The sequence below is a fragment of the Pteronotus mesoamericanus genome, unplaced genomic scaffold, assembly GCF_021234165.1.
Source record: "Pteronotus mesoamericanus isolate MK-2021 breed Mesoamerican mustached bat unplaced genomic scaffold, CSHL_Meso_final contig_40, whole genome shotgun sequence".
Lineage (NCBI taxonomy): Eukaryota > Metazoa > Chordata > Mammalia > Chiroptera > Mormoopidae > Pteronotus > Pteronotus mesoamericanus.
In genome coordinates, this window is record NW_026555150.1 from 9,709,846 (window position 1) to 9,851,942 (window position 142,097).

Here is a 142,097-nt window from a genome sequence, read left to right on the forward strand (position 1 = left end):
AGATTTATATGAAATACCCCGTGGTAGCTGTGAGACCCCACTACCATCGCTAAATTAAGATAATGTGGTGATCGTATTTAGAGTCTAAGAGGCATTTTTAAGTTATCCACTGGTTTGAGATTATCCGAGATCCACTTGCTGGTTGACACCTAAGTCAGTGGCCTGTGGGAAAAGGGAAATCGGGAACTCCTGCCCACTCTTGCCTCCCTTTAAGAGATCATAACCTCCTTAGAGCACAAAGCTGCCACCTCCGTCCCAGCCACCCACCCCCAAACTGAAGCGCCCAATCAAGTGCCCCCAGTAAACACCCGATTTCCGTCCACTTCCCCGGACCCTCTCGAGCTCCGAGTGCTCCCCGCGGCCCGGGACTGATGCTAGCGACCCCACCCTTCAAAGAAGAGGGCAGGCGCCAGAACGTTTATAAATGACGCTCACTTCCAGCCTTCGTAGCCCCCAAACGGATTCAACTGTTGTTTAGTGGGGCTTTTTTTTTTTCTTTTCTTCCTCCGAACCTCCGAAGTGTTCTCCCTTCCCATTGGCCGAAGTTGCCCCTTGACGCCACCCTGGCTTTGCCCGCTGATTGGTCCGTGCTGGATGTGCCCAAGCCTTTTTCCCAGGGTGTGGCGGGGGGGTCTCCCCCGCCCCCAACAAGGCTCTGACCCCTAACTCCTCCCTTCCCCCCCCAAGCCCCCCTCTCTGTTCCGAATGGTACCGCCCTGGCTCCACTCCCCCACGGCCCAGGCCGCTGGCCTTAGGGCCCCCGGACGGGGCGGGGCACGCTGGGGACGGGCAGAGGGCGGTGGTGGCGCCTTCCTGCCGAGCCCAAGGCCGCCCCCGCCACCCGTGTCCAGCCCTGGTAGGTCCCACTTTGCCTGAGGCAGTTTTCGTCCTGCCTTGTTGCCCCGTCCCGTCTGTGCAGCCCCCACCGTAGTTTTTCGGTCATCCCGATCAGCAGCGTTAAATTCCTGCTCTCAGCGCTCCCCACAAGGCCATCCGCCTCCGCCCTAAGGTCCTCGCTGCACTCCCTTTCCCCGTGTTTGCTCACCCTAACCCTCCCGAGTCCACCGAAGCCCTGGGCCCCCCTTCCTCGCGAACTGTCCATCTCCAGTATACCCTTCCCTGCTTGTGGCCATTCCTCCCAGCGTCCTCCCCTCTTCTCTGGCCAGCTTGGTGGAGCACTCCTGGCCACCAATATCCGCCCCTCCCGTCGTCTCCGTACCCCCGCGCTCCCTGCTTGTGTTGTCCCATCTTGTCCCTAAGTCCCTCCCACATCAGGTCCCCCCCCTACACCATACCCCTCCCTCCGAGGCATCCCCCGGCGCCCCTCCCCAACCCCCCGCTAGTCTAGGCCCCTCCCACCCACCCCGTCCTTTTGTCTCCTCTTTGGTCTCTAAGTCCCCCGCCCCTCCCTCTCGCCCGCCCTCGCTCCCCGCGAGCAAGCTCTTATCTTCCCCCCCTCAAGTCCTGGTGCCCCGCCCCCCGGCCGCGCCCCGCGGGCCCCCTCCCACCCGCGGCCCCATCTCCGCCCCCGGCGCTCCGCCTTCACCCCCCCACGCCACCGCACGGCGTGGCTCCGGCCCGCCAGCCCTGCGGACCGCCCAGGTTCTCGGCTTGCTCCTCCCGCCGCGCCGCCGCTGTTCTCCGACCCGCCCTTCCCGGGCCGGAGGCTCGCTCTCCCGTGCTCCTCCCCTCACACGCGCTCCCTCCGCCCAGCTCACCGGGCCCTCCAGCGCCCCGGCCCGGCGTGGCGCGCAGCCCGCCCTGAGGCAGCCTTGGTGCTCCGCAGCCACGGGCACCTCATGGGCGGGCTCACAGCCCGGAGCACGAACCCGACCCAGGTCACTCACATCCTACCCGGCCTTCGGAAGCGGCCCGGGACGCAGGAGCCCGTCGGAAATGTTTGGAGGAGGGGCCTGCGGTGGTGCCTCCCGCAGCCCAGGCCTGGCCGGCGCGCCCAGGGGAGATGCGGTGACCCCACCTCCCAGGATGACTTTACCCAGAGCCTTCTCCGGGGCTCCGGCTTTAAACCTGTACCAGTGGTGCGTAGCTGAGATTCATAGGTAGCGTGACAAGGGTGGAGGACTGTCCAGAAAATGCGAGGAAACTTAGCTGCAGACCGTGAGGCCCGGGGAAGCGAGGACCGGTGACACGCCCCGGCCACCCACGGAGAAAGGGCGAGCCCACGCAGGGCGCCTCTGACCTAGCCTCGTGGCCTTGGTCTCCCCATCAGCAACAGAGAGCGAGGTTGCCTCTGGCCATTTGTATGGACCCCGCACGAGTAGAGGAGAGGGCTGGAATTACACCCTCAATCCAGGGTGGGTAACCTGGCTTAAGTGAGCAGAAAACCCAGACACATGCCAATGGCCACTTTTTTTTTTAAAACGTTGTTAGAGAGTGCCCTAGTTCACCGTGTTTTCTTCCCTGAACCTCTTCTCCCAATCCCTCACTCAGTTTTACCTATTTTACCCACCAGACTGGAAGCTCTTTGAAGGGGGCCCTGTTTGTTGCTGTGGCTCACTGAATGAATCCCTTGTGATTGGCGGACAAGTGGATGTATTTATTAACTGCCTGCCTTTGGGATCTGTGTCATTATTGTGTGACTTAAAGTTGTAAACTTGGGAGGCCAGGACTGGGTCAGGATTACAACTAGCTGGTGCCAGGCACAACATGATGTCCAAAGGATGGGTCATCAATGCTTTTTGAGACTGATGTAGCCAATTGTGCAGGAGGAAGATGCCCACGTCCTCTTGGTCCCCAGAACTGGCTGTTCCACAACTGGACGTCCTGAGTGAGGAAAAAACTAAGGAATTGCCATAGCTCTTTCCCAATCAGAGGCCAAGTTGCTGGGGCCAGATCCAGCTGCACTCATCATCTAAACACAAAGGGTGATGTGACTTTCTAGTACTGGGGATGGGTTTGCAGGGAGCCCTGAACTCCCTCCCCACTTTAATTCCCAACAGTTGGCAACCGGAGCTGAGAGGAAGGAAGTAGCCAGTTTTTTCTCAGTGTGAAGCAAACTATCCCATATAAGGATCAAACCTGTAGCTCTTCATTTACCCCAAGGTTGAGCTGAACCCCGAAGTTTCAGAGAAAGAAGGCTGCAAGCAAAGGGGACTTGGTCAACAGCAGTTAACCCCACTGGAGAAGGGACAGTGGAAGTGCTCCTTCCTTGCATTCAACTATTCCTTTGTAACCTGGCCACTTTAGAGTCAGTCTAGCTCCCTGCCCACCTTACACCTCCACTCCCAACCAGAGAGGTCCTCTCTGTCCTTCCTCAGCCTCCACTGTCTTCACCCAAGCCAGCCTGCTCTAAATGGACGTGGTTAGTGATCCAAGCAGAAACTGAAACAGTAACAATCAGACAGTGTCCAGAGGCTTGGGCAGAGATGCCTCGGAGCGCCCAGCCTCCTCCTCTGCCTTGGCACAGACGTTCTTATTGTCCTGGAAAGAAATATGAGGTTCTGTCGCCATGCATGGAGCGGGGGACGCTCCGAGACTTAGCCCCCAATGACAGAGTTGCAGACCCAGCACAGCCTCTCTGCCCCCTAATTATTCAGAATGGGACTGTCACCATGCCTCTTCCCCATCCTAGCCAGCGTTGCCTCCCTGGGCCATCTGTCCTCCTCACCATGGAGGTTAAGGGTAGTGGGGCTGAAGCTGCATGAGAAGATTGCTAAACTGTTCCTCAGTCCTCTTTAGGTACCTTTAGCACCTCGAAATACATATTTGGGGGAAAAGCTCACAATTAACACTGGGGAAAAAACAGTAAACACAATGTCACTTTGCCAGGTTCAACAGTTTTGTTTTGTTTTGTTTAAATGCTAATGGCCTCAAATGGGGAGCAGCATCCATCAGTTAAATAAACAAGCCATTAGACAGAGACTAGAAGTGTCAACACATGACTAATCTACTAATTGGGAGAAGGCATCTCTAGTGAGGAGCAAGGCAACAAAGCATGCTGGAGACTGTGGAGCAGACCGATGAAGCACATGCTATGTGGGTGTTGGAGCGAACATGGCCTGAATTAGAATCTTGCCACTATGAGTTGTTAACTGTGTGGCCTTCAGTGAGTAATTACAGTTCTTTCACTTCTCTGAGCCTCTGTTTTCCATTCTGTAAAATGGGAACAATAACAGTACCTATAGCACAGGGCTGTCGTGGGGATGAACAGATAGTCCAAGTCATGCTTTTAGTACTGAGCCTGCCACATCATTAGTGTTCAATGCCTGTTAACTATTATCGATCTTAATAAAGTACCCAGCACATGGTAGACACTCAAGAATGTTAGCAACGAAAATGAAAAAGAAATGACTATGGTTGCTAGACATTAGCCACGTAAGTGAACATGGACCCCTGGTTTCCTAGACCATCCCAAAAGCAATTGACAAAGAGATGCTTTGGGTTGGTCAATTCCAACTTCCTAAGGCTATCCCTTTAACCTGGGATTGGCTCCATCACTTAAGAATCACTGTTCTGTTCCAGGGTTGCTGGATTCTGGGGCCTTCTCTCCTGACATCTGCCTAGGAAGCTTGAGTTAAGCTGGCCCTCGCAAGTGAAAACCAACCTGCCAGTATCTGGGCATCCTTCCTCAACCAGCCAGACCCATCCTGTAGGGAGTGTTCTGGGCTGTTCTTGGTTTCCTCCTTCCTGCTGTGTGTAGAGGCAGGTGGGGATCACAGTGCTGAGAGGGCCAGAGTGAGGAGGAAGAGGGGCAGACAGGGGCACACAAGACCCCAAGGAGAAATAACTGACCTAGACAAAGTTGTTGGTCTCGGCTTCCTTGCCCTGCCCTTCCCTTTTAAAGCCCACTGTCCTTCTTCCCTGTTACCTGTCAAGAAGGTGTGTCCTCAGCCAAATGAATTCTTCCTCTAGATCTGCCAGCCCTGTTCTCCACGGACACTCCCCTCCTCCCTTCCTGTTTGTTCCAGGAGAGTCTTGCTCTTATCAGAAATGTTGGTTAAGTACTGGTTTAGAGAACTCCCTCTGCACAGGTAAGGAGTTAAGCTAATAGTGGCTTAACATGCCACCCCCTCTCCAGGTCTTGTAATTGCATAGGAGCCTCTTTAACTTGAAAAAAAATCTTCAAGGTATCTAGAAAAGAATGAAAACAGATGGCAGGGGATTTCTGAGCCTTCCACAGGCTGAGGTGGCATGCGCAGGAGAGAACTTTTACCCTTCATTGTCCATAATGTGCTGTTTTGCTTTCTTGTAACTTGTGCCTTGAGCTTGGGGCCCCTAGCAGATCTACCGGCCCCACCGGGCACTCTCCTCTCCAATTCTGCGCCTGGAGTAAACCCCCCCCCCATTTGCATACACCCCAGCGACTAGTTTAATTCTCCATCATCCACATCTCCCAGCTGAGCCCTGACATAGAACTCCTGACTCTGCACTTAACTAGCAAAAACCAGGTTACCCTGATCAATTAAGACCTCTCCACCACTTTTTATTGAGTACTAAGGGGTTAATGCATTCTCCCTCCTGCCACACCCAACTGGACTGCAACTATTCAAGCGCACCAGTCACGTTCTGTTTCAGAGTCTGTGCTGTTACAACTGTTGTCTGAGCCTGGACCTCTGTAACCATTTTTCCAGGGTCTGTGCTATTACAACTCTTCTCTGACCCTGGACCACTGTAACCAGGTGCCCCGCCCTGTTCTCTGCAAATCAAACTCTCCTTCCTCAAAGGAGCAGCTGAACTGCCCCTGCCTCCAAGAAGCTGCCCACACTGCTGCAGGTGAGGTCATCCTCCCCTTTCCCCCCCCCCCACACACACACCATGGGCTTACAGCTTCAAAGTCCCCCTTTTCACATTTTGCCTGGCATAAAAATTAGTTGCAGCCTTGCTTCTCTCCTAAAGAATACATGTAACTTTTTTGTGGACAGGAAGTCCTTCTGTTCCTTTTTATAATTTGTTTGGGTTTCAAACCTACACAAAGAAGTGGACCCCCATCACTCAAGCTTCACAAATACTGACTTTGCTATATTTGTTTTGGCGTTATGTTTGTATCCCCCACCAACTGAGCAGGGATGTGGGGGAAAATGGTGATCTTGCAGGGCAGGTCCCTGGGGGTGACATAGGCTGGGGGAGTAGGGAATTAATATCAGAAGTTGTCCATGTGCGGTACCTATTATGAGTCAGGCGCCTTACAATGTATTTCATTTCATCCTCACCATCTTATAGGGTATGTACTATTTTCCCCATTTCACAGATGAGGGAATGAGGCACACAGAGGTGAAGGGACCCTGAGATGGGCAATAGCTGAGCAGGAATTTGAATCCAAGCCCTGCACCCACCTCACTGCACCATGCAGCCTGCTTCAAAGGGGACCAAACAGGCTGCCACCTGCTCTGCTTCAATTTTAAATAGTACAAGACATGCTTCACACGTGCCCCTGCAGAATGGGATGCACACATGCATGCATGCATGCACACCCACAAGTTCCCAGTAGGATTGTAAAATCATTGCGCTGATTTTTGTCTGTAGGCTCAGTCTCTTCATCCTATAAATCACCCCTTAGTCCTGCAAGGCTGGAGTTAAGGGGAGGGCTGTGAGGCGGCTAAGGGCTGAGCCTGTGGGGAGAGGGAGCAGGGTTTGAGGGAATTGCTGAAGCTTCCACCACTGGCTGCTGGGAACACGGTGTTTTCAAAGGGGAAACAAAGTCTCTCTCCTCCCACTAGGACAGTACGTTCTCTTCAGATCTTTACAATGACCTTGCAGCTTGCACCCTCCTCTTCAGCCATGCTGCCTCGCTCAATAAACATTGCTCTTTGCAGCCTTTGTTCTTTGGCACCACCCCCACCCCACACAGATTCATGGGGTTCCTCTAGCCTGAGATACCCTCCCCACCACTCTCCATACCTAAATTCTCCAAATCAAGGTTGAAGACTCAGCTCCTCACAGAAGTCTTCCCTGATTCTGACCACCTCTTAACTTTTCCACCTGGTATGTATTTTTTTCTTTTTACCTCTCCTCTTGGGACAGGTCTCCCCTGCAAGGGCAAGGAGGATAGAGAGGACATGGTTGAGCCCCCTTCCCACACTCCACATTTGAAATTTAAATGGTGGGGTCATGTCCTAGCCCTTAAAAGGCTTAGGCCAAATGTCCAGCCTTCCAGTGCCTGTCTGTAAAGTCACCAAAATTGATTGTAACTCTCCTAGTGTTTCACATATCCCCCTCCCAGCTGAGCCTGAAAGTAGGAATGCTTCAAGACTGTTGTGCCCAATCCTGTCTTGTGCATTCTCACATATCCCGCCTACCCAGGAGGATGGACCAGGAAGGCTGTTGCTGCCCCATTGTACAGATTGGGGTAACTGAGGCAGTGAGGGAGACATGACCGATGCAATCATCTCACAGGAAGGGAAATTCCTTTCCATCTTTGGGGATGTCTTTATTCCTGGGGCAGTCCCAGTCATCTCCGTTGGGATTCCCAGCGCCGAGTTCTGACAGAGTTTCCAGAACAGAGGTAAAGAGGGGATGGATGATCCACTGCTTTCTGTCTCCCAGTTCCTTCAAGCAGGGTCACATCTCCCCCCCCCCCCCCCCCCCCCGCCCCGACCCCGCGAACTTTTCTGGCGCTCCTCCAGCAGCTCTCAACACTCCCGGCCCCTGTGCCCTGCCCCTCTTTCCTAAAAGGCCTTTCAAGAACCTCCCTCCATATGCCCGGCCACTCCCTCCCCTCGGCTAACTCGGGGACCTAGGGAAAGGCCTCTGGCCTGACCTTTCTGATGAAGCAGGCTGAGCCTCAGATGGCCATGTGGCCTAGTGGGAGAGATGTACTCCAGAAAGCCAGGTTCCCCCCAACTTTAAACGCAGGTTCTGAGCATCCTCTATTGAAGCTGTAGACTTGCCCTTGCCCTTCTAATTAAAAAGGTGCCTGCCTACCTGCCTGCCTATAAGAAAGTGCTCCCTTGACCCCTGTGGGAAGAAGGTTGTGCTGATTCACCCAAATCTTACCCCTGTCCTCCTTTCAACTGTACAGATTTGTATGATGAAGGAAGGGGAGGGGAGGAGAGAAAAGGCTCATTGTGCGACACAGATTAGAATTCAGACTTGCCTGGATTGGGGAGATTGTTCTCTGTGGACTTGAGGAGTCTATTGCAGCCTAGATTAAGAGAGGGGAGATGGTTCAGTCTGTTGCCAGGGTTAGAGTCAGGAGTAGAAGGCAGGGCAGTTGTCACATCTTTGAGGCATCCTATTCAAGAATGTCTAGTCATAGTCTCTGCCAGGAACTGGGTTTAATTGGGATCCTTCATTCTAAGAGGCAGTGAAAGGTCCCTAGAGTTGCTCACAGAGGGCTTGACTTCCAGTCCTGGCTCTTACACCCATTTTCTGTGTGTGGCATTAATCAAGTTACTTCCCCTCTCCAATCCTCAATTTCTTCCTCTTAACAATGGGTAATCTATACTAATCTCTAAGGTTCCATCCAGTTCTGAGAATGTACTACTTTGGGTCTGTGGGAACATATTTTTTTAAAAAGCTCATCTATTGATCTTGTAGGATTAAAAATAAGGCAATGTAAGGGAAAAGAATCTGAAAAAAATGCAAAGGTACCAAAGAGAAATGAAACACTATTTTTCCTTCATTAAAATATTATAAAAATATCACATTCTCATTGTAGAAAATTTGAAATTACAGGAGGCTATAATGATCATAAAAATCATTTGTAATCATACCCAATAACTTACAATCATTAACATTCCAGTTTTTATTTATATTTATTATATATTTTAAATAAAAATAGAATTATACTGTCTTTAACTGGCTTGTAAGCTGCATTTTTAATATAAAATGTATATTGCATTTTTCAATGTCATTAAATATTTTTTGAAAACATGAGTTTTGAAGATTCCATAGTATTTCACTCAATGACTGTGCCATAATTTATTTACTCAATCTTTTGTTGAGTATATAGATTGTTTACCCTTTCCTGTTATTATAAATATAATTCCTTATGATCATCCTTTGTGCATATCTGATTTTAGTAACAACTGTATCAAGAGATATTTGTATTAAAGTTTTATGATGGAAATTTTCAAACATACACAAAAATGAAATAACAAACTCCCATGTACCCATCTCCTAGTTTCAATACCTATCCAATGATGGCCAACCTTGTTTCACCTACACCTGCACTCATTTCTTCCATGGATTCTTTTTGAAGCAAATCCTGGACATAAGGTCAGTTTGGTATGTATATTATTAATATTTTGACACATGGTACCAAGTTGATATATTACACAAGTTTACACTCCCACCAGAATGTTCATACCAGCGTTGTTCACAATAGCCCAGTTGCCACAAACTGGAAGTAACCCAAATGACTATCACCAGATGAATGAATTTAAGACATCACATATTTATTACAATGGAATACCACTCAACATTTCAAAAGAACAAACTACTGATAAATGCAACAACATGGTTGAATCTCTAAAGCACTATGCTGAGTAAGGGGAACCTATATAATCCCATAACATAAAATTACGGAAAATACAAATGAAACTATAGTGACAGAAAGTAGATTGATGGTTACCTCCTGGGGACAGAGGTGGAGGAAGAGATGGACTACAAATGGGAATGAGCAAAATTTTGGGGGTGATAGATATGTTCTGTATCTTGGTTGTGGCAGTGGTCTCATGGGTGAATATATATGTATCAAAACTCATTAAAGTGTACAATTTAAATGGATGCGGTTAATTGTAGCTTAATCCTTCAATAAACCTGATTTTTCAAATGGGCCTTCCTAAACTCTGACAGAGTATTATACGTGTAAATAAATAAATATTAAAATAAGTAAGAATGTATACATGTGTATTTGCCAACTTGATGAGTAAAAAAATGTATGTCAATATCTCAGTATCTGAATTTGTGCTTCTCTAGTAATATTGAATACTTTTACTAGTTTATTGACCCCTAGTATTTCTTGTTCTGTGAATTACAGATTCCGATCCCTCACCTAGTTTTCTAATGAAATGTTTGGGGTTTTTTTCTTGTGGATTTGTAAGACTTCTTTAAATATCAGGGATACTAATACTTTCTCATATATTGCAAATACTCCTTGCCAGTGGGCCTTTTAATTTTGCTTGTGGTTTTATCATTTTTTAAATATGGAAGTTTTTAAAGTCAGATATAGAAAGACAAATATGGTATGATCTCTCTTATATGTGGAATCTTAAAAAAAAAGAAAAGGTCATAGATGAAGAGAACAGATTGGTGGTTGCCAACAGTTGGGGGATGGGAGAAATGGGTAGAGGTTAAAATACAGAAGTCTGACATTTTTACATAAGCAGATCTATATTTTTTGTATCCTTTATCATTTCTTCATTTACTTTTATGTCTAGAATTACACCCCCTACTCTCGAGACCAAAGAAATACCTATTTTCTTCTAAGTTGCTTATGGCCTTTCGTTTGCCATTCTTGACCACTCTGGAGCAGAGTGGGTAAGCAAAAGTTTCCACTAGGGAGCCCGATGGACCTGAGACCAAGTCTCAGCTCCATCACTTACTTATCAGCTGTGTGACTGAAGGTATCTTCAGCTTCCTCCTGTATAATGTGAGGATAAGAATAGTTTCCAATTTACAGGATTGTTTTCAGGATTAAGTGAAACAACATAGATAAAGCAGTTGGCCTAGCACCTAGCACATACCTAGTGCTCAAGAAACATCAGTGACTGTAATTGTGCATTTTTGATTTGAGTTGTTCAGTATCCAAGCCCCCTAATGATTTGAAGAGAATCCTGAGAGACAGGGAGGCAGATATTCTCTCTCCCTATTCACTGACAACTAGGGTCTGCCCATCCGATGTTATCTCTCCCTCTGGACTTTGGAACTTGGGCATTACAGTACTGTAAGGGGAAACAGCAATTATTCCTGGAGGTCTCAGCGGCCAGGCATCCAGAAGAGCAGGGGAAGTCTCTGAAGAGGACTGTAAAGTCAAGGCATTTTCCATTGATTGAGCGCTTGCACTTGGTACTGTCCCATTGACTAGAATCCCTTACCTCTTCTAGAACCCCAGAGGGTGTTTTATTCCCTTCTCCCCAAGGAAAGTCTCATGTTCTAGAACCCCAGAATGCCTGCTTGATACCGAACCCTCTGGACATCTAAGGACTTCCCTGTCTTGGAGCTAAAGAACTGCATTCAGAAATATGTTTCTCACTTTTGTCCTCCCCATAGTAAGCCATCTAATTGACAATTCCAGCCCCAATTTGGAGAATCTCAGAGGGGTCAGAGGCATTTGCTTAACAAAAAAAAAAAAAAAGAAGAAGAAGAAAGAAAGAAAGAAATGGTCCAAGACAAGTACCCACTCCCACTCCACCACCCCCCTTACTGGTTCCCTGTAATTCTCATTTTGACTTGTGACAACACCCAGGTGAGAAGCAAACCTATTAACTTTCCTCCAGACACAGAATCTTAATCTGACCCTTCCAAGGCCTGTCAGTGTCTACTGTGTGCACCTCCTGGCCTACTTTCTTGGTGACATCAAAACTGAGTGTGTAAAGCAGTGGAGGTGCCCTCTCTTGCTGGAAGGGTGGAGTGAAAAGGGGATGGTGTCCAGAGAGTCCTTAAAGAACCCTTAGCCCAGGCTTAGTGGGCAGGCCAGGGAGTGGGGAGAGGCCAAAATGGCTAGGGGAAGGAAGAGAGAGTCCTTTGAGGTAGGAGTTGTGTTGAATTGCAACACAGTCCCACAAGGTCTGAAAACGTCTTGGCTACCAATGAGTGTATTGAAGGGCAGACACTTGTGGAACAGCTAAGTGAAAGGACCAATCCTGACCAATATTTCAGGAAATAACTGGGTCTGAATGTGGGCGTTAGGGAACAGGTTGTTCCATAATTGTCTTTCCCCAAAGACCTGGTACAGCTGGGGTGGTCATGGGTAAAGGATAAAGGAAACAGTAGACCTAGGAGCTTTTATTCTTTATTTATTTTCCGGCTTTGCTGAGATATAATTGACATGACCTGGGGGCTTTAAAAAGCTCCAGAAATCTATACAATGGACTACTATGTGGCCACTAAAATGATATTTACAAGAACTTTTTAATAACGTGAAGAAATTCTTGCTATAATTTTTTTATTGTTCAAATACATTTGTTTCCATTTTCCTGCCACCACTTTCTCCTGCCCCAATTCTTGCTATAACTTAAGTAAAAATAAAAAAAGGCATGCTATAAAACAGTATATTGAATTGAATCATAAACTGTATGGGAGAAATATACATTTAAAAAAAGACTGGAATGAAATGCATCAAAATATTAATAGCAGTTGATTGTTTTGGATGGCAGTTATGTAACAATACTAGGTACCTGCAAATTTTAAGGACCTATTAAGTCCCAGATTCTATGCTTGGCATTTTACTTATGTAAATTATCACATGTGTTTGCACAATGACCCTATGAGGCAATTACTCCCACTTTACAGGGGAGAATACTGAGGCGCCCAGAGGCTAACTAAAATCTACACAGCTCAGAACTGGCATGGTTAGAAATTATTGATTAAAAATTATGTTTCTGCTTTTATTTATTTTCCAATTTTTTTACAATAAGCCTAGAACTTTCTGCCTTTACCCAGTTCAGTTGTCTCTTTCTTCATCTAAAATCCTTCTTGGATTAGAAACTAAGAGGAGCATTTTCTCCTGCTCCTTACAGTTCGTGACTGCTTTCTCAGGAAAGCAGGAGCTCCTAGTGGGGAGGGACTCAGTATCCAGTCCTGAGCAGGGAGTGGCACACAGTGATGCTGAATAGATGTTTGTGGAATAAAGGACCGAGTGAAGGAATAAATGAGAAACACTGACGAAAAAGGTCATTGTGATAATGTTGATGCCTCGAATACACACAGTGTTTGGGGAGGAGACAGCCTTTTTACCAGGATGTTGAGAAGGGTGCCATTATTAGGTCTATAGCTTTCCTATGAGACTTGGGTTGCCTTGCCCTGAGCAACCCAGCCAACCATATTTCAAGTGCTATTATTAGCCTTGGGGACTCCATGTAATGGGCCTGCTATCCAAACTTTGTAGTTACCAGGTCCCTTCCAGCACTGAACCATCCCTGTACTTGTCAGGCCCCAAAAAGCACAGTGGCTGGAGCAGGGAGGGGTCTGAGGTCAAAGAGATGCTGGAGTCCTAGAGCACCCTGGAAGCCCTTGTGCATAATGGAGTTGGTGTATTTTGCAAGCTAGAAAGGATAACAGATAAAGGAATTCACATGATTAAAACTCAGTAAGAATGGGCCCGCATGGCAAAGGAACACTTGACCTGCTCACAGGGCCCTGGAATCTGGATTTAGAATCCCTTCCCAGTGATAGCAGTGGTGACGCCATGCTTGTGATGAGGGGGGTGGCAGAGCCTAAAAAAGCATCTTGGTGCCCCTGGTTCATGCTCGCTCTGTGGGTGGCCACCTCCTATCCCTGTGGGGCAGGGGGACGGGACAGGATACTGACTTCATTTCCTCCTGGCCCGTGCTTCCCTAAAGCAAAAAAGTGGGCTGAGGAAAATTTTCATTGAACTGGTAGCAGTTTGGAAAATTATAGCCAATGCCCAGTAATCAGCACCAACAAGGGGCCAGCAGTAGGGCCTGCAATTAGATAAGGAAAAATAGCAATGTTTACAATCTAATTTGTTTTAAAAAAGCAAAGTGACTTTTTATCATTATGAATCAGTGCAGGTTCCTGCTAGAAGGAGCTGGTCAGCGCTCTAGACCTTGTGCTCAGAATAATCCCTCCACCTGCACCTGAAACCCAGGACTTCAGAGCTCTCTCTCCTCAGGCCTCAAGGGCTTGCTCAAATCCTACTTCCTCTAAGGAGCCTTGTGGTTCCTCAGTCATTTCTCCTTCCTCCATGTGCCCTCTAGCACTTTCCTAGCACTGGGTAGAGACCCTTTCAAGGTCAGCTTTGTCTGTGTCTATCTGTCTGTAATCTCCTCTTTGTCTACAGCAGAAGTCCCAGAAGGGAGGTCATAACCTTTAATCTGTGTTGTCCATGTGGGCAGCCGCCTGGGGCAGTGGACACCTCTCCCAAGCCTCAGTCGTTGTTGCCCAATGGACCGGACTCGCTGTGACCGGGTCCGAACTCCCGATAGACTTGGGGTGGGGGCACCTGTAAGGTCTGGGAGATTCCGGATTCCCCAGGGCTCTGAGAAAGTCCCCTGCAGATAATAGAGAGTTGCTCTTATTTTGCAAGCTACAGAGGAGTATTTACCAGGCCCAATTACAGCTGACTCTGTCGGTCCAGTAGTGGGCAGAGTGAGCCAGCGAGGAATAAAGGGCTTCTCCGTCGGAAGGATGGGGTCGCCAGCTCCCATTCGGTCACTCCCCCCCACCCCGCGAACCATGAGAGACCAGAGAGTTGAGGCTGGGGCGCATCGGGAAAGGGGGGCCTGCTGCCCTCCTCCCGTTCGCCCTTCCTTTCTTTCGCGGTCCCTGCCGGCCTCCCTCTTCAGTTCTTTGTCGGTCAGTCTGTCGGCTTTCTCTCGGCTGGCTGTATGTTCATATTCATATTTTCTCTCTCTCTCTCTTCTCCTTCTCCTTCTCCTTCTCCTTCTCCTTCTCCTTCTTCTTCTTCTTCTTCTTCTTCTTCTTCTTCTTCTTCTTCTTCTCTCTCTCTCTCTCTCTCTCTCTCTCTCTCTCTCTCTCTCTCTCTCTCTCTCTCTCTCTCTCTCTTTCCCTCGGCTCACGTGACCGCCTGCTCTCAACGGCTCCGATCACCTCTTCCTGAGGCAGCACCTTCGGTTGGTAACAGGAGACACAGGAGACACTCGGGTGTTGGGGGCAGGATGGGTTTCCTTCCTCCGCGTTTTCCTCCTCGCTTTCTCCCGCAGCTCCGGCTGCTCCTTGGGTTCTGCCTCGGCTCCGCCACCCCTCCGGCCTCTCCCAGCCCCCACAGTGCTCACTGCCCTCCCTTCCCCTCCCCTCCCCCCGCCTCTCTTCCCTCCTCCCCCACGGCCTCTTTGGAGAGGGGGCTTTGGCGCGAGGGACAGACAAAAGGGCCTGGACGAACTTGGGGGCACCCTCTGTGGCGCCCCAGAACGTGACCCCTCCCTCCGTAGGCGGCGTGCAGCTCCCTTCTCCATGTCCGGAGGTCTGGGGAGTTCGGTCCCCTAGGCGTCGTCCTTTCCGGGCCCCGTTCGCGCCACTCGCTCAGCCAGGGGAGCTGAGCCTCTGGGAACCTCGAGCACGAAAGAATGCACCGGGTGCCGGTGGGGGAGATGCACAGAAGATTGAGGCCGGTCTTTAAGTTCCCAGGCTGGAAACTGGCCAGCTTGAAGGGGGAGACTTGGCCCCGCCGTCGAAGGCTCCACGTCAAGGTCTCCAACCTCAGGGAGCCTGAGTTCGATGGGAGAGACTCAGTCACCTCCCTTTTGCATACAAACTTACGTTAAAAAGGACGAATCCAAAAGTATGAAGAAAGTGCCCTACCAAAGCACAGCTGGACCTATGTGTTCGTGAACTTCTGGCAGAACCAAATGGTTCCTCTGCCCATCTTGCCCAGCACTAAGTGACCTGCTGCTCCTCAGCCTACCAACCCGCCACGACGAATTTTGCAATTAAAAGTGAACTCCCCTCTGGGTACATACCAGGGGAAGTTTTTCAACAAAGGCCATTTAACATAGAGGTTATCAAGTAAATCAGACAAAACATTTTCCAAGCTGCGTCACTGTAAATGCACACTTAGCTAGTGGCTATAGCCACGGGAATAACCTGGTCCTAGACACCATGAGTTGGCATTTTTAGAGCCTTTGGAGGGACAGTTTCCCTGAGCCCCCCAGCTGAGCACTTAAAACCGTTTTAAGCAATAAAGTTAAATTCCTTCAGGGTATATTGCCTGTGACCAGAGCCACATTTACTGCACCTTTGTCATACCCCAGGCCAATCTGATAACAAATTACCCAAATTCTGGGAGTGCAGGGGTGCCTGAAGGAATTACACCTCTCTGGGATCTTAGAGAGGGACCTGGGTTGAGAAATGCCCCAGGCTTGACAGGTATCAGGCAGAACAGTACTTGCTTTCAACAAAACCTAAAAAGAATGGTTACCACAGCTACAATTTATTGAGCACTTACAAAGCGCCAAGTGCATAGTACACATCATATTTACTCCCAATAAGTCTCATGTGGTAGGCACTATTATTATCCCTGTTTAACAGAGAAGGGAACTATGGCTCAGAGAAGGTAACTTGGAGAGGTTGTGCAGCTGGTTAGTGGCAGAACTGCATTTGTAATCCAGGTCTGGCCATTGCCCAAGTCAAGGCCCTCAACCTCTATATTATCCCACCTCTTTCCCACAGGGAGTGATTCTAAAAGTCTCCCAGAAGGAACAGGGACAATCATGGGATAAGGAACAATCTTGCTGAAAGTGGGCCACTTACCAAAATGTGGAGGGGTCAATAAGGGCCCAAAGTCATCTCGCTGGCTTTATAAATGCCACAGACTCCTAATAAAAGTCCAGACTACTAGATTCCCAATCTAGAATCCAAAGAACATGTCCTCTCTGCTCATCCTCACAGAAGTCATCTCACTTCCGGTTTCTGTTGTTTCTGGGTAGTGTCGAGATTTGCAGCTTGCCAGGCCGTGAGTGAGCTTCTTGGAGACAGTGTTACTGGGGTGGGGGTGGGCTTTATAATGGACCCCCACTGCCCTACCCCCAGTCCTCCCTGGAGGGAGGACAAATAGGCGCATTGATTGGAAACTCTCCCAGAGGGCATTAGAGTAATGACTCTGGACCGTGTGATGCCTACACCCCCTTTGACCTCCTGACTGACCCCTGCCCTGGGAGGTTCCAAAGGCCACAAATCTCTGTTGCTTGTGGGCCATGTGGTTTGTGGCTGTTTGTAGTTTTGGGAGGGAGGGGGAAATGACAGGGATAGGGGACACTGCTTCTCACTGTGCTGGGTTTCCCGAGAGAACTAGCAAGGGGCTGGCAGGGCCCCTTCCAAACCCTGCCAAGACACACTGCAACTAGTGATAGGGCTCCATCATTTATTTTTGAAAGCAGCAGGGCTCTTGGCTCATTTGCATAAATGTTTGCACTGCCTGCTATATTTTGGTTCCTGAGAAGGGTACCAGCACACAGACCATACTGATTCGTACCTGGGCAGCTCGAGCCTGCCCCTGGCTAGGTGAGCTAAGCAGTCTGCCACCAGTGGCCCTTCACCTTCTGTGTCTACTTTCGAAAGCCCCTCTGAGTGCAGAGTCCAGCACCAGCACATGTGGCAATAGTAAGATCTTGCCCCTAAAGGGATACCTCTAAGCCAGATGTGTAAGTGAATGGGTTGATAAGGCAGCACTTTTTACTGAAAAACGCCTAGGAATGTGGACTTTTGATTTCTACTGTTCAATAAAGAAACATTCCTTGAGTGTCACCTATGTTCCAGGCACTTAACTAGGCACTGTATGACATAATAAATATCAAGACCCTGTCTCCGTTATCGAGGCACTCAGAGTCTAGCATGGGTGACAGAAACAATCAAATGACCCTAGTGCAGTGTGCCATCAGAGAGAGGATGGAAAGATTGCTAAAAAAGCACTCATCTAATTGGGGGATGGATTCTGGAGAGACTTAGTGGGGCATGTGATTGCTAAATCTGAGTCTTAAGCATCATCCCTCCCATCTCCGATCTGCGTTTTCACCTCTGCAACTGACGCCCTGTGTAAGCTCAGCAAATGTTTAGGCTCTCTTGTCCACCTCAGTTTCTTCATCTTCAAAATGGGAGCAATAATCTGGGAAGTGGGCCCCTGCATGTCCTGTGTGCCCTACCTCCCACCTTACCTGGTCCTATGTCCAACATTGGCCCCAGAGTGAGAGCATAACTTTAAGTTTCCTCAAGATGCCATGGAAACACATGACGGAGCCAGAGAGTAGAAAATATTGAGAGGTGGTGGGAGTTAGGTGCAGGGGTGTGGCCCCAAAGGAAGGTGCGGGTAGAGGTGGGGGTTAACCTTCTCTTCTGACATAACCATCTTTGTGTACCTAAGTACCAGTATGGACAGGAGAGAGGGGCTGCTGGGGAGGAGGCAGCTCAGGACTAGCAGTCAAGTGTTGCCTGCTTCAGCAACCACCACTGCTCCCACCCCCACTCCCTCCCGCCATGCAGTCCATTTTGAGGACGAAGGTATTGAGGGACGGGTTGTCCTTTCCGACCTCCACCCCTCAACGACTGAGACTGCCTTAGTTTCTCTCTGGAGTTGAGCATTAGCCTGCACTTAAATCTGGCCCATCTTTGGAGAGGGGTTCACCAGTTCCGTTACGTATTCCCCACGCTAAGTAAAGAACTTCCTTTTATTTGTCGTAAGCGACCCCCTTAAGGCTTCAGGGTGGCATGGGAATTCGGGGCTCCACCGAGGCCGAGTCAGCGACGCTACCCCTGCAGGATTTCCTGCACTCAGCGCGCTGAGGTCGGCTCGAACTTCGGCCTCCGACGAAGGCAACTTGGCTTCCCTTTAAAATGCACCAACTCCCGGCCCCCGCCCCTTGGGCCGCCTCCTCCCCTTCCCCTCCGTCCCCGCCCCTCGAAGGCTCCGCCCAAGCCCTCGGTGTGGGGGCCTCCCTGCCACCTGCCCGCTGCCCATCCCACATGCAAAGCGTGACCGCTGGCAAGGCGGCTGCGCGCGCGCGCGCCTACACCGACCCCGCGCCGCGGCGACCGCCAGCAGCTCGCCTACCCCGGCCGTCTGCGCTTACCCAGCATGCACTTCCAGGCCTCGAGCTATCTCCGAGCTGCAGCCCCGGGGTCAGAGCGGCCGGAAGAAACAGGAAGTTTGGGACGGTCCTAGTCTTGGGGCCGGGAGCCCTAAACGGCAGGCCCAGCGCTCGGCGCTGCCTCGCCCTTCCCCCGCCCCCTCCCTCTGGCGGACTTCCCTGGGGTCCGTTTCGGGGGCTGGCCTGAGCTCCAAAAATCCAGATGTGTTTGTGGGTCATTCAAGGCTCACTCCCAGGGTTCCCTTCGCTGTAGCATCTCTGGGATTTCTGGATGGAGGGGTGGGAGGGGAGGTGTGCTCCCGCCCTGGTGGGGTGGTAGGCCTCGAGGGTGGTTTACCCGCTGCCCGAGGAGAGGGAGAAAGACAGTAGTTTGGGTGGAAGAGGAGGGCTGGAGATTAGCTTCCCACAGCCATCTCTTGGGCACCTAGGGCAGAGGCTGAAACTTGGTGCTGAGTCCAGGGTTATTGTCTCCCCTCCCCTCCACCAGTTAGCTTTGCTCTAAACTGCCCTTCACACTAAGGCTGCCCCATTATCCTCAGCAACCATCTCACTAATGGGCACTGCTGTTCATAAAGAACACTGGACAAGTAGAGGGGATGCCTGTTGCACTCCTACTCCTTGGGCAGAAAATGCAAAGGGAATGCCCTGTTGAAGGTGTTCTCTATCCCCACAGCCCTTTGGCCAGGCAGGTAGGACTGAAGTCCCATTTCCCTTGGCCTCCTATCAGCTTCTATCCCTACCCCAACGTGAGCTAAACCAGTGCCACAGGCAACCTCAAATGTCCTCACTTGAGCCTCTTGTTGGCCTGTATCTGAGAGGATAGGGGTTATAATGGATCCCAATGGGCTGTGTCGATCCTAGCGTGCCACTTGGGCAATCATTTTTAGGTTGTACAGATAGGCCCTTTATGTGGACATGCTCATTCTCTTCCCATAGCCTTATACTCCCAGCCAGGGACCCATCACTCCCAGCTCACTAAAGATTTCTAAGTTCTCCTGGTGGCCTTTTTTTTTCTTCTTAAATTTTAGAGAGAGATGAGGGATGGGGGGTGGAGAGAGAAAGAAACATGTTCGTTGTTCCTCTTATTTATGTGTTCATTAGTTGTTTCTTATTTGTGCCCTGATAGGGAATTGAACCCATAACCTTGGTGTATCTGGATGATACTCTAAGAAAATGAAGGACTTAGCCAGGGCTTCTAGGTGGCCCTGACTCAGTGTGCATCTTCCTAGATTTCTCCCAGAGGAAGATGGGTGAGAAGAACAAGAATGAGTATTTTGGAGTAGGAAAGTAAAGGTAAAAACGCATTGGCTGTAGAATGATTGTGTGACTGTCACAGATATAGTTTCTCTCCCAGACACCCCTTCAGGCAGAATTAATTGGTCTGTGCTCTGTGCTCCCATAACATAGGATTTATACCTCTATTATCACATTTTATTGTAATTTGTTTACATGCTTCTCCCCCCCACCACTAGACAGTGAGCTCCTGGAGGGCAGAATCTGTACCTTATTTATCTCTGCAGCTCCCAGCGCAGATCCTGACTCACAAAAGAGCTGCTGGATAAATGAACTAGAAGGGAAAGGGATTCAATTAAATGACCTCCAGGGTCTCATTCAGCTCCGATATTCTGTGATACAGTTTAAACATGCACCGATAGATGCATTCACATACATGTAAACATACAAACAGAGCAAAAAGACAAGCACCATCATGCCATTGTCTGGGTGTCAGTGTAAGACCACTCCTTGGAAAGTGAACAGATGTTATATGATGCCAAGTAACTGGCCTTTTGAAAGTTGAATCTCCAAACCTAAACATCTGAAGTGTTGACAGCCAACGTCACAACTGGTTTGGCTGATTTTTTTCCTACTTCCCTGACTTTTAAAGCAGCCACAGCCAGACATGTAGAAACAGTGAACATTCCAGCTAAAAAGGGCCCTCTGAGATGCTCTGGTACAAATCTCTTTATTTTATAGATGAGAAGGTCCAAGGTCACACAGGAGCAGAAATGTCAGTCCCACATTCTCATCGCTTGGAGCATGCACATATATGATACATGCTTGTATGCAGACACCTGTCTGGACCTGCACACATGGCTGCTGACATGCATAGCCATGGCTGCATCTCCAAAACATGTTCCACTACGACACCAGGGCACACCCTCTCCCCAACAGCCCCCTAGCAAATGAGGATGGCCCCACCCCCATGTGGCTGCTGATCCGAGAAGGGAAGGCAGGGGTCACCCAGGCCTGGGCAGCTCTTACCAGAGTGTGAAGGGAATGGAGAAGCCTACTGGTTTGCAGCTGTCATTTAACGTGCTCGGCTAACCCAGCTCCCCTGGCTCAGCTCGCCTCCTCAGTCTGCAGAGGGCTAGGAGAGGAGACATTCCGGGTTCATTCCAGTGAGCCGTGTGCACGCTGCAGGCGTGGTATGCAAGTAAGCAGCACACTTCCAGCTGCTGCCTTACACTCTGAGAGCTGACAGGCACCCCCCTCCCCCCCAAACAGAATTCCCTACCCACCGCTGGCCTCTCTTCACGCGGGCATGATGAAGGCAACCAGGGATACTGCAAGCTCTCCTCAAAAGGAGAGAAATTATGGCTTTTTGTCCATCTCGCCTGACCACTTTTTGCTAGGGGATCTCCTCTCTCAAACCCACCTCTAACTGGGAGCCCAGACCGACTTCACACCCCACCTGCCTCTGGCCATCCCATTACAGAGTGCTCCTTTAATGCTAGCTCCTCTGCTAGTTTGCACACAAATCACCGGTGCCTAGTCATTGTTCCCCAGCAGCGTCCCCTTTCCCACCTCCACCCCACTTACTATGAGTGTCCCAGCCCTGCCTTAGTAGAGTGCTTTTTAGCTTTCAAAGCGCTTTCCCTCATGTGTCTTTTTTCACCTTTACCACAAACCTGCTGAAGCAAATATTAGTAGCTTCATTTTACATACCAGGAGACTGAAGCTCAGAGAAGATAAACCAGCTGCCCAAAGTCACACACCTAATACATGGGATGGGGCAGCCAACCTCCGTCTTTGACTACAAAGTGCAGGCTTTGCCCACGTTACTAATCTATTGCCCAGTTGATGTCCAGGTCCCCAAAGGTAGGGAGTCACCTTTCCACTTCTTTTGTACGTCCAAGATACCTGATGTAGGACTGGCTCTGCACATATATGCATTCTGAGGTCTGGGTAGTCAGACAGATGGATGACACAACCAGCCAGCAAATCCTGGAGGCTCCAGACTAACAATGTGGTGTACCAGTCTTTCCAGCATCCCCCACCCCTCATGTCTCTTCCTTGTCCTAACTGGCTCAGAGAGAGCAGTGCCAACCAGAGTGGAGAGCATCCCTAGGGTGCAGACCCTGGCTCTACCATCCCCCTTTCCTTTGGGCTTCGAAGTGTTCAGAGCTCATGAATGAAGTGAATACTGGAACTAGTAGTACACTAGTAATAGAGGGACTGTTGTCTGGATGTTCTTTGCCAGGGTGAACTATGCCTATAGAGTATCCCCAGGCCCCAGCCCTTTCATGCTAGCTTGCTAGAATTGAGGGTGCCCCCTACCATTTTATGAGTCTCAACTGATTTCCCTTGAGGGCGGCCCGACTGGGCAGCTCCCACCCCAATCGGACTCCGACTTGATACCTGGGTCCCGCCCTGACTGTCCTCCGGGGCGGGGCCAGCCCTAGGGCAAGCTGGGGCAGGAAGTGGTTGCAATTACACTCTCCCGCCCGCACTGGCTGCCACTGCCAGAGCGACAGTGCTAACTCGGTCGGCCCCAAATGCCAGGGTAGGGGCTGGAAGAGGGTTCTTCTGCTACGGACTCATGGGCTGGAATGAAGCGCCTTTCCTGAGGGATGGGAGTTTCCAAGGCTGGGTGAGACTAGAAGGCTCAACTGACTACTCCTTATACCGTTACATCAAGGGATGAAGGGATGGGGTCATGGCTCTCCGTCCCCACCCCAGCAAGGCAGCCACTCCGCACCATCATCTCTTTTTAGCCTGGCCACTGGCTAAAAGCAGCCTTCCCCTGCATTTTGGGTGCCCTGTCCTGGCAGTTCACCCTGTCACCTCTTACCAGGAGAAGACAGGCTTTGACACTCTGCTGCTGCAAACGACCAGAGCTCAGTGGCTTTATATGCACCCCCATCCCTCCCTAGTTTCTTGGGCATTCCCATGGGAGCAGGGTGGAGGGTGTGAATGGTGTGGCCACAGCCACAGGCTAAGCACCAAATACAGAGAAGGATAGGGGAGTTTGAGAATGTTTGGCGGGGATGGCTTCAGAACTCGCTGGGGATGGGTTTTCACTGAAAGCATCTTTAGCTCAGAACATTGGAACTACATTGCATTGGAGGAATGGAGGTAGAAAGGAGCTCAGTGAAGATACTGCAGGAATGAAGAAGATATAGGATTTTGGAGGGAATGGGGATAGGTGAAGTAGTTAGGTTAACCAAAAAAAAAAAAAAAAAAAGTTCTAAAACCCAGTGGATACAATGAACTCCTCTTTGCCCTTCACCAGCATCTTCCTTTGCAAGCCCCAGGGTCCTTGCGTATGTTTGCACTCTACAGAGCCTGCATTTAGCTTCAGAGCCCCATTTCACATCCTACTTTGAAGGCTTTACGCCACCCTCCTTTCTTTATCCAATTGATACTTCTCCCCTTCTCCCAGGACAGGCCTGCCCAATTCGTTGAGGTAGGTTGGGGCACACTTTGGAGCTGCTCAAACAGGAGGGTCTCCCCTCACCATCTCGCTCATCCTGGCAGGAGTTAAAGGCCTTGTGGACTTGGGGGAGGGTATTGATCAGCATCCATTTTTCCTGGGGTTCCAGGCTCCCAGGAGGAGACTGGGAAGTTGTGATGGACAACTTACAGCTCCACGGACAGCACAGCAAGAGAAAGAGGGAAGGAAAAAAGTGCAGAAAGACAAACTTACCATGCTGTCTGTTACCAGGGGGCTGGAGGGACTCTTAACTTTGTCTTAGTCTTACTTCACTCAGTGATAAAATCACAATCAGAAGATTGTCTTTGATTATGAAAGATGATGTCAAGATGCAAGATCAAATAAAGGAATAGGGGATGGAAGTGTTTTGTAAACTTCCTATAAGTTCTATACAGATGTGAGGGATTATTTTTACTATTACTATGTATTACAAATTTTCATTCGTGCTCGCATGGATCTGGTTTATTCAGTACTCCCCTTACTAGAGGAAGATGATGCAGCCAGGTTAGCTCTGGGGTTTTTGAGGCCCAATGAAGCATCTTGGGTATGTGAGAGAGATGGAGGGAGGGAGAGAGAGAGAGACAGAGAGGGAGCGTAATGGGAAGAAGTGATTTGGTAGAACCCTTTCTCTCAGCATTCGTCCCCTGGCAAAATGAGGTTATATAATAAACAAGAAGGAGAGACTTGAAGGAGAGAAGACCTAACAAATCATATGGTCAGAGAGATCTAAGAGACAAGTCTTATTCTCTCTGTACCCTCAATACCCTGAACAAGCTGCGGGGAGGAGCCGGAGCTCATGCTGTCTGCTGAATGAATGACTGATGGCCCGAAATGAGGGAGGGGAGCTCCAACCCTTCTGTCTCCACTGCTTTTGCTACAGTGCTGATTATGTGCAGATGAGTCTCAGCTCCTTGCAGCTGCAGGAGTCACGTCCTACCAGTCCAGTCCCCCAAGTGCTGATATGTGCCTGCAAGTCTGTGGCAGCAAGTCACTCTATCCCTGATGTCTCTGCCATAATAAGAGGCCTGGTACTCAGAGGCCTAGCACACAGCCAAGGCCACTCACACCACACAAGTCACTGCTATTTGATTCTTTAGGAGCCCCCCACCCCACCCCCAGGCTCTTGTAAACCCTCAGGACCAGCCTGAACATCAATCAACAAACAAATGGGGTCAAGGATGGGGAAGCACTTGGTGACCTGCAAAGCCCCATACAAATGTAAGGGATTATTGCATTGTATTGCAAAAAGAGATTCAGGTTCTTTGAGGTTGTGGTTATTTGAATTTTGGCAAACAGGAGTTGACCGTGTTATAAAATGAGTAAGTTTAGAGAGTGTCTGCACATGCATGTGGTCAGTGATAAGACCCATAGATAGAAACCTACCTGGACAAATGGGACAAAGGCTCATTTAGGCCATGCAAAACCAATATTGTTAAGTTAACAAGAAACCCTGGCTCTGTCTTTTTCAATATGTTTTTATATAGGTGCTCTCATCAGAGTCTCCCCACAATACCATACCACTGTTAAATCCCTCTGACTTGAATTCAGTAAAATGAGGCCCACAGTGAGCTTGGAGGAATCTACTTTTGAGGCTTCAGGCTCTGAGAACTTTGTCTGTGAGAAATTTTCAGGCACAGAAAAATATGGTCTGTGTAGGTGCTGGCAGGGTGCTTCAGACGCATGCCAACTTCCCTCCATTCTCTGTCCCCACAGAACAGCTCTCCAGTGCCTCCATAATGACCTCCAGAACAAGAAGAAGGCTCCTTTTCAGTCAGTCATTCAATCAACAAACATGTTTTGAGTGCTTTTCCATTGGTGCCAGACCTTCTGCAAGGCTCCAGGGCTACAAAAATGAAGAAACTTTCATTGCTCACCATTCACCTCTCATCTCTCAAGCAACATGTTTTGTGGCATCTCTTTCCCTTCAAGGCTATCCTTGATGTTCATTTTATTCTGCTGAGTTAAGCCAGTGTGAATAGTTTTGAATACAGCCTGGTTGTTTGGTCTCTGATGGGGCAGCAAGGGACCCCTTTGGAGAGGGCAGTGCTCACAACATCAAATGGGGCTCTCAGACATGAGGAGCAGCTATCACAAACCTCCAGAGGAGATGCAAGGAAGCCTGATTCTTTTTTTTTTTTTTTTTTTGTCCACACCCTTGAAAAGTCAGGAGAAAAATCATGTGATCAGCATTGTGTTGGAACAGCATTCTCACCTAAGGTTCTGTCAGAACAGATACTTTGAGTCTGGAAGGCCTCTCTGGTAAGTCCAACTTAGGCTGCCACCTTTAGGGGGCAAGTTAAAGGGCTGTCTTATTGGTCCCCAGTACATGGCCATGTGCATTACTGGTGGAGAAACTCTAGTTAGTTAACTAGAACATTCAGGCAGTATGACTTCCTGGATTTTGGAATTTTCTAATTTATTGAAGGTTCATCTCCAACTCCTTTCTTGTTTAACTACTTGGTGTGGAAAGTCTTTTTAACATGCATGAACCCACTTTCTAGGTTTTCAGTAGGGTCTACTGGACAACTTGATGGAACCCGTCTTTGTTGGCTGGGTGTCTTGCAAGGATTTGCAATCAGTGCACCCCAAACTAGGGCCCTCGAGCCCATAAAAGCCTGGGAGAAAGTCTATGAATTACATCTGTTATTTCATCAAGTCTAGTGAAATGTCCCTGCATGAGGCTGAGGCTTCAGAGGTGAACTATAATATCAAATGTTTTGGCTTTGGCTGGAATTAAATGACCTTCATGTGGCTCTCTGAAGCTGATATGAACTCCTGGTGCAGTTTTAAATGTGTCTAATACATTTTTAAATAGCAAATTATTACTTGAAAATATATCTTCTCTAAGAACAGTAAGTATTTTGAACACAGAGGGTTAAGAGCACAGATTCTAGAACCGGACTGCCTGGATTCAGATACCAGCTTGAAAACTTACCTCCTAGGAATTAATAAACATATTGTGGCCCATCCATATGATGGAATATTATTCAGCCATAAAAAGGAATGAAGTACTGATACATGCTGCAATGCAGATGAACCTTGAAACCATCATGCTAAGTGAAAGAAGCTAGACACAGAAGGCCACATATTAAATGATATCACTTAAATTAGGTCTCTGGAATAGGTAAATCCATAGAAACAGAAAACAGATAGGTGGTTGCCAGAGTCTGGGGGATAAGGCTGAAAGCAGGGCAACTGCTTAACAGGTATGGAGTTTCATTTTGGGGTTATAAAAACGTTTTGGAACTAGGTAAAGGTGGTGGCTGCACAATGTTGTGAATGTAGTACATGCTACTGAATTGTTCACTTTAAAATGGTTAATTTTAGGTTATGGGAATTTGACCTCAATTTAAAAAAAAATACTAACTAGCTGGACAACTTTGGACAAGTAACTGAATTTCTCTGTACCTCAATGTCTTCATCTGTAAAATGGGAAAATAATAACATTTACCTTCTGGGGTTGTTATGAGGTTTAAATGAATTACTATTTGTAAAATCCTTAGGACATTGTCTGGCACATACTAGGTGACATATAACTGTGTGTGTGTGTGTTTTTTTTAAGAAAAAGATTTATTTATTTATTTTTAGAGAGAGGGGAGGGAGGGAGAAAGGGAGAGATAACTGTGTGTTAAATGGGATCCATGAGGGGAAAGAAACAATAAAACCCTTGGCAGCAAAAAGTTTGGGGATCTCTGGTAAAGATGAAAAGGGGTTCAGTGTCTTTCAAAATGGAGTTCCCCCTGGTTCCAAATTCCTCATACAGATTGCTAGAAATTCAGAGTACGAGGTACCACCCCAGACCTATTCAATACGACGCTGAGTGGGAGGGTGACTTGGCATCTGAATTTTAACAAGTATCCCTTAATTATTCTTTTGTATATTGAGGTTTGAAAATAATTGGTGTGAGAGTTTAGACTGAATGTATACTGAAGGCAGAGCATTGCCTCCCTGTATTTAAAAAAAAAAAATCTCAGGTTTCCACTTGATTTTTAATCATTTTGTAACTTTCTTCCTGAAATGGACAATTCTTCTCCTGAAGCCCCTTGCAGTATAATGAGCAAGAACAGACACACAAGGACACATACAAACACACATGCCTGAAATAAGAATGGTATCTTCACTGAGTTGTCTACAGCAGCAAAACTATGTGCTTACCCTATACTGTTCATGTTGGAAGCTCTACGTTGTGCTGTGTGGAAGACACAGTAAAACGTGGCCCTTGCCTCCAGAATCAGATTCTAAGAGCCAAGATGGCTACTGAAAAGGCTAGCTGTTTCGAGAAGTGTGGTATGCCAGGGGAGTGGGGGGTTGGGAGGCAGGAGGGTGGGCAGGACTTGAGGGGACCCAGGCCCCCACTAAACACCTACTGTCAATCAGTTCCAAAGTGTTCATGGAGTTCTGGCTGCTCAAAAGCAGCCAGGCGCTGTGGGGGATTCCGCCTTCTATGACAAGGTGGCCACCCTCAGATGGGAAAGTAGATGGGCACAGAGCACAGAAAAGCACTAAGTGCTAAGTTGTGCAGTACTTACCCACAGGGCCAAGAGTTCAGAAGCAAAAAAGCTTTGGGAAAAAGCTTTGTGGAGGTGAGGCTTGAAGGACTTGGCCAGGTAGAGGAGAGCTCAAGTGTGGGCGCATGAATAGGAGGGAGAATGGTATGCATAGGTTCAGCAGGGCACCTCAGTGGTGCCAACATCTGTATGCCTGCGCAGAATCACCATCACAGCCACAGGAACGCAGCTCCAGGAAATGGAATTAGGTGAGCGCCCAATGAACTGGGTTCTAGTCTCAATGTTCCTTAGCCTCTTTGGCGGAAGAGGTAATAGTTTTACTGAAAGATCTTGCTAAATTTTATCCCATTCCCCTTGCCAAAAATACCTCTCTGTTTCTTTATATTCAGGCTATGTATACTGAAGGCAGAGCATTGCCTCCCTGTATTTAAAAAAATACAGGGAACTCAGACTTTTATTCCTGGACTTCAGTTAAGCAGGTGTTCCCATGTTCCGAACTCTTTAAAAAAGTCCTCATGTTAAAAACAAACAAAAACAAACAAACAAAACAAACCTACTATGGGGCACCGACTAGGCGTCAGGAACGGTTTTAAGCTCTTAACATACAAGAGCTCATTTGATCCTTGAAACATACTCAGAAGGTGTTTATTAGTCGCCATTTTATAAATGAGGAAACTGAGGCTCACAGAGAAGTTGTGTCCATGGCAATATCTCTAGGAAGTGGCAGAGCCAGGATTCAAACCACCTTCTCTATCTAACTTTAGAGACTGTGTGTGCAACCACTGAATGGGAGGAAAAAAGATGAAAAGAGACCCAGAGTTAAAACTGTCTTTAAATGGCAAGAAGGGAAGCCAGGTGTGGGTCTCAGTTTCCCCACTATAAAATAAGGGGGTGGCCCTAGCTGGTGTGGCTTAGTGAATTGAGTGTTGGCCTACGCAAACCAAGGGGATTCCCAGTTGGATTCCCAGTGGGGGTATATGCCTGGGTTGTGGGCCAGGTCCCAGCAGGGGGTACGTGGGAGGCAGCCACACATTGATGTTTTTCTCCCTCTCATTCTCCCTCCCTTCCCCTCTCTGAAGATAAATAAATAAAATCTTGAAAAAAATAAGGGGGTTGGATTAGATCACCCATTCATTCATGCACTTAACAAGCATGTACAGGGGACCATGGTGGGGGATGCTGTTGGGAGAGGAAGGAGAGGAAGAAGGCTTTGAGACACAGATGAGAAATACAGGTCCCTACAATACAAGGAAGTGAAAATCTAGTTGGAGAGATGGATACGCACAGCATAGATGTGCTAAATAAAGGGCCACGCTCAGTATTGTGGTGGTACCCTGAGGGGCAGTTAATTTCCTTGGGGAGGCAGTGGGGGTCAGAGAAAATGGCATGAAAGAGCTGGCTGGAGTAATGGTTGAGTGGGATTTCAACAAGCTGAGAAGGACATAGGAAAAGCTGAGGGAGCAGTCAAGAAAGCACTTGTCCAAGGAATGACCAGAGGGCTGGTTCGTTGAGAGCAGAAGACTTGTGAGGGACATGGGAGAGGAGGTTGGAACCAGGTCAGGGAGAGCCCTGAAAGCTAGGTGACGGCTTACAGACCTGATTTTGCCAGTGGGTAGCCACTGCCAGTTTTTCAGGAGGGCAGCTGGTCTCTTACAGTCCCTTCTATCTCTACCACTGTCTGATGCAGACCCTTGTTAAGTGCCTAGGAGTCTTAGGGAAGACGGGCTTGACCTGGAGAGGCTCTGGGGTGATTTTAGCCCCCTTCCTCTTTCTCCCACCCTGGTTGTAAAATCTAGAAAGGTTGCTTGTTGTTTACAGTGTTAAGTTTAACCAGACATACTGTCTCCCCATCTAGACCTGGGGCTCTGAGAGGGCAGAGACCAGGCCTTGCACAGCATACAGTGGCTGCTGCAATGCCTGTCCAGCAGCAACCTGCTGCAATAGGGTTTTGTGCATTTGAGATTTATGAATAGTGAGTAGTGGCAACAAATTCTTCCCTTTAGCTCCTCTCAGGACATAAAGTGAAACATGGAGAGCACTTAGTGTCTATAACTCATGGTCGGCCTTAATAACCTAGTACCAGCTCCACTCCTTCCCTGAGTTTGCAAGTCTCTTTCTCTACCCTCCTCTTCCTAATTCCCTTTCGACTGGGATGCCTTAGAATGAATCCTTTGGCAGTACTGAGATCCCAAGTTACAAATCTGACTTCATCTTTAGCTGACCGGAGTGCAGCAAGTGAAGGGACAACCAGAAGCTTCAAATTTGCTTCATTCTGACACTCTAAAGATCTAAACCACTGGAATTTTGTTGTTGTTGTTGTCATCATAGCGCTAGGCTCTTTTACTACACAGACAGGGCCTCTGACTGCAGAACAAAGCAGAGAATTGAAGCAATTATCCTATTAATTTAGTTAGAGGTTGGTTTGGGGCCTAAATTACCCTGGGACCCCCCAAATGCCATTATAAGTTTTGGGAGGGCAGGGCCCAGGCAGGTGTCACCCTTAGGTCTCTGTGCTGCACCTAGGGAGTCTGGTGATGCCGACGCTGGTGCTAATAGCTTCTGCATGAGTCCAGTAATTTACAAGGGTGTCCCTGTGAGGGAGGTGGGACAGGTGCATTGATTTCGATATTTTAGAGTTGCGGGGGTGGGGACCCAAAACACATTACCTGGTATCAGGCTGGTGCTACTCAAACATTAGGGCTTACTTGAGCTCCCACTGCTCGCTACCCACCAGACAGGACTAGGGTCTGGTTCTTAAAACTCCAAGACAATCCTCTTTCTATTACACCACGCTGCCTCTCCAAGAGTCCAGGTCCAGGCCATTAGCTGTTATTGATGGGAGAAACAATTAGAAAAAAATCTGCCCGTATAGGAATATTTTGCCATTAAATGGAGATGCCATACCTCACCAGAAAGAACTCTGGATGTGGAGTGAAGATTAGTGCGGTTGAGTCCTAGCTAAAGCGATCACTAGCCATGTGACCTTGAGCGAGGCACTCACAGACATTCATAGACTCGGTTTTCTCAATTACAAAATTAAGAATTGTAGTGATAAACAAATGAAATAAAACAAGTGAAAGGGCTTTGTAAATACTCTGATGGTGTACAAAGGTAAGGTATTATTATGATGATTATGCTGTGGTTCTGGCCTCAAATAAAATAATCATTAATATCTACATTCTCTACAAACTCTCCCCACCCTGCTCCTTGGTTTCCCATCATCTGTCTCCCGTAGGACAGGAAATGTGGCCCCCAACAGGAAAGGGCTCAGAGAAGCTAGAGCTTCAGCCAGGAAACAACCATCTTGCCCCAACCTTCATTTCACCAGATAAATGATGCAGCCAAATGGTAGATACAGCCGAATGGGAATGAAGGCGTCCATTTCAGCCTCAAATCAAGGAACAAAGTAGCTCTAAGGCCTTAAGGGCCTTAAGAGAAGTGGAGATTTAGTATTACCAGGTTAATTATAATCAGTGAAGACACCCAAAGCAAATCAAAGCAGAACTGGTGGGGCCTGCACTGTAGGCTCAATAGATGTGGTCCCCACCCCCTCCACACATACACTTAATAATGCATTTTTAAGTTCATAAGTTGATTAGCTTAAACAAATAATTTCCAAATCTTCTCTTTTCCTTGGTGCTCCTCAGGCCAAAGACTTTTAAAAGTGAATGTGTGGGGTGCATGGCAGGGTGCGAGTGGTCAAGTAAAAAAGAGGTTCCCAAAGCAAAGTAAAATGATCAGCATTATGTCCCCGTTGCTGGCAATAGATTTGAGGTTGGTGAGTACAGCAAGAGGGCCTCAGACAACAGCCTCAGACAACAGCAAAGCCACTGCAGCCTTAGTGGCTTGCCATCCTCCGCAATACTCACACACATCCTTCAAACCAGGTGAGGGAGACATACCAGGCAAGTCTCAACTGCCATATCTAGAGTCCTTCCAAAGGAGAGAAGATACCCCACAGCTTAGAGGTAGAACCTCTAGGCTTATGGCTAAGGAGGGGGTCAGGGAGGAGGAGGAAGACATTAATCTAGCAGGGCTTCCTTCTAGTCCAAATGACCTTCTGGCTTCCTCAGTATAGATAAATATATAATAAATTATATCAATATATCTGCACATAAAGATTTTTTTCAAATTCCTGCTATTCATTTCACATTCTGTTTACAAAGCCCTGAACCCCCCTGGAACTGCTGGGCACCTCCCCTAGTCCCTTCTAGGCTGAGGCGATGCCTTTGAAGTCCCCAACACGGACTCAGGGTTGGAACTGCTAAGAAACACCCTGAGACTGAAAGCAAGTCTGCCGGCAGCTTCAGCTCCTTCTCAAGCTGCTCTCCTCGGAGCTAATGTAAAGTCATCAGAGTTTCAATGTGGACCGCAGGCTTCTCAGCCCTTCAGTCCTGGGGATGGCCTGGGATGTAAACATGTACGAGGATTTATTCCTTCGGCCAGACAGGGAGTCGTTAGGGTAAAGGGTAAGGGTCAAGGGGCTGGGTCTGATGACTGAGGAGCCCGGGGACAGCAGGCAGAAGCCGAGTAGTCCTCGAGCCAGGTTTTCACCCCCGAGTCCTGCAGGCATCCCCCTTTACAGACCTTTCGTCGTCCTCCTCCTCTTTCCTCCCTCGGGCCTCTCAATCCGCGCCCCCCCCCCCGCCCCGCAAGATGCCTCCACTCCCAGGCCGGGGGCTGCCTTTTGAGGAAGGCCCAGGAGGGCTGCAGCCCAGGAGGTTGCCACGAAGGGTGAACCTCCCGGGAGACGCGAGGCGAGGCAGCGAGCCCCGGCATTTTCCCTTCCCCAGCACCTGTCCCACTTCGGCGCCGGGGCTGGGGCTGCGCTCGTGGGCTGCCTCGGTGCCCGAGCGCCTGAGCCAGACACCGAGGTCGCCCGGGTTAGGGAAGTGGGGGGCCGAGAGAGGGGCGGGGCGTCCGGCGAGGGCGCCCCCCCACCCCGCATGCAAGACCCTACACCGCCCCATACACTGAGTCTCAACGGTGAGAGGGAAGCACACAGAAAGCACGAGCGAAATCGCTCGCTCTCCGACCCTGAGCGGCGTTGCTCGCCCCCGCCCCCTTCCTGGAGCCGGGGGCTGGCAGGGGAAGGTGGCTCTGTTCTTCCCCCGTGGCCAGTGCGGGGTCTGCGGCTGCCCGGCGAGGTTCCGGCTTCCCCGGGGCTGGCAGGGGGAGCCCCGAGAACTGCAGGCCCGCCCCCCCTTCCTCCTCCTCCTCCTCCTTCCCCTCCTCCCCCACGTGTCCTCCCGGAGCCCAGCGGCCTGATCCCAGCACCCCCCGCCACCTCCCTCCTCCTCCCGCTTCGTTCGCTTCCCCGGCGGCGTGGAGAAGAGCAAAGTTGCGACAGCGGTCGGGGGCTCTGCCCAGGTGAAGGGGGCGCGGTGGGGGGTGAGGGGGGGACGGTGCGGCCCTGTGGCGGGGGCGGAGGGAAGATAAAGAAACTTGCTTTCCACAGCCCCCACCCTGCGCGGGTTCGGATCTTGCGTGGACTGAGCCCTCGTGGCGAGACGCGGCAACGCCGCGGGGACCGAGGCCGGCACCGGGACCTAGACCCAGACTGCCCGCCTGGGCCGATCGGCGGTCTCAGGCATTGGGCCAGGCCAGCACCCAGGCAAGGGCGGGGTGGGTGGCCGTACACCGGACCGAACTGGGGACTCCGGTGGCCTGGGTGCGGGCCGAACCCGGACCGGGCCGAGTTGGGTGGTGAAGTAGGACGTGGATTCGGGGGCGGGGCGCCGCGGGAGGGGGAAACCAGGCCCGGCCGGACCAGCCTGGGCGTGGGGGTGGGGGGCGAGTTCGGGGCACTTGCTGGGCTCGGGACCGAGCGGTAGGGCGGGGCGCCGCTAGGGGCTGGGCCGGACCCGCGGGGAGAGGGCGAGAGGAGGGGGAACCGGGGGTGGAGTAGGGGCGTGGAGTTGCGAGCGGGGTCTGGCCTCGGCCGGGGGCGAAGGTAGATCCGCGGGGCCGCCAGCGGAGGGAGGGAGGCCCGCGGCAGCGTAGCGGCGGGGAAGGCCAGCTTCCGCGGAGTTTGTGCCCGGGCTTCTCGGGCTCCGGCCGCCTCATGCGCACAAATGGGGCTAGGGGACTGACTGGTAAGCAACTACGAGTGTTAGACGGTGTCCAGCGGCGATTCAGGGAAAATCGAGGAAAGACACAGTCTGCAATTATGCCGAATCTCCCACCCATTTCTTAGCATCTGGATTGTGCTCTCAGGGGTCCGCGGACCCCCCCCCCCCACAACCCTTTGACTCTCCAGCACTCCCACTACCTTTTCCCCCTCACTCGGCCATCTGACTGTCTTAGGGATGTGTTTGGGGGTGGGCGACGGCTGAGGGGTATACTTTCTCTCTCGCCACGGCAGCCTAATTCGTACCTTATTCCTACACGTAGCGTCGCTTCGAGTCTTGTGGACATTAAGATTTAGATAATCTACTGCCCACTACCCCCACCACCACAAACACCAAGTAATTTTATGGCTTTTAAGGAATGGGACGAACCCCTGGATTCCATGCCTGGGGTGAGGTTTGAGGATTGGGATTCACCGCCCCCCCTCAGCTCACTTCCACTATCAACTCCTTTCCTTGTGAGCTATTTCCACGGGGATCCGAACTTGGGTGGGGGGAACGGGAGTATTAATGTGCTTCTCTATTTCTACACAGGGTCGGTGTGCCAAGGACGGCTAGTCTCGGAGGGAAAGTAGCCACCAGTCCAACTCGTGTCGCCCCCACTACTACCTCGGTGAGAGGGGCAACGATAAGGATACTGGTGGGTAGGGGGCCCTCATAAGGGAGGTGGCTGGTTAGTTGTTCCCGAAGGGACTCTCTTTCTTGGCGGGGAGGGATACACGAGCCTAGGCTTCAGGGGAAGGATTCCTGGGAGGGAGATGGGGGTGGCGACGACGGCGGGGGGGGCGGTGGCGGGAAAAATGGGGGAGTCACGCCCTGCCAGCAAGGGGAGCCTCCCTCGGGCCCTTAGAAGAGGACTCAGTGCTTCTGCTCTGTGATGCCCAGAGGGAAGATCTGGGGTCTCTGGATTTGCACACTGCATGGGGCACCCGTGGCCTGAGAAAGTCAAGTCGGGCATAAGGTGGAGAGCGTTGGAAGAAAGAGAGAGAACCCCCAGGCCTTGGTGCATTGATCTTTTCCTTTCCTCAACCTCCCCCTTCGAGGGGCGTCGAAGGGGGGGGCGTGGGGCTGTTGCAGCCCCTCAGATTGAGCTCCTCCGCCTTTCCTGGGAGTCTAGCTTTTTGCCCGGCTTGCTGCAGCCACCGCTGCCTCCCTCTCCGGAATCCGCTCGGTCCTCGCAGCGATCCCCTCCTCCACCCCTCCCCTCCCAGTGTCACCGGGGCTGCTTGGCTCTGCCCCCTTCGCCGCCGCTTGCTCCCTGCTTTCGTCCCTCCCTCCCTCCCTCTCTCGCTCACTCCCTCCCTTCTCCTCCCCCCAATTTGTCCCCCCAGGCGGCATTCTGGGAGTTGTAGTCCCGTGAAGCCAGGGCTGGCGACGTCCGCGGACTCCGCCGGACTCCACTTCCCGTCGAGCCCTGCGACCGGCACCCACTCCACCAGGCTTCGTTCGCACACACAGACACACACACACACCGCTCTCCCCCTCACTCTTTCGCTCGCCGCGGTTGCTGCCAGTGTGTGGCTCTGTCTCCTCCGCTTTGCTGAGCCCTCCCTTCTTCCTCTCAGTTCCTAGAGTCCGACCGCCGCCGCCGCGGAGAGAGACGAGAAGGAGGTCGGTGGCGATAAGAGGCGGAGGGGGGCATCGGATCCGGGCAGTATGAGGCGGGTGGCGGTACTGAGTGGGTAAGAGAGAGCCCGGGTGGCGGCCTTAGCTTCTCCGCGGAGCCGACCCGAGAACAGGTGCGTCTTTTTTTCCTCTCCCTCAGCCCCTCCACCCCTTTTGGCTCCCTGGCTTTCTCGTATCCCCCCCCCCCGCTTCTTTCCATCTTAAGCCTTTCCTCAACCCTGTCCCTTCTTCGCCCCGCGGCCGCTCAGCTACCCCCCGGGGGCGCCGTCCTCTTCGTGTCCCCGGACGTAGCGCTCCCTGGGCTTGCTCGGTTCTCGCCCCTCCCTTCGGGACTGCTCCTCTCCACTTCCCACCTTCGTACCCCATTCCTGCCCTACCCTACCCCCACCTCACCCCTTTCTCTCAGCCAGGTGAGACTTGTTCGCTTGGATTCGAAAGAGTCTTCTTCCCGGCTGGGCGGGGGTCTCCATGGAAACGGGGGTCTGGTTGATCCTAGGGGGGAAACCATTGGAATTACCCCACTCCTCAGAAAAGGAGGTGGAGGCTACGGTTTTGTTAACTACCTGGCCCCAATCCCCCGATTGAGGGACCCGACGATCGGAAGGGAGGATGGCCAGCAGGGCAGGGCGATAAAGGTCTTGTGTTTTTTTTTTTGTGGGGGGGGTTACTGTCCGTGATGAAGTCTTGAAGAGACCGGTAGAAAATACCCTCCAACCTCAGAGGGGAGGTGCGACGGGTGCTCTTCAAGACTGCGTTCTCCCAGGTGTTGGGGTGCAGGAACCGTAGGGTAAGGGGTACACCTGGGTGGTGGCGGGGCCTGGGTTCAGGAGTGGGAGAGCTGTGATGGGGGCAGGGGCAATTATCCGAGTCCCTGGAAAAAAGGCGGGGGATGACTTAGGAGCGCCCTGGCTCCGCTGCCCTCGCTCTACAGGCGGGGGCCGCCGGGCCGGGCGCGGCGGGGTGGGGGCTTAAATTGAAGGGGGATGAGATCGGGGGCAATTCCCTCTAGCCTCGGCAAGCCAGGGGGGAAATCCGGCGTGCAAGCTCTGCACCCGCTTCGCGCCAGGCCTGGAGGCAAGGGGTTTGAGAGCAGAGCCGAGGGCTGGAAGGAGGGAGGCTCCGGTTACGGGGCCGGGTTTCGGGATCAGGGGCAATCCCCTCAGCCCTTGGAGAAGGAGGGCGAGGGACGGCCGCGAACCCCAGGGCTCCCCCACCCCGGTCTTTAGGGCGTGAGGAATGGACAGCAGGCCCAGCGGAGCTGGATTCGAGCGGATCGCGGCTGGGGCGTGGGGGGGCTTAGTGGTGGGCTTCGGGGGGAGCAGTCCGGCGGCTGGGCAGGCGGGGCGTGGGGCTCCGGCGGGCGGCGGGGCGGGGCCGGGGCGGTGCTACTGCCGCCGCCGCCGCCGCCGCCGCGCTGCTCCTCCTGCTGGGGCCGCCGCAGCCGTTGCCGCCGCCGCCGCCGCCGCCACCGCTGCCGCCGCCTCTGGGCGGGGAACGGAGGCCAAAGGGAGTCCCGTGCCGGGGCAGAGGGCGCAGGCTGCGCACGGTGGGGAGGGGGCAGTCCTGGGGGCGGGAGCAGGCGGGGGGGGTGGAGCCCCGACGGGGGGCGGTACGAACCGGGACGAAGACGACGGAGAGCCCCGGGGGCCGGTGCATGGAGGACGAGGTACGAGGATAAGGAAGGGGGTGGGTGGGTCCCGCGACGGGCCTCGTGGGCTTGGCTCTTCGAGGTTCTTCTTCGGGACAGAGCCCTGCAGGGGCACCCAGTAGCCCGGGAAGGGATTGGGAGGTGAACTGGACGGTGGAGGGGGCCTTCCTTGCTAGGGTCCCGCGGAGAGGAAGGCTGGGCCAGAGGGACGTCCGGGGCAAGGCTGGGAGGAGCTGGCCGCACCTCGGCTGGGGATTTCGCGTTATGGAGGTGCGGGAGATTGTTGTTGGGAAAGATGTGGTTGAGGGGAAAGGCGGGAGGGAAGCACACTGCAAACCCGGGAGGCCAACAGCACAGGCCAGTGGGGGTGCCCTTGTATTCCTCCCGCACCACCTCCTCCCCCAGTGAAAGCAGTATGTTTTTTGTTTTATTGTTTTCAAATTTTAAACGTTGGTTGTAGAGGCTGTCGACGTGGTGATACTAATTCTTGGTGTCTGCCAGAGTAGACAGTAAGGAAAGGAGTCTTTTGGCTAGGACGCATGGAGCTCAGGGTTTAAGATCTCTTTAGGCGTGTGTGGGAGGGGTCGGGTAACTTGTGCGACAGCTGAATACTCTCAAGGCAGTTTGGAGGTCGTCCCTGTGGCACAGACGTGGAATACTATTGCAAAAATCTTTGGTGACACTTCTGGGGATGCAGTTGTAGGTTAGCGTTACTCTGGTAGCCTGGTGGTTCATTCAGAAAGTCTTAGGAGACTTTCTCAAAGTCACCGTGTTGAAATGTTTTTTGGGAAAATGAACGGGGAATGCATTTGGGGTCGAAAATGGATTAGGTTGATAATAAAATTTCAAGGTTGAAGGGACTTTATATGTCATCTAGTTTTCTGTTTGCTTGTCCTACCCTTGAATATTGGGATAGAGGGGGATTTATTTTGGGGGCAGATAGTAGGCAGTACAATGGAGCAGATTTTAGTTTAGTACTAGAGTACTCAAATTGGATGGTGATGTCATCATGTGGTACCAAAGATGACAGTATGTAGGAAAGAAATTTGGAGGATTCCACTGGGGAGTAAATGGGGTAACCCAACCTCAAGAATCATCCAGAGGCTTAGATAGAAGTAAACAGTTGGGGAGGAACCTGTAAAATTTTGATGGAGAAGCAAGTCAGTAGGAAAGACTGGGGGAGCTAGGAGGATCAGGGGGGCTCGGTGACTCAGATTCTGAGAATCTGAAGGTTGATAAAGCTTAGGAGGGACATGTGTTGACTGAGCCAGGTGGATATTGATAGGCAGTCTCATCTTTTGATAGGGTAGCTGAGGCAAGCTGCCCTTGGGGTAGATGTGGGTGGCGAGAGGCGTAGGCCGTGGGCCACAGAGCCTTATTGGAATTGACTTTTAAGAAGACTGACTCTGTAACCAGCTTTGCAGCAAAGGTAGGCATGTTTTCTTTCCATTTCGGCTCAGAGAAGTCATTGATGGAGGGAGGGGAAGGGACTCTGATGTCTGAGTTAAGGAGGACTAGTTCTTTAGAATAGGCCAACAAAGAAAAGACAGCAAATTATTGGGATAAGGCACAGGAAAGCTAAGTTTCTGGCAGGCTCTGTTATTGAAGTCTGGATTGGGCAGAGTGAAGGGGAGTTCAAGAAGAAATGGTGGCTGTACCAAGGGCACTCCTAGATCTGACTGTTTTGATTAACCAAGAGAGGGGAGGGAGGACCCCTTTCTTTCTCAGTGTCATAGACTGTTTTGGGAAGCAAAGGGAGTTCCTCCAAGGATCCCTTTGCGTTAGTCGTGCTGTAGTTCACTACATCAGGGGAAAAAAAAATTGTACAGGTGGCAGAGGATCTCACATGACAAGTCTGGATAATGGGTTTTAGAGGGGTACTTCTTTTAGGGGAACAGAATTATGGGGAAAAAGGACTTGAATACTAGAAAAAAAGGAGGTAAAAAGAAATGTCAGGAAGAGGGTGAGGTTAGCTGGGCAGTGAAGGAGGAAGAAACATGATCATCACCAGTCTCATGTTGGGACCGCCTAAAGAAAAAGTGGAACCTTGAAATCTCCAGGAAATGTTTTCCAAAGTAAGGTTTGAAGAATCTTTAAGGCTCTTTACACTTACATGCTAGAATCACTAAGGTTGAGGCAAGAGAGAAGAGTGATCTTGGATACAAGTAGGGTTGGACAGAAACTGGCATGTTAGGAAGAAATACAAAAATATTTACCCACATGAAAGTGGAGAATCTAGAGATAGTATACAGGAGAAAAAATGCAGAATGTGAGAGAAAGAGGAAGACATGTATTCAGGTGTTACCTAGAGCTGGTGTCGGAGAAGGTAAAATCTTGCCTTTGGTAGTCACTGCCCTGGGAGGGCCCAGGAAGCAGAGGTTATCTGAGATCCAGGGCTTATAAATCTAAGCATTAATTATAAAATCTAGATTAAGTAAGGGTACTAAAAGGGAGAAGGAATTCATGGTCCTAAATAGAATGGCCTTGAAAGACGGAGAAAGTGGGAATACACCAGTTTTTCCAGTCTGCAAGTGGGAGGAATTCTAGATACAGGGAGGTGAATGATGGAAATTCCAAAGTGAAACAGGATAAAGAACAGTGGCCTGAGAACCCTGGACCTGGATTGGAAGGTGGGGTGGGAGCATGGAGGAGAGGTGCTAATCAGGGGTTGTACATCCGGAGTGATTCATTGATTCTAGGCTGAGTTAAGTTTGAGATGGAATAGAAGGGCCACCGTGGGGCTGATGCTGGAGTTGTTTTCCAGCATCAGCCAGCATCTAGGATTGAGAGAGGAGGAGGAGGTCATGGTTGAATTGGGTGAAAAAGTGAACCTTAGAGTGGAACAGAGAAAGCTGGGGAAAGTGGGCATTGTTGATAGGATAAAATAGATGGGAGAAGCCACTGATGATTACATAAGGGGTAGGGAAGACTCTAGACCTTTGAGTTTTTAAAAAGAAGGGAAATGTCACTCTGTTGGAGTTCTAGTCAGGTATGAGTCTATGCTTGCCAGAAGGTTTGGCTTCAGGACAGCCAAAGAGGGAGGTGGTAAGAAGTAATCTACCTTTTAGTCACTAGGATGCTAGTACACTGTTTTTACATAGTCTCACATGCATACTAGGCTTTATTGATCCCAGTTTTTGAATGGTAACCTTTAAAATAATATTAGAAACTGTTCTCTTTCTAAATCCACCCTTTCCCACTGTTCACAACTTAAAAGTGATCTTTTATGATGAAAACTTTCTTATGTGAACTGAAGTTGAATTTTGGTCAAGAGTAAGATTAACTCTTTCTATTCCTATAATTCAAATGTGCTGTTCTGCTTCCCTGTTTTTTTTTTTAAGAAGAAGCCACCCTTTCCCCATAAAACATTTAAAAATGGGTAATTGTTTAAAAAGTGGCTGTAGGCTGCATGTCAAGGTCATTTTTCCCCTGGTTAATGAATGGTAATGAATTTGAAGAGAAATGATTTATTATTTGTAAAATGTGGTAATTTTCAGAGTTATTTGTGGGAGTATATGAGTCAGGATACGTCTTCATTTGGATTTTAAGAAGACCTTAATTAAGCTAAGTGCCCGTGAAGAATTGAGAGTACTGATGGAGCAGGCAAAGCTTTGTGTTTCGGGCTTCTTTATCAACTCTCTGCTAAGAAACAAAATTTGGTTACCTCATTGCTAAGGTATGCCTAGAAATCTTAGTGTTAGTGCCATTTAAGGGTACAGTTGAGTTTTGTTTTAATGCTGGTGTCCAGGGATAGGAGAACAAGCTGATTTTTATTTTTCCAAGTTCTTTAGAGAAGTGTACTGTACGTGACCCTGATCCCTGGGAAGAGTCAATTCACTCTATACCTGGATCCATGACATGCTTTGGTATCTTACGGTGATGAAATTTTACTTGGTTTAACTTGTTCGTACCACATGCAGGTTAGACTCTTTACCATGCGTCAGAATTGCCTGGGGCTTTTGAGACATACAGACCCAGGTTAGAGTCCTTGCTCTTCTACTTCGTAGCTGGGTGGCAGGAAGTGAGTTACAACTTTCTTGAGCCTCAGTTTGCTTATCTATAAAATGGAGTTGACAGTCCCAATTTCATAGGGCTATGAGGATTATGTGAGATATGTATATAGTACCAGGTCCATAGCAGGTGCCCAGTAAATGGTATCATTATGTTATTATCTAGTTTTTCTTACTCAATTGTGTCCTATGACAGTACCTTTTATATTACACTATGATAAACTTGGTGGCAGAATGAAAACTGTCAATAGCTCTTGAGCACTCCCCCTTGTTTCTTGATTCTTTGTGCTCTTTCTCCACATTCCTGTTGTATTGGTACATATTTAGCATTTACAACGTAGTAAGAAGAAATCGCTTGGCTCATCACTGCACTGTTGCATCCACCTTTGAGGTGGAAGTGGCAGCTTCTTTTAACAGCTGTGCTGTAACATGGCTCAGTATTTCAGGGCAGGAACTAAAGAGTGTATATCCATTTGAAACTTCAGTGGACATTTTGGGCCATGCTTAAAGAACAACCCAAGTTTAGTTTACTGGGGTGACATTTCGAAAAAACATTCCTTTCTGAAAAGGGCTGGTGTGTTTAATTATGACTGGTTGGGTTTTCCCACTGTCTCTGACATCTGGAAGTTCTACAAAAGCTGGTATATAGAGCCTGGGCTTGGTATGGCCCTATAACAAGGATACTCATCAGAGATTGGATGGGAGAGAATAACATCTCAAATAGCTCAGATATCACCAAACCAAACCACTGAGCAGAGAAACAAGGTGGGCTGTAAAACAGAGTCCCTCTTTGCAGCTAGAGTGGACTTTGATGCCAATAATCAGTTATGCCAGTAAAGAGAGAGAGTGATAGCAGCTCAGTTTAAAACAGATCAGTTAACATGTATGAATGACCCACAGACATGGACAAAGAGTGGGAACTGACTGCAGGAGTAGGGGGCGGGATGGGCGGAGAAGGGCAGAGGGAGAAAGAATTGGGATTGGGACAACTGTAATGGAATAACAATAGAAAATTATATTTAAAAAACAGACCAGTTAAAAAATTATACAGTTGATACTTGGACAATGCCAGGGTTAGGGGCGCTGATCCTGTACAGTTAATAAAAAATTACATATAACTTTTGACTCCCCCAAAAGTTAGCTATAGTTGTCCCTTGGTATCTGCAGGGGATTGATTCCAGGACTTCCCATGGATACCAAAATCTGCAGATGCTCAGGTCTCTTATATAAAACGGTGTAGAACAATGCATATAGTCCACCTTCTGCACCTGCAGTTTCCCAGTGTCGAGTGGAAAATAATAATTTTTATCCCCGGTTGGTTGAGTCAATGGATATGAAACCCAGGGATATGGAAGGCCAACTATACATTTATTGAAAAAAAACTCACATATAAGGGGACCTGAGCAGTTCAAACCTGTGTTGTTTAAGGGTCAACTATAATAATTTCTGTTTGACTTTAGAAATGGATTATTCTCTACCTGCCCCCCTCCCCAGCAGATTTACCTTCCTATTTATATTCTGCTTAGGCAAATATTAAAATGAGTTTTTCCCTGAGCACACATCTACTGTAAGTGGCAGAAGGCAGTCCATCTGTAAGTCGGCTGAGTTTAAGAATTAGCTGTGGCTAAACAACACTCAGATAATTGGAAGTTGATTTTATTGTTTTTCCCCACCCAACTTTATTTCATTTCTGTGATTGTCTTTATTGTGGAAGTAAGGAAGAGTGAAGGAGAAAGTTTATGAGACAGCAAGGAAAGGGAAAAAATCCATAGACCCAATGCTTTTTACACAGGACTGTAAAAACATTGTTGATTGATTTTGAGAGAGAGAGGGAGAAACATCAACTTGTTGTTACACTTATTTATGCATTCATTGGTTGATTCTTGCATGTGCCCTGACTGAGCGTCAAACCTGCAACCTTAGCATATCACGAATATGCTCTAGTCAATCGAGCTACCTGGCCAGGGTCTATACAGGATTCTTGATTGCCGTTTGATGTGGAGAGGATTTCAGGTTTTTTGTAGTAGTTTAGCAGGTATTTATTTGGTACCTATTGTGTGCTTTGTATTATGCTAGACACTATTGGAAGGACAATTAAAAGAAGTATAAAATATTCTTTTTTGCATTAAGGGACCTGTAGACTGGTAGCAGGTTGAGCCAATATCGTAGTTTGAAATTCTGTGAGCTAATGATGTGTGTGTGTGTGTGTGTGTGTGTGTGTGTGTGTGTGTGTGTCTATACCTTTGTGTAATATATATAAAAAATGAGTTGAGCCCACTGTCTGGGGTGAGAGACTATAAAAAATAGCCTGATGATGGCCTCTCCAAATACTTGTGTGAGAGGTCCAGGAGACTTTAAAAAAAGGCCAAAGTTTAGTGAGAAGAAACCCTCTTTAGATAAAAAATCCCGTATCATGAATACAGTATGTTGAAGTGGAGATAGTAGAGGGCCACTGTCACAGCTCATGGCAGGGAGATGCAGAAGCATCACCAAAGGGGTTCCAGTTTCAAATTACATTGATTCAACTTTGGAGTGTGAAACATAAATATTCACATGGTCCTACTGAAAATCAAGACTGAGGAAATCCAACTTTTATTTTCTGTCTAGAAGAAATGAGAAGTGCTCAAAAGATGACTAGTTACTTAGGGTGACATTTTGAGGTGGCTTTGCATTTTGGAGAGGACTGATTAATGTTGTGGTGATTACTTAGGTTTTCTTGCTATCTGTGACATCCAGAAGTTGTACAAAATCTTGTAGTTAGATCCTAGGTCTAGTATAAAGATTTGATGAAATGTTTTCCTTAAATGGAGTAAAATAATTTCCCTACAGTAGGAAATAAAGGTGAGTACTACTTGAATAATGGGAAAAAGTTGTCATGGCAGTGGGTAGAAGAGCTAAAGCAATCTAGTGGCATGAAAAAAGAAATGAGAGATTCAGACTTTTGCTTTGCCTATTTCATTGTTGGAATTGATTACCTTTGGTCCTTTCAAGTGCTTTTGTGTTATGCTCAGTTTTAAGTAGGGACTAGTTTGTTCCCATTTTGCAGATGTCATAGTATATGGACATGGTGAGGGGTCTGAGATGGTTGAGGAGCGGGGGCTGATGATGCTCTCCACATTTCCCCCCACAGTTTAGACTGTGGGTACTGGAGTATATCATGCTTCAAGGGTGTTGCTGCTCTGGGATTAGATAATTCCAAATGGAATTTGGCAGTTTTTACACATCAAATTGAGTGGATGGGGATTCTACACTAGTGAGGAGATTGAAAAGGGTGTGGTTTGAGTGGTAATTTTCACTAAAGAAGAGCTCCAGGGAGATTGCAAGCACTGGCCATTCCATTGAGATGAATGTCTAGCCTCCCAAGGTGACTACAGAGGTAACTACATTCATTTGAATGAGTGAGCTCTCTGTTGAACAGATAGTTATCATTCATTTGTATCTATTCTCACAAATGTTTATAGGCAAGGTTTTTAAACATGGAGGCCTCCAAGCAGTCTATGAAGATGTCCATGCTAAAGCTGTGTACAGGCAACTACTTAGTTTTCTCAGAAAATTACAGGAATTAATGTATTTGGGAACAGGATGCAGTATCTTTATAAGACTGATCCCTTGGGGTAGAACCAGCAGAAATATTTGGATAGCAAAAACAAACAAACAAACAAAAAACAGGGAAACTAGAAAGTGCTAGACCAGACTGTCAGACAGAGGGTTGGGATAAACAGTGCAAAGGGCCTCTTCCTCCTTTAAATTGCCCAGCAGATTATTTACACTTGATTTAGTGTGTGTGTGTTTGTGAGGGGTGGTGTATGGTGGTAGAGGAACCTGTTTTGAGTGAAGGGAAGCAAAGTAAAGTGACTGGGTAGGAAAGTAAAGTGTGGTAGGAAAAGATGAGGGGATATAGATACCGGGGGGGAATGCTGAGGGGAATATAGGACAAAACCAAAGGGGAAGAGCTGAGGGAGGGAAGGAGGAACGGGGCAAGGGAAAGTGGTGGGGGGGAGGCAGAGACAAATGTATTTGAAAAAATAAGTAAATAAATAAAAAGAAAAAGAACACCCTTTTATGGGAACTGAGTAAATGAGAATGATTTACGTTGGAGAAATTCCTCATTAGGAGGCAAGGTTTGGCCTATGTAATTAAATAGGGAAAATAGGAATGTTAGTCTCCTGTGGAATACACATAGAAGAAGGCAGAGTGACAAGAAAGGTAAGATCTGTGGTAGGGGTTTCACATGAAAAGCCAGATAAAGTTATCTTTGTTGGGTATGTGTATACTATTGAAAACAATGATTTTGAGATGTTTTGACCTCTCTCTAAAGGCACTTTGGTGACAGGGTGGAAGCCATGGCATTTTCACTTTAGCCCCAAGTTCTCAATGTCAGTAGTCACTTGGATCTCCTTGGAGGTATCGTAGATGCAGCTTTTCCCGAAGTGGTATAATCGGGTGCCCTCTCCTTTGCTTCTGTGAAGTTTAAATGTTAATTCCTCTGTCTTACGGGCACTTCACCCAGAGCTTCGGGTTTCTATTGGAGCAGTAGGTTCCCAAAGTTGGGTGTTTTTTTTTTTTTTAACTCATTAGTCATCACTGACCCAACCCTCTTTAAACTGTCTACTGGCCACGCCTATCCTCTTGAGGACAGATTCAGGGCCAGGCTTCAAGATGAATATTTTTCCGGCTCATTTTTTAAAGTCATAATTGCTTCCAGGTCACCAGACAGTGCAAACCAAAGAAGCCTGGGGGAGTGCTTCCAGATTTAGTTTAACAGAGACCTTCATAATCTTGAGTTCCTAATTTACTGTCTTGATGGTAGAATCCAACCATGAATAAATAGGCAGGTTTCATGCTGTGCTACTCATGGTCCTGGAGAACTTGTTTGCTGGACACATATCCTGTCTGGTCATTTTCAAGGTTAACTGTTTAAACACTGTCTACCTTGGTCAAAAGCATTTGTCAGATATAGGTGCTCTATTACCTCCTTTTGTGTCCTTCTCTTCCTCATATGCATGATGACCATGCTTTGCTTGTAGTTGTGAAATCTGCTTATTTGGGTATCTTCATTTCAAAACAAAACCAAAAAAAATTTACCCAATTTGTAAAACCTTCTTTGAGATTTTAGTGCTGCCCATCCCCTATCACCAACTCCCCTTAACCCTGACTTGGACTATAATTTGATGTTCTCCCCCTTTTGATAACGTTCTCTCTCTAAACTTCTAAAATGTCTGTCTTCAGTGCTTCCCCACAGTGTTTCAGTTTGGCCCATGATGGTGAAATATTTCAGGTTCCCCTATTTCATTTTTTTCCCTTTTGGTTGTTAAATCCTATGGGCTTCTCTTTTATGCCTTTCACACCTGCCCTTGTCTTCTAGTGTTTTTTCTTCTAGATCTTTCTGAGGAAAGGTTTTTGCTTCATTATGGCTTCTCTTTTACCTGCTCTCCCTCAGCTTAGCTGCTTTTTTTCACCATTTTAAAGTTATTGTTCTCCCATTAGTCCATTTTATTTTTGGCTTCCCCTATTTTGTAGAGTGGTGGTTATGCCTGGCTACCTACTCTGTGCTGCCTGGTTGTTGGATTCATTCCCTTGGATATTGGTCAGTCCTTCTACTTATGTATATGTGCCTCCCAAATAAAAAAATAAAGTTTTATTTATTGTTTTTTTCCTAACCACACTTAATACTTTGGGTTGCTGGAGCAAGTGCTCTCCTTTGTTTTCACCATGAGCTGGATGTGCCTTTGGAGATTTCCCCCACAAAGTAAGGCTAGCTCGTAGTGGTTCCACTGCCTTCTCGGCAGTTACCAGCATTTGATTTGGGGGCCGTGCAGCTGTTCACTTCTTAGCAATTACATGCTTGTGACATCTGGGAAAATCCTTTGAGGTATTTCATATCCTTGTGCCTGGGCTTCCTGGGTCACATGAGGTTACCAGGTTTCTTCCAAGTTCCTTTTAGGAACTTCGCCTTTTGCCTTTGATGTGATGGTTCCCATCAGAGAGAGAGTGAGAGTGAGAGATTGAGAATGCACACCACACATGAGTGCAGGTGCTACGAGCAAAAGCAAGTGATATAGAAGTGTGTACACCAGTGGAACCTACCAAGTCTAGCATGTCTGTAAGGTTTTTCCTTTTTTGCTCACCTCTCCTGAGAAGTAGTGTACAGTTGAGTGGTTAGTGATTTGATTGGACATGATAGTAACAAAACAAAACCTTAAGCCTGCTGGATCAGAAACTCCAGAACTGGGACTACAACTCTTATGTTTTGAACAAGCTCCTCAGTGATCCTGGCTTGGGAAACACTGGTGTCTGTTGGCCGCCTTGACTCCCCCCATCCTATGTGGGCATTGACACCATCAGTGTCTCATATTTATTTGTTTGTTTGTTTGTAGAGAGAGGGGAAGGGAGGGAGAAAGAGAGGGAGAGAAGCCTTGATGTGAGAGAGAAACATTGATCTGTTGCCTCTCACACACATCCCAGCCAAGGACCTGGGGATGAAACCTGCAACCCAGGCAAGTGTCCTGACTGGGAATTGAACTGGTGACCTTTCTGTTTGCGCGATGATGCCCAACTGAGCCACACTGGTCAGGGCCATCAGTGCCTCTTTAAAAGTTCCTTTTGTTTACTCTCTGGCTTAGAAGGATCCATCTTGCTTTGTGTAGGCCACGTATCTTAATACTTTCCTGCTTGTGCTTTCTGTCCGTCTATGCCCCTTCCCCGCAAACGCTACTGTTAATTAGCAGCAGTGGACTTCACAAAGGAAGGTGTGCTGCTCTGACAAAATCATAATTAAAGAATGGAAGGCCAAAATTTAAGCAGATGCTCCATTTTTGAGATATTCTAAAAATGGGATGCCCAGTATCATTTTGGCTCTCTAGGTAGTCATTAAATTTGTATTGTGTGGTAATTATTTTGGTTTTTACTTGGTTTACTTTATGTGGTGGTGGTGATTTTGTTTTTTGAGAGGGAGTCTAAAAACTCCTTTATCTAGATGATGTTTTTATATGTTGTTCTGTTTCTAAATGCCATAATTTCCCCCTTCTGATTTCTGTTCCAGGCCCTACAAACTATTAATGCCCTCTAAACAGAACAAAAATAAACCTAAAACGGCCACAGTCAATGACTTTTACTTGCTGCCTACCAGTATTCAGGTAGCTACTTCATGTTGAAACTCATCTTACGGCAAGAATGGCCTCTTCCATGACCTGAGTTTTCTAATGCTCCATAGAGATAAAATGTGAAAAAAGTACCTGATACATCAGCCAACAGCTGAGATGTTGCTTCTAAAACTGTGATATTCCAAGATATTCTAAGAAACAGTCAAAACGTGATTAACCAGGATGTTCAGGGAATGGGATCCTGGTGAACCAATGTGAAGCCGACAGTCAATCTATTTGTCATACCCCATGTTGAAATCTTTCTAAAATTATGTGTTAACCCACATAACTGTCTTAGTAACATTAAAGATAATTTTCAGGAAAGGTAAAAGCATGAGTCTCATACGCATATAAAAATGAACACGTGTTAAAGATTTTATTTTACTCATTAATCAACAGGGGACCCAGATAGATGTTATAGACAGTTGAAAGAAAAAGTTCAAAAGCACAAATTTATATGGAGCAAAGGAATTGAGTTGCAGATGGAGGCAAAACTGGTTTTTCCACAGTGGGAAGGAAATTCAGTCCAAACTCTATGGGACAGGACTGAGTTTGCATATCCATCAGTTACCTGCAATTTATAGAGGTGCAAAATAGCTTAAAGACAATGAACCAGGCTAGGATCAGGCATCTCCAGAAGGGTGTGCTATAGACAATGCATCTTTTTTTTTTTTTAATTGAAATACAACAGTTTTTTTTTACAGTAAGTATGCATGGTGGGTACTTTTTAGGGGGTTGATTTTGCTTCTTGTACTTTCTTAGGGTCATCACCTCAATTGTCATGCAGGATTCAGTTCCATATAACATGCATTTACTGATTACTTACTATATATAAGACATTGCAGAGGAACTGGAGACCAAAAAAAATGGTATTTCTTACCTTAAGTAGCTGATTGCTTCGTGGGGGAGACGGACATGCCACACTCTCAGATAACGACACTGCAGAAGAGAATAAAAATCAGGTCCACGGTAGAGGTAGGAATGAAATGTTTTGGAAGCAGAGAGGGAGGAGTTAACTGACCAGGGGCTGGGGCTGGGGAGATTACATAATGACATTTAAGCTAGGCCTTGAGGGTGATTGAGAGAGGAAGTGGGGGCACAGGAGAGACCATTTCAGGGTGAGGAAACAGCAAAGTCCTGAAACTGGATGGTCTGTTCAGGGAAGGGTCAGGATGACAAGGACAGCAGGGGAATGGCAGGATGTGGCAGAGAAGACAGAGAGGTCTGAGGCTAGGTCATGGAGGGCCCTGAATGCTGTGCTAAGAAATACAGGCTTGATTTCGAAGACAGAGGAAAGCTATTGAAAGCTTTTGAGGAAGGAAGGGGTGATGGGATTGAATTGGTGCTTTAGAAGATGAATTGATTATAGAATCAAGAGATTGGAGACAGGGACTGGTTTAAAGGCTATTGTAATATTCTGGGTGAGAGATGATGAGGGCCTGCATCAGGTTAGTGGCAAGAGTTGTAGAAGGAGAGGATAGAGATGGCATTATTAAGGTTGGCTCCTGATTGGATGTGGGCAGTGGGAGGGAGAAGGCGTTGGAGACAATAAGGGCAATGCTGAAATTTCCAGGCTAGGGAATAGTGGTGTTATTGACTAAGATAGGAAACAAGCTGGGTGTAGAGGTGGGGTGGGGAGCAGGTTTATGGGAATAGATAATGAGTTCAGTTTGAGACACACAGAGTTTTAGGGGTTTGGTGGACATCCAATTAACAGCGAGTTGCTGGCAGCTGGAAATTCTGATCGGGGTCTAAGGAGAGAGGTCAGGGCTACAGATACAGATTTGGGTGTCGTCAGTATATGAAGGGGTGAGTTGAAACTGTGGAAACTCATGAGCTGAGAGAGAAGGAGGGGTGGGGCTGACAGACACATATAGACACAGAGGGAGAGAGGTGGGGGTAGTAGAGAGCTAGTGTGAGCCAGACTAACTAGAAGAGGACTAGAGACACAAGAGAGGGACACTGGACGTTGAGGTGAGATGAAGGAGAGTAGGGGGGAGGGAAGGAGATGGAATAGGGAGGAGAGAGTGGAGCCTGAGGGGAAAAAGAGGAAAGTGAGATAGAGGAGGGAAAGGACCAGGGCGAAGAGAGGCAGGAAAGGGGAGAAAGTTGGAGGAGAGAGGACTGCCAGAGAGAGAGATAGTGGAGGGGGAGAAAGAGAAAGCTGGGAGAATAGTAGGAGGAAGAGGGAGGTGATGAGGAGGAATAGAGGGAAACAGGAGAGAGACTGAGGGGGAAGGGAAGGCAAAGAGAGAGAGATGAGTGGGGGTAGGAAGAGAAAGAGGGAAGGAAGGGAAGAGATGGGAGATGGTGGCCAGGATGAGGAGAAACCAAGCATGATAAGGGCCAGGTTTCTGGGGTGGGTAGAGGGAGATAAGTTCCCTAGAGAAGCCAGCAGGCATTGAGTCAGGATAGCCAGGAGAGGGGCAAGTACAGGGAAAGGGGCAAGGGCAGCAGTAGCCTATGCTGTAGACATAGGGAGTAGGATGAGGACCAAGAAGAGAATGGGAGTATGCGGCTCTGCTCACCCCTTATTGCCTCTTTGCCTTTGCTCACTCCCTGTGTGCCATGCTGGCCTGGCTCTTCCTTGATCTTAGCAGGCAGCCTCAAGCCTTAGGACCTCTGCATAGGTTGTTCCCTTTTCCATGGAATGCTCTTCCCCCAGATGTCCACATGGCTCATCCCTTTGCTTCCTTCAAGATGTTGAAATGTCTCCTCAGCAAGACCTACCCTGCTCACCCACTTTCAAATTGTAAGTCTGCCCCCTTCTCCTGACCATTGCCAGGCCCCTTAGCCTGTGTTATACCACATTCTAACATACTAAAAACGTATAATCATTAATGTGTTTACTGTGCATCTCATCCCACTAGAATATAAGCTCCATGGAGGCAGGGATTTTTTTAATTGCTTTTAAAAAAGATTTTATTTATTTATTTTCAGAGGCAGGGGAAGGGAGGGAGGAACAGAGGGAGAGACACACTGATGTGCAAGAGAAACATCTGTCGGTGCTCTCGCATGCCCGCAACTGGGGACCTGGCCAGCAACTCAGGATGTGCCCTGACTAAGATTCAAACCGGCGACCCTTTGGTTCAGTTCACAGGCTGGCACCCAATCCACTGAGTCATGCGATCCAGAGTTTGTTAATCGTTGAATCTCCAGTACCCAGGACAATGCAGGCACACAGTAGGAGCTCAACAAATATTTGTTGAATGAATAGTAATATTGTGTTGAATATGGACAGTCTCTAAAAATTGTTTAAAGGATAAATGAAACACATCCCTAATGTGACTATATTTTATTATGATTTGCTTCTTTGGAAAGTACAGAACAGCATAAAATTCTGATCACTGTAGAGTTCTGTTCAGTTGAGTCTTGATGAAAAACGCTTTTGGCTAATAAGTCAAGAGTTTAAGGGTCTCAAGACAAGCTCATTGGATAAAATTCTTTTTTTTTTTGATGCTTTATTTTCTCTAGAAGGTGAACTGGCTATGCAGTGGTTGTCAACAGCGAGAGCTGGACATTGGCTGGTGAAGGGGTAGTAGATCATGGGGATGACAGACTGAAGGAAGGAAGGAAGAAGGACAGAAACGTGTGGTTCTTGATGGTTCTTGGTTTTGCCTGTTTGCTTGTTTGTGGTCAGTACAAGGAATATTGCATCTGATTTGGAGGGAGCTTTAAAGTAGGTTAGATATATGCATCATATCTCTATTAACTCCCAACTTGAAGTCAGAATAGAGTATATTTGAAGGGCTTATAAAAGAAGCATGTGCTTACTCTGGAGAGCTTAAATTTGCCACGTCACTCAAATTCTTCTCACTCAAATCCTTCGGTACTCATGGATTGGAGTTGATGAGAAAAAGATCCCCAGTAGTCTTTCAAAGCACTGTTCACATATGGGAATGACCCTCTAATTGTAGTTGGTTAGGCTAAATGTGTGTAGAAAAATATAGTGTCATCTCATTTGTCTGAAATAGATTGAATTTCCTTGAACACTCAAGCATACCTGTCTTTACGATAATTTAAAAATCACTCTAGGTGATTAACAGCATCCTCATCTCCATCCTGAAACTTATGGATTCCTAGAAAGCTGATGCTCCCTTGTCCCCATTTGGACCTTAATTTCCCCTAGCAGTCTGGCTTATGAGAGAAACTGCTTTAACATTTTGGTGTTATAATGATCTTTATATAAGTGTTAACTTGTTAAAGGTAGTTAAGCAGGTGGTTACAAGTTTTGATTCGGGGCGGGGGTTCTTTTTCCTCAGGGGAACTGGCCACAGCCGGTCCTATCTGGTGGTGAGCGGCTGTCATGATCTCTACCGCACCGCTCTACAGCGGCGTACACAACTGGACCAGTTCTGACCGGATTCGCATGTGCGGCATCAACGAGGAGAGGTGAGGAGGCTGGGAAGGTGACTGTTGCTGGCTTCCAGTGAGCGACGCCTATTCACCAGAGGGGTTAGTCGCAGTAGGGCCCCGGGAGGGACCTTGGTGAGGTGACTGTTGGTCATTTTTAATTTTCCTGAGATAGGATGGGGCAGGGATGTGTGAGTGGCCAGCTCTGCTTTGCCATCCTTGTTCAGATGAAGGTGAGGAGGCCAACAGATGACCATCCACCAACTAGTATTTGTCTACTCATTAAGAACTGTCAGATGCTAGAGTAGAGGAAGCTCAGGCAATTGCAATTTCTACTTGCTGCATCCACGTTTGGTGCTCAAGGATATGCATAAGATATTTTTGGCCCTTGATATAAGCCTGGAAGGCAGGCAGTTCTATCATTCAGCTTTATACTGGGTACTGTTAGTGGGTATTCTGGTGACTAGCGCTTTACTGCTTCATGAGGCTAATGAAGATTTACAGTAAGATCCTTATGAAGTATCAAAGGGAGATCAAACTGCTTAACATGTAGTTTTCATACAAAATTGAGAGTTGGTGTTGCCTGCCTGATCTGTGTGGGCTTTCAGTTTTCTGTATACCAAAATATTTCATTGACCAACCTATCTATGCCTTTTCCTGATCATGCCCCATGCTAAGAACATTCAAAATGGCCTTTAGATTTTTTAATATATTTCATTTTTATTTTACTTTTAGAGAGAGGAGAAGAGAGGGAGAAAGAAAGGGAGAAAAACATCAATGTGTAAGAGATACATTGATTGGTTGCCTCTCACACACCCCTGTCTGGGGACCTGGCCCGCAACGCAGGCGTGTGCTGTGACTGGGAATTGAACCAGTGACCTTTCAGTTTGCAGGCTGGCACTCAATACACTGAGTCACACCAGCAACAGTGGCCTTTAGGTTTTACATTTGACTTTCATAACCCTTGGCCAAAGAGCTGTGTGTGATGATTGCAATGCCTGTCCCATTAAAACAATTTTCTTAATCCTCACCTGAGGATATGCTCATTGATTTTAAAGATGGAGGAAGGGGGGAGAGAGAGAAACATTGATGTGAGAGAGAAATATCTATTGGCTGCTTCCCGGACATACCCAGATCAGGATCAAACCTGCAACCTTTTCGTTCACAGGACGATGTTTCATCTAACTGAGCTACCCAGCCAGGGCCTCTCCCATATTTAGAGAAAGCATGGCTCTCCCATGCTTGCTGGTGTTTGGCTGTTGTTTCCATGGACTGTGTACATCAGGTCAATCACCTAGAACACAGAATGATGTGGCTTTTCCTAGGGTTAAAAAAATGGTGTTTCCTTGCGTAAATCCTACGTATGTGTGTTTATGTCCCCCATGTAATACTCCCCCAGTATTGACAATTTTGAAGGGAAAAGGAATGTATGTCTTTGTGTGTATCTATTTTTTTTTTCCTATGGTTAAGTGGAAAAGTGTGTACTTGTCTGAGGTTCAGTATAGGAGAGTAGACCTTTTTTCATTTTTTTAAAAGCTATTAGCTCCTGATAGTTTAGTGTTCTTTATACTGAGGAACAAGGTAGAGATAGATTTAAAAGGAGTTTAATTTTAGAATATTAAAGTCAGGACCAAGGAAAATAAGACAAAATTCTTCTCAGCTCTGCATGAGAATTTTTCTTTACATATGAAGTATGTATTTTCCTTTACATATGAAGTATGGCATTAGATAATTACTATGGGATGGCCTGGGGAACGCAGGGTAGTGCTATTGATTTGTGTAAGTATTCATTGGCAACTAGTTATAAGTGGTTCAGACTTAGATGCAAAGATCTGAACTAGAGCCTTTAAAAAAATAAATATATAAGTTACCTTCCTTCACTGTCCCTTCCAAATGCCTTCTGAGAAAGGAGCAGGGAGTGGGCCTGAAACCTGATTTTCCCTCTTTATGATCCTTTATTGGGATATTAAATAACCAAATATGCCTAGTAGTTAAGATGACCTCCTAAGCATTACCACTTTTGATCTCATCTACCCTTTATCGTTGCCTTCCCACTGTAGTGTAAGCCATGCTACAGTGGATTGCCAAAATGTGATCTCACCTTCTTTTAAAACCATCTTCCTCAGCCCTTTACAATTTGTAGAACTTAGATATTTTGGGTTGAAAGCTGCACCTGTGGCTTAACTCTTACAGTTATCTTTGGGAAGCCTGTCCAGTTTCATCAGATGCAGTGAGGACTGCAGGGACCAAGGACAGGGCCTTTCTAAAGCTGGCCACAGGTCGCTGACTCTAGTCAGACTTCCAGCTAAATCTCTCTGTTTGCTTTCTTGCTTCTTTTCTTGCTCCCATTCATTACCTCCAGTCAACAAACATTAAACCCATTGAGAGCAAACCAATCATTGTGAGATACTGGTGGCGAGTGCTATATAGAGTGACATATACAGGTCCTGTGGGAATCTAAATGAAAGAATGACAAACTTTCTGTGGGAATTAGGGAAGGCTTCCCAGAGGCAGTGACATTGGAACTGGGACTTGAGAGACGAGTGGGAGTTTGAGGTGAGAGTTGGCACTTCCCAGATGATGTGTTTGGGGAAAACCCTGTTTGGAATAAAGGAGGTCTTGGGGTGTGGTGGGACTAAAGCAGGGAAAGTCAGCAGGGGCTAGGAGATAAGGAGCCTGGTGTGTGTGTCGTGTAGTCAGCGCCCAATGGGAACTGTAAACAGCTTGGTCTGACAGTAGTGCTAGCCCTTACTAATTAGGAAAACAGCCTGGAAACATTATGGCCAGTTCTGGTTTAAGTTGAACAAAACCTTGAGCGTAATAGCCCAGGGTCATTTATGTTGGGAAGAAATTATGGGATTGATTTTCAGTCTTGATTGAAGGCTGCTTTGACCCTTGCTCCCTCCTCCTGGCCACCTGAACACCCCAAAACTTGCCTGATTCTCTGGGTATACCCCTCCCTTGCAAACTATTCCTGTCCCAGGTTCTCTCAATGGAACAATTTAATATTTACTTAGCTTTGCACACCCCTCTCCTCAGAGGACTTGAAATGTGGCCTCACATTTTCCCAGAGCCTTGGGGGCTGGCACTAAGGTGTGGGATGCCTGGAGTAGCCAGGACTGCTGCTCCTGCTGCCGCTGTTGCTGCCACCTCCAGAGTCTCTAGGCTGGCAGCTGGCTCTGCATTCTCTGGTGGAGGGCAGGATTTCTGCTCTCAAGATGATTTAATGTCAGGTGAGACCCAAGCAAGGGGCAGGGGTCAAGTATGTAACTAGCTCCTCTTTGCATAGTCAGGAGGGGAAGTAATGCAAATAAACATCATCTTTTCTTTGCAGTCTTTCATGTGGGGCTGGTGAACGGGGGCGGGAGGCACTGCCGCTTTTTTTCCCTTGCCATACCCCGCCGCACCAATCCTGCCGCACCATCCTTGGCAAGTCTAGTTGGAACATGCTTCTCCCCTATCCCAAGGCTGAGGGCAGGTCTTCCTTTTCTGGTCTCTCAGGAGTTGATGTCAAAGTATGTCTTCACTTCCCTCAGGCCCCGCTTCCTCCCTGTCCTTGAGACCCCCCAACTGGATCTGTGGTCCTTACTTCTCTTACCATCATTTCTGTTTGTCACCAACAGTCAATGCCAGCAGTGGAACCCTCCCACTCCTGCCAACTTAGCTGGCTTTTAAAGGGAACATGCCACCCTTCCCCCCCCCCCCGACTGGGTACTTCTGGAGCCATGAGAAGGTGGGGAGAGGCCTGCAGTGATCCCCCTTGCTTTTTTTTGCTTCTCTTGCCCAATATATAATTTTGGAGTCCATCAGTGGTGCTCTGTTCCAGTGGGAGGGAGGAAGTTAGCAGGGCCCTCCCCATTCTCATGGGACTTGACTGCAGGTGTCCAGACTGCCCATTGGCTTGGGTGGCTAGTGAGGTTGGCGTTGCCTTTTTGGGGGGCTCAAGATGAGGGTTCCAAAGAAGGGAGGCAAAAACCCAGGACATCTACCTCCCCAGAGGCGCACAGAGCATTCCTGTCCTTAGTCCCCTAGGAACCTCAGTGGAGCACTTCTGCTGAAGCTTTATCCTTGCACCCAAACCTTCCACTCAGCCACTCACTCCATGGCTGCTGCCCCATTGCATCTTCCCTGCTGTCCCATTGTGTCTTCCCTAGGGCAGTGGGACACTCTTGCTGTACTCAAACCACCAAACTTCTAGTGAGTGTTTTTCCTCTAACCTCACGCCCCCCGAGTCTGACCTTTCTTTTTTTCTTTTTTTTTTTCTTTTTTTTTTAGTCATGATGTACCATTTTCTGAGGTTCTTATCCAAAATTTAGAGAAGACTTTTTGAGCAGGTGGGGGGGGGTACAGTTAAGTTTTGCCCCTTTGAGACCCAGCTTCTGGGCCTTGAGCCCTTCTCTCTGTGATACCAACTAGAGTTTGGAGTGTGTGGGAGAGAATGCGGTGGTGTTGGGAGGCCACTGGGGAGAGTGGGGAGCTGGCAGGGGTGGGACACAGGCAGGGTGAAAAGGCAAGAGGAGGGCACTGGCTGGGGCTCACTGGTAATCTGCAGAGTGGGAAGGGGGACCCTGGAGGGAAAGAAGGTGTGCCCTTGAAATGGCCCTCAGTACCCAGTGACCTGGTGGCCTCAAGTCAGTGTCGGTACATGTGCTAATAAATGTGTATCTGCTCTAGGCAAGCCCATCGGGTGACTAGATGATGAGTCAGATTGAGAACTTGAAAGAAACACAGTGAAAGTGGTTATTTGTTTTAGGAAAGGATTACCCTTATGGTACCTGCAGCCTGCTTCCCTTATAGACTTAAAATAAGATTGCATTTAAGAGAAGAGCAGTTTGCATGCCTCTTGAGAGCTTCTGTGAATCACCTTTCCGAGCCTTTCTGGCAATACTCAGTACCTCCTGGATGGTTACTTTGAAGGGTAAGCTCTGGGGACAAGGAAAAGATGCTGGGGTGTCTTTCACACTCTCGGTGAGAGCCCTAGAAAACAGAATACACGGCCCAAAGAGTGGAGTCTGTAGATGTCAGACTGGGCTCCTTTTCAGGAACTGGCAAAGTTGGGCATGGAGGCTCTGGTTTGCGACCTGGACCCTCCAGTTCCTTGTGATTTCCCCCCAAGCCACCATGGGAAGCAAGACAGAAAGGTTTACAGAAACCCAGGCAGGTGGGGGCATTCTGGGGAAGGTGGTGGCCCAAAGGCCAGGTGTCATGTCCCTTCTCTGGTTGTGTCTCCCATGCTAGAAGAGCACCTCTTTCTGATGAGGAGTCCACGACGGGTGACTGCCAGCGCTTTGGATCTCAGGAGTTTTGTGTCAGCAGCAGTTTTTCCAAGGTAAGGGGCCACCTGCCAAAGGGTGGAGCTGAACTACCCAGGTGATGTGCCCAGCCTGTCATCCTCAGAAAAGGGACAGAAAGGGACAGGGTATTTCCCAGGAGTTGCTGTATGTGAGACAGAAATTGGCCAGCTGATCTTTGCTTCTGCCGAGACCCTGTTAGTCAAGTTGCAAAGAGGACCAGCGGTCACCTCTCCCAGGTCTTGGGACACTTGCATGGTCCACAGAGAGCTTCTAAGATAGGCATGCTGCTCTGTCATTGCAGGTGGAGCTCACGGCAGTTGGAAGTGGCAGCAATGCCCGGGGGGCAGACCCAGATGGCAGTGCAACAGAAAAACTTGGGCACAAGTCAGAAGACAAGCCTGACAACCCCCAGCAGAAAATGGACTATGCTGGGAATGTGGCAGAGGCTGAGGGCCTCTTGGTGCCCCTGAGCAGCCCGGGAGACGGGCTCAAGCTTTCCTCTCCTGACGGCGCCGAGGCCAGCAACAGCAGGGCCGACTGCTCCTGGACTCCCCTCAGCACACAAATGAGCAAACAGGTGGACTGCTCACCCACCGGGGTAAAGGTTTTGGATTCTCGGCATGGTGTTGGGGAGAAAAATACTTTCATTTTGGCAACTCTGGGAACTGGAGTGCCCGTGGAGGGAACCCTGCCTCTGGTTACCACTAACTTTAGTACGCTGCCAGCACCCATCTGCCCCCCTGCTCCCAGTTCTGCCTCTGTCCCCCCATCTGTTCCAGATCCATTCCAGGTTTCCCTCTCTGTCCCCACCCCGGTGCCCCACTCAGGGCTAGTTCCTGTCCAGGTTGCCACTTCGGTTTCAGCTCCTTCCCCTCCTTTAGCACCAGTCCCAGCTCTGGCTCCGGCACCACCATCAGTGCCCACACTCATCTCTGATTCAAACCCCCTCTCGGTTTCGGCCTCAGTCCTGGTGCCCGTGCCAGCTTCTGCTCCCCCTTCAGGCCCTGTTACCCTATCAGCTCCAGCCCCTACCGCCCTTTCCGTCCCCGTTTCCGCTCCTTCCTTGGCCTTGATCCAGGCTCCTGTGCCGCCTTCAGCTCCAACCCTGGTCCTCACACCTGTCCCCACTCCAGTTCTGGCTCCCATGCCGGCGTCCACACCTCCAGCAGCTCCCGGCCCTCCGTCAGTGCCGATGGCCACTCCAACCCCATCCTCTGGCCCGCCTTCCACGCCCACCCTCATCCCTGCCTTTGCTCCTACACCGGTGCCTGCACCCACCCCAGCCCCAATCTTTACTCCAGCCCCCACGCCCATGCCGGCTGCCACGCCAACTGCCATTGCCACGTCTGCACCCATCCCGGCTTCCTTTAGTTTGAGTCGAGTGTGTTTTCCTGCAGCTCAGGCACCAGCTATGCAAAAAGTCCCTCTGTCCTTTCAGCCAGGGACAGTACTGACACCGAGCCAGCCACTAGTGTATATCCCACCTCCAAGCTGTGGGCAGCCGCTCAGTGTGGCCACACTGCCAACCACTCTGGGGGTCTCCTCCACTCTTACACTCCCTGTCCTGCCATCCTACCTACAGGACAGGTGTCTCCCTGGCGTGCTGGCCTCCCCAGAGCTACGGTCTTACCCATATGCATTTTCTGTAGCCCGGCCTCTGACTTCAGATTCTAAGCTGGTCTCTCTGGAGGTGAACAGGCTTCCGTGTGCGTCCCCATCCAGCAGCACCAGCACCCAGCCTGCGCCTGATGGGGTCCCTGGACCTTTGGCAGATGCTTCCCTCACCACTGCTTCTGCCAAGGTGCTTCCAACGCCACAGCCTTTGCTGCCAGCGCCCAGCGGGAGCTCAGCCCCACCGCACCCCACCAAGATGTCGGGTGGTGCTGAGCAGCAAACAGAAGGGACTTCCGTCACTTTCTCTCCCCTCAAGTCACCTCCACAGCTGGAGCGAGAGATGGCCTCTCCACCCGAGTGCAGCGAGATGCCCCTTGACCTCTCCTCGAAGTCCAACCGCCAGAAGCTTCCATTGCCGAACCAACGCAAGACACCCCCCATGCCCGTGTTGACCCCTGTGCACACCAGCAGCAAGGCCCTCCTCTCCACGGTCCTGTCTAGGTCTCAGCGCACAACCCAGGCTGCTGGCAGCAATGTCACCTCATGCCTGGGTTCTACTGCCTCACCCTTTGTCATCTTTCCCGAGATTGTGAGGAATGGGGACCCGAGCACCTGGGTGAAGAACTCAACTGCACTGATCAGCACCATTCCTGGCACCTATGTGGGAGTGGCCAACCCAGTGCCTGCTTCCCTGTTGCTGAACAAAGAGCCCAACCTGGGTCTCAATCGAGACCCCCGCCATCTCCCCAAGCAGGAGCCTATTTCTATCATTGATCAAGGAGAGCCTAAGAGCACTGGTGCTTCCTGTGGCAAGAAGGGCAGCCAGGCTGGGACTGAGGGACAGCCAAGCACAGTCAAACGTTATACCCCAGCCCGAATCGCCCCAGGGCTGCCGGGCTGCCAAAGCAAGGAGCTTTCTCTGTGGAAGCCCTCGGGGCCAGCAAATATTTACCCACGGTGTTCAGTTAATGGGAAACCCACCAGCACCCAGGTCCTGCCTGTTGGCTGGTCACCATACCACCAAGCATCTCTGCTTTCCATTGGCATTTCTGGTGCCGGACAGCTGACCCCCAGTCCGGGGGTGCCCAATAGGCCCACCAGCGTTGTTTCTGAGTTTTCTAGTGTGTCATCTCTTGGCCCCAGTGAAACTGTGCATGGACTTCCTGAGGGACAGCCACGGCCTGGGGGCCCATTTGCTCCAGAGCAGGACACTGGCGCAAAGAACAAAACTTGCCGGATTGCTGCCAAGCCTTACGAAGAACAAGTCAACCCTGTCCTCCTGACTCTTAGCCCTCAGACAGGGACGCTAGCTCTGTCTGTTCAGCCTAGCAGTGGAGACATAAGGGTGAGTCAGGGGCCTGAGGAATCAGAGAGCCACCTCTGCCCTGACAGCACTCCTAAGACAGAAGGCCCTCAGGGGACTTGTGGCCTGAAGCTGGCAGGAGACACAAAACCTAAGAACCAAGTGCTGGCCACCTACATGTCTCATGAGCTGGTCCTGGCCACCCCCCAGAACCTGCGCAAGATGCCTGAGCTGCCTTTGCTACCTCATGACAGCCGCCCCAAAGAACTCATTTTGGACGTGGTCCCAAGCGGCAAGAGGGGCTCTAGCACAGAACTTTCACAGCTTGGCGGCCAGGTGGACCTGGGGCGGGTGAAAATGGAGAAGGTGGATGGTGATGTTGTTTTCAATTTAGCCACCTGCCTCCGGGCTGATGGCCTCCCAGCAGCTCCCCAGAGGGGCCAAGCTGAAGTTCAGAGTAAGGCTGGGCAGGCTCGAGTGAAACAGGAAAGCGTAGGGGTCTTTGCTTGCAAGAACAAGTGGCAGCCAGACTCAGTAGTGACCGATGGGGTGACCGAATCTCTGGCGCCTAAGAAAATGAAGTGTGACAAAGACAAGGATGGTGAGGAGCAGCAGCCGCAAGCCAAGGTCACAGTCCGGAGTTCCCATGGACCCAAGGTGAGTACTGGGCTGAGGTGAGTACAAGGTTGAGGGCAGGGCCAAGACACCAGTTGTCTGCTTTGTCCTACAGGTGTCAACCTTATTTAACTGTGGCAGTGTTCCTAAGTGGCTCAATGAACTGAGCTGATTGGAAGGCCCGTGTAAAGCGAATAATGACCTGCTGTTCCCTTTTTAAGTCACATTGTCCATATATGGTGTTTTAGTGTGGGGAGGGGCTGGCTACATTGTGTAGAATGTGGGAAATGATTTGGTCCCTGAGGTGTGAAGGAAGCCATTGTCCCAGATGAGGTTGGAAAGTGGAAGACACTATTGGTGAGGAACATCAATAACAGGCCCTTTCCAGCATAATCATTCTTCCTTTTCCTTTCCTGAGATGACTGCTGACCTTAAGTACTTGGAGCCAGCGAGGAAAGGGGCTTTTGACAGGGTTGTTCTCTGCACTACTGCAGGAGCCTGCTCAGGATTTGGTTGGAGTTTAGTGGGGCTAGAACCAATTTGGCTCCTGGGCTTATCCACCAGTTCTCTACCATGCTCCCCCTCAATGCTCAGGGTGGCAGCTTTGGGGTTCTGCCCATTGGGAATTTGGTGTGCAAGGCAGTTGGACTTCTGGACCTGGGTTCTTAATAGGCTAAAGATGGTGGAAAAAGATAGCCCAAGAGGATTCGACTCGAATCCAGTGGTCCTCTAGAGGTGATCCAAAGGCTATTGGTGAACCAAGGAGATTCTTGAAGCAGTTGAGTCTATGGCTTCTTCAAAATACGGAGCAATTTGAAGTTATGTTAACTAGCCTTCAGATTGGATGTTGATATACTGTATTTTGCTGTGTATAATGCTTACTTTTTTGCCCAAAGTTTTGAGGAAAAAATAAGTATGTGCATTATACATGGGTAGTACTAACTCTCTCTCTCTCTCTCTCTCTCCCTCTCTCTCTCTCTCTCTATATATATATATATCCATCCTGTAAAATGAAAGATTTTTTTCTTGAAAGCTTGGGCCAAAAACGTGGGTGTACATTATGCATGGGAGCACATTATACATGGCAAAATACAGTACATTGATAAATAGATTTGCACCCAGAGCACCATGAATTTGTTTATGGCAGAAGCTCTTCATCTTTTTTGGACTATAGAGTATTTTGAGAGAAGTGATGAGAGCTGTGGACCCTGCCCCCCGAAACATATCCTCAGAATTTTTCCAATAATTTCAAGGAGTTCTTTGTACCGCTCCCTCCCTAAAGCCCACCCATGGACTCCAGGTTAAGAACCTTGGGGATAGAATGGTGGGTTTTACTCAGTGTCCTCACAACCACCCCTGTGTGACAGAAACATGCCAAGTAAGAACATAGCTCATTACATAGTAGAGCATTTGCTCAGGTAACTGCAATCTGCCCTTGGTGGTAATAAGAATAATAATAATTCTGTCATAATAGTTACCATTTGTTGAATCCCTACTATACACCAAGAGCTTCCTATATATGTTGTCTAACTTACTCCTTAAAATAACTATAAGAGGCCAGTGCCACACCCAATTAACTGATAGGAAGATAAAGGGATCAGACTGAGTGGGTAAGTTACTCAAGGTTACACAGCTACTAAATGGCAGAGCTGGAACTCAAACTCATGTCTTGTTGGCTCCAGAGTTCATGTTCATCTCAGCTGTACCATACTATCTTCCACCCTCTTTATGTATAGCTGTTTCACTGACTGCTTAGCGAGTGTTTGTTGAGCGGCTTCTACATGCTAGTCCCTCCCAGGCCAGTAGGACTATATTGTCAGGAGGGCAGTATAGCATTTTGGTGAGGAGTGTGCTCTCTGGACCTAGGCACAGTACCTGCCTGAGTCTGAGTCTTGGCCCTACCTCTTAGCTGAGTGACATCAGTCAAGTTACTTAATCTCTCTGGTTCTCAGTTTTCTCATCTGCACAACGAGACAATAGTAGTGCTTATTCTAAGAAAAATAATAGTGTCTTACTCATAGGGCTGTGTAAAGATTAAAGGAGAGAATTATGTGAAATATCCAGAAGAGGCAAATCAACAGAGACAAAAAGTAGATAAGTGGTTGCCTAAGGTTGGTGGGGATGGGGAATTGGGGAGTGACGGCTTCATGGCATTCTGGAACTAGATGGTAATGATGGTTAACACAACTCTGTGACTGTATTAAGAACAATTGAATTGTAAACTTAAATAAATGAATTGTATGTTGTATATAATTAAATTATATGTCAACAAAGATGTTGTTTAAAAAAGATTAAATGAGGTGATATATGTAAATGCTGAAAGCTGTGCCTGGCACATAGTAAGTGCTCAGTAAGTGGTAGGAGTCGCTCTTGTTCTTGTTACTGTTGCCAACAAAATTGGCATGGTCCCTACTTTCATGGACCTTATGTCTTGCAGATGACTTGATGACAGACAGGCACTGCCTCTTCCTATATTGGATGAAGAGTTGACTGGGCCCACTGACATATGCAGAGGGCAGAGAGTAAAGTTGCAGGATAAGGGGCCTTGAAGCAGCCTGTAGTGGTGGCCTGTAATGATTTAATAAATGTCTACTTTTCAGAAGAGTAGATAACTTAGATCTTTCTTTTCTTATGTTCCATTTTCCTGAGAAATAAACTATTGATAAGCAAACCATGATCAGGGTTTAATTTAAAACAGCCCCTTTCAGCGCATGTCTGAGAATCAGAAGTCTGTCTCTAGCACCACCTGCCCCAGGGCGGCACAGAATCCTGAAGGGCCTTTGGAATCATCAGAAAAGAGTTAATGCTTCATCTGGCTCTGAGTGTATTTAATTGTCTTCTCATCCTTTGTAAAAATTTTTGGAAAACATTTGAAAACTCTGCTCACTGGAACATTCATCTTACATGGTGGCCCCGCCCTCCCAACTTTTTGCCTAAGTTGGAGTGCGCAATATGTTTTGACTCTTAGTGCTGCCCCCACAGAAGATACAGACAGAAATCCTTTCTAGATGTTGTAGTTGTTTTTGTCTAACTTTGGAAGTCAAAGTCAATGATCTGTACTTGAAAGAGCCAGCTAAAAAATGATATTCAGAAATGTCCAGAGTAGGCAAATCAATAGAGACATGTTCAAATTTACATGTCCTATTTAGGACATGTTCAAATTCATGTGCATGGAATTTTATTCCCCCTGACTTAAGTAGTTTTTCTCTAGCCATACCTGAAGTTCAGATTTTAAGCAGTAGTTCCCCATTTTCTTTCCTCCTCAGTTATTTTTTTCTCCTAACGCTCTGGTTTGTAGGAACTGGCGTCAAATAAAGAGAGGACTTGAACTTGAATAAGAAGCAGAGGCAGTTCATGGGATAGTTGGAGTCCCTGGAATTTGATGGGGAATGGTGACTTCCTTTTCCTGGACAACTGAGATCCCCCTTCCCCTGGGAAATTTTCCATCAATAAGATATCTGCCATCTCCTTAGCTGGAGCTAGACAGTGATGACCTTCGAGAAGGCAGCATATGTGTCTGCTTCGGGGAAAAACAACTCTTTCTTCCTAGGGCTTGCTTTCATTGTTAAGACGTTTTGCTTATTCTGCATTCCCTGGATACTAGAATACTGGAAATCCCTACCTTTCCATATTTCTTGTTTGGTGGCATGGGGAGACCTCAGAGCTTGTGAGAACATTTGACTGTTAGGCTGGGAATCTTCCTACGGTGTGTAAGCACAACCATGGTGCCTCTATAATGCTTCAGACAGTAGGTGTGAGTTGGGCTGAGCAAAACAGTTGAGGACACAAGAAGGGAAACAGGAGAGTGAGAGCTGATGCGAAGTGGCTCAGACTGGGAGCCGGGAGCACTGGGTCTTAGTCCCAGCTGCCACTTTGTCACTGCAAGCACAAATAAGATAACATGCAGGTTTGCCTGGTAAGCGGCAGCCCTTGAGTGAGTGGATGCTGTGGTGTGGGGGTTATGTGTTGTCCTGGACAAATCATTTAACTTCTTGTCTTGGAGCCTCAGTTTCCTTGTCTGTTTAGTAGGGATGATTTTACCTTCCCTCTCAGGGTTTTGGGGGAGACCAAATCAAATAATAGAGAGGAGAGTATTTCAAAAAGTTGAAAGTGCTGCAGAGCATAAAGTGGCTTTATTAACAATGCCTGGACCTTTTTCATGTCTTTTGTAAGTGTGGGGAGGTTTGAATTGCTCCTATTGCGTGCTTTTCTTTTTGCCTTAGTTGAACCTGCTGTTTTTTGGCATTAATTTCCATGTGAACATAGATAATTTTTCTTGAGTTGGCCCACACAAATTATTTTCAGTTGTTGGTGTCAGTACCATTCTTAGTGAAGCTGTATGGACAATGTAGTCACCCAACTTGCAGAAGAGGCATTTTTGTTCTCTACCTGTCTCTCTATTGCTGTTTGGATATAGAGAGTATGGGGCCTGACTTTGCACCCTTTAAAATGACTTTGGATGTTTATTCAGCATATGAATGCAGATTCTGTAGACCTGTTTAAAATGATGGGGTGTGGATGGCTATGAAGATTAGCTAGAGCACAGGATTCAGTTCAGAAAACCTCTCTAGCCCACTGTGGAAGGCAGCACTCGGCCCCTTCCCGTGGCTCCCACCTGGGCAGCGCCTGTCCATGTGTCAGAATTGGGGCGCAGGGCTCAGCATTAGGAGAGCTTTCTTCAGAAGCAAAACTGACCTCAGACCTGACCCTCTCTTCCTCTTCACAGTGCCGGAAGACACCTAGTGACTCCCAGGAACTCACCAAGAAAAGCCCTAGGGGGGCATCAGATTCAGGAAAAGAGCACAATGGAGTCAGGGTAAAGCACAAGCACCGGAAGCCTGCCAAGCTGGAGTCCCAGTCTCCAGGAAAACGAACAGAGGGCCAAGAAGAAGGTAGGCCCCTGGGTCCTGGCCCTCTGAGCTGGGCTACAGAGGGATCGTTCTGGCAGGCCAGGAGGAGGGGCTCTGAGACTGACCAAAAAGTGAGACTTCCTCCCTCTGGAAGGGGGGCATAATTGACACCTCTGAAATCAAAGGCAAGAGAGGAGGGTGAGGCAGCTTATTTGCCTCACCCTGGTTGCTAGAATAAGACATACTCTGAAGGCTGAAAGAGGTGGTTTTCAGACAAAAGTCAGTTCTGCAACAGATTAGCCAAGCCATTACTCTGCAATAGGCCTGAGCTCAGAGAAGAAATGGGTTTAATGAGGATCGAGACAAAACAGTAGAATGGGAGTTCGTTACACTGTTTTCTTTACCTTTGGTGTATTTGAAAAGTCCCAATACAAAAAGCTAAAAATTAATAGCTAGCTAGCTAGAAGGTAAATTCTAAACCCTTATTATTTAGGGACACACAAGATTTTTGGGGTGGGGAGGTGTGATCTTAACCTGTATTCTCTGCCACTAATAGTCCCTTGGTGCCCTCATCAGAAAGAGAAATCCAAGTACTCCTGCCCACAATAGCCTGTGTTCATGGCCTTGCCTGGCTGACATGATCTGCCTCCTTTCCAGTCTGTTCTTATATAGCAGTTATCCTCTGTCCGCTGCTTCCTGGTCCGTTCTTCCTGCCTCGCTCAATACCCTAAGATTCATTGAGGTTGCCTTTCTCTGGGACCTGCTCCAGCTCTGTTAGAACTTTGTGGAGGTGCAGTAGCCATGCAGTCATACAGGCAGCCTCGCCTTCTTTCGGGCATGCTGGCGAATCTATTCGATGAGATTTTCACTGCCTTTTTTGGTGTCAGCAAAAATGATCCAACTCCCAGTTTTCAAAAACCATGGGGAAATGTTTCTTCTCTAAAAGAGATAGGTAGGTGATAACATGAGGGGAGCTGATAACTGAAACCCAGGGAAAACACAGACCCTCCCTTCATTTTCTCATGTGAGCTTTTCAGGGGGGCTTTCCAGTCCCCAGACTCTGATTGTAACATTTCTGCCTTGTGCCCTGAAACCACACATCACTTCAGGTTCCTTGGAGAAGAAAGCAAAGAGCAGTTTCCGTGACTTCATCCCCGTGGTTCTGAGCACCCGGACGCGCAGTCAGTCTGGTGAGTGAGTCTGTGGCTGTGGTCCATCTTGAATCTGCCAAGAGGTAGAAATCTAGCTGAGTGATTTTGCCATTGGCCCAGGTGGAGAGTTTGGAATTTGATGCATTGTGCCAAGATGCCCAGCTTCTGGTGGAGACAAGAGAGCCTGGTGGGAGGGGGAGATGGGGAGAGGAATTGCCCAAGATTTTAGGACTATTTCCTTAGATTTTTCAGAATGAGGATTTGACATCTTTTGTTGGCAGCCAATGGGAGAAAAAGGAAAGGCCTGTGCCACTGAGGGAAGCTTGCTCAACTCCAAGCTTTGGCGTCTCATGATTATTGGGGCCAAATGCAGGCACAGACATTTAACCTTTAGGCCTCTATCTTAATTGCCCTGTGTAACAGATATTATCAAAATTGGAAATGGTCATTGAATGGTCAGGGCCAGCAGAGTCACATTTGGTCCCTTGAATTTGTATTAGCCAACCCCCCAGCGTTTGTAAAAGGATAGACCTTTCTGGCCACTGCCATGTTGGTACATAGTGCTGGAAATGGTTGCCCTCGTTCCCCCAGATTTTCATGCAAAGTGGATAGAATGGGAAAGCAGGGCACAGCATAAGCTCAGTTATCTGACATTATATTAACTGGCACCTCAGCACGTAGAGAGTGCAGTGGTAACTGGGGCTCATTAGGACAGCCTGGAGGCCTCACAAAATCCTGAAGTGTCCTCTGAATCATTGAAGACTGATTACATTGTGGCCGATACCATTTTAGTGTTAAACATGTTGTACTGCATTTGATTGTTTGGAAATTGGTGATTCCTGTGTGATCTCTATGGTGATTCTGTATTAACTAGAATATTAGATTAACCAGAACACTTTGTTCCCTGCCTGGTCTGTATAATGGAAAGTTTGCTGGATATTTGCGATCTTCAAGTGGTCTGACTGACTTGAAGCTTTGGTCAAGGGCTACTCTGTTTGCCTCAAACCATTTCTTTCTTCTGCTGACCTCACTTGGCTTTGGAGATTGTTGAGTTAATAGCCAAGCCTTGGGAGAAGGAGGGTGGTGTCTCAGATCTGCTTCTCAGGGAGATGTCAGATCCCCTGTAGTGCTAAACTGGGCCAATTTAGGATTGTACTTTTGTTGTTAGCAGAATTGAAGGAAGGAATTGGGGGGGGGAGATGGCCTCTTGGCAAGGTGGCAGAGGAGGACAGGGAAAGTACCATCATCCTGGGGTGGTAAGGAGAGGAGGGGGAAATGCTTTGCCAATGGTGAGAAACAGCGGCAGTGAGCGGGGGCAGGGAGAGGTACCACAGAGAAAGCTCCACCCCTGGACTCTTGGCCACTCAATAGGAGTGGGGGTCAATGTAAGGGAAGAGGGACTGGCGGAGGAGCATTTAGGTGGGATGAACCCAGGCTGTGTTGCAGGACAGGAACTCCTTCTTGCTTCGCTTTCTTTTAAAAAAAGATTTTATTTATTTTCTTTTAGAGAGAGGGGTATGGAGGGAGAAAGAGAGGGAGAGAATCATCAGTGCGTGAGAGAGATATCAGTCAGTTGCCTCTCACATGCCCCCAACTGGGGACCTGGCCCACAACCCAGGCATGTGCCTTGACTGGCAATCGAACCAGCGACCCTTTGGTTTGTAGGCTGGCACTGAACCCAGTAAGCCACACCAGCCAGCATACCTTCTTGCTTCACTTTTCCTGAGACTTTGTGTGTGTGTGTGACAGACCTGTTTCTTTAGGGTGGCTCTGTCAGCGAGATTGGTGGTCACATAGTGAGCAGGGGTAGGGGTGCGCTATGCCAGTCTGCTGTGCCTCACTTTCTTCTAAACCCTAATATCCCAAAAGGCAGGGACCTGTGGCCCTCTCCTTCCCCCTCACAAAATCTTGGCACTTTGTCGGTGCTGAGTTTGTGGAATGAAACAAACTGGCAGTATGGATGAGGAAGGGTGTGTGGTTTGGATACTCAATAGTTGTGTGATATGTTAGACTCTGTAAAGCGCTTATAGGCAAATTATCTCCTTTGAGCCTCAAAACAGGCCTGTGAGGTCAGTAAGGCAGAGAGAACAGTATCCCTATTTTCTAGGTGAGGAAACAAGTGAAGGAACTTTTCTACAGCATATAGCTAATAACTGGCAGAGCCTGAACTTGAACCTAGACCTTCAAATTCCTAATCCAATGCACTTGCTTCAACACCATATTTTGTCCTTTGAAAAGGTACCTGAATACCTTCTGTACTTCTGTCTGCAGGAAGCATCTGTAGCTCCTTTGCTGGAATGGCAGACAGTGACATGGGAAGCCAGGAAGTCTTCCCCACAGAAGAGGAAGAGGAGGTGGCCCCCACCCCAGCTAAGCGTCGGAAGGTGAGAAAGACCCAGCGGGACACCCAATATCGCAGCCACCATGCCCAGGATAAGACTCTGCTGAGCCAGGGCCGCAGGCACCTGTGGCGAGCCCGAGAAATGCCCTGGAGAACAGAGGCTGCCCGGCAAATGTGGGACACCAATGAGGAAGAGGAGGAAGATGAGGAGGAAGGTCTGGTGAAGAGGAAGAAACGGAGACGGCAGAAGAACCGAAAATATCAGACTGGGGAGTACCTGACTGAGCAAGAAGAAGAGCAGCAGCAGAAAGGGAGAGCAGGTAAGGCCAGCCAGCAGGTGCTGTCCCAGGGAGCTGCTGTCACCTATCCCCAAGCCATAGTGACTTTGGCTTCTGGGGTGCCCTGAGACATGTTGGGTGTTCCCACCTCTGCCTTCTCTATGCCTGCCAAAGGCCTGTTCACCCAGGGAAACCTGGTGGTATGAGCTGCAGCTGCCAGAGGGGTCATTCAGTGCCAGTCCGAGGTTTTAGCTTGGGGTTGAGGTTGAATGAGTTTGGACTGACCTGCAAGTGAGCTGAGGATACATAGGCCCAAGCCCTTCAATTTCTTATAAAAGTCTGATCTTGTGGGCAAGGCCACAGTGACATCCTGGCATGGTACAACTCAATAACAGGGAGTTCTCTGGTTGGCTTGAGGGAGTTGAGTCTTTAGGGAAGCTGGGCTCGCTCTCTCCTAGAATTCTGGGTTCAAAAAGAAAGAGGGCATTAATTGGCCTTTCTGGGATGTCTTCAGATCCTAAACTAAAAGTACGATGGTTTTCTCAACAGAAAAACTTCAATTAAAAGTAGGTACAACTTTGCTTCCTCCCTTAAAGCCACAAAAGCTATTAAGAGGCAGGTGACTTGAGGTGGCATTATTTTGTTGGACCTGAGTTGGAAAAGCAGGCAGCCCAAGAAGTAAACCAGACTTTATTTGGCCACATCAGATGCTATGATATGTAATCATGGAGGCATAGCCTATTACCTAGCTAGTATCAGTATGTTTTGCTAAGCACTGTTCAGTAGCATGCCTATAATGGATTTCTAGATGAGCCAAAAAATGCATCTCTGGGCTCCAAAAACAAACAAACAAACAAACAAACAAACAAAAACCCTCTGTCTGTCACTTTCTATCTCTGACCTCTGCCCTTGAAGCAACAGTTGATTGTCTTCTGTAATGTATTCATTCTGAGCTACTGGTAAAGATCTGCAGTTTCCTGATTAGTGAAAACTGAATATCCGCATACAGAGTGGGTGATATGTACTGAACTTGCTATAATGCAAAGAAGGCTAAACCTCATTTCTGGCTCTGTTTAGAGACATATATGATACCCATCCCTACACTTATGAGAGTAATCAAGCTAATTTTCATCAACTGTGTGAAAAAACAGGGATAATTTTTCCTTTTTCTGCCAGAGCCATAATGGATTGGTCAGAAATGACTTGTCAGGCCATTGGCCTCAGCCACTTGTGTTACGATGAAGGGAGCTTTTGTATCACTGATTTCCTATAATGAGGGTTAGTTTCCTAGAAACTTGGGAGCTTCTTACTGAACTTATTAGCTTTTGAAATCAGAAGAACCTTTGAGTTGCCTGGTCCAGTTTTCCACCCAATACAGAGATCTCCACAGCACTCTTGGGCAGGTAGCCTTTCCTTAAGCAGCTTCAGGAGCACAGAGAACACCACTTAGCTAGGCCTCTTGTTGGACTTGGACGAAGCTCCAGTTGTTGGAAAGTTTGACATTCTCCCTCCATCTATATGCCTAAGGGTTTCCAGCTGAAGCTGTTTGTTGGCTTTGGCATATCGTCTGGTCACCTTCCTCCAGATCTGATGGTGATTCTTCATGAAGGAATTGCTTGGCAAACATCTCTCTTCTCAAAAAGCTCTGATCCCTCCTATTACTACTGCTTATTTTTCACATGGACATCAGAGAGTCAGGCAGAGGGCAAACTAGACAGGTCACCTTACTCCCATCTGAGCTTCATGACCTTTCCTTTGGTTCTGGGCTTGTGTTTTCTCCCTTTTTGACCTGCAGAGGGGATAGGAAGAGCCACTCCCACTCACACACCTAGTACCTCTACTCTCTGTTCCTTCCTGTGCTACTAGGAATCCCTTGCTCCACCACAAATGAATAAACTCCAGAGCCTGCCCTGGCCTTGTTAACGAGGCAGGGGCTGCTGCTTTTTCTGTGGCATTGAATGCTGTAATATGACTTCCCCCAGTTTCCTGAGGTTCTCACAAGACACAGTTCTGTTCCTTCCTCTTTTGCCTCAGCCCAAACTTGTTGCATCGAAAGCCCTGGTTTAGAATACATTGCCTGGAAGTGCCATTACAACCCATCTAGTACGGTAGCTCTTGGGAGGGTGTGGGGGCCCACTAGTGGGTTGAGACAAGTTGGGATAAAGGGGTGGTGTGACAGCTGGCCTCTTAAAAGCTTTGCATAACCTTCAGCCCTCCCACATTTGGATATGCCCTTGGCGATGTCACATGTGACTTCTTGGATCTTGTGCAACCCCCTTGTTTTAAAAATTGGAGAAACCAAGGCTGCAGTTACTCATTTGGCAGACATACTGATAATTTGCCATGTGCTAGGTAGTATGGTGGTCAGACTTGTAGGGGAGATAAAGAACACATGGGCATGGCCCTACCTAAAGAGCTTACACTTAAATAATACGATAACGATGCCTATTCTTTCTAACACTTTATAAAGGGGTTTTGAATATGTTACCTCATTTAATTCTTGTACTTGTTCTGTGATGTGGATTATATTCGCCTCATTTTACAGGCTTGGGGAGATTATGACTTGTCTGCAGCCAGTCACACAGCTAGTGACCATGCCACATAACACTAATATTAGCTACAAGATAAGGGTAAACCCAGTCTATCCCTTCTGCATATGGGGTGTAGGACTGACCTGGGCAGTGAGGCTCTTGGTAATGGGGTTCCCAGTGCCAATCAGGGATCACTGCTCTGGAACCGAAAAGAGCTGTAAGAATCACAACTACACTTTTTTAAATTAAGAAGTTGTTTTTGTTTTTTGTTTTTTTTTTTTTCAGTGAGATTTGGCTAGAATTAGAGATGTTGCCCAGTGCATTCTAGTAACTTGGTTTCCAACCAAGTGAGGCAGCATGTTTCTGTGATTGACCACCAACTAAGTCCCCATGGCACCTTCTGATTTTAGGGAGTTTCTGTGGCTTTGATCTTTGTGTTCTCACAGAGACCAACAGGGCAGTCAGGTGGGTAGAGCTGAGGCTATGAAGGAAGCCTCCTACCATTTACTTCCCACCCCATTATACTTCATACTTCACATCAGTAGAGCTTCTAAATTTGTTTTCATATTGGAATGGAGAAAGAGGCAAAGAGGATAGGGAGAAAGCTGAAAAGGAAGTTCTGATTTGCTCTGGGCTATGGGAAAATATTTTTAAAATTACTGTCATTTTGGGGACAGCCAGATGGGCCGCCCTATCCAGCCAGGGCTGGGAGCTGTTGCCTGCTGATAGAGGAGGGACTTTGATGCTGAAGTACAGTGTCCATTTGAGAAATATTAAGTGGAGTTTCCAGCACCACACTAATACAGGTAGCTGATAGTTACACAACTTTGTACTGAGATTCTAATCCCCAAAGTCTTCTGATTCATTTTAGAGGAAAAATTTGCTTTTCTGTGTTCCTTTTCCCTGTTATCCATTCTTACCTGTTTCTTGTCTTCAGATTTAAAGGCCCGTAAGCAGAAGACTTCCTCCCAAAGTTCAGAGCACCACCTCAGGAACAGGAACCTTCTCTTGCCCAACAAAGCCCAGGGGATCGCGGATTCGCCAAATGGTTTCCTCCCAAACAACCTGGAGGAGCCAGCCTGTCTTGAGAATTCAGAAAAGCCATCAGGAAAACGAAAGTGCAAGACCAAGCACATGGTGAATGTCTCAGAAGAGGCAAAGGTAGGTTGTTTGCTAAGGGGAGTTGTGGAGGAGGGGGAGTGGGCTGGGGTTGCAGGCTTTCTAGAGGCTTCTCTGTCAACAGTTCTTTGAGGGAGTGAGACAGAGAGTGAGTGAGTAATGGGGAGGATCAAATAATTAGCCCAAATTTATTAAAGTATTTTAAACTAGTTCTAGAAGAGTTTGGGGGAGGATTTGAAGAATGGGCACTGAAGTTAGAGCTAACAAGTGTTTGCAAAGTATAGGGTTTAGCTCATGATGGCTTTTCCTTGACAATCCTTGGATCTCCTTTGAGCTAAGGAAGAGTTAAAGAATATGGCAGGATGTTAACCTGAAAAGCTTGTTAACATCCAATCAAGAAGCTTTTGTCTGGGCTAAGAATAAATCAGGGAGATTTCTGAGTCAGTCAAGGTAGAAAACAACTTGTAGGAGCAAGGTAGTTGATGTCCAGACGAAGGTTGCTGGAGGGTGAGACTGAAGGAATTTTGCTTGGACCCCATTATAGCTGCGCTTCCCCATCCCCACTATCCAGTCCCTTTGCTTCTCATGGTAGCAGAGGAGCAGGTAAGTGGACACTCATCAATCAGTAGACAGGCACGCATTCTAGAAACCCTGTTCAAAATCATGTCTGATGTTCATGACATTGGTGTTGGGTTCTACGTTGTACAATTTGAAAAAAATCACACACTCCTCATCCTTGGTGAGTTATACACCTGAGAGAAATGAAGGTTTGGGTTCAAAAGTATACCCATAATAAGTATTCGTCATTGACAATTTTGAAAAGGTCATATTGAGCTTGTTTTGGTGGTTGTGCTTCTTCTGGCTCTTTCCAGCTCCTAAGCAGAGATCCCTGAGTGGCACTGAAAAAGGTGGATGACCAGATGCTCATTACCCTCTCCTTTTTCCTTCCCCATTCTGGAATCTAGTTTCTAGCTCAGAAGAGATACTCAAACCTATTTTCTCATCTTTAAAAATGGAGATGATACTGTGTCCTTTCCATTTCACAAGGGTGCTTAGGGGAACAAAGGAGGCAATGGTGTTAAAGGTTTTGATAATTGTAAAGTGCTTTCTGAGGTTGGTATATATCCTTGAGCTTTAGCCTAGGCTAGAATTAGGGGACAGACCCATGAGGCAGAAAGATAGCAGTGACCATCTCCAGAGGGGATGGGGGAGAAGCAGGGAAGTGTGCTGAGTGCTCCATTCACATGATCACTCTCAATTCCCACAGTGACTCTTGGAGGCAGGTGCTGTTGTCCTCTTTTTATGGTGAGGAAGTTGAGGCTCATGGAAGTTAAGGGACTTGTGCAAGGTTACTTTGTGGTCCTGAGTGACAGTTGGGTCCTGAGGCAGGCCTGGCTGCCCTCTGGAGCCCCACCCCCATTCCACTCTCTTCTTTCCTTATGACTCCACCCTGTGAATGGGTGGCTTCTGTCTGTATCCTGGAGACACTGGGGGAGGGGACAGCTGGGCAGGGAAACCCTGCAAGCCGGAGAAGTTCTGACAAAATATGGGATTCCCCCTTCCTTTCCCCTGCTCCTCCAGCATTGAGTGGGCCCTGTTCCACACAAAGGTGACCAGCCGCCTGACATTCAGGAGCACACTCTGATGCTTCTTTCTGGTTATTCTGCCTGGCAGTATGTCCATTGAAATGTTCCTCCCTGAAAGGTTTTGTCCCTTCACAGGGCCTCCCTTTCTCCCTCCCACTTTTCTTTCTCTCCCAGGCACCACCACCTGCTCCAGTTGCCCCCATGGCACCGCGCTTTTGCTTTGTAGTGGGAAAGAAGGGGGGCGTGGGGGAGAGCCGGGGTGGGGGGACGCGCCTGTAGCACTAAAGCTGGGGCACTGGCCAAAGGCTTCCCACAGGGGGCTCCGAGCCAGGACGCCAGGACGGGCGTAGGGAGGGGGAGGTGGCCCCCATTTGCTCTTGTTCCTTCTGCTCTAAGGCAGCGTCCCTTGTCTCTCGCAGCTCTGGCCCCTACAAGGAGAGTCACCCTTCAGCTACTGGCTTTGCCTAGCAAAAACCTGGGCACTTTACCCAGCATCTCCAGTACTGCCATTATGCACCTCTGTCCTCCTGGCAGTAGAGCAGCATTATATACTCAGAACTGGTGTCTTCCTGCTAGTGGCTATACCTCTCCACCCCTTTAGGATCAGGATAGATAGCAGCTCTTGTTTTCTTGGGATTCACCAGAGGAAACAAATGCCCTGGGCTCTCCTTTCCTGGGTTCATGTCTGTCTTGTCTTTTCTTTTAAAAATTTTATTTATTTATTTTTAAAGACGGGAAGGAAGGGAGAAAGAGAGGAAGAGAAACATCAGTGAGTGGTTGCATCTTGTGTGCCCCCCACCAGGGACCTGGCCTGCAACCCAGGCATGTGCCCTACAGTGAGAATTGAACCGGTGATCTCTTGGCCTTCAGGCCAGCGCTCAATCCACTGAGCCACACCAGCCGGGGTGGGTTCATGTCTTTCTAGGCAACTTTTCTGGCTACGTAGGGCTCTGTACATGGCTGGCTTAAATCAAGTCAACAAATATTTGTTGCAGTGATATGCCCAGCCATGAGTTAAGTGCTGTAAGCAGCAAAAGAGAAGATGATAGTATAAACCCTACTTTCACAGTACTTACAATCTAGCAGGGAAAGCCAAACTTGCCTATGAAAGGAAATGAAAGCAGTGCGGCATCAGGCACCAGACTGTGTGATTCAGAGTATGTGTCTGGATATGCAAGGAAAGCATACAGTGGGGACCAGAGTATTATAGAATGTTGTAGAAAACAGGATTTAAGTGAGACCTTGATGCCCTGAGGGATTTGGATAAACTGAGGGACGTATTAGTTATCTATTGTAGTGTAACAGATTACCCTAAAATTTAGCAGCTTCATACAGTGATAAATATGCATTATTTCACATAGTTTCTAGGGGTCAGGAATTCAGGAGCAGCTTAGCTGGGTTTGGCTTGGGGTCCCATGAAGTTGTAGTCAAAGTGTCAGATACGTTCATCTGAAGGTTTGACTGGGGCTGGCGTTTCCAGGGTGGCTCCCTCACATGGCTGGCAAGTTGATGTCGGATCTTGGCAGGAGGTATCCTGTCCTTGCCCATGGGTTTCTCCAAAGGGCTGCTTGAGTGTCCTTATGACATGGCAACTGGCTTCCCCCCAGCACATGTGACCCAAAAGAAAGCAAGGCAGGAGCCACATTGTCTTTTAGGGCCTAGGCTTGGAAATCACACATTGTCATCCCTGCAGTCTCCTGTTGGCTACACAAGGTCAGCCCTATCCACTGCAGGAGGGGGCTGTGCAAGAACATGAATATCAAGAGGTGGGGATCATCAGGGGCCATCGTGGAGTCTAATGAGGGCAGAGTCTGATTCATGTGCCTCCCACATGTAAGACACACCCACCTTTCCCAAGGCCCCTCAAAGTCTCAACCAACTCTGACATCAGCTTCAAATTAAGAATTTCAACATCTAACTTAGGTCCAGGTTCAGATGAGGCTTCTTGGGTCTAGTTCCTTGAATGTAGCTCCGGGAGCACAGTTCTTCTTGATATGAAGGCCCCTGAACTAGGGAGATAAGTTACTTGTCTCTGAAGATGCAAATATACCATGACGGGACAGGCATGGGAACTTGCTCTTGACATTTCAGTTCAAATGAGAGGGAAAAGGAGACATACGGGGTGGTCGTTTATGAAGAAAGGACTCTAATGTTTTTGTGAGCACCCACCCTGTGCATTGTTCTGGAACCTTTCTAGTTCATTATTTCAAAGACCCTGCACGGGAGAAAGTGAGGGTCAGAGAGGTTGGGCCTTGCAGCTAGTAGACGGCAGAGGCAAGATTCAAACTGAGATCTGTCTGAATCCCAAGCCTGAGTGCTGTCCGTTGCCCCAGGAGGGCATGAGTGTGACCTGGGACACAGTGTGGTAGAAGATGGGAAAGCCTGGTGAGGGTTTGATGTGGGGGAAGGTGTTTGCAACAAGAGTGAATGCTTCTGCAGCTGTGCCTCTTTAGTCAAAGATAGCTGTCTCTGCTTATCTTTATTACTCTCTGAGTTTGCTTCTGCTTATTTATAGAGATGACTTATAAAAAGCTCAGTAAATGGAGATTGAAGCAGGTAAAGAAGGCATGCAGGGTGCTTGAGAGAAGCTGAGATGTCCCCTCAATCTCTGATTTCCAATCCCTTCATCATTCCTTGGTTCATGTGGTTGAGGATTTGAGCCCCTTTGCATCTGCTCACTGGGCAGAAGTGAATGGGAACCTGTCCTGATCCAGGACTACATCTCTGCTTTCCAGGGCAAAGGGCGTTGGAACCAGCAGAAGACACGATCTCCCAAGCCTCCCACCTCAGTGAAACCCACGGAACCGTGCACACCCTCTAAGTCCCGAAGTGCCAGCCTAGAGGAGGCCTCAGAGTCTCCTGCATCCCGGCAGATTCCCCCAGAGGCACGGCGGCTCATAGTGAACAAAAATGCGGGTGAGACCCTCCTGCAGCGGGCAGCACGTCTTGGCTATAAGGTAAGGAGCATCCAGTTACAGAATGCAATTGCCCTAGCATCTGCGGAAACACTCCCATCGGCTCTTCTTTGGCCTGGGCAGTACTTTGTTTGGCATTTGAGCCCAGGTGGCCTCCTTACACTGTTGGCCTCCTTGTCCGTGGCATGGTGTCTGTGAATGCAAGCTCATTTGGATGGCAATTTGGGGGTGAACAGAATTGAAGTGGTAACACAATATCGTGCAGTACGTTTCTAGGCCAGAAAGGGATTTGGGAGGACGTTGTTTTCTTGAAATTCCCTGTGTATTGGCTCCCTGCCCCCGCCCCAGAGAGGAAGAGAGGTGGTCATTGTTCACTCTTAATATCTTCATCTAGCATCCCCTTATTTTGGCTTCCAGTAGTGGAGGGCTCAGGACTGTATTGGAAGGCAGGGCTGGGCCCACCCCACTGTAAACTACTTCCCTAGGAATCAGAAACAAAGCAGGTAAGGGAACTGGCTTTATTGAGCACTTTTTTTTTTGCATTAAGAGCTCTAATAACTTCATATCATTTCATGTTCACCATAAGCCTGTGGAGGTAGGTTTCATTAGCCCCATTTTACAGGTGTAAAAATCAAGACTTAGCAATGTTAAGTGGCATTTCTAAGATCACCAAACTACTACATACACATGAGTCTGACTTCACATCAAGGTCTTTTTTGATTCCCAAGTGTCAGGGTAGGGGTGGAAGCTTGACTTATTTACCATCATGAAATAACGATGTCGGACGTTTTGGCTGTTTCCCATTTTTTGATACAAACTCCCTTGATCATGTAACTTGGACCACCATACGTTGTATTTCCTCAGAATTTGTTCATAAGGATGGGGCTTCTGGTTTATAGAGTAGGTCCTCTTTTTTTTTTTTTTAATTAAGACTTCTGATGCCTATAACTGACATATTTAAGGACAGCTGCACTCCCAGCCAGGCTGGTCCGCATAGAAGAGCTGCCTTGACAGTGTCTCTCTGGCAAGCCACTATCTTTCTTGAGCACATAGTATGGGGCTCTGGAGAACTGCCAAGGGAGATCTAAGGAAAAAATGATGAGCAACCCCTGCCCACAAGATTATTTTTTTTAACCTGGGGCCAAACCAGCGAAGAGGAAACTGGAAGAGAACCAATGATGACAGGGCCAGAGCGATAGGGCAGCCTGTCACAGGAGGGTGGGAGAGATCATCTGAGGTATGAGGGAGGTGCGAACATCTACAGCGGTTAGGAGAGTAGGGGGCCTCGTGCTCCCCTCAGGCACAGGCAGTGTGATAGCTCCCATTTCCAGGAGGCAGCACCCCCAATACAGGCGCACATGCTCACGTGCACACTTGCTCACTCATTCTACCAGCCAGTCTGTGAGCTAGCTGTCAGTCAGGATGGCTGAGTGGGCCATTTTCATCAGGGCCTGCGAGGGTTGATGATGGGCCCCGAGTAGCTGCTGTGGCTTCTTCCCTCAGAAGAAGGGCTGCTTCTCCCCTCCCCTGAGCTTATTCATCAGCTTCATCCCAGACTGGATATGATGCTTTGAGGCCCAGAGTCCCGTTTCTGGTCCTATCATCTCAGCCCAGGGAAGCTAATAATTACTATATGGATGAATGACCACTTGGAATTATACTCAGAACAATCTTGATTTGAGGGGAGGGCCGGGATAAGCATCCAGAGATAGTACTTAAAACGATGAAAACCAGCACCCAGGTATAGTACTTAGACCAATTCTTTCTTGTTCTCAAATTACCACCAGAGTCTGTGCTTGTTACCACATGTCTCCTTGCCATTGCAAAGCCCCAACCTAGGGAACCAGTGCTCAGGGAATTAAGAGGCCTCAGGGTTTGGGTTCTGGGTGGGTAGGTGAGCCTCTCTGAGGTATTCACCCCCAACCACCCCACACCCAGATGAGTGTTCTTGGTCATAAGAAATGCCTCTCCAGTCCTTGAGGAAACAGTCCAGAGCTGATGTCCTGGGGATGGCAGCTCAGGACTGTAACTTTGTTGACAAAAGATTTTGAGACTTGCCTATTGGTCCCCAGAATAAAGGTCAGGCTCAGAGATTCTCCCAGAACCTAACTGGTGGGGTTTCAAGGATCAGGCCACTTCTTGCTCAAATTACTATATTTGTCCCCACAGGATGTTGTTCTCTACTGCCTCCAGAAAGACAGTGAGGATGTGAATCACCGCGACAATGCTGGCTACACGGCCCTGCATGAGGCCTGCTCCCGGGGCTGGACCGACATTCTGAACATCCTGCTGGAACATGGGGCCAATGTGAACTGCAGTGCGCAGGATGGCACGAGGCACGCTCCCCCCACCACTCCCACCCTCCCCCAGCTCAGTCCTAGCCTAGACCTTTGCCAGGCTAGACAGTCCCAGTCTAGACCAAGCCACATTGCTAGGCTGCGGGTTGCACAGGAACCTTGTCAGGAGGTGTTCGGGGAAGACACCTGCAGACTGCAGGGAGAACAGGGTTAGGGCAGAGGTAGGTGTGTTCCTGGCTGGCAGGTCCACATCATTTACCAAGGGGAAGCTGGGGTTGTCTAGGGATTGCCCCATCAGATGCATCTTCACCAGGAAGACCACTCAGGCTTTCCGTGAACCATCCTGGTGGTGCACCTGTCTCAGCCAGAATCTTGGGCTTCAGGAATAAGGAGGCTGACCTTAGGGTAACATCCAGATCTGATCTATATATACTGTTTAAAAGACACCTTCTGTGTCTTAAAGGAATTGTACCCGTTCTCCTCTGCTCTGTCAGAGGGCTTACTTTCTTGGCAGAATTAAGATACGAGCCACATACCAAGTGAGGGAACTTGGGTCAAAGGACTCTGGCTCTGCTTGGCTGCCGCCTGGTGTATGGAGCTCTTCTGCTCAACCCTGCACAATGGTCTTTCTGTTCATAATCCCAGGCATCTGCTTTAAGTTTGTCCTCAGTCAGGGGCCCGTTCTCTCCTGAACCCCAGAGCTACCAGTGGAGCTCCATTGTGCCATGGAGACTATCTCAAGATGCGGGGGCAATATAAGAGAGAAAAGTGAGAGAGAGGAGAAAGAGGCACAGGGAGAGAAAGAGGTGGGGGAGATGTATTGGGAGATACAGGCTTGAGGTGGTTCCTCTGCTCTGACTTTTACTCCACATTATGCTCTGGTCATCTCATGTTACTTTTCCCTGACAAGGCAGCCTGAGGTCTAGACACCCAGGTTCCTACTTGGGCCCTATTGTCCTCACCCTGTATCACCTCCACAGGCCTGTTCATGATGCAGTGGTCAATGACAACCTGGAGACCATGTGGCTCTTGCTGTCCTATGGGGCTGACCCCACACTGGCTACCTACTCGGGACAGACAGCCATGAAGTTGGCCAGCAGTGACACCATGAAGCGATTTCTCAGTGGTAAGTGCAGCCCAGACCCAAAGCCATCATCCTTGGGGCTGGCCTGTGATTCCTGAACTCCTGAGGAGATATTCTTTATCTCCCTCCCATTTCAGACAGCTCCCTTGAGGGGTGTCGGCCCTTTACACAGGCTTTAAGTGTCTCAGAAGTCTCTGTATGCTTTAAAAAACCCTAGGGCCCACTTTCTCTTGTCCCCATGCTGTGTGTGCCCACAATGTGTGCATCCTCTTCAGGACCCTGGTTGCCCCCCAGGACCCATTTCCCAGCAAGGCATGTGGAGCAGGTCTCCTTGTGGGACAGCAATCCCAATAATAGATTTAGTTGGGGACAAAATGTATTGACCTGTGTTTTGAATGGAATATCAGTTTCCAATTAGTGACACTTAGTGTTTTGCCTTTGTTTTTGCATTTTCTCCTGTTGGTGATCAGAGTGGAACCCTTGGGACCCCTCCTGACACTTTATTTCTTACAGTGCTTGTTTGTAGTAACTGTGATGTTCCCTTTGCATCCCCACCCCCGCCCCGATTCTTTTCTCTTCCTCCCTCACCTAACCCCTATGGAAAAGTGTCTGGTGTTCAGGCCTATGGCAACGGCTACAAGCCAACATGAGTTTATTTTCTCATTAACAGATGGCAGCTGTTTGTCAGTAGTTAGATAGCTCTACTGAGTTGGGCAGCAGGGGGAAGATAAGAAGAAAGTCTAGCTTGGGCATGCTCAGTGGGAGTCTCCTAAGACTTGACCTCTGAAGGAAGAAACCCTGCCTCCTCAGTGACATCACAGCTTGGCCCTCACTCTAACAGTTACTTCTTCAGACTGCCCAAAGAATCTGGGAGTTGTGTCAGTGACCCTCCTTGGATGTGTTGATGTTTGTGGTAGAGCCCCTCTTGTACTGGGAGCCCACAGGAACAAGGCTGCTCCCTGGTTAGTCCCCACTCCCCTACTCCAGAGAGAAAGTTCTGGGTTCCCAACCAGGGTTTCATTTGTTTATCAAACAAAGGTGGAACAGGTAGTTGATGATGAGGTAAAAACAAAGGAACCTAAACTGAAGGTTTTCATGAAAAGACTAGATGGGAAGTGGCACCTACATACGGATAAAAGCTCCAGGGGTTGCGATGGAATGCCACTGCGGGAGGCCTTGGTTTCTGCTCAGCCAGCCTCCATTCCGTCCCCAGTCAAGCCAGCTAAACCCTGAGGTTGCTGGTCACTGTGTACAGGCCTCAGGCCTTACAGCCAGACCCAGTTTCTCCCTGGCTCAGGGAAGGACCACTGGCTTTTCCTTCTCCTCATCTCTGGGGTCCCAGGCCCCTGCCGTTGAGGGGAAGAGCCACTTTGTGATGCTCATTCAGTTGTTTTCCTGGTTCAGCAATGATGCCTATTCCTTTCGTCGAACCATCACCAGGGAGTGGGGCTCGGGGCAAGCACTCTTTGTGGCCTCCTCCCACATACCATGCCGTACATGTACTCCCTCTCAGACACACACATATAGTTGTCTGCATGGCGCTCAATTCCCAGGAAAAGCTGGCACAGATAACCATCCAGAGCATCTCAACTTGGTAAAAGCACCATATGAAGCTCTTTTTCTGATCAATAGCTCTAATCCAGGGCCTCTGTGGACCAGAGATTGCCCTCCTGAGGGTCTTGAGGTCTTCTGGGTCCACATAAAGCTCTCTCTGACCACCTGAGTAAGCAGACAAACTCTTTACTTCCATGACCCCTTCTCCAAAATTCCAAAAGAGTCTGAATGTTGAAACCATTTTTAAGTAGTTAAGAAATCAGAAATACACACTTTTTATCTCTTCTTCTCATTTCCATTAACTCATCCCAACTACTCGCCAGTCTTTTGATATGTCCTTAAACTAACTCAAATAATACTCCCTGTTGCAGAAGCAAGAGAAGACTTTTCTTAATTCCCATACTTTCTAGCTTCTCCAAGCTGAACACCTTCATTCAAATCTTGACATTGTTTCTCAGCTTTATGGAATGGAGCTGTTCTTTATAATGGGGGCCAGGAACTGAAGGGAATGTTAAAATTGGGCCACCTCTTGTCCATGCAGATATCAAGTGGTGATAAAGGCAGAGCTCTGTCTGGCTGTTGGAGAAAGTGCTAGTAAGCAGGGCCAGGACCTTGGCCCGACACCCCAGGAAGGCAGGCACTGGCAGAAGTCAATGGACTTCCAGAGGGAGTCCTTGGGTCCAAAGACTGTTTTGGGGGAATGAGAAGACAATACGCAGGGCTTTAAAAAAAACTCAGGTACAATTCACCTAACAACTACCTGAAAGTAAGCAATTCAGTGGCACTTAGTATATTCACAGTGTTGTGCAACTGTCATCAGGCCCTTTTGTGGTTCCTAGACTGAGTAGTACTCTCTTTTTTTTGTCCTGGTACCCCTCCTCCCCTGATCGCAAGAAGCCACGGGATAGAGTGGCAGAGTGGCTGCAGGAAGGACCATGAGGTTGGAGTTTAGAGAGGCAGTTCTCTCCACTACCCCACTTTCCCAGCCCCTACACCTGGATACATTTGGGTGGACTTTTTTTAAATTTTTTTTTTTTATTTTTTTACTGTCCCTGCCCAGCTGAGGTATTTTTAAAGCTTTTGGTGTTTCATCCCCAAGCATTTCCCTGACCAGACTCTCTGTAGATTGTCTTTTTCCTCCCCTAGTAGAGATCCTACTGGGCAGAAAATGAAGGCAAATCCCCATAGGGTGCAAAGGGCTTCATTTTCTGCAGGTGGAGAACGTGAGAAAGAGCATCAGGATTGTGCCTTGTGTAAAGCTTCCCTTATTTTGTGCAAGGCCCGTGTTCTGGAAGAGTCTGGACATCAAATCCTTTTTTAAATACCCAAAGGAATGTCACTATTTACAGGCATTCTGCAGTGAATCCTTTTGTAAAGGAGATGTTGATATTCATCTGGGTTGTAAATGTGGATTTTCCATATTGGGTTGACTTAAAATGAGGCCCATTTCTCCTGAGATCATGAGAGATATAGTGGCACTCTTTCATTCATTTATTGAACCATCCCTTTATTGAGCACGTGTGAAGTTTTGGGTACAGTGCTGGATTCTGGAGACCAGATAGCAAACCCTTTCTCATATGCCTGGAACACCAAGCCATCCAAACCCTCCCGAAGACCTTTGGAAGACCTCCTCAGGCCAAATGACAGGCAAGCATGTGACTGATTTTCCTTTGACCTTTTGAAGGAAAGAATAATATTGAAGCTAGCCAAGGGAAAACAGATTCGGTTTTCCTCCTTTGTCTGAAGGAATGAGGGGGCTATGGGGGTGGTTGTTGCCCTTGGTTTGGGGCACTGGAGGAAGTATTGGGACTGCTTTCCCTTCCACTGATGAAGAGGTTAGCAATTTACCACTTGACATCACCAAATCACAGGTTTTTGCTTTTCCTGCCAGAGACCTCTGCCATACTACCCCCTGCCCCTGTGTATTAAAGACCACTTGTTTTTTGTTTTTCTCTCCTTTCATGTCTCTCAGCTGGTGGCTTGATTGGAGGAGGGGGGGAGAGGTATGATGGGACCCTGGGAAATTAAAGAAAATCTGATTGCCAGGGTGATCACTTACAATGAGAACTTAAATTTTTTTTTAATTGAGCTGAAATTCACATGAAACTAACCATTTAAAAGTAAACAATTCAGTGACATTTAGTGCATTCACAATGTTGTACAACCACTATCTCCTTCCAAGATTTTCATCACCCAAAAATGAAACCTCATACCCCATTAACCAGTAGCTTTCCATTTCCCTAGCTTCCTAGCTCCTGGCAACCACTCATCTACCTTCTGTCTTGATAGATTTGCCCATTCTGGATTTTTCATATAAATGGAACCATACAACATGGGGCCTTTTGTGTCTGACTTTTTTCCTGTACTAGCAAGTTTTGAAGGTCCATCCACATGGTAGCATGTTTCAGTACTTCCTTCCTTTTAAGGTTGAATAATATCCCATTGTGTGGATATACCACATTTTCTTTACACATTCATCAGCTGACAGACATTTGCGTTGTGTCCACCTTTTGGTGTTTGGGACGAGTGCTGCTATGAATGTGCACTTACAAGATTTGTTTGGGTACCGGTTTGCAGCTCATTTGATACATACCTAGGAACGGGACTGCTGGGCTGAGGGTATTTTTGAAGGAAAGGATAAGAGGAAAGGACTGAAAGTTGTGGGAAGAGGTAACGGCAAATGAAGGAGAAGGAAAGTCACTCTTCATCCTGATTGTGTGTGAAGACCTGTGAGGAAATGTGACTTGAAGCTGCACCATCAAGCAAACCTTGCAGTTTCTTGTGTGCCACTCATGGGCCTGTTCTGACTTTTACATCTTTGCTCATGCCAGTTAATTTCTAGCTGTCTCAAAAAGGTTACAAATGATAAAAATTGATTGTTAGGAGAATTAGAGAGGAATTTGCCAGGGGGCTCTGAAGGCAGTTCCTATAGAGGAGCCACAAGGGTGTGGTGGCCTAGGGCTGCTCTGATGGAGTCCTCCTGTGACCTCTTGCGGGGTAGGCAGCAGTCATTTGAATGCGTAGGTTTGGGCATGCTGGTTAAGCAAGCACATTACTTTATAGTGTACAGTCTTGCCTTGTGGTAACTCCTCTTTTCTTTCTTTCCTGTGTATTTATTATGTTCTTACTATGTGCCAGGCACCTGGGCTTAGGTACTGAGGAGACAATGGTGAACAAGACAAATGTGGCCCCTGCCTTTTGGTAATTTATGATCCCATTCCTTTATCTCCTAGGACACCTAGCACAGGGCTAGGCAAAGAATAAACACATACCTAACTGAAACGTGTTTTAGGAAGAAACTACTGTCAACTTTCAAGTGGCATAGGGTACCAAAGAGCACTTAAGCTGGCAGTCATGACCTCAGAGTTTTTTCATGGAATGCACAAAAGACCTACTGCACTTGAAAAGAGGTTTTCCATTCTAGCTGCTCAGCTATTACTTTGAAAGCTCTCTCTGGCCACCTTTTCCTACTGGAATAAACCCTTCATCTCCTAGAAGGTTGCTAAAAATGGACTTCTTTCAGTAGGTCACAACAGCTAATAGGTATTTTTGCTGATAGCATGTGTGGAGGCATGTGGGAGTGCAAGTAGTACCTTCCAGCAGGGGACAGTAACTCTGCTCCTTTAAGAGTGGCTGCCTGCTCACTTCCTCCTGGGATTTCGTTTTCAGGGGGCACCCTCACCTCATCTGTGCCCTTTGGACTCTCCTCTCCTGTTGCCCAGGTGTCACTTAAGGGCTGGTGGCAACCCTACACAGCTAAATCATCTTGCCACCTGTACTAGGTGGCATATTGGTAACCACTGGGCCGTGTGCCCACAGATGACACAATTGAATTTGTCATGAAAACCTGCTCGTCCGTGTGGGACTCAGTAGTGAAACAGTTTTACAAGATGATGCTTAGCTGGGAAAGAAGGAGGCTAAGCGGTGACCTGATGTCTGTCCTCAGAACAAGTAAGCAAAAGGCGATTTAAAAATTGTTCGTTGTGGTAATATACAGATAACACAATTTACTATTTTAATCATTTTAAAGTGTACAACTGAGTGATATTAAGTACAGTCACAGTGTTGTGCAACCATTATTGAGTTTCAGGATTTTCTCATCACCCCTAAAGGAAACCCTGTACCTATTAGGCGCTCACTCCCTGTTCCTTCCCAATCACCAGTCTGCTTTCTGTCTCTATAAATGTGCCTGTTCTGGGTATTTAATATTCATGTAATCATACAAGATGTGGCCTTTTGTGTCTGACTTCTTCACTAAGTACAGCATTATCAAGTGTCATCCAAATTGGAGCATGTATCATCACTTCATTCCTCCCTATGGCCGAATAATATTCCATTGTATAGATATACCACATTTTGTTTATCCTTTTATCAGCTTCAATAACTTGGGTGGTTTCAGTTTTGGAGCTTTTGTGAATAGAGCCGCTGTGAACATTCAGTCATAACTTTTTGTTTGAACACCCATTTTCAGTTCTCTTGGGTCTGTAACTAGGAGTGGAAGCAGAAGATTGTTGTGAGGATAAACTTGGCCATTTGCCAGATGTTCAAAGATGAAACAGAGGAATTGTGCTTCCTTATCTTCCTTTGAATTGGGGAGATTGTGATTGGATAAAGGAACATTGTGGCCAGCAGGGAATTAAAGTACAGGCTAGAGCTAGGATTCTGCTTGCAGAGTAATTACCTACACCATTTAAAGCAGGGATCCCTAAATGCCTCCAGGCTGATCGCGTAAGAGAGCAGAGCGGGCTGGGTGGGGACTGTTGAATTGGAGAATAGCACATGTCGCCTCTCCTCCAGCCAACTGTTGACATGCAGGAATGTGGATACAGTGCTGCCAGATCTTCTGATATTTTTTTCAAGAAAACTTGGAAATCTGGACTTTAAGTGAAATCTTTCAGTTTTAAAGTGATGGATGTTAATTACTAATGTTTTTTGATATAAAACAGTGTGCCAAACCCCAGGTGGTCAGTAGGCTAGATTTGGCTCCTGGCTACTGGTTTGCAACCTCTGATTGATAGCCAGAAACATAGAAGCATATCATTCTCATCACTCCCAGCCCCTCTTGTGGTTCTTCCCTTCTCCTGATCTCCTAGCCCCACGTGGACATACTTTGCTTTTAGAGTCCTCACCCGGCCTACCCTTTTTTCCTCACTGCCTTCTCTTCTTTTATCAGATCACCTCTCAGATCTTCAGGGTCGGGCAGAAGGTGATCCTGGTGTATCCTGGGATTTTTACAGCAGTTCTGTATTGGGTAAGCTTGCAATGGGATTCTTCCCTAACCTCCAACCGTGTCTGTGGCTCAGAGACGTGGGATTTGCTTTGGGTTTTACTGATTCTTCTCAAAGGCAGGAGTGACCCTGTGGAAGTAGCTTTTCTTCCCCTGTCAGTAGCTTACAGACTCTTAGCCCAGGCTCTAGTGCATGCCTCCCCCAGACTCAGAACTCATTGGCCTAAACTAGGAGATGCCACTTATTTGGACAAAGCTATCATTAGCCCTCTACCACCCCCCACCCTGGGTATTTATTTTTAATTCTCTCCTTTCCAAGGTCCCTTTCTCCTCCCTTGTTTTGTACTAACCCTGCCAGAAGCCCCGCCCCTATGCACATTGTCACCTTTTCTGGTATTGCTCACACTCAAGAGGGATCCAGCCCCTCATTTGGCAGCTGCCATTCCCTCCCTCCCCTGGCCCCACAATGTGCAGAGTTTCTGAGATAGTTGCTGTCTCCTGATCCCTTAGTCTTCTGGCCTGAGCTTCCTTCACTTAGAGGAGCAGCCAGCCTTCATCTGTGTCAGTCACCTATCATCCACAACCAGGCCAGGGTATGCAGATCGAGGGAGGTGCCCACCCCTCAGCTTAGGCGAAGCTGGAGCAGGAGAAGGTTAGGATGGAGTGAAACAAACCAAACCCAAGCTCATGTCTGGGGAAGGGAACCGGCTGGACCCCCTCTGGGCTTTGGAGATTCCAGCAAGCAGTTGGAGTGGTTTGGGAAAACCAGGGGAAGTGAAGGACAGGTGTTTTTACCTTGCCTTTGACCGTGGTGGTAGCTTCAGGCTTTCATCTCCAGCAGCTGAGCAGCTCATCCTTCACATCACCTTGCTTTTTTCCAATTGAAAGCTAGAGTAGTATAATGAATCTCTGGCCACAAAACACTACTATCTTCCAGGGCTGGAACTTTCATGTGCCCTTGCAAGGATGGGAGCCATGGGATCATCGAACCTTGGCCCCGGCCAGGGGTCTGTAGGCTTTTGGTTTATCTTCTAATCACCCACCTTCATACCCCTTTGCCTTGTTGGAACATTTCTGTTCTTCGGTTTTGTGCATGTAGCTAAGTCCTAATTCCCTGTGTGTTCTCCTTACAGAGGAAAAAGAAGGGTTTGCCTGTGACCTCCTACATAATCCTCCTGGGAACTCTGATCACGAAGATGATGGGGAAAAGGATGATTTTATGTTTGAGCTTTCAGACAAGCCTCTTCTCCCTTGCTACAACCTGCAAGTGTCAGTGTCCCATGGGTAAGTGTCTGAGAGATTTATGGGGACCAAGTGCCAGGATCCTGGCGACCCCTGGCCTGCCTCTCTGGGAAGGATGGAGTTCTCCAGAAGGAAGCTGAGACCTGCAGAACAAACGCTGGAGCCTGAGAACGATAACATATGGCCAAAGCCAGCCTGACTTTCCAGCCCAGTTTGGTTATATTCACAACAGAGTCTGTAAGCTCTAGATACATTGACTGTGTTTATTTCCCAAACCCCAAATCTAGATTCACTCTCTGAAGGATTTTTGTGCTGTTCCTGGGTGTAAGAGGTGATCTGGGAGATATTTGGGTTGATGAACTATTAGAATCTCTGGAACGTTTTCATGGTTTCTGGGGACAGCCAGACAGAATTTTTGAAATTGAGATTCTTGGAAAAGCTAGGACATATGGTTGCTATAGCTGTGGGGCCACTGGGGTCCTTAAGTAACCCAGAGGCTGGTTTCTACTCGCCTGAATGCTGGGGAGAGGATGGCATTGGCGTTGTCATCCCAGATTCCTGTGTGTATTATAACAGGGATCACCCATTTTGGAGACTAGCATTTACCTGGCACTTAACATTAGACCGAATCCAATTTAATCTTGAGTTGGTGATTCAGAAGGGAGCTGGACAGCCTGTGGGGCCGTGGTTCTTGTCAGGTTCACTGTATGGCCGTGTGGCAGTGCTGGTGAGGACAATACAGGATGAATTGTCCTTGCTTTCTTAGCCTTCACCAAGTATTTTCTTCTTGGTGTCTTCTTCACATGTTTCAAATGCCTTTGCAAACACCTTTAAGGATGGTTTTCCTTTGATATCTATTCCTAAAATAGCAGATCCTTTAAAAAAAAAGTAGTGAAAACCCATGAAGTGCACGTGGGAGAGTGTAGACAGTGGGTTAGGAACCCTTCAACCTAGCCCCTTCGCTGAGGACTCTAACCATTCAACCACAATTTCTTTGCATCCCTTCCCCCATGGCCTGATAAGAATAAAAATAGCCTATATGATGACACTAGTAGGGATCAAGTTTCAGGGGCTTTTGGTCCTTATTCTTCTGGGCATAAGCTGATCCCTGAGGGCGGGGCTGGGCCTCTGGGATATAGTATTGCACAGTTAATTAATTCCTCCAAAGTATTCTGCACCTCCTTCTCTGAAACAGGATCTTGGGCCCCAGGCAGTAAAAGGACCAGGGTAGTGTGCTTTAGGTGTGGACAGAACACAGGCAACCAGGGCTGCATGCCACTCCACAAGCAGGCTGGCAGGCATGTTTTCGGTCAAGAGCTTGGTGTGGGTCATGCTGGATTTCCTGGTGTTAACTCTTCTAGCACCTCTCCTGAATCTGCTCCTCCTCACAACTGCTGCGCGATGTGAAAGTTTTATGTTTTTCAAGAAGTAGGGGGATGTAGGACAATGATTATCTGTGGCCCTGTGGGGTTCAGAAGTGCCGTCTGCACCATGAAAGCAAAGCTAAATTCTGATCACTAGTGTCAGTGTTCTGGGGGGATTTCCATTCTTCGATGGTCCAAGTGTATGGTATCTATAGTCCCTTTCTCCAGAACACTCCATTCCCTGATTGTGTAAGATGACAGAGTTTGCACTCAATTGGAAGAAACGTTGCATTGTAGGGATAAGAATTGTGGGTCTCGGTAGAAGTTTTAGGTGCTGTATAGAACCTTCAATTCTATAAACATGTCTTAAGCAGTCGCAGCAGGCCAAATGCTGAGGGCCAGAACACAGCTCTGACCTTAAAAGGGTCTGCAGTCTAGTGGAGGGGTTAGACGGATATACAGTTAACTCTAATGTAAGACCAAATGTCCTAAGCAGATTTATTACTGCAAACAACTCAAACAGTTCAGAGGAGTATCAAGTGAAAAATAACAGTCCAGTCCACCCCAAACCCCCATTCCTATGCCACAGAGGGAACCACCATTTACATTTCTTTTGCATGCTTTCTGAAATGGGTTCCATTAGAAGTAGTATTCTAGGGGTGTGAACCAGGTGCCAGAGACAAGCAACCAGTTACATTGGGTAAGTATTCACAGGTGAAATGGCATCTGAACTGGTCCAGAGAGGAGAGGAGGGAGGGCATGGCACAAGCAAAGGCACTGAGACACATAAGTTCAGAAAGTTTAGAAAGCAGGGCTAGTCCTTCCCCAAATGGCTGGCACTCAGTGGGGCAGGGGATACAGTATGTATTGTTGGGTGGATATTTGGCTGAAGAGGTTGAATGGGGTCATGATGTTTGGAAGGTTTTGCATAATATGTGAGAGAATTTGGAGTTTTGTTTTGTTTGCTGAAGGTACTGCGGATCCATTGAAAGCTGTTTAAGGAATGAGTGAGCAAGTCAGGTTTTCTTTTTAGAAAACTAATAGTAACAGAGGATCCAGTGAGCGCTGGGGGCAGAAGAATGATTCTTGGTGGCGGGAAACTGGTTCAGAGGCCGATGTGATATAGTCCGAGCCAAAAGTTGTGAAGGCTGGACGTGGGGCAGTGGAATGGCAAGAAGGGAAAGCTCTGGAAACAGGGACCACTGACATAGCGGTGCAGCATTTCTTCTTGGTTTAGTCAACGTAATCGGTCAGCCTGTGACTGGCCTCTCCAGCACCCCTCCCAGCTGTCCCCAGGCTGCCACCCAGTCGGGTATGCTCAGCAAAGGCAGGCTGGCTGTAATGTGAGCTCCAGTCCTGCAGAAATGACGGTGCTGCTGCCTCGCTGCCGCTGGAGAAAAAAACTTGTCTAATGCATTCCAGAGCCAAAGAGAAATGCCTTTTGGATTACCCACAGTTTCGGCCTCTCTCCACAGCCCCCCTCTGCTGGGGAAGATCTTGGAGAACAAGGAGGCAGGGGAAGCAGGAGTGAGAACAGGAAAGGGAAACCAGCCCGGGTTGGCAAGGGTTGGTGGGGAGGAGAACTGGTCCCAGCATATGGTAAATTCCAGGTCATGGTGCCGGTGCCGGTAAAGGCCTAGGGAAGCCTGCTAAGAGTTTTAGGTTCTAGAAGGCCCCTTTTCCTCCTGCTCCCACTTTTTGGAAGAGGTCAGTCATGGGTTGAGTGCTCGCCATCTAGTTGAAAGTTGGGCCAGCCAGTGAAGCGGGCAGGAGAAAACTTTTGCCTCAGCTACACCCAAGGAGCCTCTGGTTTAACAGGGGGTAGCCAGACTGGCAGGCTTCCTGGGCTGTCCAGAGTGTCCTTGGCACGCACACCGCTGCCCCCCAGCCCCCTTCCCTAACTCCTATCTTTGCCTTTTCCAGGCCCTGCAACTGGTTTCTCTTTACTGACGTCCTGAAGAGGCTGAAGCTTTCCTCAAGGATCTTTCAGGCTCGGTTCCCGCACTTTGAAATTGTCACCTTGCCCAAGGCTGAGTTCTACAGGCAGGTGGCCTCCAGTCAGCTGCTGACCCCTGCTGAGAGGCCTGGAGGCATGGACGAATGCCCCCCAGGCTCCTCTGAGACTGTGGAGCTGGTGCGGTATGAGCCAGAGATACTTCGGCTCCTGGGGTCCGAGGTGGAGTTCCACCCTTGGAACAGTTGACGGGGAAAACAGCTCCTCCCTTTTCTTCTTTCTCCTCCCAAGTTTACCCTTCCCCACCTCCCATGTTTTTCCCCCACCGAGCACCAGAATGAGGCAATAATACGGACCAACAAGAAGCCGCCTTATCAATGCCAGCATTAGTGACTGGATTTTTTGGGGAGGGGTTACAATTAGTTCTCATCTCCCTGTCATCGTTATTGTCGTGTGGTTGGTAATGGGGGTGGAAAGTTAGATTCCACGTCTGAGGACGAGAGGTCCCAGGGGTGGTGGGAGATGGCACCAGGGTCCCTTGGACTGGCCTCCTTGTATACGACCAAGACCAAACCTGGGCCCTGGATGGCTGTGGCCTGTCTGGAGGAGAAAGGAGAAAAGCCTAAATCTCTGAGCGCCCCTTCCATTCCCCTGCGTTCTTCTGTCTTCCATAGTATTTATTTTATTAGTATTTAATTTGTATTTCATTGGTTTCTGATAAGTCTGTATCACTGTGATAATTTGAGACAACTTGTATTGAGGGACTTTCTTCACCTCCTTTCTTTGTTTTTTCTTGATAAGCTGTGGAGCTGCTCCCTCCCTCCCTCTGACAAAGTTACTCCCAGGGTCCCCCCCAACCCCACTGGGGCGGGGGTGGAGAGAGGTGGGGGCCATCCACACTTGTAACTAAAGAAGGTAGCCGGTGCTGGCCCAGGGCCAGGGGGTTGGGGGTAAATCCTGAGGCTTTGGTGCTCCCCTACCCCCAGTTTTTCTGTTTCACCACGCCCTACCCTTTGCAGCAGCCCTGCTATCTGGAGATTAGTGTTTACTGATGAAGGGACAGGATTGTGGGAGTGAGGGGTTATTGAGTGACCCCAATGGAGGAGAGTTGAGAATGGGCCTGAAGGATCTGATCGGCCCTCCTCACGCTTTCTTCACTGCTCCCCTCAGAGTGCGAGATATGGGTGTGTTCCTGCAGCTACCCCCCTGCACCCCCAGCCACCCCGCCTCAATCTGCCCTTACCCTGTCTGGATACTGAGCCTCTCAGCTCCCAGCCCTTGCCCCCTATCTCTCACCATCACCAGAATCGCAGGATCCCTTGGTCTCTCTTCTCTCTCCTCTCTTCCCTCTGCCCTCTATTCTTCTTTGGAATCTACAGAGGGCTCTGGGGTTGACTGGTAGATGTGAAATCCAGGTCTCAGTTGTTTCCTAGGTGAGGGCAGCAGACTGTCTCGGGCAGGACCCGGGTCTGAGTTCATGGCCTCCGGTACTGGGCTTGTTCAGGGAGAGAGAGGGAGGAGCTTGGGCTGCTTCCCTGTCCCCACCCCCTGTGTGGAATTGTCTTTCCCACTCTTGTTCTTATTTTTCTACCAATTGCTATTTTTCCGAACAATCCTTGTAGAGAGTATGTGCCATCCAAAGGCAGGGGGGCCTAGCTGTGGCCGGCTCTGGTTGGAGATGGTACAGTTTTATTGTACAGGTGCTAAAACAACAACAACAAAAGAAGAAAATGGAAAAAAAAAGACAAAAAAAATAAGCCAGTTTGAGGATGGGGACAATCTGTTCTCTGGAGACTCCTGACCCATTCAGGAGCATTGGTGGTTATTTTCTTTGTATTGTGTTTGTTCTTTGTTCCCAGGGGGAGGTTCTCAGCCCCCTTCTGTAGGACTGCTCCCCACCCCCACCATACTGCCCAATTGGTTTTGAACAGTTGTTCTCCCTTTTAAAACAAAACAAAACAAAAATATATATATATATAAAGTTGAGGGGTTTTGGGTTTTAATTCTTTGGTTTTGTTGGGGTTCATGGTATTTTGTGGTTTATTTTATGTTTGCCTTTACTTTTTTGCATTTGGGTGTGTATCCTGGCTGCCCTTTATGTTTCATTTTAAGCAACTGGCTGTGGAGTCAAAAACTCTTGCATACTGAAAAACCTGTGTCAGGGCTTCTGTCTCCCGTCTCTCTTTACTCTTCTCCCATATTGGCTTTTCCAATTTAAAGAAGATGGGCGTCTTGATGAAGTCAGAAGGAACACCTGATCCAGCTTTGCGGCTCGGGGTCCTTAAGGGTGCAGTGACAGAGGACAAGGTGCAATGGCTAGCAAACATTGGGGTCACTGGGCAAGATCTGGAAAGCAAAGGAAAAGGAGGGGCAAGTCCTGGGGGGTGGGCTGGTGGGGGGAATTGCTCACCTGCACTGGCTTAGGGGCGTATATATGCATGTGTGTGTACATGTGCATGTGCATGCACGTTGGAGGGAGGAGCCCTCTTAGGTGGCTGTGAGGAAAAGTCCTCTCTCCAAGAAAGTAACCTGCCTGCTAGCTCTCTTTCCTGCCCTGGCCCACCCGTGTTGGCCTCTGACTGCAGGGTCTTACCATTGCCCTCACTGTTGTGCCACTGTCCTGGCTGCCTACCCACACAGTGTAGACCTGCTGAGGTTATGGTTTCCCAAGAATCAGCTATTGTGGAGGCTTAACTTGCCTGGATGCCCTGGGTGCTCTGGATTTCAGAACTTTTCTTCCCCCTTCTGAAAAAAGAGTAGTAGAAGCTACGATTACATCTGACCACTGGCTCCAGAATGCACCTATTACCGTTTGAGGGGAAGGGAATGTTTGACAGGCCTGCGATGAGGCCATTTTAAGCTGCTCACTGTGGTTCAGGGCTCTGGAGAACCCTGTCAATGTAGAAGGCAGAAGATCTATATGTCTGGCCAACTGGAGTCCAGCCATCCCCAGGAAAGAACTGTGAGCTGCTCTTTGCTCAAGCCCCAGTAGCAGCCTCAACCAGTCTTCCTGACCAGGCACAGTATCATCCCCTTGGAACCCCAGCATGAATTGTCTTTACTGGCCTTTGCTTCCCCACTTTGTGATCATGAGCCCCTCTAGAATAGTTGCTTTCTCAGGTCCCCAAACAACCTCATAACACTACTGATTCTAGGTCAGTCCTGTGTTTGACATTTGCAGTTAAGAACTCAGACATGGCCCTGGCCAGTGTGGTTCAGTTGGTAGGCACATCATCCCCTTCTAAGTCAGGGCACATACCTATGTTGCGGGGCCAGTCCCTGGTCTAGGTGTGTATAAGTGGCAACCAGTCGATGCTTCTCTCTCTCTCTCTCTCTCGCAGCGATGTTCCTCTCTCTCTCCCTTCCTCTCATTCTAAAAGCAATGAAAGAGGCTGTCCTTGGGTGAGTATAAAAAAAAGAACTCAGATATGTCAATAGGTCATGAAACCATGTGGTCAGTGCAAGTACTCAGCTGGGCCTAGGACAGCCTGGGAGATCGAAAAGATGGGCAAGGGTATTGGGGTGGTTGGAAAGACTTTCTGGGAGAGGCGATACCCATAACACCTTAGTAGAAAAGTAGGAATTAGGGTTAGGGTTAGGGTTAGGGTTAGGGGAAAAAATGTTTGAACTGAGGAGACAATCTGAGCAAAGGCTTGGGAACAAAGAAGGTAGTATGTGCAGGAAAGTAGAACCCACTTCAGTGTCACTGCAGCTGGAAGGACAGATGGGGAGGGAGGATGCAGAGGCCCTGCTGGCCAATCCAAGGAACACAGCTTGGGCTTCTGCTTTGGTGATAGGGAACCAAGGGAAGCTTTAACTGGGTAGTGACAGTGGTTTGTTTTTGTTTTAATAAATTGGTAAAAATGTGTTGAAGGTGGGACAGGCCGATGCAGGAAAAGGTAATTGCTTGAGATTCAAAAAAAAAAAAAAATGAAGGGAGAGTGGTGGGGATTCAACAAGGATGTCCTTTTAAGGCAGGAAGGAAATGATGTGGGAAAAGTCAGAATGACCCAAAGGGACTGGCATTTGGGTTTGGGTATATGGGTGCATACGCTCTTTTATTCCCCTAGAGAAAAGAAGCAGAGTTAAAAGTGGAACCAAACAGTAGTTTCTTCTTTTCTTGCTTTTGGGTTCCTTTCCCCACACCTTTCCTGGAGTTCTCTCACTCCCCTTCAGGCTGGGTGGGAAGATCAAAGCAGGAGGCATGGTGTGTGAAAAGAAATCTGCATCCCTGGTGAAGACTGGGGTAAGGATAGAGGTTGGGGGGTGCTCTATAAAATTTCCTCCTAATCCTTCCAGTGTGGCCTAGGGGAAAGCGCCAGGCCCATCACATACCACCTAGGTTGGTTGACCTTGGTCGAGAACCTACTGTTTCCAAGCTTTAGTTGCACCATCTGCTAAATGGGGCTCAATTTACCGACTACGGAAGAGAACTGTACTGACTGAACATGGCTGTTGAGCTGAAGTTATGACGATCTTATCAGAAAGTACCTCTTTGGGGTGCAGGGTTGAAACAGGGGTCCCGTTCAAGCGTCTACATTCCTGGAGAAAGGATCATCCCCGAGTTCCCCATCCCTATTTGGTTGGGTGGGTGGGTATGGGTGGATTGGGCTGTAAACTCTTGCCCCTTCTATATTCTAACCTATAACGGGAGAAGCTTGTTAGGTGTTTTGATTGTGTCCTGTCTCGCTAAGACGTACGTGTGTGTGTGTCAGAGAGGGAGAGGGGGACAGGATTTTGATTGTGTCCTGTCTCGCTAAGACGTACGTGTCTCTCTCTCTCTCTCTCTCTCTCTCTCTCTCTCTCTCTCTCTCTCTCTCTCTCTCTTTCTCTCTTCTCAGGGAGAAGGGGAGAGAGGATAGTTAACTGGCGGGGGCAATGCTCTGGTCTTCGAGACCCCGCGGCTGAGCGGCCGGGGCTCCACGTGTTCCCCTAGACCACGGATTTCCACTGTGAGGGTTGCTGGCAAGCCTGCAGAGTCCGGCCAATGGGCGCAGATGCATCCCCGGCTTCATTCCGTTCCCCCGGGGAACCCAGGCTCTCGCAGCCACTGCCGGCAGTCGGCAGTAAAGGGGGGAGGCTCCCGGCTGGCAAACGGATGTAGCAGGCGCCTGATTGCTCTCCGATTTCAAGGTAGAAAGCGCAGCTGCTTGAAAGTGTAGTTAAAGGCAGGCTGCCGAGGGGAGGTGGGCCAGGCCTGCCTCTTGCCCTGCGGCTCAGGCTCAGGGGGCAGCCCGCGAAGCACTTGCGCCTCCCTGGGGGAGAGTGTGGCATCTGAGCTGCCTGGCCGGAGGCGTGCTCACCTGCAGGTCCCGGAGGCTGGATGAGAGGGCCGCCTGGGGCGGGGCCAGGGCACAACCAGCCAATGGGGAAAGGGCATTCAATCGACTGCTACATTTGCCCTGGAAAGTGGAGGGAGCGGGAGCCGGGGGAAAGTTTGAAGCTTCTAAGCATTGGAAGGCCTTGGTGGGGGCCGGAATCACCCAGGGACAGCTTGGGGCACAGGGTCAGGACGTAGGGGCTAGAAGATGCAGGCCCGGGCCGCCTCTGCCGGGAGCGTCAGGCCGCGCCCCTACTGCCTCGCCTTTCCTGGGCTCACTGGCCCACCCTCCCGCGGTTGTTGGCTGGACAGCGCCCCCTGCGGGAAATTAGCTCCCATGACCTGTGTGCCGAGGCCCAGGCTCTGGGAGACTGCAACCTCCTGGGCTTCCCAGCCCTCCGAGGTGCCTGGAGGAAGGGGAATGAGCTCACTAGCCTTAGATACCATAGCTTTGGAGCCGCAGGCAATGACATCTTTAAAAATACATGATGGGGTCAGAAAGACCTATGTTCGTGAGAATTACTTTTTGTCCTGGTCCCCCCCTCCGGGCCTGACCTTTCTATCACTCAGTCCCACTCAGGAATGAAGAAATAGTCATGAGGCATGGGGGGCAGCAGCAAAGGGCAGGAGTTCAGGAGTCCTTGCAACATCTGGTGACCACAGACACTGGCATAGGAATCAGCTGCCTTCTGTGTTATGAGGTCAAAAAGCTATGGTAGCCCTCCAAGTATGGGTTGTCCTCCCTGCCCTCTTGCCTGCCCTGGCATAAGGCTGCAATCCCCATGATTAGGTACCGGACTCATTCATTCTTTCAATAAACATTTATTGAGCACCTACTGTGTGCCAGGCACTGTGCTAGGCGCCGGGGATACATCAGTGACTAACACACAGTCCCTGTCCTTGAGGAGCTCACAGTCTGTTGCAGGGGGAACACATAAACATGTAACTAAACACCTACCTTGTGCTAAGTGCTACAGTAAGAGGTATATACAAAGTGCTGTGAGAGCCCAGAAGAGGGAGTAATACATCAACTGCTGAGGGTGAGGAGCAAGTCTCTTGACTCTGTTAAACCATCACAAAGGCAGGGATGTTGCCACACAACCCTGGTTAAAAAGAAACCTGTCTCCTGAGGTTCTCCTCTAGCCCTCTCCCATAACTATATCAGCACAGGTTAGTTTATCATATCAGGTAATTTAACACTTTGAGTTAGGAAAGAAACTGGACAGGGAAGTTTCTTTAGGGGGAGAGTACGTTCAAGGTAGTAACAACTCTTAGGTGTGGAGGCTGGGTGTTGGGGGGTGGCGCACACGAGGGCACTGAGCCAGGGAGTGCAGGCCCTGGGCAGTGGAGCACCTGGGGTGAGTGCCTGTGCAAAGGGAAGGTCTGTGTCACCTACCTCAGAGTTTGGTCCCCATCACTCACCAGCTCAATCAGTAACCATTTGCTGATGCTCACTAGATGCTTCATTTGTAGTGTGCCCTGCTCTGTGGGTGATACAGTTCCCTGCCCCTCAGAAAGTAACCCACTAATTGGGAGAGACTAAATAAGTCCAGGTCATTGAAGATTTAAGTAACAATTTGGGATTATAACAGAGGAGATGTCACAGGCTGTTTGTGATCATTTGCCAAAAGAGTGGCAATAGCTTACAAGTTTCGAATAAAGAGCTCTGGAAAGGCAGCTTCTGCCAACTGAGTCTTGAAGGATGGATAGTATTCAGTTGGTACTAGTGGGGTGGGAGGAACATTCTAGTTGAGCAGAACCAAGTAAAGCAGGAGCACAGAAGTGGAAAACTTAAACAGAGGCTTGTTTAAAGGCCAGTGAGTGCGTTGGTTTGGCTGGAGCAATACCCTGGGGGTGGGGCAGCAACATGAAAGATGACTGGGGAAGCCCAGTGGGACCCAATGGCAGAGGACCTTGCTGGAGGGTCAGGAACTTGGGCACTTGTCTGAAGACAGGGCTGATGCTAAGCTCAACATACTTTTGGAACTACTGCCCTGAGCCCTAAAGTGCCCCCCTCACCTCTTCTCCAGGACTCCTGGACTGCCCCGATTCAGCAAATAAAGGGTTAATGCCCAGCTGCCTGGAGGTTATTTTGAGTATCCCCCTACCTGTAGGCAGTGAGGAGCCTCTGAAGGCTTTTTAGCAGGTCAGAATTGGTGCCCTGGCAGAGGGAACAAGACAGGTCACAGTGGGGCTCTGGATGTGTCTGGGAACAGGATAAGCTCTGGTAGTTTGAAGCTCTGGGAATGTGGAAGAAAGGCTAGATTTGAGAGACATGGCAAATGGCACTGGACTTCAGGAGCTGGGTCAAGTGAAGGCAGCCATCAGATGGCTCTGAAATGTTGAGCTTAGAAGATCAGGAAAATGGTGCCACCATTAATAGAAATAGACAAGTCATGACAGCTTTTTTTTTTTTCTTAGAAAGTGTGTGTGTGTGTGTAAACTTTGAAAATCAACTTTTGGGAGAAGGGCTGTCTTTGAGGGCCCAGCAGGCTTCTAGGTGGAAATGTCCAGCACACCCCTGGCCATGTGAGCCTGGAGCTGAGGAGAAAAGTGGGGGCTGCAACCCTAAATTTCACACTCATCCCCGAAGAACTGAGCCAGACCCAGGAGGGTGGATGAGACCCTTGGGTGATATCCACACTGAAAGTGGTAGATTGGGAGCCAGCATGGCACAGAGAACAGGCAATGGAGGGTGCAGTTAAGCCCAGCTAGTGTGGGAGGTGATGGGAAGTAGTGTCACATGCTGTGAGGGCTCATGGGGGCCAAGAACTTTGAAGACATTTGATGTCACCATGAAGATATCAGTGACCTTCAGGTGACGAGTTCTGTGGAGTTGGGGTAAGGGGGAGAGGGCCACCCCTAACCCGTGCAGCATCTTTATGCAAAAAAAAAAAAAAAAAAAAAAAATTAAAGGGGACTTCTTCAAGATGCTTTACTTTCTACCACCAGGAAAGTTTCTTAATAAACTGATTTATTAGAAAAAGACACTTTAATGCCAAGTGCTGGAGACATGTAATAAATACACCTGCACAACTGTATGTGGTTTCCTCCCAAGGAAAAAACAAGACAGTGGGAGAAGATGATAGTAGGCTTGGCAGTGACCAAAAGGAGAAAGAGAAGAGCGACCTGGGGAGGTAGATCAAGTGGACAGTTTTGCACCAAGGACATAGCAAAGGTCCTGAGGCACTGATTCACATTAACCAAATTCACCAGATACCATAATTGTTTCTAAGGCTGACATGTCTTAGCTTCTAGCTTTGCCCCTCACACTTGGCAGGAGAGGAGCAAGCTTATTCAGAGAAGGGAGAGGGGAGGAGATCCAGGCTCTAGGTGGAGAAGTTGACTTTGAGAACAAATCGGCTGACCCTTCCTTAGAAAGAGGAAAGAGGGAAGAGGAAAGCAAGAAGCCATATAGAGACAGGAGAAGTGCCACGGGAGCTCACATCTGCTGGCTCCTGTCTCCTTGGTGAAGGAATCAGGGTCAGGTGAAAAAGTTGGCGAAGAGGGGCAACAGTCTGCGTGAATGTTTGCTGTAGCCATGGCCGGGGCGGGGGCGAGTAGGTTGGCAAACTTACGAGGTAAGCAGAAGGCTTGCTGAGCGGCAGGCACACATGAGCAGTAATGGAAGCAGATCCAATCTACATTGCTAAACAACAATCCCCAGCAATTCCTGATGGCAGAAAACTATCAGGAGTGAAATTAATAGAGAGAACCCAGCATTTGGGGTGTAGGCCAGACACAAAGACTGGTCTTACAGCCCTAGCCCTCAGTGCAAACATTCAATTAATTCAGCCCTGCCTGGGGAGTTGGTGGCTGGGTCTATCCCTGGAGGGGCACTCGGCTCCTGGCTAACTCTTCAAGCACAGCCTTCTGCGGTGGTCAAGGTTCCAAGCATGCTGTCAAGCAACTGGTGGGCAATGAGGCCAACTCCAGAAAGAAGGCCTCAGTCTAGGCTGAAGGGCTGCTCCCCAGGGCTGAGTTTACTTTCGTCTCTTCATGCTTTTATCCCACTTTGCCTTCTCCTGTCCCTTAGAAGTGTAGTTGTTTCAACATTGCGCGCGCGCACGCACGCACACACACACACACACACACACACACACACACACACACACACACACACACACACCAATCGAAGCTCTTCTACCCAGGACCGCTCCAGCTCTGTAACATCTCCCAGATCTGGGGATCCAACCTGCACTCCATAGTCTCAGAAGAACTGATCTTGGTTTGTACACAGGGAACTAGAGAATGCTTTTCCTTAAAATAAATCCTCATCTCTGTGGCTGACCCACAGAGAGAAGCATGTTCTTAAAAACCTCACAGCTTCCCCCTCGTCCTCTCCAAAGAAATGAAGATACAGACCCATGAGTATACACAAATAGATACCGAGATATTCACATATGAGATAGTAACTTCCCTGCTGAGGGAACATAGATAGTGAAATACAGCCAGGCAAAAATGGCTCTTCCCATGAAGCCCCTGCACCCGCCCTGGCCACCAACTTCTCAGGAGGCTATCCCTTCATCACCACATCAGCCCATTTCCCTGACAAGAGCACATCCCCTAGTACTCTTGAAGGCCATGGTCCGATGCCAGGGATGCTCAAACTGGGCATGGCTTGACCATGGTGACATCAGGCAGGGGTGGGGGGTGGGGGAGTCTGGTGTATTGACATTCCACTAAAATGTAAAGGCAGGTGAGATACTTAAGTCAGACTTTGCTAGAGGCAGTCCATATGAAAATGATGCTCAGCTTTGCCTGGTGGGTCACACTTCCCTGACCCCTCTATCTATATGTTGTGGGGCTCCATCTTAATGAGGGAAGTGGGATTGAATGGGGAGAAGGGGGCTGGGGTTGAGGATCTAGTCAGTAGGCTCCCAGATGTGGTCACACTAGGCTCAGCCATAATCAGGGACCCTGAGCCTGAGGAGAGCTCAAGTTCAGCCACCGGGGTCAGCCCAACAGTGGGGCGGCTGGGTGGAGAGAAAGTCTGGTTTCCCAGGAGACTCGGATTGTGGGAGCCCCTTGAAACCACATGGGTTGGAAGTGGCTGAAGGTGAGCCTGATCCCTCAGAAGCTCCCTCAGGGTCTCTTCAGGAACCAGCAGCCCCTCCATGGGGGCCCCAGTCACCATGCCCTGCACATATGAGGAGGGTCTCAGTGGCCCGTCCTTGACCCCAGGGGCTGCTGTGGCACCGGAAGTCCTGATGAAGGCAGCAATGACAGTCCCGGGGGCCTGAGAGCTGGGCCCTGCCGCTCCAGCCCCTGTGACGGAGGGTACTGTTGGATTGGTCGAACGGTTGGCCCCAGTCAGAAGTTGGGGGAGGCCACTGAGAATCAGTGGAGTTCCTGGTGCTGCCACCTGGCTCTCTTGGAAACTGGTGTTCAGAGGGAAGGAGGCCTGCAAAGTGAAAGTGTCCTTGAAGGTCGAAGCAGGCGGAACACTCTGGAGAACAAGCTGAGTTGAAGCAGTAGTATTAGCAGGAGGGCCATTGGTTAGCACTGTGGTCAGGGGGATTGTCTGCAGGGTCAAGGCCGAGGCTGACCCCACAGGGGCCACTCCTAGGTGGATGTTGCTGGGCACTGAAGACGCACTGAGAAGAAAGAGAAAACAAATTTGGTTAAGGCAGGAGGCATCTCCCAACTGCCTACAAAGGAGGGTACAGGAGGAAAGGAGCCAAAGGTGTTTTGTTTCTGTGCTTTGGTTTTGGCTGACATTTATTGACTATTTAGTATAGGTCAGAGACACTCAAAATGATTGACATGCCATATTGTCCTCAATCTTCAAAATAGCCCACAAGTTAAATCAGATTAATAATCTGATTGTACAGCTTGAGGAAACTGAAGCATAGAGAGGTTATGTCACTTGCCCTAGATCACACAGCTAGTAGCAGGGACTCACATCTAGGCTTTCTGACTCCACAGCTGGTGTTCCTCACTGCTCTGCTCTCCTGCCTTCTCTCCTTAGAAGAGCATCTTGGGGACCCATGCCAATAGAGTGCGAACTACACACACAAAACCCAGACAAAGCCCAACCTTTTCAGGGAAAATTGGAAGCACTTAGCATGGATGAGAAGTATCAAGAGCTTTCCAGGAGGGCCTTCCAGAGAGGGCCTGAGGACAGCAGAGTGGGTGTCCCTGTAACATTCTCTGTTGCCTCTTTTTTATTTCTCTTATTTTTTTTTAAATCCTCACCTGAGGATGTGTTTTTCTATTGATTTTAGAGAGAGAGGAAGGGGGGGGGGAGAGAGAGAGAAAAAACAATGTGAGAGAGAAACATATATCGGTTGCCCCCAGTATGTGCCCCGACTGGGGATCGATCCTGCAACCTAGGTATGTGCCCTGACTGAGGACCAAACCTGCAACCTTTTGGTGTACGGGGAGGACATCCCAACCTACTGAGCCACCCAGCCCACGGCTGTTGCCTCTTCTTTTAGAGTCCGGGAGGCTAAGAGGAAGAAGCCCAGATGCAGAGGGCCCTGGTGGCTGCTTGGGGAGCCCTCTAAGGTAAAGGGAACAGCCCCAGCAGGCAACGGAAGTCCCCCAGGTCAAGGGCTGGTTTTGCCATTACTTTGGTATGTGACCTCTGGCAAGTTGCTTTTCCCCTCTTGACCAACAAGTGCACTACTGGCTTCCCAGGGATTCATGAGGGTTTCATGAGACTGGAAACACAACCGAGCTTTGCAAGAAGCTGGTAAACTGCCCCCTAACTTGAAGTACTACGGGAAGACTCAAAATGACCTGGGTGCCCTTACCTCACAGCTTTGGTGAGTTTGGCCTGGCCCTCTGGTGGAGAGACAAGCACAGTGGAGGTAGTGGGGATCTCCTCATCTAGAGACAGTCCCAATTCCAGACTTGCAGATGGCTGTAGACCGACCTGCTGAACCTTCGGTTTTTCCCAGGGAGGGCTGCCCTTGCCCTGAGGAGCAGCTCTGGATGAGACCCTGGAGCTGGCTCGCCGGGCAGTGCTGGTGGAGGAGGCGGAGGCCTTAGGGGATGCCTCTGCAACTTCACTTTTCTCATCGTCATCTTCAATCACCACTAGGTCCTTGGGCATCTCTTTAAACTGGTACACCAGCCTCTGCCCTTCCACTTTCGCAAGGATGCCCCTTTGGTAGTAATATCTGGAGGAAAATGGGTGAGGAGTTAGTCAGGGACATACCACCCTCCAGGGCAGGGCAGGCATGAGGCAGAGGCTGGCCAGGAGCCAGATGGGAGCTCAAGGGCAAGGGTGCTGAGTAAGGCCAACTCTTAGACTTGGAAGGCTTTTAGGAAGCATCTGAGACCTCCCTCAGAAGACTCAAAGGGTCCACAAAAAGGAGTTTCAAATGCCAACCACCACCCTGCTTTGGGGCAGAGGGTAAGTAAAGGATGAGAGAAGATGGATGGATGGTGGGGGCTTTAGCAGTCTTGCAGCCTGAGACACCATCAGTGGGTAACTGGCCCATCTCCCTAGGTCTCTGGCTTGAAGAATGTGAACAAAGGCCTTCTTGGGGATGGGAGGCCCTAAAATGCTCTCCTTGTGTCAAAAGAGAGAAAGCTAGGACAGAGCTGCAAGAGGGAGGAAAGTGTTTCTTCCATAGAGGGCCTGTGGAATGGGCTTAGAGGCAAGCAAATGGGAACATTTGGAGGCCCTACAGCAGGAGGGCCTCCTTGCACATAATGAAGAGCTTGATGACTTGCCCAGGACAGGGACCCCAGAAGCTCCTACCTTAGTGCCCTCCCCATAGTCTCATAGTTCATGTCAGGTTTGTTTTTCTGCTTCCCCCACAGCTTGGACACAGCTTTGGAGTCCACCAGCTTGAAGATGCCTTTCTCTCGTTGGGTCCACTTGATGTATTTGGGGCAGGTGTTCCTGTCTTGCAGAAGTGCCAGGAGGAACTCCCACAGATAGATGGTGTTGCCTGAAGGGGGGCAGGAAGTGAGGGGCAGTGCAGGTACCTCAGCTCCCTTCCCACCTCACCTGACTCCCAGCCATACCTTTGCCATCCTTAGACTTCTTCCGTATGGGAATACTGGGGTCAGTGACAGGTGAGGTACTGCGATTGCCCTTTGTCTTCCGGACTGTGAGGAAAAGGTGAGAGAAGAATGAGGCTGAGACCATGGCAAACATTGCAGGCCAGGCTCCCAATAGGCAGGGCCTGAAGCTTATCAAGTTGGGTACAACAAGGCAAACAAGAAAGAGCCCAGGATCATTCTCCTTGGCCATTGTCCTTAGGTACATGCACCTGCCCAATGGTCTGCCCTAATTTTCAGGCCCCAAAGATATACCAGGATACCACGACTATGTGGGGCTATGTGGAGCTATGTGGTGCTTGCACCTGAGTCATCTGTAGATCAGAATCTGCCTAATCTAATTTTTGAAATGAAAAGGCAGCCTAAAGTTACCTGTGTGCAGGTAAGTGTGAAACTGGGGTTTTGCTTGCCACGCTGACAAGGCAGTATCAGCCAGCCATCCTCCAAGTAAATTAGTAACAGTGGGGATTGGGAAAGCCCAAAGTCCTCTCCCATATATGGCCTCGGCTCCATAAGTTCCCAGAAGGAAGATAAGCACACAAAGCACACAGCAGAGGCCCCCAGGGGGCCAGGGACTAGCCAGGGGGCTGAGCCTGGTGTCTGAATACCCAGCCTAGGATTCAACCCATTTGGATCATTGACACTTCTGGAAGAGTTTCCATCAACGCTGGGCAGACAGGAGTGACCTGGGAAATGTCAGGCTTTAGACAGGCCAACCGATGAAGCCAGGTTTTACCAAAGGAAGGCTTTTTCCTCCATCTTTGCCCTACCAGAGAGCTGTCCTCTTGATGTGCCTGTGAGCCTCCACCCACTCACAGCTATGGCCTCCCTGACTGCCCCTCTCCTACCACCCATCCCCTTGAACACACACACACACACACACACACACACACACACACACACACACACTTCCCTCCCTGCTCCTTTCTCTTACTTCTTTTCTTTGATTTTCCAGTCTTCTTGGCGCTTTCCTCTCTGGAGACCTTCTCCTCCAGAGAATGCCCCTCCTGGTCACCAGTGTCTTCAGCCCTGTTCAGGGCATTGGGCTCAGAGACAGGAAACAGGTAGTTGGGCAGATGGGTGGCTGGAGCAGGGTCTGAGTCTGGAAGAATCTCGGAGGTGCTGACTACAAAAGAAAGGCCTGAGGTGGCTGGTGCCCAGTGCAGGGTGGGAGCATGGCCTCCCAGTGCTCTGGAGACTCGTGGGTTCCCAAGGAGGGCAGAGGTGCTGTTCCCCCTCAGGCCCAGACACAGCATACACCTGAAAATGCCTCATGCGTCTCACACCATGAGGAGAGGAAACATCTGCAGAGCTGTGCGCATGAGCTGGCCCCAATCACTGCTGCCACATTTCGAGCCCACTGCTGATAGTGGGGGAAGTTGCAGGTGACACCCAAGGTAAAGGGCAACCTTGATTTAGTCATTCACTCATTTTTACAACTGGAAGGGGCCTTAGAAATTATTTAGCCCAATTCCTCTGTTTTCCTGATGAGGTAACTGAGACCCAGGGATGACAGGTTATGTGCCCAAAGGTCACACACAGCAAGTTGGTGCTTGGCACATGTAGACACTCAGTAGATATCTGTTGAATCCTGAATAAATATTAGTGATGGAGTTGGGATTAGAAATGCTAGGGCTCTTAACTTGCAGCTTCAAGACTTTCCTTCCTGCACTGTATCCCAGCACCCCCTTGGGAGGGACAGTTGGGGTCAGGCATTCTCCTGTGGAGTCAGGGCAAATGTCTGAGGGGGTTCTGCAGGAGAAGCCTGCCTTGGGGGCTTTCTGGGAAGGGAGGGCCAACCTCTAAGAACAAGAAAGGGATGAGGAGTTACCAAACCTGGTATATTTTAAAATAAGCCACACCCTGCATAGTCCTTGGGAGCCCAGGAGGACTTTTTAGGCCCTGGGAGAGAGGCCTAAAATGTCACCCTGGCCAATATTCAACCTTCAAAAGCAAGTAGACCCTGACACATGCTACAACATGGATGGACCTTGAGGACATTATGCTCAGTGAAATAAAGCAGTCTCCAAATGACAAATACCGTATGATTCCACTTATATGCAGTAGTCAAATTCATAGACACAAAGTAGAATGGGGTTGCCAGGAGCTGAAGGGAAGGGGAAATAGGAACTTGTTTAATGGGTAGAAAGTTTCAGTTTTGCAAGACTAAAAGAGTTCTGAAGATGGATGATGATGAGGGCTGTACAACAATACAAATGAACCTCATACCACTGAGCTGTACACTGGAACTGGTAAAGGTGGTCAATTGTATATGTATTTTGCCACAGTTTAAAAATTGGGGCCCTGGCCAGCAAGTTCAGTTGGTTAGAGCATCATCCCAATACTGCAAGGTTGCGAGTTCAATCCCAGTCAGGGCACGTGCAAGAATCAACCAATGAGTGCATCAGTAAGTGGGTCAAGTCGGTATTTCCCTCTCCTTTCCTCCCCTTTCTAAAATCAGTTTTCAAAATTTGGAATAAAAAGTCACCCTGGACACCTTTTCCTTGTCTGTGGTGCCCTTTAGCCCCTTCCCATTCCAGTCACAGCTCAAAAGCATGTCAGTGAGTGTGGGTACAGATGCCTGCATGCATGAGTGCCTGAGAAGCCAATACATGGATATGATCTTTTTAAATGGTGTTTTGTGTTGCCTCGAGTTAGGGCACTGGGGTTCACACTTACAAATCTGCTTCTCATCCAGGATGTTGTTGGGAGACTCAACATTGAGCAAGACTTCAGTGGTTGACATGGTTTGCGAGGTTGCTTCATTTTCATCTGGTTCCAGTTCCATGGTAGAGGGGAGAAGAAAAGTTCTCTTAGGGCACAGGGTAGGGGGTACAGCCATAACCAGGGCCAACCCAGGGAATAGTGCTAAGGGGCCAAAGGACAGCCGGGAAGGGGCCAGTGGACCTCCCACATTCTCCATACACCCACTCCACTTATCTCCACTCCTCATTGTCCCCCTCCATCTTAAAAGATCATGAATCCATTTAGATGGCTTCCTCCTCTACGAAGTGATACTACCTCTTGTTTGTCCCAGCCGCCCCATCTAATTTCCAACTGTTGTGGACCTTGCCTTTGCTGCATGTGTCACTATAGGCCGCTGTGTGTGGGCTGCTGTTCCCTGAAGACAGGCCCCTTTCTCCTCCACACCTTCCCTGCCCAGGAAGGGGACAGACCTGTCAGCATAAAACTACCCTCCAGGATCTGATCCTCTGTCATGCACAAGGTCCTGTCCGTTATGATGCCATTGTGAACGTCGTCCAGCTCTAGTCCTGAATACAGATGCAGTAGTTCGGGGTAGGGTACTTGCTCCACAATCACAGCTGGGAATACTGAGGGGTCTTCCAGCTGTGGAGAAGAGAGGGATCTGATTCAAGACCCACCTGCCTCTTTCAGGGCGCCCTCCCTACTGGAAGCTGGCCCTTCCTGCAATTCCTAATTCTTAGAACCCTCAGAAGCTGTCCTTTGTATGAGATGACATTGCTCTGGGTCCATCCTCATTAGGTGATTCTTTGAGCGAATTTTTAATTTATAGAGATGGGTTATCTCTGTACCACCTGCATTCAACCCAGGGAAGACAGTTTTAATTGGTTGTAGTTATGGGTTAATCCATGGCCGGGGTTGGTGTTCAGTCTATGGAAAGGGCTAGGACCATTCTGAGACCTGTGGGAAAGGACTAGTCAATAGTAAAGGTGAGGGGCTCAGGCTACAGTAAGGGTTGGGGCTCAGATTGTGAACATCTTAAGGCTCAGTCTTTGGCAATGAAGATGGAAGAATGGGCATTATAGAGGTAGAAACGTAAGTGCCCAGTCATTGCCTGGATGAGGAAAGAGTATTCCAATTTCCAGTTTGATTCAATGAGTGAATGAGGACACTGTTCATGTTAAGGGAGAACCCAAGAGGAGGAGGAGGAACAAGTTTTTGGAGAACAAGTTAAGGGGGACAGTGTCTGGATATGGTGAGTTTGAGGTACCCTAAAGACATTTAAGATAGGGATACCTCTCAGGGAGTCAAAAATACGTGTCCAAGAGCTCAACAGGGTGGTCATTAAATCCCTTGAAATGGGAAAGATGATCAGGATGAGAATTCCACCCCTGGAGGACATGGTTGCTTTAAAACCAGCAAAGCTAAATAAAAAAGGAATGTGACTACAAGTTTGTTTTTTAATTATGTATAGCCCTGACTGGTGTGGCTCTAGTTAGTTGGGTGTCGTTCTGCAAACCAAAAGGTCACCGGTTTGATTCCTGGTCAGGGCAATTGCCTAGGTTGCAGGTTCGGTCTCTTGTCAGGGCATGTTCTCACATCGCTTTTTCTCTCCCTTTGTTTCTCCCTCCCTTCCACCCTCTCTAAAAATAAATAATAAAATTTATAAATATATATTCTGTATAGAAGGAAATATACCAGAATGTTCATAATGATTATATCTAAGTTGTGGTACTTTGGGTGATTTTCCCCCTTTCTTTCTAGTTTTCTGTGTTTTTTAAATTTTCTTTCATGGGATTGTTAAGTTTTTTCTTCATGGAAAAAGAATGAGAATGCTCAGTTCTGCCTAGTGTTCCTGAAGGATCCAGAAGAGTAAATATTAATATATACCTTTGGGTTTGGCCAATGGGCAGTCACCCTGGCTAGACCAGTTTCAGGGGAATGCTGGAGTCCCAAGGCACATTAAAATGGATTGCAGACAGGACAGACAGAGGCAGACTGTCAGGTGTAGTGATTAAGGCCATAAAGTTAAGAGCTGTCTGTCCAATATGGTAGCCACCAGCCACAGGTGACTATTTAAATATAAATGCAATTTTTTTCAAGATTAAAAATCAGTTCTTCAGTTGTGCTAGCCATAGGTCAAGTGCTCCAAAGCCACATGCAACTAGTAGCCCCATACTGGATAAGGCTAATATAGAACACTGTTAGCATCTCAGTATATTCTACTGGATTGTGCTGACATAGAACCAGAGTGCCTGGGTTTGAAACCAAGCTCTACTACTTACTGGCAGTGTGATCTTGAGCAAGTTACCTAACCTTTTGATACACTGGTTTCCTCATTTTAAAATTGCGGTGATCATATTATTGACCTCATAGGTTGTTTAATTGGATCAGTATATATAAAGCAATTAGAACAGGACCTGGCACAGAGTAGGTTCTCATTGTTTTAGGTATCAGGGGCTTCTAGGAGACAGGTAACATTTTATTTCTGGATCTGGGTGGCGAGTTCATGGGTGTTCTTTCTTTTTTTTTTAATCCTCACCCGAGGACATTTTTTTTCATTGCTTTTAGAGAGGCGGGGGGGGGAGAGAGAGAGAGAGAGAGAGAGAGAGAGAGAGAGAGAGAGAGAGAGAGAGAGAGAGAGAAACGTCAATGTGTGAGAGAAGCACTGACTGGTTGTCACTCGTATGCACTAGGACTGGGGATCTTACCCGCCCGGACTGGGGATCATATGCGCCTGGACAGGGGATTGAACCCACAGCCAGTCTGGGCCATGGGTGTTCATTTTATAGTTATTTTTAAAATATATATCTATATGCATATATGTGTGATTTATACACTCTTTTGTATTCATGATACAATTTTTTTCAATGAAAATTGTTTCCTAAAAAGAGTGAGAGAAAGGAGGTGAGAGGGTAAACACAGAAGGTGGAGCCTAGGTTGGAGAGAAGAAAGGCACTAGGAAGGTGGTATGTTGAAGGAGGTGGGTGGAAGAGAGGGAAGGTTTTCTTTCATGGTTGGGAAGACCCGGTGATGTTCAAGGTTGAGAAGAAAGGTCTGGGAGGTCTGAAAGATATAAGGGAAGGAGAGGAGGTGATCGATGGTTTGAGGTCTTCAAGGAAGCAGGAGAGAAGAGATTAGGTACAGGGGCAGGAATTACCTTTGGAAGGAACAGGGATACTTCTTTCTCCCAGGCCAGCAGAAAGAAAATAAGAACAGTGATGTTATCAATAAAAGGGAGGAGGGAGGATAACTGAGGGCTTCCTTGGCTTTGAGCTTCTCTGTGGATTGGAGGAGAGGCTGTCTGCTGAGGGTGAAAGGACACGTGTGGGTTTGGAAGGTATGGGCTTGGGAGCTTCTATGAACAGCCTCTATGAAGAACAGAAACATTTGCTGAGCAGACTAGAACAAGTAAAAAATGACTATTTAGAACCCAGGTAAGTTTAAATTTTCTTGCTTTCTTCTCCCATAATGCTTTCCATAAGGTTAGGCACCCCAGAGCTGTTCAATAAAACTGAGTAACTTTAAGTAAGACCTGGCGGGACAGAAAGCACATGTGCTCAAAGCCCACTAGGGGGCAGCCTTTCGTTGTCCGCTAGGGATTGGACAAAGTTTTCTGTCTTCACAAGGATTTAGGATAGAGTGTCAGAGTTAGACTGAGGTACCCTTACAGATAATCTAGCTGGATTTCCTCTTGGTGAAGATGGAGAGATGGCAGCCAGATAGGGTAGGGATCAGAACTTGCCTAGATGACACTGTGGCCAAACAGGGACCAGACCCCAGGACCGTTGACTCTTAATCTTCCATTCCGTCTACTGTACCTGGCTGCCTCTTCTTCATTTTGTGGCAAGAGGGGAGTGGGGGGTGTGGATGAGTGGGCCAGGACACTATCCTAAGATAGTGCATGAAAAACGTTCTCTCTTAGCCCCAGTGCTGGGCAAGGTATAGAGTGGTGGGGACCCAAGTGCCAGAAGCCTGTCCTATTTTCCAACTTCCTCCCACCAGAAGACTCCATTTCAAATTATCCTGAATTTCAGATCAAGGTGGTTTTGTAGGGGTTCATCAACCAGGCTAGAGACATGGGTCTGAAGATGCCAGGGGTTGGACTCTGCCCTGCGATTCCAGCTGGCAGTGCTCACTTTTGCTACGTGGTTGTCCCAGCAGCTTTCTCACTGTGACACTAGAAATGAAGGGAAGTGGCTGAAAATGCATAGGAAGGTCAGTGCACAACTGAGCATTCAGCCCACGTTGCTGCCTGTCCAACAGCTCAGCTGGTCTACTTAGCAGCTGCTTGGCTGACTTAGTGACTGCACGTGCCCTGTAATTGCACGTGGGCAACTGGCTCACTAAATGACCGCCCGATGATTACTGACTGGCTGCATGAGTGACTAGTTGGCACACAGTCTGGCTGGCAAGCAAGCCCAGTGCCCTGAACCTAGTAGGTGCTTGATCAATATTTGCTGACTGGCTAGCCGGCCAGCCGGCTGGCTTACTGGCTGTCTGCCTGCCTGCCTGTCTGTGTCTATCTGATCGTCGCACTGGCTGACTGGGCTCCATTCTCTGGGGCTGTACCTGGTGTATATCATCCATTCCGTTGCTTGCAAACTCAAAGATCAGGTCACTGGGCTGCAGGGTAATAGCCATGCTGTCTTCTCAGAGCTGACAGCAGGATTCACAGGGCTCCCTGGAGCTGTGGGCTTTTCTTGATGAAGAGATGCTGTTCAGGGACCTTGGAGATAGAACCTACACCCCAAGCCACAGGAGAATAGGGGGTGTAGAGAGCTGGAGTAGGTGGTGGTCTAAGCCAGGTTCAAGGTTGCATGCTGGGCTGGGCCAACCGCAGGAGTGACCTAGAGAGAAGGGAGACATGGGGGCACTGAGTAAGTTACCTTCCTTGAGCTCTGTTCCCAGGGAAGCTGGCAAACCACAGGGACCCTGCCACCACAGGGCAGGCTGCCAGAGGAGGAAAGGTTAAAAGGGGAGGGCAATGAGAGAAGAACGGGAAAGGAGAGGAAAGGAGCCAGGTAAAGAAAGAGGGGGAAAAGGAAGTTAAGTGAGTCATCTCCAGTGGGCAGTGGCCAAGCCTCAGTGCCAGTCTGTCACCAGAATTTGCACCTGAGCTGGCCCTGAAGATATGTAACCTCCCACCCTTCCCTCCCCGGCTCCTCTGGAGAAGGTGACAGATAGAAGGACTTTGGTCTCTCCACCCAGAACATTAGTCTCCTGGGTGTGGCCACAGGGAAAATCAGGGCCTCATGGATGGAGCAATAGCATGAAAAAGCCCTAAAATTCCCTTGGCTTGGGGAAGGATCCTGTGTGAGGGGTGTGGGTGGGGACACATGGGTATAAAGGGTGCTCTTTTAGACTCTCCTTGGCTCAGTTTACCTTGGGAGTGGGAGTAACTTAGCTGTGAAGGGCGGAGTCTACAGAGGAAGAAATGTCTTGCTGTGTGAGGCTTGTGTTGTTAGCCTGACCCTGCTTGTGGGGATGAGATTCTCAGACATGGCCACGCCTTCAAAGAGCCTGGAGACAGGGCCAGGTGGGCCACAAGCTCTGTGTGCTCACAAGCACCACCACTGCCACTGGCTGGAGAGGATGGCCTCCATGCCGGTTGTGGGTTTGTGTTCTTGGTTCAGCTTTGCTTTCAGTTTCAAGACTGAACTGTCACCCTGGGAACTTGAGAGGAGAGCCCTGACTGGGGGAGGGGCCCAAGGAACCTTGCCCATCCTCCAGGGCCCTTTCAGGGGCCCTCCTTTTCCAGGAAATCTGTCTGCTGTAGCCCACACGTCTCTCCTCTCCCTGAATGCCTCTCATGCTCACAGTCTGTACCTCAGGCATTCACATGGCACCCAGGCCTCCAATTGTTTCCTGTGCTTGCTATGTTTGTACGTGATGTCTGCGGTCCCACCCAGGCCTGCCTCCGAAAGCCCTAACTCCTGCTCCCATGACTGTACTGCCAGTCTTCTCTGCTCCTCCAGTCCTGAACAGTTGGGCTTCTTCAATTCCAGGTGTCTTTGGCCCTTAGTGTTCTGTTTTCAGTTATATTGTGTGTGTGTGTGTGCGCGCGCGCGCACGCGCATGTGCACACGCACACGCGTGCTGGGTCTACAGACATATGAGCATCTGAAGAACTGGGGCCAAGCACCACAGTGGGAGCAATATAATTGACCCCTACGTCCTCAACACTCCTTTGACAGTGACAAGGGTGGCAAAACCTTCTCCTGGCCGGAAAGAAATGAGGAACTTCAGAGAGGGGCAAAGCAGAGGAAAGGGAGGGGGACCACGGGTGACCTCTCTGATGACCGCTCTCCCCCACAGGAGACACCCAAGCCTCTCCCACTTCCTTTCCGTTAGCCCACAGGGCTGGCTCCGCCCTCTCCCCACCCCCATTCTCATCTCCATACTTTTCCACCCACCCCCCAAGAAAACTTTGAGAAGTCACTCAACTCATCCTCTCAGGTCTGAGTTTCCCTTTGGGTGAATGAGAGACTGATGCCTGCTAGGACAGAGAGGAAGCACTGGCAAAACCGTGGTCCTTGCCTGAGCTCCACCCCGCCCCCACTCCCACCTGACCCTGCATGTGACCCGGTCTCCTGTGCCCTGAGAAGCCTCCTAAGGCCATTTATGCTTGGAAGGTCTGTCTCCCCCAGCCAAAGTGCCCCGAGGCCCACATTCCACAGCTACAGCCCTCCCACAGGCCCACAGGCAGGCTGTCTGCCCCTAGGAAGCATTCTCAAACTAATCAAACAAAAGACTATCACTTTCACCTAATCCCACTTTGTCTAAACATGAAACTTCTGAAACTCCAGTGTCTGCTACCTCTCCCCTAAGAGCCTTGGGCCTTTCTGCCATGTGCCTTCCCCTCAGGTTTGCTCATCTCTTTGGCTTCTCTTCACAGATCAGCATTTCACGTTTGCGAGTTCACTGCCTATGAGCCCAGCCTGTGAAACTTCTTTGCACCTTCCTCACCTTCTCCATTTGACAGTGGCTTCCTTGAGGACAGGGATGGCTGTGTTGGTCATTGATGAAACTTTAGCACATTGTACTATGCTTGGCATGTAGCAGACACTCAATTTCTGTTTGCAGAATGAACGTATGAATGAATGAATGGTACTAGTCATTCAGTACAAGTGAGGTGTTTTCTAGGCACTAAGTATATTCATATGTACACTGGGTGTGGGCTGGGTGTCATGTACTCTGGCTTATACGAGAATGAGAGGAATGTATGCACTGTGTATGTGTAACATCTGTGTATTTTTGCATTGTCACTTACAGTGGGAATTTGCTGTGTGTGTGTGGGTGTCGTATACTCTGGCTTATACAAGAATGAGAGGAATGTATGCACTCTGTGTGTGTAACATCCGTATATTTTTGCATTGTCATTTACAATGGGAATTTGCTGCATGTGTGTGCAAGCACATCATAGATATATCTGTGTGCAGGGCATACCAATGTGTCCCAAGAGTGGGGACATGTGTGTGAGAGCCTCTGTGTATCAAAGAGCTGTCCCGGTGAGGCCATCAGGGCAGCAAACTCAATCCTAAGTTTACCCCCCAACTCATGCCAGCTCAAAGAAACTGCGGTGAAGCGGGGGGTGGCGCTGCCACTGTCACCGCCTCCCTCAAAAATGCAAAGACCTATGCTTCCCAGGGAGAGAATGCCTGCAGAATCCATATGTGGCCCCCAAAGTCCACTCTGCTAGAGAGGTAGTGGGAGGCGGAGGCAGCACACACTATATTGAATGGAACAGTTGGCTATCAACACAAGGAGGAGAGTTTTGAAATAAAAGAAAGAGACTAATCCACCTGCATTCTTAAGTATCTACACGTCTAAGTCTCTAAATTAAGGACTAGGTTGGTGCAGGTCTCATTGGCCCAGGACTGTGAGTATTGGGAGGCTGTACCCAGCAGCCACAGCTGATCCTGCTGTCTTATTCTGCCCAAGTGTGAGCCCGAAGTTAAGGTGAGGGGGAAGAGCGGGGCACGTAGTTGTCCCATTTGTCCTATTCTGTTGACTGAGGCTAAGAAAACTCTTCCCCCAACCCTACCATGGAAACTTCCAGTCCAGAAAGTTTCATCCCTCCCCTGTCAGATGTTTGAGGATTTGAAAGTGAGAGGTGGAGAAGAGGCTCATTTGCATGCTAACCCACTCTCTCCAGCAGAGGAGTGAACAACCTCCCCAAGTCCCTCAAAATAACCTCCCTCTCCCAGGAACCTAAAACCAAAGAAGCTACCACCACAGATGGCCTGCCCTGCTGGAGGCCAGAGAAGCCCACACCAGGGGCTACCCTCACTGGTGTCTTTAGAGACTCACTGGGATGCCCTTAGAGACTCGATGGCCTAGAGCCCTGGACACTGTCTTGCCAGCGAGTAGGGGGATCTAGGGGGTATACACAGACACTTAGCTCAAGGAATTGAGGTGCCTGGGAAACCTTAGTAACTGGTGGTAAATTCCTGTCTCCCTGCCCCACCCCATCACTGCACCAGTCAAAGTCCACCCCCTTTACTCCGTTGGAGGCCACTGCAGTCCTGAAAGTGAAGCCTCTGTGAAAGCATATGGCCCCCTGGACACTGTATGCGCACGTGCATGTACCACAGGAGGGAGCAAGCAAGTGAGGGCGCCTAACACTCAGGCCTGCAAATGCACACCTCTGGCTCTCTGTGGTTCTGACTGCATTTCAAAACCAAAATAGCAAAATAGAAGTGGTTTGGGCTGCCCTGCGTCACCACAGCTGGGTGGTGGTGCAGACGTAAAGACCCTTTCTGGGGCTGTCACTGGAACACGTCAAGCAGTGTTCAGCACCCACCCATCTGGGCCTCCTCTACAGGAAACAGCCCCTATGTGAAAGCCACGTCCACAGTCTCTGTGGTGTGAGTTTAAATCTACACCCGTTCAGCTGAGCCAATGGCTCTCACCGAATTGCTAGTAACACCCGTGGCATTTTTACACATGCCAGGAAACATGGGGTCCAGATGGTCAGCTGGGCCACAAAGCAGAGTTCTCTTCCAGTTCCTTGTCCCCTCTGAGCCAGCTCTTACTCCTAAAATACCCGGTCCCCCATGAAACCTTTCTGGAATTCTCTGGAAAGGAAGTGACAATTTCCTTCATGCCATTTCCCACTCCCTCAACACTCCTCCCCCATAACCACAAACAAAATGGAAACTACCCCAGGAACAGCTGTACCCTCCAGTAAAAAACAGCCCCTCCTCCGGCTAATAGTCATCCAGCAACGAATCTGCATGCTGTACCACGTGACCATTGGCATGTATTTAAGAGACAGAAGGCCAGAGTCAGGAATCCAATCTCTAGCCATGGATGGAGCAGAGGCAACCCATCCATAGGATTTCCGCACAGCCTTGACTCTGTATGCCAGCTGAACTCTCCTCCTTGAGCAAATTGCCCAGCAAAGGGGCCTCACCCACAGCTATTTTCTCAGCTCCTTTTCCTCTCTTCCTTTCTTTCCACCACCCCCTCCATTTGAGATGAAATCAGGAAGAGAGAGGGAAAAAAATCAATGTTTTGCAAGCTCTATTGGTTGGGGTTTCTCTGTGCTTCTTTATAAGAAACCAAGTTTCTGTCCTTGATCCTCAGTCATTGCCTGATTCCAGTGTAGAACTTGTCACAACTCAGGTGGTGAGGCAGGCCCACAGCTCTTTTCCAGCTGCTCCCAGCCTTTTCTCAGCTGCAGTTTTGTCCCTATCTTCCTAGGCCCCAAGCTGTCCTAGTGGAGAGAACAGGCCACAGGCAGACGTCTCCTCATCTTTCTCCAGGAGACTCACCAGCATCCCCCCCATCACAGTGTGTGATATATTCTGCCCAGGTTGAGGGAAGAGAGGGGAGCCCTTCCCTGGCTGCATTCCAACAAAATGTGTGACCCTGGAAAAGTCAGCCATCTTTCTCGGCTGTGGTATCTGTCATCCTTAAAGTGGCTGAGGACTGAGGGTAACTCAGGCTTAGCAGATGCTCATTAGGAAGTCTCAGCTGAATGAAGATGATGGTTGGAAAGCGCTTTGAAAATTAAAAAGCACTCATCCATATGATAAGTTTCAGGTGACCTCCAGAGAGCAAGGGGGACTGAGGACCCTGTGAAGCCCCCTACAAGTCCCTCCATTTGCTCCAGAACATAGACAGGACGGGGCTGGAGGTTTCTACTTACTGGCTTGGAAGAGGCTGGCTCCTAGCCTGAGTTGGGGGCCCCACAGGGAGGGGCAGGTTGCTGTGGTTGGAGGAATGCTCCCTGTCCCCTGTCCTCACCACCTACATCCCACCCCAGCCCTTTGGGTTATGGTTATGTGGCAAGGAGAGCACTAGAGAAGCCCCATAGGAGAGAAGGGGTAGGGGAGAATGACTGACAAAAGGAACTTATTTCCCCAGCTGCCCTCCCAGGGGCCTTGCCTGAGCAAACCCAAAGAGCACCCCCTGGAGGTGCCTGTGGCCACCACATCCTCCTCTCTAGTGCTCCAGAGACAGAAAGGAGACAGAAGGGCACCAAACTTTTCTGTGAAGTGAAGGACAAGCTAATAATGAGGAGGAAATGCTGCAGGAAAGGAGGCAAAGCCAAGTCTGGGGCAGCTACTGAACCCCAGTATGATAGGCTGCCAGCTAGATCCTAGGGGAGACCCCACAAGTTCCAGCAGAAAGTAAAGGCATAGGGATTATGACAAAAAGATCCAGCTTTGGCCCTGGCTGGTGTGGCTCAGTGGATTGGGTGCTGGCCTATGAACCAAAGGGTCACCAGTTCGCTTCCCAGTCGGGCTCCTGCCTGGGTTGCAGACCAGGTCCCCTCAGTGAGAAGTGTGTGAGAAGCAACCACTTATTGATGTTTCTCTCCCTCTCTTTCTCCCTCCTTTCCCCTCTCTAAAAATAACTAAATGAAATCTTTTTTAAAAAGAGCCAGCTTTGCCTTGTAGTTTAGGCAGGTCCCTTTCCTCTGTGAAATGGGGACACCTACTCTCTAGCTCAAGGGGTGGTAATGAAAGGCTGGTGAGTTAATGTTGGTGAAAACTCTGTTATGTCCCAAACATGTTTTTCAATTTCCTGGTCTGATCTGTGTCTTTTTGACCATAGTCTCTCATTAAGTAGTCAGCATATCTTTACCTAGATGAACAGGAAGAAAGAAAAGTGAAGACAGTGGGATGAAATGAAAGCACAGGGAAGACATAACCATAAAAATTATGGTATGGACAGGAAACCAGCTTGACTATGGGGAAGCAGGGTTGACTATAAGAGTCAGGGAAATGAGTTGAATAAATGGATGCATAGGCCTGAGACCCACCAGGCAGCAGAATTTGAAAATATGGAAAGCAACTGGGAGTTTCTATGGATACTTGAGCAAGGGAGGGGCACAAAGCAAGCACGTTTTCAGGAAGATTGATTTGGTCTGATGTATGGGTAGAGCAGATAGAAGATGACCAGGCTGGGTAGCTGGAATCTAGGAGATGAATCCAAGAGCCCCTCAGAAGGAAAAAGATGACAGAGTATGGGGTAATATAGTAGTTGGAGAGACACCAAGATGTATAATCTGTTTTGCTATAAGAATGTTAAGAGATATGAAGTGTTTGAGCCAGAAAATAGGGCAACAAGATGAGTTCAGCTTGGATGTTTTGAAGTTGAGATTATCTAAAAAAACAAACAAACAAACAAGCAATAACAAACAAAAAAAAAACCTACCCAGGATTAATGGTGGGGGAAAAAGGACCCAGAGAGTTATTTTACTCAACACACATGCGCACACGCACATACACCTTCTCCCCCGCTTCAAGAGGGGCCTCAACAGGCCTTCAGTGGCCAAAGGAACAGGTCTGGTCTGGTAAGGGGGGCAATCTGAACACAATACTGTGGGAGAAAGCTGCCTGTGCAGACTGAAAGGTGACTTTGAATGACACACACCCTAGCCCTGCCCCCAGGAAGGCCGGTGTGCTTCCCTGGGAGCCTGGGTGGGGAAGGAGGGAGGGAACAGAAACACTGACAAGTGACTAATTAAATCCGTTAGCGGGTTTTTTAGAAACTGGGGTAATCTGTGACTCTGCACTCACAGAACATTAAGTCAGATAACTTTTATTGAAGGGACAGTGTTCTTTGTCAAGGCCCTTGCCGCTTCATGTCCTAGAAACTGAAGCGGAGGCTCCTTGCTCAGACCTGGGACTCCCTCCGGCAGGAGGGGCCGTGCCGGGTTCACTGCTGGGCTCTGAGGTCCATCAAAGTTTCCCCTCCACCCTTGGCCACATCCAGGGAAGGGTGCAAAAGGATGAGATGGAAAGATGGCCTATTTTGGAGCAGGTGACATGAACAGACAGGGAGGACAGCCTCTGGTCTGGTGTCACCATGAGCTCCCAGGGTGTCTCCTCCCTCACCCACACTGCTGAAAGCCTCTCTTCTAGTCAGAGTCCCAGGATATCAAAGTTAAAAGGGACCTGAAAGATCATCACATCCATTCCCTACTAACATCTAACTGCAGACACCAAGTTCTCAAGGGAGAAGTGACTTGCTCAAGGTCACACTGCTAGTTGTTGTGACTTCCTTCCTCCCCTCCTCATTGTCTCTCGGCATCCTCAACCAAACCAACCATTTCCTCTGGTAAGAACGAACAGCAGCCAATGATGTCCCAGGGCTGGCAAATAACAATGAGGCCATGCATATGCCAAACACACTGAACTTTCACAGTGACTTCCCCACCTCCATGTCTTTGTTCACAACGTCCCCTAGGCCTGTTATGTCCTTCCCCAGTTTCTGTGGCTCCAATCCCCACATGGTGTTCAACATCTGAAGCAGATGCCCACCTGCTTTCCTCCTCACTGGGTATATTCTCTCCTCCTCCTCCTCTTTCTCCTAACACCTTAGCCTGACTACTTAGACAAAAGCCGGGGTCAAAAATTATGGTCCACGTGCCAAACCCAGGGTGTCATCTGTTTTTGTATGGCCCATTAGCTGAGAATGGTTTTGACATTTTTAAAGATTTTTTTAAGATTGGGGTGAAAAATCAAAAGAAGAAGAATATTTCATACAACATGGGAATTATATGAAGTTCAAATTCCAGCGTCCACAAATAAAGTTTTATTGGAACACGGCTATGCTCATTTATTTACACATTGTCTATGGCTGCTTTTGTATTATAAGTTGGATTGTTGTGACAGAGTTCATGTGGGCTGCAAAGCCTCAAATATTTACTATCTGGTCCTTTGCATGAAAAGCTTGCTGACTCCTGGACTAAAGGATTCACTCCCCTTCAGTGTGAATAGCTTAATCTTACAAGTTCATTCCTGAGAAGAATGTCGCAGAGCACTCAGAAATGCCTAGAGGGAGGCGTGGAACACCAAATACAAACTTGGCAGCTTCTCATCAGAACGAAAGTAATGGTCCTAGCTCTGCCCATGGTGTGACCTTGAGCAAGTCACTTCTGTTTTTGGTTCTCTTGTTTCCTCAGCTGCACAATTAGGGGATTGGACTGGATGGTCTAAAGTCCTTGCTAGCCCTATGATTTAGAGAGCCCTATCATTTAGAGAGTCAGCGATCTGTTCCATTTCCAACTCACACAGTTTTGAGCAGGCGGCACAGTCCTGATCATTTTCTCTCACAAGAGCTTACAGAAGGTTCCCCTGCCCAGCTGTGGTTTTCCGCTGCCACTATGGGCCCCCTGGCTCCATACTCACCTGCCCTGCCCCACCCTTCCCCTCTGCTGACCTGTCTGCCCTTCTCTCAGAATTCCTCACCCTGCAAAATGAAGATGGCCTCCTCTGAGGGAGTGCCCTCTCCACTCTAGCCTCTATTTTTTTGTAGCGGTGGAGGCAGGAAAAGAAGGGCTCTCAGCTCTCCCCAGCCTCCCAGGGCCCACAGCCGACAGGCAGGAGGTAAGGCCAGCTTTCACCGCACCCCTGCTCTGCCAGAGGAAACAGCCCCTCTCTGCCACTTCCTGTCCCAGGGGTTTCAGCAGTTTCCCCTTCAGGGCCTTCAGGGCCTGCTGGCCCTCCCAGCCCCGCCCCTGCCCTATGCAGGTCAGAGAGTACAGGGAGGGGAGGGGCCTTTAGGGACAGTGGGGAGGATCCTTCACAGGAAGGCTGAGGAGACAGCTATCTACACTAGAGGACGCCCCAGCAGCTCTTCTGCCAGTCTGTTTGGGCTGGAGAAGCAGGAACCTCTCCTGTTAACAGGTTAGTAAAGGTGGGTTTATCACCTTTCCTACCTATCACGAAGACAGAGAGAGCCTGGCCTTAGAAGACTGGTTGAGAAACTGGACAATAGCTGCTGTGGTCAATGGGCTGAGGACCAGCCCTGGGTGTCTTCAAACAGAAGGGCAGGTTGAAGCAAGAGAATGGGGAGAGTGGCCAAAAATGGGGGTTAATTTGGAGGAGCAGGTGACACTGAAATCAATGTCACTTCATAAATTTGTACAATTTTGTCCCTAGCACCAATGGACGGAGGCAACAATGGAGAACAAAGTATTATATGTGGGTCAAGAGTAGTGGCATTTTCTGGGTGATGGAAAAGGAAGCTATTACATTCCATAGCCGAGGCTGATTTGGTGTGGTCACTTCCACTTGTAAATACCTCCTAGATGCCCTTGCGAGGTGGGGCTCCTAGCAGTGGGGCTGTGTGCCTGTGAGGAATCCTGCAGGCAGGTGAGCAGCTCTGCCAGGCCTTCCTAATGTAATAGCAGCATAGGAGCTCAAGGCCCTGGACTCTGCTGAGTTGCCAGTCCTCCTGAGGACAGGTTGGAAATCCACGATGATGGCTCTAGAAGACTAGATGCTTGGGAGGCAGCCTAGTAGTGGGTAGACACCATCACCTTGGTCTTCCTGTGGCAACACTGTTCCATGAGGTTCAAGTAGGAGTGAGAGAAGCTTCCCAGAACTGATGATTCTGGGTGGGTCAACAAAAAAAAAGTGGATCCTCTTTCCTTGTGCCTTTAGCCAAGACCTCTGCCCAGCCAGACCTCCTGTTAAAAGAGCAGAATCCCACTTTCCCTCTCCCCATTCCCTCCACACCCCCTCAGGGCAAATAGAATCCAGGCCCCAGTGACAGGATCTTATCACCCCTAAGGGGAGTGCCTGCTCCATACAAGCCTGTTTCTCCGCCCCTGCAAGTTATAGTAAATACTGCTTCCCAGCTCGTATGCAGGATGCCAAGGAAGCCTCAGAGACAACATCTGGATGTGCACCTTGGCTCCTGCCAGCCCATCCCAACATCTGCAAACCAAAGGCCAAGGTTTTGCTGGTTATAAGCCCAACTCAAAGTTGGCGGCACATGTTTGGAAAGCATATCTAAATGGGGAGGAGGGGGTGGAAGCGCGTGAGATCAGTGCCAGCTAAGGGCAAGTGCTTTCGGGGTGGTCGTCCATCTGAGCTAGTGCTGGGCCAGGGATAGCAGGTGTGGTCACTGTGGCCTCGGTCATGGGCCAGTTAGGGGAAGGACAGAGGGACATGAGTACTTTTCTCAACGTGAGCAAGATTTTCTTTTGCACCCTCTATCACTGCAAGTTGTTCCCTCTGCTTGTGGGAAAGGGGGCCAAACAGTAGAAATTACAGGACAACAGAGTGGAGCACAGGGAAGGCAGTGGGGACTTACATTACTGGGTGTGAACTATGGGGCTGGTGTTATGCCGGGCACTTTATTTACTATGTGGGCTTTCTCCTTCAATTCTTACAACAAAGTAGTTGATCAGTGGCAGAGCCAGGATTTGAACCCAGGTTTATTTCCAAATATTTTGCTCTCTGAACTTCGTTTTCAGTGAAATCTCTGGGTAATAATCCTGCCTTAATATTTCTGTTTAAGAAACAGAAGTGAGGATCAGAAAAGATTAGGTAACATGATCTAGGTCACACTGTCCATCAAGAATGGTAGCAGAACTCAAATTCAAGCCTGTGTGAATTTGATCTCAAACTTCATGCTTTTCCCATGGCTCCTTGCTAGTGAGCATCTGCTCAGATCCCGAGTTCAAGGCCTCACTCACAACACCCAACTCTGAAGGCTCAAAGCCTCTACAATGCCCCTTCAACAAAAGCTTCACAAACTAGTCTCCCATCCCCCTTGGGGCCTCAATCTCAGCCAAAGCTCTATCAGGATAAGTGAACCCTAACTTCATGGGCCAAGTCTGTACCAAATTTGTGACAAGTTGAGCCCCTGTGGCCAGCTGTGGAGGAAGGGTATTGTGGAGCAGGAGGCTTCCAGCTCTGGTATGAAGGAGGCTGATGCTATTCCTGTGCCTAAGGGGCCTACTGTTCCAGAGAGTTCCTGGCTCCAGACCTGGAGTGGCCATGGCATGGTCCCTGCCCCATAAATATACACTTGCTCTCAGCTTACACATGTGTAAGTCTGAGTTCTTATCTTGGGGTGTTGGTTCACATGTTTATTCAAATATTTATGGAAAGTCAGCCCTAAGCACCTCAAGGGCTTTCTGCTGGGTCCACCCTATTCTTCTCTGCGGTAGGGTCTTTTCACATCTAAGTTCTCAGTAACCTGGGTTAGTCCATCTGCCTGAACAATATTGCTGCCCCCCACCAAAAAAAAAAACTTCTATAGCAAATGTCTCTTCAAAACTGAGGTCCAGAGGTTGCAGGGGAATGGGGAGTGACTGACTGCTAGTGGTTATAGAGTTTCTTTATGGGGTGATGAAAATATTCTAAAATGGATTGTGGTGATGGATATACAACTGTGAGTATACTAAAAGCCACTGAACTGTATACTTCAATTGGGTGAACTATATGCTATTGAACTATATCCAATGAAGCTGTAATTAAAACAACAACAACAACAACAACAACAACAACAACAACCGTGACCCAGAAAGGGGTAGCAGCTCACTCAAGGCCACACACAAGCTCATGGCACAGCTCAGGCCAAACTCCAGGTCTTCTGAATTGTGGCTCTGGGGCTCTCTCCAACTATCAGCTTCCCCATAACCCTAAGTAAGGATAACTACCAAGGTTCAGCAAGTGTGAAAGGTAGGGCCAGCCCTATGTGTGAGGATTGGCAGCTAGACCTAAAGCAACAGGGTAGGCAGTGGAAAGTGTTCTAGGGCAGAGGCTTTAACTACAGTCTGCCATGAGAATGGCCATGTCCCTTTCTGGATTGCAGTGTCCCCATGTGAAAAGCTTATGAGTTTGATGATCTCTTGCAAAAGGCCCCGCCAGTTCTGAGATTCTAATTACAAAGCCCTGCAAGATGGAACAGAATGGCATGTCAACTATGTGGTTCTGGAGTGCTGCAGGAGGCCTTGGACACAATTAGGTGTTCTAATCGATGCTCTTCACTGCTAGTGATGACCAGGACTTTCCCGTGAGAGTCAGATTCTCTCAGACAATTCTACTGCTGCCTTTCTCTATGGGGGGTAGCTTGGTCCTGATTTCCCTGCCAGCAGTGCTAAGTGGGAGAATAACCTATAATAGAGACCCATTGATCACGTCCTTTGGAGACGTCAGGAACCAGGTTCTTGGCCTGGCGCCCAGGCAGCCCCACCTTGTGCTGAGCTCGTCTCTGAGGTGGAGGGAGTGATTGCTGATGGCCACTGGTCTAGCCCCCGCTGGACAGGATGTTTCCACATCAAGGCCCACTTCCTGCAGCTAGTCCTGGCCTCCGGTTCCCCCCTTCTCTTGCCATCTGGTCGCTTGCCCTCTGCCCCCTCCCCTCTGCTGGGTGTTTACAGGCTGCCTTATCAGCCTGGGGAATCTGGGCCTCACCCAGGCGGCTGCCCCGCCCCACCAGCTTGCCCAGGGCCCTACCTGCTGTGGTTTCGTCACTACAGGCACTCTTAATCTGGAGAGGCCCCCTCCTGCGCAGGCCTGGGGGTGCGGGGTGGTGGGGGAGGAGCAATGTGGATGAAGGCTCACTACCAAGGCTTACTACCAAAACCTGAATATCGATAGTGCTTTATCCACCTTGCCCAAGCTAGGGGACAACATGCTTTGTTCTTTCTACATTGTCTTGTCTCTGTCTGCAGGCTATTGGGACAGGAATGAAGTATTTAGGCTGCTGAGGTGGCTTTTTGGCCTGGAGTGCCTCCTGGGCTCTTCTGCTCTCAGCCACTAGGAGATGATAGGGGCAGTACTAGGCTGGAAGGCTCTGAGAGGACAGGCAGACTTTTTTTTTTTTTAACAACAGAGTACTGTAACCACTCCAGGCTAAAGGTGGGGTGGAATGGAGAAGCTGCAGGCTGAGTGTGCTGGAGGAAGAAAAGCTGGGGAATCCATGCACATGGCCTCCACCAATTAATGGCCAGACTTCAGAGCCTCATGCATCCCACACTGTCTGCATCCCAACGTGGGATCTGTTCATCCACCCACCCAAAGGCTGAGGCCAGAGTTAACCACTGAGCAAGTCCAACAACTTTCTCCCAGGATACAAGGCTTAGATATGAACCAAGGAGGGGGAGGAGGAGGGGGATGGGGACAGTAGACAAATGAACATGCTGCGGGTGGTGGATTTCCCTTCCAGCATTTGGGCTTAGATCCTGAAAGTTCAGGTTCTGACCTGTCCATAGGCAGGTCCCGCAGGGACTGGGCCTGTTTGCTGAAGCTGACAAAGCCCCGGAGCAAAAATCAAAGCCACTGTCCAAGCCTTCTCTTCCAGGGGTTTCCATTTTGTTCACTGATAAATCAATTAAATATATTTAGGCAGTAGATTGCAACATTCACACTTATGATAAAATGCCACACTCCAGAGAAATTTTATGAGACTGTGTCCTTCTGGGTATAGAGCATACAATTCAATAGTTTGGGGCGCTTGGATGGGAAAGTTTGGAAAATCTGCTCAGACAATTTTGCCATTAATGGGCTATGTAACCACAGGCATGCCATGTCACATGGCTCTCACAGCCTTAGGCCTCCCCTCTCTACTTTCCACTATATATCTCATGCTATCAAGAGCTCCGCTCCAGCTTACTGACCCTAGTAGCAGTCAGGGCTTCCACAGCACAGACCACCATCCCATCTCTCCATGAATGACTTTCCTACCGGTTCAGATATGTAAACAATTTAATGTTCATATGTTAATGGATGATATTGGGTTAATGTGTCGCGTCTCTCCTTAACACATTTTCCTTTCAAAAGGCCATCTAGAGTTGCCTTGCTTTAGCCTAGGGAGTGCCTCTGGGGCAATAGTGGAGCAGAACTATGGGTAGGTAGGTCAAGGGTGTTTCTCAGTGGCTCTCCCATTATACCATTAGCCAAGGAGCAAGCTGACCTTCACCATCTAGTCCCCAGGCCTGTGGTCTGCGTTAGGAAGCTGTACAGAATAGATGTGCAAGCCTTTGAAAAAGCTAACAACTAGGCTTGGGGCAGCAGGAAGCCCACTTGACTGGGTGTGAGGAAGATGAAGTTCCAGTCATGGCCCTGCCTCTCCCTAGATCCTCCCTCAGCCTTTGAGCTAGCGCCAACTCCTACTCCAGGGCACACATTTAGATCTATGGCTGTGGCCACACCAGCCGTACTAGGCAGAGCTTTAGAGTCCAAACTCATCTGCTTGGTTTCCAAAGGTCCTTTACAGTCTGACCCCACCCTACCTACTCAGCCTTGTTTCCCATGATTTCCCAACTCAAACCTGGGCTTCAAGCCCAGTGGTCTCCTCATGGTCCCCTGAGGGAACATTCCAGGCTCATTCACAGAGTTTCTCAGGCTTGCCATGCCCTTGCTGCTCTGCCTCGGTTAATCAAATAGTGCCCATCCAGCAAGGTCCCAAACAAGTTTGCTAAACCCATGGAGCTGGTTACACCCTGATAACTAGAGGTCATACCCGTAGAGCCCCCTTCTCTAAACTCCCATAGATCTTAAAATTCCACCACAACATCTCTTAATCCCACAGGTCTTGAATTGCTCTTTAATTACTTCATGTGTATGTCTTCTTTCCCCAACAGGCAGTAAAATCTGTGGGATTAAAGTCTATCTCATCTTCTCCTGACTCTAACACAAGTCTAGGCATTCATGAATTAACTCCATTTAAATCCTCAGCTTGAGGAAGATCTCTGGAAAAGAGACTCCAGGTCCTGAGAGATACAGTCGAGGGATAGGATAGTTAGGGGACAGAGGTCTCCGAGCTCACACATTACTTGTCCCTTTTTTCTCCAAGCCTCTGTTAAGGGAAACACATACCAGCTAGTGTCATTTATTCCTAGCAGCATCAAGAAGGCAGATAATGATCAATCAGGTCATCGTTAAAGCATTATCTCTATGTACAAGATTAGTGTTTTGACCGCAGGGATGTTGGGTGCTGGTCTGATCACTGAACCCTCAGGAAAGACTTCATAGTACTGGATCAGGTTTTAGAGCTAAAATGATTCAAGAGAATGGGGTATGAGGATAACTATATGAGGACAAATTTTTTTTAAAGAAGCCTTTTTCTTTTTTTGTCTAGACAGATAAAATTGATTTATTTACTCTGAAGAGAAACCAGAGTATATAGACAGATAAAGTTGAAAAGGAATATGACTGGCATCTATAAAATGATATAGAGAAGATAATTATGGACTCATTCACCAGAAATGGACTGTTCTTATACACTGTTGGTGGGATTGTAAGTTAGTGCATCCACTATGGAAAATAGCAGAAAGGTTTCTCAAAAAATTAAAAATAAAGCTGTCATATGACACAGCAATCCCAATATTGGGTATTTACCAAAAGAAAACAAAAACACTAATTCAATATGTACGCACACCTACATTCATTGCAGCATTACTAGTGATAACCAAGATATGGAAGCAACCTAGATGCCCATCAATAGATGAAGGGAATATATATAAATACACACACACACACACACACACGCACATATTAGCAGTAGAGAAAGAATGAAATCTTGCATTTGTAATAAAACACATGGACCCAGAAGATATTATGCTAAGTGAAATAAGTCAGACAGAAAAAGACAAATAATGTGCAATGTCACTTATATGTGGAATCTAAAACAAAACAAAACAAATGAATAAATAAAACAAAATAGAAACAGACCCATAGATATAGATAAGAAGCTGATAGTTATCAAAGGGGAAGGGAGTAGGGAAATGGGAATAAAATAAAAAATTTAAAAAATGAAAATAAAAAGATGTGAGGAACAAGATATATAACTATAATTTAGAACAGATCCAATCAGTTCTTTACAGATATAATATTCAGATATTTATAAAGGCCATATATTAGTTTGGTGCATTACAAAAATGGCTTATAAATAAAAGGCAAATAAATAGTCTTATTTTGCAAATGCACAGTAAAGTTAAGGAACTTTTTAGCTGAAGAATACCAGTGAAAATATTAAGCATCTTCTAAAATGACAGTAACATCAGGGTAATTCATGATTATAAAATAAGATCACAAAAGCACAGCCAAGCATATGTGTTGTGGCAATTAATGTAAATAGGATAAATTCAAGTATAAAAGGAGATGGTATTGACAATCTAATTCTAAAAAATTCATATGAAATTTCAAGTGACTTAAATAGGCAAAAATATCTTTGAAAAAGAACAAAAAATTCAAGGGCCAACACTACTTGATTTTAAGAATCATTATAGCCCTGGCTGGTGTGGCTTGGTGAATTGAATGCCGGCCTGGGAACTGAAAGGTTGCCCATTTGATTTCCAGTCAGGGCACATGCCTGGGTTGCAGGCCAGGTTCCCAGTGTGGTGTGTGAGAGGCAACCACACATTTATATTTCTTTCTTTTTTTAAAAAAATATTTAGTTTATTTTATTTTTAGAGAGAGAGGAAAGGAGGAAGAAACAGAAGAAGAGAAACATCAATGTGTGGTTGCCTCTCGCATGCCCCCAATTGGGGACCTGGCCTGTATCCCAGGCCTGTGTCCTGACTGGGAATTGCACCGGTGACCCTTTGGTTCGCAGGCCAATGCTCAATCCACTGAGCCACACCAGCCAGGGCTGATGTTTCTTTCCATCTCTTTCTCCCTCCCTTCCCCTCTCTCTAAAAATAATTTTAAAAAAGAATCATTATAAATCTATAGTAATCAAAATAATTGGTATTAGCATAAAGATAAACAAATAAATCAATCAATGGAACAGAATATAGAGTCCCAAATAAGTCGACATATATAAGGACAACTGCAGTAGAATAATGATAGCTTTTTCGAACAAATGGTGGTGGACTAATAGTATATCTTATGTACTGTAAAAAAATGAATTTGGAGCCATACTTCTCACCATACAGAAGAATTAACTTGAAATGGATCAAAAACCAAAATGTAAAGCTTAAAACTATAAAAATTCTGAAAGAAAACATTAGACAAAATATTTTTCCATGCAAAACTATTGAAACTGATAAATGAATTTGGTAAAGTAGCAGGATACAAAATTAATATCCAGAAATTATATGCATTTTTATACACTAATAAAAAACTATCAAAAAGGGAAATTAAGATAACAATCTCATTTAAAATTGTATCAAAAAATAAACTACCTAGGAAAAAAATTAACCAAGGAAGTAAAAGGCCTGTACTTGAAAAATTATAAGACGCTGAAGAAAGAAATTGAAGAAGATACAAATAAATGGAAACATATACCATGTTCATGGATAGGAAGGTTTAACATTGTTAAAATGTACATACTACTCAAAGCAATCTATAGATCCAGTGCAATCTTCATCAAAATATCAATAGCATTTTTCATAGAACTAGAACAAACAATCCTAAAATTTATATTTGACCACAAAAGACCCCAAATAGACACAGCAAGCTTGAGAAAGAAGAACAAAATTGGAGTATCACGTTAGCTGATATTAAACTATACTACAAGGCTATAGGAATCAAAACAGCATGGTACTAGCATAAAAACAGACACATAGGTCAATAAAACAGAATAGAAAGCCCAGAAATAAACCCACACCTATATAGTCAATCAATATATGACAAAAAGGGCAAGAATATACAATGAGGTAAAGACAGTCTAGTCAATAAACTCTGGAAAAACTGAACAGATACATACAAAAAATGAAACTAGTCCACCTTCTTACACCACGTACAAGAATCAACTCAAAATGGATTAAAGGCTTAAATGTAAGATTTGAAACCATAAAACTCCTAGAAGAAAATGTAGGCAGTAAGTTCTCTGACATTGCTCTCAGTAATATTTTTTTCTGATATATTTCTTCAGGCAAGGGAAACAAAAGAAAAAATTAACAAGTGGGACTACATTAAACTGCTGTAAAAAGTTTTGCACATGCTCTGACCATTGTGGCTCAGTTGGTTGAGCGACCTTTTGTGAAAGGTCACTAGTTTGACTCCCAGTCAAGGCACATGTGTGGGTTGCAATACCCTAGTTGGGGTGTGTACGAGAGGCAACCAATTGATGTATCTATCACACATCAATGATTCTCTCCCTCTCCTTTTCCTTCCCTTCCCCCCTCTAAAAAAATAAACATATAAAATCTTTTTGTAAAAAAAGTTTTGCACAGCACAAGAACCATCAACAAAATGAATGGGAGAATATCTGATAAGGGGTTAATATCCAGAATTTATAAATAACTTATAAAACAACATCAAAAAACCAAATAATCCAATTTAAAAATGGGCAAAATACCTGAATAGACACTTCTTCAAAGAGGACATACAGATGGCCAATAGATATAGGAAAACATGTTCAACGTCACTAATCATCAGAGAAATGCAAATTAAAACCACAATGAGATAGCACCTTATACCTCTCAGATTAACTATCATCAATAAACCAACAAATAACAAGTGTTGACGAGGATGTGAATAAAAAGGAACCCTTGTGCACCTTTGGTGGGACTGCAGACTGGTGTAGCCACTGTGGAAAACAGTATGAAGTTTCCTCAAAAAAGATAAATACAGAACTACCTTGTGACCCAGCAATTCCACTCCTGGGTATTTAGCCATAGAAATCCAAAACACTAATTCAAAAAGATATATGCATTCCTATGTTCCTTGCAGTGATATTTACAATGGTCAACCTATGGAAGCAATCCCAGTGCCCATCAATAGAGAAATGGATAAAAAGTGGTGATAAATATATACAATGGAATATTACTCGGTCATAAAACGAATGAAATCTTACCATTTGTGACAGCATAGATGGACCCAGGGGTTATTAGGCTAAGTGAAATAAGTCAGACAGAGAAAGACAAATACCATACGATTTTACTTATATGTGGAATCTAAAAAAGAAAATAAATGAACAAACAAAACAGGAGCAGACTCATAGATACAGAGAACAAACTGATGGTTGCCAGAGGAGAGGTGGGTTGGGGGGCCGGGTAAAAAAGGTAAAGGGATTAAGAAATACAAATTAGTAGTTACAAAATAGGCACAGGGATGTAAAGTACAGCATAAGGAAAAGAGTCAATAATATTTTAATAACTATGTATGGTGCCAGGTGGGTACTAGACTTATGGGGGTGATTACTTTGTAAGAAAATATGTGAGCTCCACTATGCTCTACACCTAAAACTAATATAAAATAATATTGAATGTCAACTGTAATTTTAAAAATTTTTAAAGATTTTATTTATGTGTTTATGTATGTATTTATTTATTTATTCCCCAGAGAGAGGGAAAAGGAGGAAGAAAGAGAGGTAGGGAAACACTGATGTGAGAGAGATACATCGATTGGTTGCCTCACGTACATGCCTTGACCAAGGACCAAACCCAAAACCTAGGCATGCGCTCTGACCCGGAATCTAACCAGCGACCTTTAGCTTCAAGGTATAACACCCAACCAACTGAGCCAGACCCACCAGGGCTAATTAAATTTTTTTAATAAAAAGTATTTGTGACCTAGGGCTAGGTGAAAAATTTAGATATAACACCAAAAGCATGATCCATAAAAGTAAAAATTTATTAGTGGGCTTTATCAAATTTAAAATCTTCCACTCTTCAAAAGACACCGTGAAGGGAATGAAGACAAGCTACTGTCTCAGAGCAAATCTTTGCAAAGCATGTATTTGGTAAAGGTTTTGTATCTAGAATATATAAATAACTCTCAAAACTGAACTACAAGAAAAAAAAATACAAGCCAATTTCAAAATGGGCAAAAGATTTGAACAGGCACCTCACCAAAGAAGATATATGGATGACAGATGAGTACATGAAAGGATGCTCAGCATGATCAGTCATTAGGGAAATACTAATGAAAGCCACAATGAGATACCACTGCACACCTGTTAGAATGGCTAAAATTAACAACACTGCCCACACCAAGTTTTGGAGAGGATGTGGAGCAATTGGAACTCTCACAAACTGCTGGTGAGAATGTAAAATTGTACAGCCACTTTATAAAACAGGTTCACAGTTTCTTAAAAAGCTGAACTTACAACTGCTGTATGATCCAGCCATTAAACTCCTAGGTATGCAACCAAGAAAAAAGGACATATATACCCACACAAAGATTTGTACACAGATGTTCATAGCAACTTCATTTGTAATAGTCAAAAACTGGGGGGGGGGCACCAAATGTTCATCAACTGATGAATGTATACAATGTATAGTATATCCATACAATGGAATGCTGCTTAGCAGTAAAAAGGAATGAAATACTGATGAATATAATGACATGAATGAATCTTAAAATAAATATGCTGGATGAGAAAGAAGCCATACAAAATGAGAGTACATGCTATATGATTCCATTTATATAAAATTCTAGGGAATGCTAACTATTACAATGAGTACTAAATAAGCCCTAGAGTTCTAGTGCAAAGGATAGTGAATATAGACAATGATAATGTGTTATAATCATCAGACTTTCTAAGAGGCTAGATCTTAATTATGTCAATCACTAAAAAGAAAGGACAGTTGTAAAGTGATAGAAGTGCTAATCGTCACAATTGGAGCCATATTACAAAATATAAATGTATCAAATTAGCCTGTTGTACATCTTAAATTTACACAAAATTATATCCCAAGTATATTTCAATGAAAAAAAGAAAATACATACTAATTAATAGTGACAGAAAAAAGATAAGTGGTTGCTGAGAATGAGAACAGGGATTGTAAAGGTGCACAAGGAAACTTTCAGGGGTGATGGTTTCATGAGTATCTACATATGTCAAATATTATCAAATTGCACACATTAAATATGTGCAGTTTCTTGTATGTCAATATTACCTCACTAAATTTGTTAAATAAAGAGAAACTTCCCCAGATGGATACAATAATAACAGCAAATACTCTGTAATTTAACTATGTCATATTACTATGTAACATAATTAAATCACTATGTAATTTAACTATGTGAATTTTATTCTTTAACAGCAATAAAGACAAAAGAAATGAGAACACCCATGCTCTCCTAGAAAACATATTCCTTGGTGCCACCAGTAGAGGCAAACTCTGAACCTTGGGACTTACTGAGTGTCCTGATTCTAGTGGGTTTGTGTTGTTTAATCTTTTGTTCACTCTCATGCTAATGTTATTATCCCACCTAGCCTTGAATGCCCCTTTAGCACAGCCAAAGCTCTCTCCTATTTTGAAAACTCGTCTGCCCTCTTGCCTCCAGGAAGCCTTCCCAATGAAGCTCAGGACAGAAGAATGACCTTCCTCTAGATAAACCATGGGCCCCCATCATCAACCAATCTACAAATCTTAAATGCCATTGACTGGCTGGCACGTCATCTCCTGCCTGCTGTGCGGCTAAGTGCATACGTATTGCTACAGCTCTAGATTTAGGTTTATATCCTTCAGAGCAGGAGGCTGGGCCTGGAGTGTATGTGTGCATGCGTGCATGTGTGTGTTTAAGATTACGGTGATGCCAAGAAAGTAGTCACCTAATGAGACAGGTGTTTTCAGTGCATGGATTCTAAGCAAATCAGCAGAGCTGAACTAGTCTCTTATCCTCTGATGGCATTATTGGGAAAAAAACACACATCTTAAATGTATGTTTAAGTACCTCCTTTTTTAACCAGGTCAACAGGAATTTGGGGAGGTTAAGACCAATTGCCCACTCTCCCATCCTCTGAGGCCTAGCAGTTCTAACCTGAGGGGCAAGAGACAAGGGACTGAGTGAAATAGTTCAGGAGTGGTCCAAGGGTGATCCTGTTTATCCTTGGCCTCCTGGCCCTGCTGGTTACAGGCTCCTCAAGCAAACAATCCATTTGATAGCAGATGGAACCTCCAGGTTAGTTTCTGGGAGGACTTTGGAATGGGAATGGCCCAGCCCCCTAGGAACTCTTCTGGGCAAAAGCAGTGCCCCAGTTCTAACTCCAGGACTCTGGGCATTGGTCCAGAATGATCCTATCATCTACTCTAGCAAAAGGAAGGAGAAAGTGAACAGTGTTGACCAGTAGGCTCCCAGAATTCTGTAGTGTAAGAACAACAAACTGATGATTGCTAAATACTAGCCAGGGGTGGAATGTGAGGTCTGTTCTCAAAGGAACTTGCTCTGATTCCTATGGCAAATGATAAGATAAAAGTGGTGAAGAGATAAAGGTGGCAATGTTAATAAAAAATATTAAAGACGAGTTTCACTCTACATGCATGCACACATACAGTCTTCTGAACCACATCGCTTCCTTATCCTGTGTGATGGAAGTGTTAACACAAAGTTAGCAGAAAGATCTGGAAAATCTTCCTCTTGGTTTTAGGAATGGATATGGCATACCCTGCCAGCAGTGCCAGAGAAGCAACTGATCCGTCGCAGCTGGCAAAGTCAAGGGTATGTAAAGGGGAAATGATAACAACAACGATGATGACGACGACGACAACAACAACAACAACGGCAACTACAGGAATAATAACAGCTAGCACTTATAGGGTTGTTACTATGTGCCAGACACCATGCTGAGTGCATCACATGCATCATCTCCTTTAATCTTGACTCCAACCCTGTGAGGTGGGCACTGAGACCATGAATGGTTAAGTGATAAGCCCACAGTCACAGGCCCAGTAAGTGGTAGGTCTGGGATATGAAGGCGGAGGGCCTGTGCTCTTCCCTGCCTTGAGACAATATGCTCTTGAGAAGAATTCGGGTTAGACTAGAAGAGGAAGAGCCAGCACTGGAACAAGAAAATGATCTGTTAAGAAGGTGGGTACCTAAGAAAAAGTTTGCTCAACCTGGGCAAGCTGCTTAGCCTCTTGCTTCTTCTTCATCTGTCTGAGAAATATTCTGGCACTTTCCCTTGCAGATCCTACTGCATGAAATACCTTTCCTTGCCACCTGACCCTCTTCCTTACCCTGGGAGCAGGCTGCGGTTTCTTTGCAAAGGAACTCACCTTCGGACACAATTTCCTATCCAAGAAGTCAGGGCAGTCTGGTATCCCCTGTGGTGTTGCAATGTGCTGGGGAGGGGGCAGGACAAGAGGGCAGTGAGAGAGGAAAAATGACACGTGGGGGGCTTGCATGTGTCCGGGTGTTTATATCCAGTTAAACCCAACAAGGACAAAGTTCTCTTCTATGCCCAGCCATGGGAGACACAAAAGCAGTGGAACAAATATATGACTAGTACTTGCCCTTGCTGGATGGTCTGGGTAGAGACACGTGGGAATCTCTGGCCCTTTTGGTTCCCAGATGGATGAGAAAATGAAAATCTCTGTCCTCCACCTCAACTCCTGGGCTTCCAGAGAACTCCCAGAAGCCTAAGGAAGGTGGGACCCAACCAGCCTGTTCCTGCCATAAACACCTGTGGCATGTCACTTTTCCTGTTCCTTTGGTGCCCCCTATCTCTTTTTCCCTCCTTTCTCATCAGGGCCTCTCTGTGTGTTGGGGGTGGAGGGTGTCAAAATGAAATCCCTGTCAGCTTGGGTGGCAGGGAAGCCTGGCCATCTTTTGCGTCTCACCAATATATGCTGGGCTCCTGATCTGCCAGCCACTTTATACCTCATAGAATGGAGACTGGGGACTGCACTGAGCCACCCACACTTGCTGACCTGGTCTTTTACGTGACACATATTTGCCAAACTATTGTCCAGGCTTCCAAGGTCAGCCCGTGGCCAGGGAAGAAAGAAGAAGGTATCTTTTCTCCCCTTTCTGCCTAGCCAAACCTCCCCTGCGCCGCCCCACCCCCTCCAAAGTCTAGCTTGAGGACTATCCCTCACAAAGCCTTCCCTCCCTCCTCCAGCTGCTGCTGACCTCAGAGCCCTGGCTGCCTCTGGCCCCTGCTCCAAGGAGCACAATTAGCACCTGGCCAGCCACTGGCCTGGCTATTTGTCCTAGCCTCTGATTGTTTCGGTGTCTTAGTCATCTCTCCCCTACGGCCTCCTTCGCACACCTCCCCCACAGCACCTAGCATAGGTTGGGCACACAGTAGGTGTTAATAAATGTCTGTTGAACCGAAACTCAGCAGCCCCTATGAGGTCAGAGCCCTCATAAGCTCCCCGACAAGCAGTTCCTTGGCAACCAGCGCTGGGGCCCGGGCTATAGGGCATTAGCGGCAGGGCTGCGATGATAGGACACTCGAGGCTCAGCAGCTAGAGATTTGCAAGGAGGTTGGTGTTGATGAGAAAAGCCCCTGACCCCTAGGAAAGCGCCCATGAGATTCTGGGTAACGCAGCTGAGTTTCCTTTCTCCCCTGCAGAACTAGTTTTCAGTCTGTGAACCACAAAGGATATAAATTGGCAGTGAAGCCAGAAACCTCTTTGCAGTTTAGAAATCCCAGAATGATAACCAAGCCCGGATTGGGGTCAGGCCCAAGTCTGAGGCAAGGAGACTGCTCAAGACCCCAGTTTATCACAGGACCTCCCGGAGGTGCAAGGGGCACAGCAGGCATTGGTCCTGGCACTCCTGGGGCTAGAAGGGTGTTTGGCGATAACCGTAAGTAATGTCAGCCTGCCCTGGAACCCAACAAATGATGCCACAGAATACTTGCCTCCTGCAGCCAGCCCACGCAAGAACCAGGTCTCCCTTTCCCTGTCATTCACCCAAATCCCAGGACAGGCCTGTCTGTGTGGGTGGGGGAGGGGAGGCATCCAGACCAGAACCCAGCCAGGGTTCGCAGGCAAGGCTGTACCTAGCTCCCTAGACTGGCTCAAGGATTCTAGCCTGGTTTTGACTTATGCTTATTTATACAGATGACTCAGCCACTCTCCCCACCCCTCTTGCATCCCCTTCCCCAATGGTGGATGGTGTTCTCTTCACCACCACCTTTTCCTCATTGCCATTGGCGCCTGGTCCTGGGACTGGATCTCAGCAAACGCTTGCTGAGTTGAATCTGAGCTTTAGGCACTGTGTCAGGCAATATCACTAGGCTAGTCTGTGCTTACTGTGTCACACACTGTTCTGATAATCAACACAACCTTATGAGGTGGATCCCACTAGACAGATGACAAAACTGAGGCATACAACTGACAGCGAGCACATGGCTAGTAAATAAGAAAGCTAGATTTAGACCCAGACAGCCTAGTTCTAGGAATTGGAGGGAAAATGAAACAGTTGGGGCAGGCGGCGGTGAGGACCAAGGCCAAGCTTAGGAGAGAGGACTTCCCTGGGAAAACAGTCCTCTCAGCCTGTGTCTAGCGGCGCTTTTGGGGACAAAAGCCGTGCATTTTGCAGGTTGGGGCATTTTGCACATCCTTTAAATTAGGCCCATGACCGACAGACCTCACAGCACCCTCATTTTTAGATTCCAGTAACGAAGAGAGGAGACAGAAGCCACTGTGCCACCCCTTAGCCATAGGCAGGAGGAGGGTGGGTTTCGGGCCTCCAGCTTTTCCAGGGGTGGGCGCCAGTTCCTGAGCAACCACCGAGCAAACAGTGTAGCAGTGGGAGGAATGCCAGACATAGCTGCAAACAAGCCACTCCTTAGGCTCACAGTGGAGGCTGGGTGAGGGTGGCAACGTGGAGCCTGCTAAACGCCCCCCCCACAAGAAATCCCAGCCTTTGAACCCAGGCTCAGAGACAATCACAAGTAAGGCAGCTTCTTCCCCAAACGTCCCTGTAGGAAGTCTTCAGGACAGTTCGGTCCTTCACTTAACTCAACATAACTCCCCGAGAGGCTATTTATGCTCAGGGTCCACTGAATTAATGGTAGAAAGCACCTTATAACCGACCAAGCCCTGTGTAAGTAACTACGAGGAGGGATTTGCAATCTTGCCCGGAGTGGTGTTCCGTGGGCATTTTCAGTGGGAGAGCTAGATCTGTTCCCTTCATCCCCCTCCCACTTGGCACTCTGGCCTGGGGTCAGCTCTAAGGGGGTGAGTCCCCGATGGGCGTGCCCGCCAGCTGTTGGGGCCCAGCAGTGGTGGCTCAGGCCCTGGGGTGGTGACCTCACTTCCGCTTGCTTGTACCTCCCCACCTCCCCAGCACTCCTCCCATTTGAGGCCCCACCAGGCAAAAAAATCGAGAAGTCCAAGGTTAACTGTTCCTCCCCATTTTAAGAGCTAATTAAAATGATTAGCCACAATGAACTGTCAAACATTAACCAAAAGAAGCTGCAGGACCAGACAGGGCTCAATCTCGGGCAGAGGGATGGGGGCTAGGAATCAAAAGGCCATCAAATCCCACGGCTGGGGTGTGGTGGTGGTGGGAGCAGCCAGGGAGAACCTGGCTGAGCCAGGTGCCAAGGGTTCAGGAGGTGACTCTGGTCAGAACGGCACTGTCCCTGCACACAGTCGCAAGGTAAGTGCGGCAGAGTTAGGGTGCGGTGGGGAGACCAGGAATTCATAACGCCACTACCGCCTCAGCAGTGTCCAAAAAGCACGGCGTTGGCGGCAGGGGATCCCGCGCTCTGTGGCTGCGGACCCCCCTTGCCGGCAGCAGAAGAGGGAACAGAGAGGCGGGAGAACTCGGGAGAGCGGGAACGCGGGAGAGGGAAGGCTGCCGGCTGGCTCACACGCAAACTCCGGCGCCGCCCCCCCCCCGCCCCGCCAAGAGGTCTCTATTTTGACGATCCAATTATTGGAGAGAGAGCGAGAGAGAGAGAGAGAGAGAGAGAGAGAAGAGAGAATGTGTGTGTGTTTTACCCTAAGGCGCCTGGCCCCAGAAGCCCTACGGGCCGCTGGATGAATCTAGAGGGAGCCCCTCCACGGACCGGCCCAACCTCCTGCCCTCAAGATCCCAGCTTTTGGGGGACTGTTGTCACCATCGGTCCTGTCTTGGAATGCGGGCTGCCCAGGGCGCGGGAAAAATGACCCCCTACCCCGACTCAGAAAATCGATTCCGCTTCTAACCCAGGATCAAGGAGCCCGGAATCCACAGTACACACGCGGTGGGGCGAGGCAAGGGCGGGACTCAACACGCCGCGGTCTACTCCCCTTCCCTGGGCCCCCAACCCCTACACTCTGGGGCCCCGAGGCCCCCGATTCCGCCCTCGGACGAACTTTTCGAGGGCTCCGAAGGCTCGAAGAACCGGCGCCATCGACGTACCTGAGGCGAAACGGGCTCGGTCGCCAAGCTGTTATCGATCGATCGCCTTGCAATCTCTCCCCGCTCTGGGGGCCGAGCCGCGCGGGTCCCCAGCCCTGCCAGCCCGCCTTCTCCCTTGAAAAGCCGGACCGGGCAAGTGGCGCCGGGATCTCGGCGCCGGCGAAAGGAGAAGTGGAAGTTGAGCGCGGCACCCGGTCGGTCCTCGCGGCCGCTGGGGCCAGCGTCCGCCTCCCTCCTTCCTATCCTCCTCTCCTCCCTGCCCGCCTGCCCCCGCGGCCCTGAGCCCGTGACTCACCTCAGCGCGGGGGCAGGCCGGTCCGGGCGGGCGAGGCGTAAGGCTCTCCCACACGTCGCGCCGCCAATGGCAAGTTAGAGGGCGAGATGCAAATACCAGGTGAACCCGCGGCGCCCCTGAAAAAACGACTCTGGGGGGCGGGGTGGACGCAGAAGGGCCCAGGCGGGCGGCCGGGGCGGTGGGGGGCGCCCGAGGAGGGGGCGCGAGCCAGCGGAGACCTGCGCTGAGACGACCGAGCGAAAGGGGAAATTGCACTAGAGCCACACACGTCCCCTCAGGCGGCGGCTGGGGCGGGCGCGAAGGAGGCTGGGTGGGAGGGAGGGAAGAGCCGGAGGGAGGGACCGACGGGAGGGACCGCGGCGGGCGGGGTAAGGGAGGGAGCGAGGGAG

At 48.3% G+C, this 142,097-nt stretch overlaps 2 protein-coding genes across 3 annotated transcripts; one reads left to right on the forward strand and one right to left on the reverse strand.

The window, feature by feature from the left end:
- Positions 1-33,920: 33,920 nt before the first annotated feature.
- BCORL1 (BCL6 corepressor like 1) lies at positions 33,921-95,041 on the forward strand. 2 transcript variants are annotated; one of them, XM_054577009.1, is made up of 18 exons: positions 33,921-34,000; positions 34,568-34,646; positions 35,599-35,772; positions 51,125-51,211; positions 51,934-52,094; positions 52,722-52,851; positions 58,051-58,141; positions 58,408-61,680; positions 66,365-66,530; positions 67,598-67,678; positions 69,911-70,300; positions 73,727-73,950; positions 78,230-78,451; positions 80,579-80,745; positions 81,687-81,832; positions 88,518-88,595; positions 89,705-89,855; positions 93,101-95,041. In XM_054577009.1, exons 6-18 carry the CDS (start codon positions 52,766-52,768, stop codon positions 93,378-93,380), a joined length of 5,355 nt encoding a protein of 1,784 aa, XP_054432984.1. In that variant the 5' UTR covers positions 33,921-34,000; positions 34,568-34,646; positions 35,599-35,772; positions 51,125-51,211; positions 51,934-52,094; positions 52,722-52,765; the 3' UTR covers positions 93,381-95,041. The 2 variants fall into 2 exon arrangements, with proteins under 2 accessions (XP_054432984.1, XP_054432985.1); XM_054577010.1 differs by lacking the exons at positions 33,921-34,000; positions 34,568-34,646; positions 51,934-52,094 and having other exon boundaries at positions 35,525-35,644.
- Positions 95,042-103,096: 8,055 nt separating this feature from the next.
- Positions 103,097-141,512, reverse strand: ELF4 (E74 like ETS transcription factor 4). The gene is made up of 9 exons (XM_054576957.1): positions 141,414-141,512; positions 113,746-114,023; positions 109,647-109,818; positions 109,150-109,242; positions 107,405-107,596; positions 106,435-106,518; positions 106,166-106,358; positions 105,210-105,578; positions 103,097-104,048 (listed from the first exon to the last, which is right to left on the reverse strand). The coding sequence occupies exons 2-9, from the start codon at positions 113,815-113,817 to the stop codon at positions 103,244-103,246; spliced, it is 1,980 nt and encodes a 659-aa protein (XP_054432932.1). The 5' UTR covers positions 113,818-114,023; positions 141,414-141,512; the 3' UTR covers positions 103,097-103,243.
- Between the last annotated feature and the right edge of the window lie 585 nt (positions 141,513-142,097).

What these genes read in the sequence shown, in the direction of transcription:
- BCORL1 (XM_054577009.1), top strand. Translation starts at nt 52,766, where the DNA reads ATGATCTCTACCGCACCGCTCTACAGCGGCGTACACAACTGGACCAGT. An exon ending in AACAGAGGGCCAAGAAGAAG is followed by an intron (nt 66,531 to 67,597) that starts GTAGGCCCCTGG and finishes ACATCACTTCAG; the next exon opens with GTTCCTTGGAGAAGAAAGCA. An exon ending in CAGCACGTCTTGGCTATAAG is followed by an intron (nt 78,452 to 80,578) that starts GTAAGGAGCATC and finishes TTGTCCCCACAG; the next exon opens with GATGTTGTTCTCTACTGCCT.
- ELF4 (XM_054576957.1), bottom strand. Translation starts at nt 113,817, where the DNA reads ATGGCTATTACCCTGCAGCCCAGTGACCTGATCTTTGAGTTTGCAAGC. An exon ending in CCTGGATGAGAAGCAGATTT is followed by an intron (nt 107,597 to 109,149) that starts GTAAGTGTGAAC and finishes TTTCTTTTGTAG; the next exon opens with TCAGCACCTCCGAGATTCTT. An exon ending in AAACTCACCAAAGCTGTGAG is followed by an intron (nt 104,049 to 105,209) that starts GTAAGGGCACCC and finishes CTTTCTTCTCAG; the next exon opens with TGCGTCTTCAGTGCCCAGCA.